Source organism: Apodemus sylvaticus, chromosome 10, assembly GCF_947179515.1.
Source record: "Apodemus sylvaticus chromosome 10, mApoSyl1.1, whole genome shotgun sequence".
Classification (NCBI taxonomy): Eukaryota; Metazoa; Chordata; class Mammalia; order Rodentia; family Muridae; genus Apodemus; species Apodemus sylvaticus.
In genome coordinates, this window is record NC_067481.1 from 48,307,374 (window position 1) to 48,429,269 (window position 121,896).

Consider the following 121,896-nt stretch of genomic DNA (forward strand, 5'->3'; position numbering starts at 1 on the left):
TTCTCTGGAAGACAGGGTCTTGCTGTGTCTCTCACTCAGACATCAGCTGGCCTGGAATGTAGGCCAGGCTAACCGTGAACTCTGCCTCCTGAGTTTGGAAATTAAAAGCACCCTGGCATGGTTTGGGAGTTTGATGCTATCCAGGCCCCCACTGAAGCTGTCCGTCCCTCCCACTCTCTGCAGGCTGTAGAGGGCAGCATGCTAGTCAGCTCCTCTTCCGACCATTCCTTGACTGTTTGGAAGGAGCTGGAGCAGAAACCCACGCACCACTACAAGTCAGCGTCCGATCCAATCCACACCTTCGACCTGTATGGCAGCGAGGTGGTCACTGGCACTGTCGCCAACAAGATCGGTGTCTGTTCCCTGCTTGAACCTCCCTCTCAGGCCACCACGAAGCTCAGTTCCGAGAACTTCCGCGGTACACTTACTAGTCTGGCTTTGCTGCCCACGAAACGCCACCTCCTGCTGGGTTCCGACAATGGGATCATCCGCCTCCTGGCCTAGGTCCAGCCTGGAGGTGGCTGAGGCCGGGTGAGATGACACCTCAGGTCCAGCTCCTCATCCTTGATCTCTCAGCTGATTCTTCCAGGCAGGCCCCAGACCCTGGGTACCCACATGACCTGCCGTCTGGGATTGTACAGCTCCTGAATCTCCAAAGCCATGAAGTGGCTTCATTCCTGAAATTCAGGAGATGCTGTTCTAACCAGCAAGAAGGGGAGAAGGAAAAGCTCTGTCGCTCCCCAGCTCTGCCTTCTGGATTCATACGCGGACGGGAAGCTCCAGGAGATGAACAGGCTGGGTCTTCGCTCAGCCCGCTTCTAGCCACACTCTCCTTAGCTCTGTCTCCCTTGGGTAGGAAGCTGCTCCTATCGAGGGTTCTGATGGTACTGGGACTCCAGCCTCAGGAGCGCTGGCCAGGACCTCGGAGTTTCAGGGCTTGGTCTGGGGTTTTAGTATCCATTCAGCCAGGTCTTCCCAATGTGGGACCAGAAAAAAGGAGAGAAGGGGGGACCGGCCAGGGAAGGAGTTATATGGGCCCCCCTGGTCCAGGAATGAATCCATGCCTTGCCTTGGTATCCCTAACCACAGCGTTTGTGCCTTCAGCCGGGGAGGCAGCCCTTGGGACCAGCACCCCTAGGGAGAAGAGGCAGTGGGAATCATCTCTGTATCTTGGGTTCCTCCCGGGATGGGGAGACCCTGGCATCTCTTGATTTCCCATTTGGAGAAGAGAAGTCTGAGATGTGGCCCCTGCTGCCTCCTCACTATTTGCAATCCATGTAAATAAGGTCAATAAATTCTTTGGAAGAGCCATGGAGCAGAGCGAGGCTGTGTTGTGTTTTGTTTTGCCTAGGCTGGACGCAGGCACTTCTGCCTCAGCCTTCCAAGGAGCTGGGTACTGGTGTATGTTACTGTGCCTGGTTTATGGCTTGTCTTTGCTTTCTTAAGATGGTCTCATGTGTCTCAGGATGGTCTTGGTCATGGGATGACCATCCTGCCTGAAACAGTACTGGGCTTATAGGCATGACCCACCAGGCCCAACTCTTTTTAATTTTTTTTTTTTTTTTTTTTTTTTTTATTTATTATGTGTACAACAGTCTCCTGCATGTATGCCTGAAGACCAGAAGAGGGCACCAGATCTCATTAAAGATGGTTATGAGCCACCATGTGGTTGCTGGGAATTGAACTCAGAACCTCTGGAAAAGTAGTTTCTGAGCCATCTCTCCAGCCTCAGGCCCAACTTTTATTTTTTAAAGACATTTATTTTTGTATGTGTGCACTTGGTTTGCCCACTTGCGTGCATATGTACCATACTTGTGTCTGGTCCCTGAGGAGGTCAGAAGAGGGCATTGAGATCACCTGGAACTGGAGTTAATGAATGGTTATGAGCCACACCTAGATCCGTTGCAAGAGCAGCCAGTGTTCTTAACCACTGAGCCATCTCTAGTCCCCATGCCCAGCTTTTTTTGATAGAAGATCTGGTAGCTCAAACCACTGGCCTTGAACTTGATATGTAGCAGAGGTTGACCTGGTATTCCCTACCCTCTTACCTCTACCTTCCAAGTGCTGATATTATACATAGGCTTGTACAATCGTGCCCACCAGTTTGTCTTGATGGCACCAGAGTCAGGAAAGCCCAGCCCTGGTAGTTTCCAGAGCTGTGAAGAACAGAGCAAGAGAGCGGAAAGGCAGCCATTGCCCTCTGGCTGCCTTGGATACAGAGCTTCTGGTTTAGGTGACCTCGGGTCAGTTTTCTAAATGGTTCATCCTTGGGGAAAATGGACACTGCTGAGGAGGTGGGACCCTGGGAGGGCCAGCCTCCATCTGGGTCTCTCCACCCCTCGCCTTGGAAGTTAGGCAGAAGGGAGCCAACCAGGATCCCGGGCTTGCTGCAGTTGGGAGAACAGGCTCTTGCAGCCTCCCCTTCCTGGGCCAGCTGGGGTGCGGTAGGGGTGGGGGAGACTTCTGGTGTGACTTGGGACCCCATTCTGTGCTCTTAACAGGTCGTACAGCCTCTCTGAGCCTAGCTGACTGGATGCCCCCCCGCCCCCCATGTTGAGGGATCATTAGAAGGCTCGCCAGCTTCCTGGATCTACCCTTTTGCCTGGCCAGACCCAGCCTCAACTGTCTGCTCCTGTAACCCCCTTCTCCAGGCTCAGGCAGGGTAGCTGATTTGGTGGGAAAGGGGCTTCTGGCCCCCATATCAATGTTTAACCGCATATACAGGTCAATATTTACCAGCACAGAACACAAGCTGAACGGGGGTTGGCTAAGAGCAAAGGTCCTGTGGGAGGAGAGAGCCAGGCCGGGCTGGCTGCCCCAGGGAGAGCGTGGGGAGCAAGTGGGTCCAGGAGAACATCGTGTAGCAAGTGGGTCCAGGAGAACATCGTGTGTGTGTGTGCTGTGTGTGCTGCGCTAAGAAGCAGACAAGGTAGGATGGAGGGGTGGTGTGGCCTGCGCCTTGGGGAGCAGAAGAAGTGAGGAGCTGCCCCCCTTGGCAGGGGGTCTGACTGAATTTATTCAGGGAGCCAGCAGCTTCATGTGTCCTGGGGTGGTGTGGAGCAGAGGTACAGGCAGCTCCAGGAGAAATCTCTAGAACTTCAAAACCTGGAGGCCTATTCTTTTTTTTTTTTTTTTAATTTTTTAATTTTATTATTTTTTTTTAATATTTTTATTTTCTATATTCTTTGTTTACATTCCAAATGATTTCCCTTTTCCCGGATTCCCCCTCCCCATATGGAGGCCTATTCTTGGCAGGAAGAAACATATATCCAGATTGCAGATAAGGCCCTGCTGAGGGTTCTTGAACACAGTTATGAAGGTCTGGGGATAACAGAAGGGCCTTTTAGAAGAACTGGCCCTGAGATAAGGCCTGGGTAGGGGCTGAGGATGGGAAGGAAGCCTCTGTCCAAGGCCCTAGGCTGAGGGCCTTCCCCATCCACCAGCTGGGCTTCCCCGAAGCACCCAGAGGTGGGATGAGGCTTGTGGTTCCCGTAAGTCCAAAGGTGTCTGGGCCAGTCATTCATTGGTCAACAAAGCAATTTCTGGCTGCCCTGCCACCCCGGATTAGCTCTCAGAGCCTTTGGGTAGGACCAGGGCAGCCTGAGAGAGGCTAGATGAAATGAACAACAGGTTGGGTGGCTTCACCAGGGTGGCCAGCCTTCCCAGATCTATCACTGAGGGCCAGTCATCAGGTTTAGTATTTACAGAGATTCTTATTTTGGTCCTCAAAATCTACATGGGAGTAGGAAGGACTTCTGCCACGAATTACCAAGACAAGGTAAAGCCAAAGGCATTAAGAGAAATGCACAAGGTCCTCTTGCAAGACATGGAGTCTAGATTTGAACCCAGGAATGATCCACAATATAAGACCTAAAGAATGAAGACTAAATGAGAAACTATACAGGTGAAAAAAAATACTTATGGAATTCCCACCTCTCAGGGTGAGGTCCTCAGCTCATATGTGTTGAGTCCAGGTCTCGCAGCCTGCTGAGGTTAAGGAACCTACAGGTAGCAGTCTACTGCCCTGTCTTTGCGTGTGAGGCAGGCATTAACCCTTCCTGTTCTGGATACAGGAACATGGCGCTGCTCCGGGGGCTCCTGGTACTCAGCTTGTCCTGTCTGCAAGGTCCCTGTTCCATGGTGAGACAGAGCTCAGGTCTGAGTGGGAAGTGGCCAGTCAGGCTGAAGAAGATGTGGGGGCAGGGGCAAGTCTGGGAGAGGCCCGGGGGGGCAGAGAGGGAGGAACGCTGAGTCCTCTGCTCCCCCTTTTCTCAACAGTTCTCTCCCGTGAGCGCCATGGATCTCCCGGGCCAGCAGGTACTCAAAAGTGAGAGGTTTTGGGGGAAGAGCCAAAGGGTCTCACCTATGTCTTGGACAAGGTGGGGACTCATGGGAAGGGCTTTTCATCTTTCTCCTTTTTACAGCCAGTGAGTGAGCAGGCCCAGCAGAAGCTGCCCCTACCTGCCCTCTTCAAGTTGGACAACCAGGTACAATCAGGTGGGGCTGGGGAAGAGTAGGTGGGGTGGGAAGGAGGAGGGTAGGGACAGTTCAGGGAGGAGGAGGACCCCAATCAGTGGAAGCAAGGGAATGGGAGGGGGGAGACATAGTTATGGGGCTGCTGTTCAGGGCTTCAGAAGGGATGGGTAGGAAGGAAACATCATCATGACGTTTCTCTCCTCAGATCTGGAACGAGGCCTTTGCTGCCCTGTAGCACCAGAACTGTGAGGGACACAGAGAACCTGGAGCTGACCTCTTGACCTCACTGACTTCTGATCTGTCCTTGTAGGATCTTGGTGACCATGCTACCCTCAAGAGGTCCCCAGGAGACTGCAAGAGCACCCCAACTGCAGAGGAGACTCGCAGGCTGGCTCAGGCCATGATGGCTTTTACTACTGACCTGTTCTCCTTGGTGGCCCAAACATCCACCAGCTCCAACCTTGTCCTGTCACCCCTTAGTGTGGCCCTAGCACTCTCTCACCTGGCACTAGGTACTGGGGTCACACCTGTCCAGAAGAACTAGGGGACCACAAAGGCTTCTGTGCTGAAGAGGTTGTCCAGGGGCAGTTCCTCCATCAGGGACACATGGATATTTGGTAGAAGACAGGTCCCTGAGCTGTCACCACCCTCCATGAGTCAGAAATCCAGGGATAGCCTAAGAATGTGGTGATTGACAAGCCCCCCCTAGTTATTTTAGCACAGGAATTTGATGGCCACAAGAATGTCTCACTGTGGGACACTGAGGTTCAGAGAGGAAAGGTACCTTGAGCGAGGTGACATTGCCCGGTTTGTTAGCTGCAGAGATGATAGTAGAATCTGGGAATCCTATGGCTCCGTGGATCTGGGAGGGGAGCAGAGCAGTAGTCTGTAGCCATGTTTATCATGGGGATGTGAGAGGGTGGGAGCGGGCAGTGGGTCCAGAAAGAATCTGTGGCCCGGGCATCAGCCTGCTTGGTCCCCTTCAGGTGCTCAGAACCAAACACTACAGAGCTTGCAACGAGTGTTGCACATGAACACAGGATCCTGCCTCCCGCATCTATTGAGCCATTTCTACCAGAACCTCGGCCCTGGGACAATCCGACTGGCTGCCAGGATATACCTGCAGAAAGGTAGGTGCTGATGGCAGCCAGCTGCCCAGAAAGAGCCCCTCCTCCAGTGCACAAGGGCGAGGGAGAGGGGCGTGGCCTCGGGGAGCACACTGGTGGGTGTGGAGGCCCTGGGATGAGCTCGTGGCTCGTTGCATGCAGGATTTCCCATCAAAGATGATTTCCTGGAGCAATCGGAAAGGCTCTTTGGTGCAAAGCCTGTGAAACTGACTGGAAGGCAGGAGGAAGACCTGGCGAACATCAACCAATGGGTGCAGGAGGCCACAGAGGGGAAGATTGAGAATTTCCTCTCTGAGCTGCCAGATAACACCGTGCTGCTTCTCCTCAATGCCATCCACTTCCACGGTGCACTGTTCTTCTTAAACCGCTCACCCTCACAGCCCCACCCACCCTGTCGGTGCCAGCTTTGCTCAGAGGTTGCTAGGCCGTGAAGCAGGGGAATTGTCTGGGTGTGTGAAGAGGAAACTCAAGCTGTAGAGGCCAGGCTGCCTTGAGAGAAAACTGGGGCTACAGAGGGATGGAGAAATGCAAATGCAGACGTAGGGAAGATTCCTAAGGTCAGCCAGGCAGCACCTCTGGGAGCCCGGCTTCCACTCTGTGGTCCTTGACTGGGTTCTAGGCAGGACAGGCAGGAGGCTGGTCTTATGTTACATGGCTCCTCCCCTCTGCCTGGCTACAGGTTTCTGGAGGACCAAGTTTGACCCGAGCCTCACCCAGAAAGATTCCTTCCACCTGGATGAGCGGTTCACAGTGCCAGTGGACATGATGCACGCGCTGTCATATCCTCTGCGATGGTTCCTGCTGGAGCAACCTGAGATACAGGTCACTCTGGATTTTGGCTTTGGCTAGCAAACTAGGCCTGGTCCTGGGAGGTAAAGCCTGGTCCCTGGGGTGGGTAGTTCCTGAAGGGTCCATTAGGCCTCCACCCAGGACACAGCCTCTCTGAGGTTCATCTGCTCAAAGAAAATATATTGAGTTCTTGTCACGTGCCAGATAACTGTTCTCTGTGCTGGGGTTTAGTGGAGCCCAAGAAGACCAGGGCCCTGCTCCTGAGGGAAGATATGAGTTCCCACACAATGCTGCACAGTTGGGAGTTAGGTTTCAAAGTTTATTGCTCTGAACATTCTGATTGGATGAAGCTCCGTGCCAAGCTGTCTCAGCTAAGGATTCCCTTGCTTCTAGCCTAACCGTGACTCCTTGGCTAGAGTATTGATCCTTGGACCCATTGTCTGTAGCTGAGATAACAGTACAGGCTAGTTTTGTTTGTTCGAGGGTCTGACAATGTTACACAGGCTGGCTTTGAACTCATGATCCTCCTGCCCCAGCTGTCTGATTGCTGGGGTCCCAGGTGTGGGCACCACACTAGCTCATTCATTCTGTTGGTTAGTTTTACTAGGCAAGCTGGGCACAGCATTGCCAGGTCTGCAGGGAGGAGCCATGTGGGCAGCCGGGCTTCTCTCTAGCCTAAGGTGAGAGGATGCGAGCCCCACTTAGCGTCTCACCTTCTTCCTTGAAGCGTCGTGCTGCCCATGTGCCTCCATCCTCTGGCTCCATCTCCCCATCCTCCTACTGGCCGAGGACCCAGCTGCAGGCACAATGCTGGAACCCAGGGAGCCTTGAGCCTAGTGATTTCCTCCTAACTGCAGGGGGTTCTTCAAAAAAAAAGGTCCCTGTGAGCAGAGTGTGGTGGCTTACACCCTAATCCCAGCACTCAGAAGGTTGGAGTAGGAGGACTGAGGTTGAAGATAGTCAGGGCTACATAACCAGACCCTGTCTAAAGAGAAAAAAAAATCTCATTCCACATTTTGATATAGATAGCAGACTCTGGGTAAGGGTGATAGGTGAGGGCAAACTTCCTCCTCTTCGCTGTGGCTCCTCTACAGGTCATTTTGAAAGCCAGTAGCCCCACCTATCATGCAGGGAGAGCTGAGAGGCAAAGGCAGGAAGGCCCATAGCTTGTTTGTACAGCTTGCTGATAGCAGATAGAGAACTCAGTCTGTAGTGAAGACACTGCTAGAAGATGCAAAAGTCTGGCTGGACAAGTAGCTCAGTTGTTGAGTGCTCGCCTGGCTTGCACAAAGCCCTTTGTTTGACCCCTAGCAACACATCAGCCAGGCACACAGATGCCATCCATTGTACTTTTAGATAGAGATAGGATCAAAAGTGCAAGGTGGAGAAGTGGCTCAGCAGTCACGAGGCCTTACTGGCTGCTCTTGCAGAGGACCTGGGTTTGATTCCCAGCACCCACCACGCAGCTCACAACCACCTGTAATTCCAATTCAGGGGGATATGATGCCCTCCTCTGGACTCTGAGGGTACTGCAAGGGCATGATGCGCAGACACACACTCAGGCAAAATACCCATACACATATGATAAAAAATAAACCTTAAAAAGAAGTTCAAGGTCATTCTGAATTACATAGTGAGTCTGAGGACAGCCTGGGATTCATTACCCTGTTTAAAACAAAACGAACTTGGGTTTGATGTACAGTTCTGTAATCCCAGCACTCAGGAGGCAGACAGGCAAGGGAGTCAGAGGTTCACAGTCATCCTTGGCTAAACAGTCATTTCAAAGCCAGTTTGGGATCCATGAGACCCTGTGTCCAAAAAAGAGGGAGCTATGTGTAGTTATACACATCTTAAATTCCAGCCCTTGGGAGGCAGAGGTAAGTGGATCTCTGCGAGGTCGAAGGGCCAGCCTGGTCTATCAAGCGAGTTCCAGGACAGCCAGGGCTACACAGAGAAACCCTGTCTTAAGGAAACTACAACAAAAAGATGGCAGGAAATGTGGAGAGCAGTGTAGGAAAACGGCTGATGTCTACCTGCTTCTGCATTCACACCCCCATGAGCAACACACTCACACCCATTCAAACACGTACACTTATTTGTGCACACTCAGAGATGTAAAAGTGTTATCTCATTTGGTCTCATGTCACCTTATAAAGGGGCAAATGGTTTTATTCCACCTCACAAGTGAAGTAAAAGCATGCTAACCTTGAATTTCTGGCTCTTGTCCCAAAAGTGCAGAAGTAATTTTGGCCCAGATTCCAGACAGGCCCGGGGTGCTGTCTGGCCCTCATGTCCTCTCCTTTTCTTATCTGTAGGTGGCTCATTTCCCCTTTAAGAACAACATGAGCTTTGTGGTCATGATGCCCACTTATTTCGAGTGGAACGTGTCTGAAGTACTAGCCAACCTGACCTGGGACACTCTGTACCAGCCCTCGCTGCGGGAGAAGCCCGTCAAGGTGCGGCTGCCGAAACTCCATCTGCAACAGCAGCTGGACCTGGTGGCCACCCTCAGCCAGCTGGGTAAGGAGGCTGGGGATAGGGTGCCCCCAGGTGGTCTGGGCAGAGTATGTGAGCTGCCAGTGTGTCGAGTCAGAGGTGGCTCTGCTTCCTGGACGGGAGCATTTGATATGCTCCACTAGACTTTCTGTTCTGGGGTGGATTGGGGTGAACTCTTCTGCTGCCCGAGACTGAGCACTGCAAAGAACCCTGGGTAAAGAGTTCAGGGTGACATGGGAACCTCACTGGCTAGCTTGGAAAGGGAAGAGGAGAAGCTGTGGTTGAAGAGCTGCAGCTACTCTTCTTCACTGGGTGCTGAGAGCTCACTGCACAGTCTAATGGAGCGGGCCGTGGAGGCTCAGGTGCTCACGGTCTAGTATGAGTGGTAAGTCCAACGGTGTCTCTCCAGTTTCCAGAATATCAAACCAGTACCTAGTGCAGGCCCTGATTAAAAACAGGCTTCTAGAAGTGTTGTCTAGACTGAGGTTTAACAGATTCCAATCAGTTTCCAAAGCCAGGATGCCAGACACACATCCAGATAGCCTTGGGCAGCACTGAGCAGTCATCTGCTGTTCTGGGCAGGCCTGCAGGAATTGTTCCAGGGCCCGGACCTTCGTGGGATCTCTGATGAGCGCCTGGTGGTGTCGAGTGTGCAACATCAGTCTACCATGGAACTCAGTGAGGCTGGCGTGGAGGCGGCTGCAGCTACCAGCACAGCCATGACTCGAATGTCCCTCTCCTCCTTCACTGTGAACCGACCCTTCATCTTCTTCATCATGGAGGACACCATAGGCATGCCCCTCTTCGTGGGCAGCGTGAGGAACCCTAACCCCAGTGCACAGCCCCAGCTCCAGGAACAGCAAGATTCCCCTGACAACAGGCTCTTAGGCCGCAATGATAAAGCTGGCTTCCATAGAGACAAGACCTTTGGTCCTGACTTGAAACTTGCACCCCTCCTGGATGAAGATGAAGATGTTCCCCAGTTTAGCACCCCCAAGTGAGGAGGGGCCCTGGGAAGCAGCATCCTGAGTCCCCACCTGGATCAGCCTCTCAACTCCTGTGACTCTTTCCAGCCAGCTTTGAGGGATAGAGTGGGACCTGGGGGACAGTCACCAGGGATAGGAGCTGTTCTCTTGCAACAGCCCCTGGGGATAGGAGGTGGGGTGGGGCCTGGAGGAATTCAGGCACAGGGAATTTTCATTTCTTTCCAAGGGCTTCAGGGGGTGACCTTTTGTGGGCTGGCACTCATGGACACAGTTTTGGCTAGAGGTAGGTTAGGCGAGTCCCTAATTTAGAGTCCCTCCACATTTGTAAGCAGAGGCTGGGGAGGCCATCTGTAGACATATCCCCAGACACCCTGGGTGGGAAAAGGAGAGACAGGTGTTGGTCTCTTGTGCTTAAACTAGCCTTGGTGTTATACTCCATGGGTGGAGGTTGACCTACCCTGTCTCTGGTGTCCCTTGCTAAAGACATTCAGGCCCCCAACCTGTGCCCTGCCACCCAAGTCACCCCTCTGGTTTTTGGAGATGCCAACACTGCCAGGAGCCTTCCTCCTTCCTCTCTCTCTTGTCCTCCTCTGCCAGGAATCTCAGAGGCTGAGGCAGGGAAGGGCCCCTTTAGTTCCCAAGACTCTTTTGTAAGGTTTTTGTAGTGATTTTTATGCCACCTGAATAAAGAATGAATGGGCCGGGCTGGTCTGACGTCACAGTTCTGGGCAAGTGGATGTGGCTGGGAGGTACTCAGGGCAGATTGCACTGAGCCCTCTCTGTGCCACGTCTGGTCTCTGGCCACGTGCCAGTCCTCTCTAGGTCTACCTCTATGCCAGCCTGGCTCAGTTCTCAGCCCTTTCCTCTATGTGCCTCGGGCAGCCGGTAACAAGGATGGTTCAGAACTGGCAATTAGGGAGCTAGCGGGTTTCTAATTACACCCTAGCCACTATGCCAGGAGCAGGCGCCCGCCAGCCGGGGCCAGGCTGACAGCTGGAGGCTGGCAGTGTCTGAGGATTTTGGGGATGTAGTTGGAGATACTTGGCAGCAAGGCTGGCTACTTCCTGTGAGAGAGTAGGCGCTGGAGGCAGAACTGGTGTGGTTGTGGATGGGGAGGGCTGTCTCTGGGGCAGGCACACCTCCCTGATGGGATCTCCTGTGTGTCCATGTGGCAACAGCCCTCTGGAGCCCCAATGTCCCTGGGCGGGGTTAGGTGGGGAGGGTGAGGAGGGTAAGAGGTTGCTGTAGAATCCTGATGCTGCTAAGTTGGGGGGGGGCGGGGTGTGGACACATTAGGAACGTGTGGCATGTCACAGGGTGAGGGTCCCTGACTGAGACATGAACCGTGGAGCCAGGAGCAAGCTTATCCAGCAGCTGACATCAATCAGAGCAGGAGCCAAAGGAGGTGATGGAGAGCACCTCAGAAGTTTCAGGAAGAGAACTGGGGAGCTGCTGGGGAGAGGAGAAGCAAGAGCAGGAGGTCTGGACTGAGACTGCATCTGAGCTGAGCTGTGCATGGGGCTGGGGAGGAGGGAGACCGAGCCAGAGGCTGGGAACAGAGCAGAAGCACTCTAGGACCACGCAAAGAGAAAGGAGATCTGCTAGTTACTGTTAGTTTGTGTGTGTAAATATTTTATCTGATTGTGTGTTTGTGTGTTGCACATGTTCAATGGCTATAGAGACCAGAAGAGGGCATCAGATCATCTGAAACTGGGGTTGCAGTTTTCTGATATACCACATGGGTGCTGGGAATTGAGCCTGGGTCACTGAGACAGCAGCCAGTGCTCCTAACTGATGAGCTATCTTTTCTCGACTCACTCGCTCTCTCCTTCCTTCCTTCCTTCCTTCCTCCCTCCCTCCCTCCCTCCCTCCCTCCCTTCCTTCCTTCCTTCCTTTTCCTTTTGGTTTTGGTTTTTGTAGATAGGGTTTCTCTGTGTAGCCCTGGCTCTCCTAGACCAGGCTGGCCTCACACTCACAGAGATCCGCCTGCCTCTGCCTTCCAAGTGCTGGGATCAAAGACATGTGCCATTTCTGCCTGGCATTCCCTGACATATTTTTGTTTGTTTGTTTGAGACAGGGTTTCTCTGTGTAGCCCTGGCTGTCCTGGAACTCACTCTGTAAAACAGGTTGGCCTCCAACTCAGAAATCTGCCTGCCTCTGCCTCCCAAGTGCTGAGCTTAAAGGCGTGTGCCGCCACCACCTGGCTTCCCTGACATTTTTTAAAAAAGATTTTAATTTTATTTTTAATTATGTGTAGGTATGTATGCATGTGTGGGTTCTCTCTCTCTCTCTCTCTCTCTCTCTGTGTGTGTGTGTGTGTGTCCATGAGTGCAGTTGCCCTCAGGGGACAGAAGAGGGTGTCAAATGCCCTGGAGATGGATGTATAGGTGGTTGAGAACAGCCTGATGTAGGTGCTGGGAAGAGAACTCCAGCTCTCTATAACAGCACTACCTAACCACTGAGTCAGTTCTCCAGAGCCCTAGTGTGTGTGTGTGTGTGTGTACCATATGTAAGAAGAGGTGAGACAGCCTCCAGGTGTCCGTTCTCTTATTTTACCATGTGGGTCTCGGGGATCAAACTCAGGCCCTTGGCCTTGACAGCAAGCTTCTTCACCTGCTTAGCCATCTTGCTGGGCCTTTCCCCCAGCTTTTCATTTTGCATAAATGAATTAAAAAGTCTTTTTCTCTGTCCCCAGGCCTTGCCCCAGCCTGGCAGTTCTGGGGATTGAGCCCAATGCTCTACCTCTGAGCTATGCTCCTGGCTCAGTTTATAGGCTCTTGTAACTGTCGGGTTTCTTGCCTCACATTTTGGAGGTTAGCCCGTGTTGTGTACAGCAATGCCCCTTCACCCGGAAGCCTTGGACTTGTGAGATGCTGGGTTTGAGCTTGGCTGTGGAAGGCTCACATGGCTTCTGGGATGAAGTGGGAACAAGAAGACTGGTTGGTTCGCCCACCCAGGGTGCAGATCAAAGCCATAGAATTCCTGGCTAGACCACAGGGGATAAGAGAAGAAAGGACTCAAGGATGATGGGATTCGTCCTTGCAATTCCTAGGTTCTTGTAAGAAATGGGTAGGGGTGGTGCCTTTGATGGAGCCAGGAAGCAGAAAGATTGTAGGGTGGTTGGGAGATTTGCTCTTTAGACACGTTATAATGGCAATGTTCCTCTAATACAGGCCAATCACATGCCCCATTTTGCCTGGGAAAATTAGAGTTATTTCTGTCACTTAGGCTAATTAGTAGCATCCAGTCTTGCTACTGGAAGTGTCCTGTGAGTTTGTTCCTGGGCTACCTTGTGACTCTGGAAGGCATGGGACTGCTGACTATGGCTTTGAGGTCACCCATTTTGAATGTCAAGGAGTTGACTGAATATTTTGGTAAGGGCTGGAAGTGTACATTTGACAGCATAGAGATACTTTAAGTCATGGAGCTAGGGGCTGGGTGGAGCACCCACTGAGCATTTGTAAGGCCCTGGGTTTCGTCCCCTGTGGGGGCAGCGGACACTGAACTAGAAGAAATCCCGTAAGGAGCGATTCTGTTCATAGAAAGGAAAAGGGTCCAAGGATCAATAAGCAGAGACAGAAAAGATGGGGTGCTTAAGGTGAGAATAAATGGAGAGGGAAGGGGCTTCGAGAAGGTGCTCTGCTCTGCTGCCTGCTACTGAGAACAGTTTCCATGTGGCAGTCAACACAAGTCACATTGCAGTAGTTTCAGAGGAGATGGACATGGAAGCAGAGGTGAGGAAGTGGGGACTGAGACTGTAGACATGAGAGCAAACAGCTCTTTAGGTCATGACGCTGAGGGAAGTGGGGACTTTAGGGGACAATAATCAAAGTCCCCCCCCCCCTTTTTTTCTGTGTTCAGATTGAACCCAAGGTCTTGTACATGCTGGGAAATGCTCTACAGTAGACTATACAAGAGTCTCTCGGAGTCTCTATCTCTCTGTCTCTGTCTCTCTCTCTCTCCTTTGTTTGTGTGTGTGTGTGTGTGTGTGTGTGTGCGCGCGCGCGTAGCTCGCTCCATGTTGTCTGGCTCTGCAGCAAGTACTACCAGCTGTGCCCTGGAAGTGCAGACCTGTTTTGAAGTCTTGAGTAACTTCTCATAGGAGACACTGGAAAAGAGTCAGAGAGTCTGTTTGGTGGACTTCCAATGTTGTCTAACTTCCTGGAATCCCACAGAACCAAGATTAAAACAATGAGGTTTCTCCACCCTTCCAGTAGAGGGACTCTTGACTGAGCGTTTGGCAGCCAGTTGCTTCCAGAAAGTGTTCCCATCATGCACCAGTTGGCTTGGTAGGAGCCGGGTATACAGAGCCCTCTTAAGCAGTCCCCTTCTTCAGGTGCAGCCCCAGGAGGCACTGGCCCTGGAACAGCAGCAAGTGCGAACACGGTGGACTGAGGGCCCTCCAGACAGCTATAATGTTCCTGTGAATAATGCCTCATGTCCACATATTTGTTTTATTCTTTGGTGGAGTGGGGGGATGGGATCTAGGGCCCCACGCATGCCAGGCAAGAAGCCTGTCAGAGCTACACCTCCGGTCCTGTGGGAGGCTTTTGGCGCCGGCATTTAGAAGAAGAACATTGGGCTTGTGCTTCAGGCTTGTCCACCCCTAACAGTCAGGGATGCTGCCTCCGATCACATGTGATGTTAGCATTTACTGTCACAACGTTCTGCACAGTTGCCATATGAACACACACTTGTGATAGAGTTCCTCATTTTCCACACCCACGAAGACGCAGGTGTTGTCACGTGATTAAATTTTATCAACCAGATAAGAGCATACAACAGGGGCTGGAGAGATGGCTCAGCCGTTAAGAGCCCTGACTGCTCTTCCAGAGGTCCTGACAATTCCCAGCAACCACATGGTGGCTCACAAACATCTGTTATGGGATCTGACATACTCTTCTGGTGTGTCTGAAGACAGAGACACTGTACTCACACACACAGAATAAATAAAAATTCTTAAAAAAAAAAAAAAAGACTGAGCCGGGTGGTGGTGGCGCACGCCTGTAATCCCAGCACTCTGGGAGGCAGAAGCAGGCAGATTTCTGAGTTCAAGGCCAGCCTGGTCTACAGAGTGAGTTCCAGGACAGCCAGGGCTACACAGAGAAACCCTGTCTTCAAAAACAAAAACAAACAAACAAACAAAAAAAAAAAGACTGTGCTACAGCACTTCTTACGGTTTTATGACAAATTTTCTTGGTGATTTGGGGAATCAAACCCAGGGCCCCCCTTTTTTGGTGGGGTTTTAGGTAGGGTGTCTCTATTATATCCCCCTGGCTGTCCTGGAACTGGCTATGTAGACCAGGTTGGCCTTGAACTCACAGAAATCCTTCTGCTTCTGCTTCGGGCACCACACCTGGCTGAGGGGCTTTCATATACCAGGGGAAGTGCTCCCCAGTGAGCCTGGTTCCCGCCCCCCGGAACGTCGGTGTGTACCTTTATTGTCCCCTTGGGATTCCTCCATGAATGATTTGGCAGCCATTATTTTTCTCTTAAATTATTAGTTAAAACTTTTTGTTAGATTTACTTTATGAGTGTTTCGCCTGTGCGTATGTCTGTACACTCTATGCAATCCTGGTGTCCACAGAGGTCAGAAGAAGGCACTGGATCCCCTGGGAGTGGAGGTGTGATGTTGTGAGCCACCGTGTGGGTTCTGGAAACTGGGCTGGAGTCCTCTGCAACAGCAACAGATGCTCTGCTGAGCCATCTCTCCAGGTCCTCTTGAATTTCTGTAAGTATTTTGTATAAGTTCTTTGAGAATTTCATACAATTTTTTATTGTATTCACCCAAGGCCTCTCAGCTCCTCCCAGACCCACCTCTTCCTCCTCCCTGTCCCTTCATCCCCAGTTTTGAATTAATTTTATTGATGTGTATGTGTGCACACCTGTGGGTGATGCTGGTGGAGGTCAGAATTGGGTGTTGGATCCCAGGGAGCTGGAGTTGCAGACGGGTTTTGATTCTCTTGGCTTGATGTGGGTACTGAGAACGTCTTTCAGGTCCCCTGCACGGGCCGCAAGTGATCTTACCCACAGGGCAGCCCTCCAGCCTCCTCTTGAGTTGTTTCTGGTTTTCTCATTGATTTATGGTTTTGATGTGGCTGTGAAGAGAGATTTCTAACTTTAATGTCACATTGGTCATCTAAGGAAAAATCCTTAGGTTTATGTGTTGGCCTTACATTTCCAACAATTCTGCTTCTGCCTCCTGAATGCTGGAATTACACCTGCACCACCACACCCAGGTACTTACTTTATTGTTTGTGTGTTTCTGTGGATGCCTCGGACTGCATGTGTGGATCATAAAATAACTTGTGGGAGTCATTTCTCTCTTTCCACCCTGTGGGGTCTGGGGGTTGATTCCTATCCTCATGCTTAGTAATAAGTGCTTTTTACTTCAGAGACATATTTTTTCTTTCTTTTCTGTCTTTTGCTTTCCTTTTGATATAGGGTCTCACATAGCCCAGGTTAGCCTCCAACTATTTTTTTTAATTATTTTTTTTTCCTTCCAAGACAGGATTTCTCTGTATAGCCCTGGCTATCCTGGAACTCACTCTGTAGACCAGGCTGGCCTCTGCCTCCCAAGTGCTGGGCTAAAAGCATGCACCACCACTGCCTGGCACCAACTATTTTTTTTTAATTAAAATTTTTTTATTAATCATTCCAATCATTTACATCTCATTATCTCCCCCTTCCCGGTTACCCCTCCACAACCCCCCATCTCATCTGCCCTCTCCCCTATCCCCTTTGCCTCTATGAGGGTGCTCCCCCACCCACCCACTCCTGTCCCACCGCTCCAGCATCCCCCTATGCTGGGGCTTCAAACCTCCACAGGACCAAGGGCCTCTCCTCCCATTGATGTCAGACCAGGCCAGTCTCTGCTACATATGAATCTGGAGCCATGGGTCCCTCCATGTGGACTCCTTGGTTTGTGGTCTAGTTCCTGGGAGCTCTGGGTGGTCTGGCCAGTCGGCATTGTTCTTCCTATGGGGCTGCAATACCCCAAGCTCCTCCAGTCCTTCCCAGCATGCCACTGGGATCCCGGAGCTCAGTTTGACGGTTGGCTGCAATCTTCTGCATCTGCATTGGTGAGGTGCTCACAGAACCTCCCAGGGAACAGCCACACCAGCCTCCAACTCTTACATGGAAGATTGTTGTGAGCTCCTGATCTTCCTTCTACTTTTCAAGTCCTAGGATTACAGGAGTGGACAGTCCTTCCTACCTAGATTTGCTTTATAGAGCACTGTTTAAATAACATGGTGGGTGTGATGGGCTCATCTTGCAGAAGCAAGAAGATCACTGTAAGTTCCAGGCCAACCTGGGCTACATAGTGAGGCCCAGTCTCAAACCAATTGATCCACCAACCAGGAAAGACATCAGTACCACCTGTGCTCGGAGTGTGGCACTGGGTGCTGGAAGACTGAATGAGAAGTTTTCACAGGGCATCTTTTGTTGCTTTTGACACTGTGTGTGGGTGCGTGCACATGCACGTCTATGCATGTGTGCAAGTAAACATGTATCTGTGTGCATGTGCACTTGCACACGTGTGTAGATCAGAGGACAGCTTTGTGGAATCAGCACACTCCTTCTGCCTGGGTTCCAAGGATTGAACTACTGTCACCAGGCTTAGACTGCAGGTGCCTTAGCCCCTAATGCAGTGCTTCGCCTAGAGGCTCTCCACAGGTTTGATTGAAAGCTGGACTCTGACTGTTGACACTCCTCTTCCTATAGAGCTGAACCTTGCCCATGACAAAGTCTCCCTGGCGCAAGCTCTGCTTTGTGCGCCCTTCCCAAGGATGCTTGCAGAGTCCCCTAAATTGTCTCTCTTGTGAGCCTTCTCTGGATAGCTATAGGGCTTTGTTAGGCAGCCTAGAAAACATTTGCTATATAGGTTTAGAAAGGAAGTTTTTTTATTAGTGATTTTTAGAGACAGGGTTTTTCTGTGTAGTCTTGGCTATCCTGGAACTCACTCTGTAGACCAGGCTGGCCTGGAACTCACTGAGATCTACCTGCTTTTGCCTCCCAAGTGCTGGGATCAAAGGTATATGCCACCATTATCTGGCCCAGAAAGGAATAATTTTAATCAGAGTAGCTGCAACGTGAAGCATTCCAAAATCTTTAGCTTCCTCGAGCAGGTCCCATACTGCACCGTCCACAGTGCAACGGACACGAACTTTGTTCCATAAACAAGATTAACAAAAATATTGTTCTTTAAAAACTAATCTTTAAGCCGGGCGTGGTGGCACACGCCTGTAATCCCAGCACTTGGGATGCAGAGGCAAGTGGATTTCTGAGTTCGAGGTCAGCCTGGTCTACAGAGTGAGTTCCAGGACAGCCAGGACTACACAGAGAAACCCTGTCTCGAAAAAACAATAAAACAAAACAAAACAAAACAAAAAACTAATCTTTACATTTATTTATTTATTTATTTATTTAGAGTGTGTGTGTGTGTGTGTGTGTGTGTGTGTGTGCATGAGCCATTGCACACACGGAGGTCAGAGGACCACACGTTGAAGTTGGCTCTCCCCTCCTATGTGGGTGCTGTGGCTACAGCTCAGGTTACACATGATGAGCCAACTCACTGGCCACTTTTTCTTTTCTTTCATTGTTTGATGACACAGGTTTTCATGTAGTCCAGGCTAGCTCAAATTCACTGCGTAGCCAAGGCTGCCCTTGAACTTCTGCCTTACCTTCCAAGTGTTGGGATCATGAGCAAGTGGCTCCACACCAGTTATGAAAACATTTAAGATTGCCTTCAGCCTCTGTGTATTCAGCGTTATAGGAAACAGATGAATTTCGGGTTGAGAATTGAGTTACATCCCCAAGACCTCTTATATAGATGCAAATATTCCAGATTCCAAATTCAAAACACTTTTTGCTTCTTTTTGCGGTTCCTACTCATTTTGGATAGGGGGATTAACCTGGGGTCCCCATCACTGCTCCTGCCTGTGCTTTAGTTTTGAAACTGCATTCTGAGTTCTAATGCTCCAGGGCAAGCTGAGTGTAAGTGTTCTCCTGTGTAGACAGCCTCCTGTGAGAGCCTCCTCTGAGGGTGGGTGTCCCGGACACCACATTTCTTCCTCTGCTCAGATGTTTCCCCACAATCCTTTCTTTTCTTGTAAAGATTTTGTTTGTTTGCATATTTTTTTTTCAAGATACGGTTTCTCTGTGTAGCCCTGGCTATCCTGAAACTTACTCTGTAGACCAGGCTGGCCTCAAGTGCTGAAATTAAAGGTGTGTGCCACCACCACTGGGCTAAGCTTTGACTTTTTTTTAAATCTCTCTCTCTCTCTCTCTCTCTCTCTCTCTCTCTCTCTCTCTCTCTGTGTGTGTGTGTGTGTGTGTGTGTGTGGTACCTGAAGAGGCCAGGAGATGGCATCAGAAACTCTGGAGCTGGAGTTACAGGCAGTTGTGAGTCCTTGGTGTGTGTGCTAGGAACAGAACTCGGGTCCCCTGCAAAAGCAGCCAATGCTCTTAAACACTGAGCCAACTCTCTGGCCCCCATTTTCAATCTTCAGAACACACAGACCTTCAGAGCAGTCCCAGTCCCACTCCTTCCCTTCCCAGGAGAGGGAAGAGAATCATCTTGCTCCCCAGCTGCAGGCAGAGCCAGAGCCAGCTGCCCGGAAGAGCCCGCATCTGCACCCCAGCTCACTCTCTGTCTATGCAGCTTGCTTCTCAGTCAATCCCTTCAGATGTTCAAGTTCAGACTCATGACCTACCCCAGGCTGGCCCAAGTGCCTCTGAAGTTAGCCATCGTGTGGAGGGTCCCAGTGAAGATAGATAAAGGCCCAAGGGAGCTGTGGTGGGAGAGGAGGGTGACGTGAACATGTGGTCTTGGGGCCACACAGCGGAAAAGGCAGCAGTGGGTTAAAGTTAACACCAGACAATGATGCAATCACAGATTCCAAATGGAGTCAGGTCACTTTAAGAAAGGAGTAGCTGTAATTTGAAGCCTGCTGGACGCTGGGTTGAGAGGCAGCTACTGGCTTCCCTGCTTCCTGGAGCCCCTCAGAGTGCAGGCTGTGAGAGGAGCTGCCGCAGACCACAGGTAAGGCAGCTCCTGGTCTAGCCTGGGGAAGACAGATATGAGAGAGGCTCCCTGGCTAGAGGAATGGGAGTGGCAGGGGCACCCCAGAGAGCAGACAAGAGGGGTGCAAGGAAGTGAAGGTAGGGTTATGGTAGCTAGCCCCTGCAGTTTAGGAACCACGATGAACAGGGGGAAGAGAGAATTGGGGGGTCAGAGGGCCAGGACTCTATTGGCCATTCACTATATACCACTGCGACAATAGGAGAGGCTGGACAGGGGTTGTGAATGGAGCTGGGAGACAATGTGGGGTTGGAGGGTGGGAAGCAGGGAGCTAAGCTCTGGGACTGGACTCAGCAGTACCCGAAGGGGCTATAGTGCTCAGGCTGGGCTCTCCCTGGAGTTGTTTCCACCAGCAGTGAGCAAGGAAGGCGATGTTCCTGCAGCGCAGCCTGGCTCCATTCAGATTGCTGCTTTAGAACCATGGGTGCTGGTTCTACAGCTCGGGCTGCCCGAGTCCTGCGCGCATGGGATGCACTCTAGGTTGTCCGGCTGGCTTCCTCCCGGTCTCTCTTACCAAGTGAACTGGGAGACAAGCAAGGTCATGGCCTCTCGGGTCTGTGGGGTCTGGCTGCCTTCCTGCGGCCCTTTTATTCTGAGGCGAGCTAGTGGTAGCAGGGAGTGCTCTGAGTCAAAGAAAGGAGCGGACTTCCAAGAGCCAGCCACTGTCTGGACCTTAGCTGTCCATCAGTTCAGCCCCTAAGCTGAGGGGGATGGGTGGGGGCTAGAGAGTTCTGTTCTCCAGGGCTGGCCTTTCTGGGGTGTTGGGAGGTACAATTATGGGGTGTCTCAGGCTGATTCATATTTCAAGATTTGAGGAAAAAAACAAAAAACAGCACTCTCTGGAGTTTGCTCTCCCTGGAGGTTGCTCCCCCCCCCAAAAAAAAACCCCAAAAACCAAAAGACAAACTGTCTCCTGGAATGAGTGGTGAATCCACGGGCCAGCCAGACTGAACCCCTGGAAACAGTCCTGAGCCAGTGGAGAGAGAGGTGTCCTCCCCTGCACTGTCCACATGGTCACTGCCATGTGGCTTGAAGGCAGCCTGGCTGGGGCCGGGGGAGGAGGAGCGACGTGTTTGTCTCTCCACTGGGTTTAATCTGAAACACATGTACTGGCTCCCACTTGTCTTCCCAGCTTGGATGTGAGGCCACAGCATCCCAGTTTCTGTGCATCTTGATTTGGGGCACATGGGAAGGACAACCTTGGCTCAGAGGGGAGAATCTTGGCCCCCTCCCCATACCCTCCTCCCCCTGTAGCCTAAAAATCTGGTTTGGACACTGCCCTTTGGCCGGGATGGCATCATTGTCCTGGTGCCCCTGGCTAGCCAACGGCTGCCTACGCAGGGAAGTTATTGCAGCCAGGGCCTTGCATATGTCCTGTGTGACCCCTGCTGTAGACCCTCACTTTCTGCCCTTTAGGGACTCCACTTCCCTTGTTCCTGTGGCTTGGGGGGTGGAACATTCAGACATTCCCTAGCACTTGACCCTGCTTATAGCTCTTGGGCCAGCAGTGGACCTCTGTTTCTCCCCATGCACCCCCGGTTTCCCACCTTCAATTCAGTCCTCAGCCTAACCACGTGGTAACAATAATCTGTGACTTAGACCCCAGAGGAACTCCAGAAGGTCCCATCTGCAAGTGCACTTCATTTACTTCCTGGAAGAGGGTCCCAGGGAATGCTGACATCTCAAAAAACCAGAGGGGTGACTTGGGTGGCAGGACACAGGCTGGGGGCCTGAATGTCTTCAGCAAGGGACACCAGAGACAGGGAAGGTCAACCTCCACCCATGGAGTATAACACCAAGGCCAGTCTAAGCACAGGAGACCAACACTTGTTGGTCTTTTCCCACCCAGGGTGTCTGGGGGTATGTCTACAGATGGCCTCTTGAGGCAAGGCTCAGCTGGGGGTGGGGGAGTGCAGGGGTGTGGGGTGTGTTGGAGAACTGCTGCCTGTGGTAGGTGGGGCTGGGAAGGGAGGGCCATAAGCCTGGATCTGCATTGCTTTCTCTGTTGTTCTAAGGGGTTTCCTCCCTGAGCAGCAGGGCGGCAGGACACAGAGGTCCCTGAAATTCCTACCAGGAGATCTGCTATAGGTGAGGGGTTAGAGAGAGCCAGGCTGGTTCCTGCTGGTGGTGCTGCCAAAAGCAGGGTGAAGGTGGAGTCTTTCCCTTGTTGCCCTCCATGCACCACAGCTGTCCCGTGGATTGCCTGACTTAATGTTAAAGACTGTACCTGACGATGGCAGACTCCTAACTTCTCAGATCAATTTTTTTTTCTAGGGAAGTCAGCAAAGCTAGTGATGTATGTGTCTGGTGGGGGAGGGCACGTGTGTGTGTGTGTGTGTGTGTGTGTGTGTGTGTGAAAGGATGATGTGCGTGCTACAGGATGGGTGGGGTACACTAGCACAGCCAGTGGTCTTTTCTGACTCGTGGACACTGTCCCCTCCCTACTCCTGACCCCAGGGGAGCACAGGAATGATGTGTGAGGACACACAGCCTAAGCTTCAGTTTTGTCTTGTGGTCCAAGTGCCAGACTGGAGTCTGAGCAGAAAAAGGCGTTGCTTGGGGAGATAGAGGGAAATGGGAAGTCCCACCAAAAACTGGTGTTGTCTAACCTGAAGGCAGGGAGGGTCTCGGGTTAAGAGCTGTTTCCATGCTAGGAAGGGGAAGAAGACATGGCCCTTCACAGGAGAAGCTAGCTGAAGGGACAGCTGAGGGCTGGCTTCCTGACCCCTGGTGCTGCCAAGGTTTGTTGTGTTGTCTAGGCAGTTGTGACCGTGCACACCTGTAATCTCAGCACTCGGAGGCAGAGGCAGAAGGATCACATGCTCAAGGGCAGCCTAAATATAGTAAGATTGTCTCAAAAAAAGATGTTCTCATAGAACATAGAAGAGAACTAGTATGCTATGCTATGCCATGCTATGCTATACTACTATACTATACCACTATGCTATACTATACTACACATACTATACTACTATACTATGCTATACTATACTACTATACTATATTACTATTCTATTCTATACTATACTATATTATACTATACTACTATACTATACTATTCTAGTCTATTCTATACTACACTACTATACTATACTACTATGCTATGCTATACTATTAAGCTATACTATACTACTATACTATTCTATACTATACTGTACTACTATACTATTCTATACCATGTTATTTTATACTATACTACAATACTATACTATACTACACTATACTACTATGCTATACTATACTATACAACTATGCTATACTATACTACTATGCTATACTATACTACTATACTATTCTTTTTGTTTTGTTTTGTTTTTTGTTTTTTCGAGACAGGGTTTCTCTGTATATTACTGGCTGTCCTGGAACTCACTCTGTAGACCAGGCTGGCCTTGAACTCAGAAATCCACCTGCCTCTGCCTCCCAGAGTACTGGGATTAAAGGTGTACGCCACCACCACCCGGCTTATACTATTCTATACTATACTATACTACAATACTACTATACTATACTATACTATACTATACTATACTATACTATACTATACTATACTACTATGCTATACTATACTACTATGCTAAACTATACTACTATGCTATACTATGCTATACTATACTATACTACTATACTATTCTATACTATACTATACTACAATACTATACTACTATACTATACTATACTACAATACTATACTACTATACTATACCACTATGCTATACTATACTACTATGCTATACTATACTACTATGCTATACTATACTACTATACTATTCTATACTATACTATACTACTATACTATTCTATACTATACTATACTATACTACTATACTATACTATTATGCTAGGCTATACTATTATGCTATACTATATCATACTACTATACTATTCTATACTATACTATACTGTTATATTATACTATACTATACTACACTATACTACTATGCTATACTACATATACTACACTATACTATACTATATGGCTATGCTATGTTGTGCTGTGCTATACTTTACTGTACAAGGAGGGCTTTATTCTTTAGATAGCTATGAAGACCCAGAGTCAAGGTTTGGTTCCAGGCAGTACAGCCCTGGTTCATGTCCTCTTAACTAAGAATTGCCCTTGAAATAGAAGGGAGTCAAGCCAGGTTTGATGGCTCGCACCTGGCATTGTAGTACTCAGGAGGCAAATGGAGGAGGGTAGCTGCAACTTCCAGGCTAGCCTGGGCTGCGTATACAAGAACCTACCTAAAAAAAGTGTATGTGTCCTTAGCATAGGCTTTGGTCAGAGAACTATTGGTGGCTAGCAGGACTAGACCAGATGTTCTGTAGGCCTATGATCTGGGTTCTGCTCCCATCCTGAGCCAGGGTTCCAAATCCTACCAGATGAGCTGGCTATGTCCCCCCCCACCACCACCAAAAAAAAAAAAGCCTTGGTGTGTGTGTGTTTGTTCTAGAGCATTGTCTTGAGGCCTGGAGAGCCTGCTGCTGGGTCTTCACTGCCCTGGAGCTTGAGTGGAAGGTTGGTCTCCCGACAGTGCAAGGGCAGGTTAGGGATGGCGAACTTCAAGCTAAGGGTCCACTTCGGGGCTGAGAGCTGGAGGGAGGGGAGGCGCTCAGCCTGCCTGACTCTTGTCCCTGTGCAGTGTGCAGTGACAGGAGGTGTGTGGGTGAGGGGGTTGCTTGCTCTCTTGTTTCTCTTGTAGTCGCGGGATGCAGGCCCTGGTGCTACTCCTCTGGACTGGAGCCCTGCTTGGGCACGGCGGCAGTCAGAATGTCCCCAGCAGCTCTGAGGTCAGTAGGGTGGGGAGGTGGAGTTAGCATTTCTCCCAGCTTCTCAGCAGGCAGCAGAATAGAGCACAGGGGGGCGGCCCTCGGTCCAGGGGGCGCTGGCCTTCACTCTTCTAGGTCTTGGTTACTTTAGCATCAAGACAAGAATCTCCTCCCTCTCCTTTCAGGGTCCAGAGAAGCTGCTACTATACAGAGGAAGTAGGGGTGGGGTCATGTCACACATGGGGACAAGGCAGCTGGGCATATTAGACCTGGGTTGTGGGCTCTAAGTTTGGATTAGGGCTTAGTGACCTTAGACGACACTGTCTTGCCACTGGCCATTCACTTATTCCTCACCTACTAACTCGCCCTTCTCTGTTGGGGGTGAAGCCCAGCCCCCCTCCTCCCCACTACACTCGTGCTGTATTACTGAGTTCTATCCATGAACACGCACTCTGAGGTTGGTAGGTATGGATCAGAATATAAAAATCCCAGCACTCAGGAGGCAGAGGCAGGTGGATTGCTGAATCTAAGGCCAGCCTGGTCTACATAGTGAGTTCCAGGACGGCTAGAGTCACATAGTGAGACCCTGTCTCAACAAACCAAACCAAACCAAACCAAACCAAACCAAACCAAACCAAACCAAACCAAACCAAACACAAAACAAAAAACAAATTCTCCAAACCAAAAGCAACAGTGGCTGGAGACGCAGCTGGGCAACCGAGTACTTGCCTAATGTATGTGAGAGCCCAGCCTTGATCCAAAGCCCTGGAACCAAACAAAAAGCAAAAAGTCCCTCGCAGTGGCAGCTAGCTCATAAGGAAGAGGCTGACACTGAAAACAAATCAGAAAACTACAAATTCCCCTCAGGTCCCGGCAGAGGAGATGGCGTGTCAGGAAAGACAGGGAGGGCATCACAGCAGAGGCTAGGCAGATGAGGGTCAGTCAGCAAGCTGAGTAGGGAAGAGTCCTTTCTTTGGTGGTGGTGGTGGTGGTGGGGAGGTTCCCTGCAGAGGGAGGGGGAGAGGGATGGATGGATGGATGGATGGATGGAGGGATGGAGGAAGGGAGAGAGACAGACACAGACAGTGTCTTTGCAGGCTAGAAGTCAATCCAGAGTCATTCCTCAGTTCTGTCTGCCTTGGTTTCTGAAACAGGACCCCTCACTGATGGAACACACTGATTAGTTCAGGCTGGCCCATGAGCCTCAGGACCTCCCCATTTCTGCCTCCCCAGGGCTGGGATATAAGCATGCACCTCCATGTCCTGCTCTTTTCCCATGGCTTCTGGGGATTGAATCCAGGTCCTCCTACTTGCACGCTGGTACTTTACCTACTAAGCTATCTCCCCAGCCCTACGGTTTTTCTTTCAAAGTGGGCCAGGCTTCAGGCTCTCAGGTCACAGTTCAAGTCTGGCAAGCCCTTTTGTGTTGCCCCACCCCCTCCCACCACAGAGGTTATGTAGTCAGAGAGCACACACTCATTCTGACCTCAGACTGATGGCGCCAGGGACCAGAGGACAACCCCAACCAGGAGGCGATGCATTCACGGTGCCTCCCTACTGGTCCTTGTACTTTAACCCAGGGTTCCCCAGTCCCTGACAGCACCGGGGAGCCAGTGGAGGAGGAAGACCCCTTCTTCAAGGTCCCTGTGAACAAGTTGGCAGCAGCTGTTTCCAATTTCGGCTACGATCTGTACCGCCTGAGATCCAGTGCCAGCCCAACGGGCAACGTTCTGCTGTCTCCACTCAGCGTGGCCACAGCCCTCTCAGCCCTTTCTCTGGGTGAGTGTCAACTGAAGAAGGCCGCAGGTGGACCTGAATGTCCCCTACCCAGAGTCTCCATGCCACCGCTACCAGGGGAGCAGGAAAGGGGTGGTGGGGACTGCACACATAGTCTCTACCACTTTGTAAGTGGCACGCAACCTTGGTTCCTTCAGTGGCCTCCTGTTGTGTTTTGGTCATTTAACCAGGTTCTAGGGGACAACTGCCATGAACAGACCTGGTTCCTCCTCAGAATAGTGTAGGTGCCGACGGGAGAACTTCATCCTGCTCTTCTCTCTGTAGGTCTGGTGAACTTGGCCTGCCTGAGATCTTCCTAGAAATGCAGTCACTATTTCTTTCCGTTTCCCAAAGCTCTTGACCAGTTAAAACATCTGCAATATCGGCCTCCTCAGGCTCCCAGAGGATGAAAAGACTGTGTCTAACATCCCCGCCCCACGTGGGCTCCACGGGCAGTTACGAAACTGCCGCCCTTGTCCTGTTCTCTCTGGCAGGAGCTGAACAGCGGACGGAGTCTGTCATTCACCGGGCTCTCTACTACGACCTGCTCAGCAACCCTGACCTCCACAGCACCTACAAGGAACTCCTTGCCTCTGTTACTGCCCCTGAGAAGAACTTCAAGAGTGCTTCCAGGATTGTGTTTGAGAGGAGTCAGTAGCCCAGCCCACCCCACCTCTCAAAGTCTATGGAGTGCTAGCTGGCCCCCCAACTCGTAATGTTGCCTCTGCTTCTGAAGTGTGGGCACGCATCCTTATGTCTGGCGCTCAGTTGCTTTTCTGGCCTGGGTTGTCTGTATGCTCCGTGCTGTCTAAACAATAGGCTGTGTGTGCTCAGGCCAGGCCTGGCACTGGAGGGCAGGAAAGGGCCTGTGAGACCACAGAGGAACATAGAGGAAGTGGGCTGTGGGAGACAGCAGGAGCCTGGGAGGGCAGGAACATGAAGGGGAAAGGAATGGGTAGAATCCACTGTTCCCCAGCCAGGCTTTAGGCGGCCCGCAGATGCCCAGCAGGCCAGGGAGGATGCTGGGCATGGAGTTGGGGTCTGGCACACTTTCAGGGAGTTGGGGTCTGGCACACTTTCAGAGTGAGGGTGCTGACTCAGCTCTCATCTTTGATTTGTTTCCTCTCAAGAACTTCGAGTAAAATCCAGCTTTGTTGCCCCTCTGGAGAAGTCATATGGGACCAGGCCCCGAATCCTCACTGGCAACCCTCGCACAGACCTTCAGGACATTAACAACTGGGTGCAGGCCCAGATGAAAGGGAAGCTTGCACGGTCCACAAGGGAAATGCCCAGTGGCCTCAGCATCCTCCTCCTCAGCGTGGCTTACTTCAAGGGTGAGGACTTTTCCACTTGTCTCTGGCCAAGGGAGGACTGTGTGTGTGTGTGTGTGTGTGTGTGTGTGTCTGCACGCACGCCTGGTAATAGTGGTGAACATGAATGAAGGCTCTAGGCCAGAGGGAGATCTGAAAGCCGCAGTGCTTGGAGCATATGGGCGTATCCTACCAAGTGCATCTGAATTAGCTGATCAGTGAAATGGCTGTGTGGGGCTGGGCACAGATCTCTGGCTTTTGAGTCAGACCAGGTTTAATCCTGGCTTTGCCCATGAGCGTCGGAATCCTGTGTAGGTTTCTCCTGAGCCTGTGTCTTGGCCTTTGCTGTAAGGGTCACACAGCTCCCTCTCAGACACTATGATACACGCTGTCTTGCTCTTGGAGCAGCCCTGTACTCCTGGAGTCCCACCCCTGCTCAGGAACTGCTGTCACCTACCTGTTAACATCCTTCTAGGCAGTGTGATGTGTCAGGAGACCACGCACAGGCCACATCTGAGATCTATTTTATATAGAAAAGAGCTTGGCACAGGAATGGTCTGGCCAATTTCCATTTTAAGTTGCTTTGTGACCCTTTTATGGAGTAGTAGCAAGAGTGAATCCTAACCTAGAGGAAAGCCCTGGGATTTCCTACTCCAAGTCTACAGGGGACGGGGGAGCAGGCGTACACCAGCATATTAAAGGCCACTTTAAACAGAAGGAGCTTGGTGATCCAACTCAGAGAGAGAACACCCACTTATTTCTGAGTTGGCTAAGGGACGACAGCCAACACCTGTGCTACATGGAGCCCGTGGTCCACACCACACATGCTGGGACCCAGCAGCCCCTGAGTTCTTGCTGCCGACAGTTCAGGTTGCTTTGGCCAGTGAAGACACAGTGTGGTCCTGTGGCCTTTCTGGTGACAGTAGCTCAGGATGCTCTCTATCTGTTTCCCTCCAGGGCAGTGGGTAACCAAGTTTGACTCGAGAAAGACGACCCTCCAGGATTTTCATTTGGACGAGGACAGGACTGTGAGAGTCCCCATGATGTCAGACCCCAAGGCCATCTTGCGATATGGCTTGGACTCTGATCTCAACTGCAAGGTCTGTAGGGATGGAGGTGGGGAGGTCAGAGAGGGGTAGGGAACAGATGGCCACTGAGATCTGCAGGCTATCTAAATTTTGCTGTGTGACTTTGGGCAAGTTAATAACGTTTCTGGGGTTTTCCTTTTTGCTTTTTGGTCTTCTTCTTCCTCCTCCTCCTTCTCTTCTTCCTCCTCCTTGGCTTTTTTTTTCTTGAAGAGGAGTGAGAAATAGTTGTCAGAACTCATTCTCACAGGGTTTGTTCTGGGATCAAGGTCATGAGAATGGGTTTTCAAGATTTGGCATTCAGAGTTGAGGAGAGTGACGCACACCTGTAATCCCAGCAGTCAGGAGGCTGAGGGTGACCAAGAGCCCAGTCTGAGTTGTTCTTTGAGACCATCTCAAAACACACAAAAAGGGCTGCAATGATGGCTCAGTGTTTAAGAAAACTGACTGCTTGCATAGAAGTGGTGTCACACACCTTGAATCCCAGCACTTGGGAGGCCGGGGCAGGCAGAGCTCTGAGTTTGAGTACACAGAGCGAATTCCAGGACAGCCAAGGCTACATAGAGAAAACCTGTCTCAAGAAAACTAACCAACCAACCAAACAACTAACCAACCAACCAATCAACCAAATAACTCCCCAACCCCCAATAAAACCAACAACAAGAGCTCTGGCTGCTCTTTCAGAGCCCCGGGTTCAAATTCCCAGCACCCACATGGCAGCTCACAACCATTTGTAATCCCAGTTCCAACATCCTCTTCTGGCCTCTGCAGATACCAGGCATATCTGTGGGGTACAGAGAGACATGCAGGCTACCCCTCACACACATAACAAACAAACAACAAGCCGACACAGACAGACAGACTAGGTACTCACTGGAGCGTACACCAGTGGAGAGTGCTTGCCTAGTATGAGCAAGGTCCTGGGTTTAATCCTCAGCAAAAATGAAGCAAGCAAGAAAGGAAAAGCCTCGACGCTCAAATGATTATTTATTCATTAATTTCTTTCTTTTGTTTTGAGAGAGCCTCATGTGGCCCAGGCTGGCCTCAAATGTACTAGCCAAGGATGACTTCATATGCCTGATCTTCTGAACTCTACCTCCCAAATGCTGATACTGTAGGAATGTGTTTTAGTTAGGCTTTTATTGTTATGAAGAGACACCATGACCAAGGCAACTCTTATAAAGGCAAACACTGAATTGGAGCTAGCTTACAGTTTCAGCGGTTCAGTTCATTATCATCATGGTGGGAAACCTGGCATCGTGCAGGCGGACATGGTGCTGGAGGAGCCAAGAGTTCTACGTCTTGATCTGAAGACAGCAGGAGACTATGTCCTCTGTAGACAGCCAGGAGGAGGCTCTCTTTCTACCCTGGGCAGAGCTTAAGCATAGAAACCTCAAAGCCTAGCCCTAAAATTGACACAGTTCCTCCAACAATGCCACACCTCCTCCAACAAGGCCACACCTCCTCCAACAAGGCCACACCTCCTTCAACAAGGTCACACCTTGTAATAGTGTCATTCCCCATAAGCATTCAAACACATGAGTCAATTGGGGTCAAACCTATTCAAACCCCACAGTGCTGGCGATCACACACAGCTTCATGTATGTTAGGCCAGTGCTCTACCAAGTGGGCTACAGTCCCAGATCAAGTCTTTTGACAACTTCTCCCTTTAGAATTAAGAGCAAAGTTTTGACATCTTGTCACAAATGTCACACGCTGACATTCTATAGCTCTAAGTGCACCTGATTTCTTTCTGTTTTAAATCAGTATTTATCAACCTTTTCTAGGCTATGGCTTCTTTGGAAATCTAAGTGCTTGAAAGAGTGGGGTGAGGTGACACGTGCCTTTAATACCAGCCCCTGAGAGGCAGAAGCAGGTAGATCTCTGTAAGTTTGAGGCCAGCCTGGTCTACATAGAATATTTCATGGCAGAATAATAGAAAGACCTTGTCTCAAAAAACAAAAACAAAACAAAACAAAAAAAAACAACCACTCCTGGGGACCGGAGAGCTGGCTCAGCGGTTAAGAGCACTGACTGCTCTTCAAGAGGTCCTGAGTTCAAATCCCAGCAACCACATGGTGGCTCACAACCGTCTGTTGCTTCTTCCTTCTCCTGAGCAACAGTGTACTCACATAAAATAAATAAATCTTTAAAAACCCCACTCCTGAAACACTCTGGAGAAATGACATTTGTGTTTATCATTCCATGGTGCTCTGGGCAGCCCAGACACTGTGCTCCACAGGCCCTAGGTTCAACATATCTGTCCAAAGGATGCATTTTACTGTTCATTTCTGGTTCAAGGCTCTGGACAAAGCACGTGGTGGGTAAACGCTGGCAGGCTCTGGAGGAGATACCATTTCAGCTCCTAAGAACCAGGTCCTGATTAGTGTGGTCAACTTGACACAAGTTAGAGTCATTTAGAAGGGTAAAACTCAATTGATAAAATGCCCCCATCAGACTGGCCTCTGGGCAAACTCAGGAGCCATTTTCTAGATTAGTGATGGACGTGGGAGGGCCCAGCCCACAAAGGGCAGTGCTACTCCTGGGCCAGTGGTTCTGGGCGGTATAAACAAGCCGGCTAACGCTTAAGCCTTGGAGAGCAAGCCAGAGAGTAGCACTCCTCCAAGGTTTCTGCTTCACTCCTGTCCTGAGTCCCCTTAGAGATAAGAGGACAACCTGCGAACTGTCAGATGAAATAAACCCTTTCCTCTGCAAGTCGCTTTCAGTCATGTTTTATGACAGCAATAGAAACCGTAGACAAGCCACAAGCAAATGTTTGTTCATTGAACTTGTATGGGTTTTAGGCTGAGAAGAAAACTCCCTGCTCATGGAAGGACTTCCAGTGACCAGTAGCCTACTGCACAGGCTGGGGCTGGGGGGACACAAGGCTGGGGCCCCACTGCAGGAGAGGGGGAGGCAACTGTTGGTGCTTTTTCCTGGCTGAGACTAATCCGTGTGCATCTCTGTTGGCTCAGATTGCCCAGCTGCCCCTGACAGGAAGCACGAGCATCATCTTCTTCCTGCCCCTGACGGTGACCCAGAACCTGACCATGATAGAGGAGAGCCTCACCTCCGAATTCATTCACGATATTGACCGGGAACTGAAGACCATCCAAGCTGTGCTGACTGTCCCCAAGCTGAAGCTGAGCTTCGAAGGCGAAGTTACCAAGTCTCTGCAAGAGATGAGTATGTCTGCAAGGCCACTTGGAGCCTTCCACCTTGTTGACAGAACTGAGCTCTACGACTCTGTAGGGTGGCTTAGGGAACGGGTGACGCTATTACAGGGGAGGGGAACAAAGAACCACCTCCCATTAGACTCAGTCCTTGGGGTGTGGGGTGTGTGTGTGTGGTGTGTGTGTGGTGTGTGTGTATGTGTGTGTGTATGTGTCCCCATATATCCTGTAACAGCCCAAAACATTCTCTCAGGCCAGGTCTGGCTTCAGCCTTCTTGGCTGTACGCTCTTGGGCAGGTCACTGAGCCAGTCACGGAGTGCCTCGTACCTCACAAGTCACTGTGAGGTGCTCCACTCCTTGCTTTATTTCTTGAAAATCAGCTTACACCAACAGGGAGTTTGTGTGTGTGTGTGTAGTGGCGTTAATGGACTCTCTCTCAATCTCCACAGAGCTACAGTCCTTGTTTGAGTCACCCGATTTCAGCAAGATTACAGGCAAACCTGTGAAGCTCACCCAAGTGGAACACAGGGCTGGGATCGAGTGGAATGAGGAGGGGGCAGGGAGCAGCCCCACCCCTGGCCTCCAGCCTGTCCGCCTCACCTTCCCGCTGGACTACCACCTTAACCAACCTTTCATCTTTGTCCTGAGGGACACGGACACAGGGGCCCTCCTCTTCATAGGCAGAATCCTAGACCCCAGTAGCACTTAATGTCTCAGTACTCTACAGAAAACCCCAGAGGGAGGGCTGATTATACATTCCAGGAAGGCAGCCGGTAGCTTCAATGTAGCCTCTGCAATAAAAGAGCTTTTCCTTAAGTTTTCCTTAAAGTTTGCTTCTTCCTTCTCCTGTTTGAAGCTATGTTTAGTATGGAGAAAAACTGATCCTTATGAATTTACATACTCGCAACTGAAACCAGCCCTGCCTAAGCTCTGCAGAGTCACCATTTCCTGCTCTTGGAGTGCTGGTGAATGAGGAGGAGGACCGTCCGCCCAGGAGGGCACCTCCACACACAATTACTAACACTTGCTGTGGGGTTCCTCATCTGTCTCTTACTACCACAAATATCTGGGGAAATCAACAGCTGTGTTAGATGTCCCAGCCATGACTGCTCCCCTTGCTTCTGGGCACGTGGGGAAGCAGCCTTGTGACTTGTCTTAGGACATGAGAGCAAAGAGAAAACATGACGCCAGAGATTCCCCATGGTTGGCAAGCTTCTCTATCCATGGCCACTTCCCACCAGGCCTAAACCCTAACAGCCCTACTATCTTCTAATAGAGCTATACCAGGACCCAAGTTTTGCCTTGGGGAACACAATCCAAACCATAGCACATTTCCAAAACAACCAGACTAGGTTTACTTATGTATTTATGTGTGTTTATGCAGGTATGTGTTTGTACATGGGGTCACATAGGGCCCAGAGGACAATGCTGGGTGTCATTTCTCAGGAGATGTCTGCCTTTGAAAGTTAAAGAAATAGGCAGTGGTGGTGGTGGGGTGGGTGGAACACGCCTTGAATCTCAGCACTTGGGAGGCAGAGGCAGGCAGATTTCTGTGAGTTTGAGGCCAGCCTGGTCTACACAGTGAGCTCCAGGACAGCCAGGGCTGTTACACAGAGAAACCTGTCTCAAAAAACAAAACAAAACAAAACAAACAAAAAAAACCCAACAAACAAAACAAAAAACTTGAAAGTTAAAGAAATATATAGTATTCTCTCTCTCCCCCGCTCCTATGTTGTTCTATTAACCTTTGTATCAGTTAGTTGTTTTTAAAGATTTATTTATTTTATATATGTGAGTACATTGAACTGGCTTCAGACACACCAGAAGAGGGCATTGCATCCCATTAGAGATGGTTGTGAGCCACCATGTGGGTGCTGGGAATTGATCTCAGGACCTCTGGAAGAGCAGTCAATACTCTTAACCACTGAGTCATCGCTCCAGCCCCAGAAATATAAATGACTGAGGGGATGGAGAGATGGCTCAGTGATTAAGAGCCTCTTTCAGAGAGAACCCATGGTTTTGTTCCCAGCACCTACATGGTGGCTCACAACACTGTGTGACTCCAGTCTCAGGGGATCTGATGTCCTCTTCTGGCCTCCACAGGCACTGCACACATGTGGTGCAGACAGATGCGCATGTAGGCAAAACACCCATACACATATAATAAAAAATTTAAATGATGAGTTTGCATATGCATGTATATGTGTGTTTGTGTGTGTGTGTACCACAGCATAAAGATGGAGGTCAGGAGACAGTTCTGTGGGAGTTGGTTTTCTCCTTCCCTCTTTATGTGGCCCCCTGAGAATTGAGGGTTGCCAGGCTTGTATGTCAAGTATCTTTTCCCACTAAGCCACCATGTTACTTCTTCCTAACCCGTCCCCCCCATTCCCAAGACAGTTCTTTCACTGGCCTGACACATACCACCAAGTAGACTAGCTGCCTGGCAGCTGAGCCCCGTGGATCCACCTGTCTCCACTTTGACAATGCTGGCTCATAAGCAAGCGCCACCACACCTTGCTTCTTTTTATGTGGTCTCTGGGGTAGACTGGGTTCCTGTGTTTGGGGGGCAAGCTAAATGTTACCAATTGGGCCTATTTATTTTTTGAGAAAGGGTCTTAGGCAGTACCTGGCCAGCTGGACACTTGCTATGTAACAAAGCCAGCCTCGAACTCCAATGTCCATCTGCGTTTGCCTCCCGAACTGTAGGATTGATGGTATGCACCACCACACCTGGCCTCAGCCCTTGTTTGTTTGAGACAGGGTCTCCTGCAGCTCAGAATGGCATTGAACTCCTGCTCTTCCAGCATTTACTTCCTGTTGCTAGGACTACAGGCATGTGCTACTATGCCCCGCATGCTTTCATTTTTTATTTTTAGTTATACGCGTACGTATGTGTCCATGTGGACACATGCATGAGTGTAGTGCTTGCAGAAGTCAGAGCAGCAGAGCTCCTTGTCGCAGGAGTTACTGCTGGTTTGAGCTGCTTGTCACTGAGGCTAGGAATGGAACTTGGATCCCCTGTAAGATCAGTATATGCTTAACTGCCACCTCTATAGCCTATCTATCTATCTATCTATCTATCTATCTATCTATCTATCTATCTATCTATCTCATCATCAATCCTATCTATCTATTCATCTATCCACCCACCCACCCACCCACCTACCTAAGGAAAGGGTCTCATTATGCAGCCTTGGAACTCATTTACGTAGACTAGGCTAGGCCAGAACTCATAGAGATCTGCCTTCTGAGAGCTGGGATTAAAAGTGTGCACCACCTTACCAAGTTTAAATGCATAGTTTTGTTTTATCCTTTTTTTTAAAAAAAGATTTATTTATTATATGTAAGTACACTGTAGTTGTTTTCAGACACACCAGTAGAGGGTGTCACATCTCATTACAGAGTTGTGAGCCACCATGTGGTTGCCAGCCACCATGTGGTTGCTGGGACTTGAACTCAGGCCCTTTGGAAGAGCAGTCGGAGCGCTTAACCCCGAAGCCATCTCTCCAGCCCTTGTTTTACCCTTTTTATTTCTTTGAAAGATTTTCTTAAAATTATGTCTCCCTCCCTCTGGAGAGTCCCCCCCCCCTCTCTCTGTGTGTGTGTGTATGTGTTTGTGTGTAGTTGAGTATAGGTGCTTATGCAGGCCAGAGGTGTTGGATATCATGGTCTTGGAGTTACAGGTGGTTATGAGTCAGTCAGTGTGAGTATTAGGAACTGAAATGAGGCCCTATGGAAAAGTAGTGTGTGCTCTTAGCTGCTGAGACACCCTTTCAGCCCTTTTATTTTTGTGGCCCAGACTGTAGCTCTTGACCATCTAGTCTTAGCCTTCTGAGTGCTGAGATGACAGGTGGGTTCCTACCTTGGCCAGCTCACACTAGATTAAACACAGGTATTCTCAAGTTAAGGTAATTGAGACAATGAGAGATTTTTTTTCAAATTTTATTTTACGGTTCTGATGAGTGTTTTGCCTGCATTTGTCTGTGCACCACGTACATGCAGTGCTCACATAAGCCAGAAGAGGGCATCAGATCCCAGAAACTGGAATAACAGATGGTGTTAGCTGCTGAGAATCAAACTCAGGACTTCCAGAAGAGCGGTACATGCTCTTAACCACTGAGCCATCTTACAAAGCATCTATAAAAAGTTTCCATGCATAAAATAAGGCTTGATATGTAAAGCACTAAACATATCCTTTGAGGAAGAGCACTTATTTTACAAAGTATGTCAGGGCTTTTAGGAACAAAACGCATGGCATGTGTTTGGACTGGAGTAACTGTAGCATTGTCTGTAGGACAAACTTTTCTCCTGAAAAAGCTCTACCCAAAACAAAACAAACCTTTCAGGTCACCTCCTTGTCAGGATGAGTTAATAGACAGCAGGAGAATCAATGCTGCCCATTTTCCGGTCCACAGATGTTTGAATGCTGTCTTTTACCAGGCAGCTTTCTGAGAAGTTGCTGCCAGGCGTCTTCAGGGCTACTTACTTCCTGATTGTGACGCCATGGCAATCATCAGCTACTTCTCGGGCACCGTTAGGGAACTTACAGAGCGTGTGGACTTGGGTCTTCTTTCCTACTAATTCATCCAAATTAGCCACAAGCAATAGTGTACTAAGGATGAGTCAAAAAAAAAAAAAAACATAGCTATCTGTCCCTGGTGGTTCTGACTAGCACTGCCCATCCTTGGAGAAAGGGCAGCATCCTTCCCTGTCTCGATTAGAAACCATAGGCAGCAGTGCCCACAACTACAGCAGTCAGGGGCATCTGGAGATGCAACCACGAGCCTCAGTGAGCAACACCCACGGCTCCTCCTGGAGTCCCTGCAGAGTCCTGACTCCATTCTTTGTACTCACATAGTTTGTACTTCATGAGTGAACCTGAGGAGACAAGGCAGTAAGAAGCAATTTCAAGCTAGGCAAGGTGGCCTTTGCCTATAAACCTAGTACTTGGAAGGCTGAGGCAGGAGGATGATATGTTTGAGGCTAGACTGGCTTACAGAGTGAGATTCTGTCTGCAAGTGAAACAACCGGAGTGGCCCGCTCTCAGGCGTGCCAACAAGGAGGCCTGTGTGTCAGAAGTCACGCCTTCGAGGTTGACTTGTGTCAGTGCTTGGACAGCGAGTGCCAATAAGATTCAATGAAAGCCACTGAGTAAGAATAAGAACTCGACGGGCGGTGGTGGTGCACACCTGTGATCCCAGCACTCTGGGAGGCAGAGGCAGGCGGATTTCTGAGTTCGAGGCCAGCCTGGTCTACAGAGTGAGTTCCAGGACTACACAGAGAAACCCTGTCTTGAAAAAAACAAATCCAAAAAACAAATCCAAAAAACTAAAAAAAAAAAAAAAAAAAAAAAAAAAAAAAAAAAAAAAAAGAATAAAGAAAGCTGGGCACTGGCAGGAAACAAATACAGAGTTGCCATCCCAGGAAGAAACTGCCCAATAGTAAGACATATTTATTTTTTCCATTTACAAATTATCTATCACCAGTCTTAATGAAGAATTTAAGGAAGCAGGATATTGTAAGTGGAACTGTCTGTCTCTTGAGGTAAGGAGTTACTGATTTCTTGCTGTATATTATTTTTCAATTACGATACAAGACTAAGAGCTGAAGTTCCCACTGGAGTAGATGACAGCACTTCATTACTACTAGAAACCGTAGGAATGTTCCATGGAAACAGACTCATCGTTTAGTGAGATGAAATCAAGCCGAAACCCTAGGCTAGCGTCAGCCGCCTGCAGACCCGCGATAACCTGGAAAGCATGCAGCCTCTACAGATGCTGGGTTTGGTCTTCTCTGGGGATGGGGTTCCCTCAGAGGGCAGTTAACTCCTGCAAGCAGCAGCCAGCAGGACAGGTGAGTGTCTCAATCTCTGTTTTCAAGTGCTTCCTGTGCCAGACACTAGGTCAGTTGGGTAGGTCCTGTCAGACACTAGGTCAGCTGGGTAGGTCCTGTCAGACACTAGGTCAGCTGGGTAGGTCCTGTCAGACACTAGGTCAGCTGGGTAGGTCCTGTCAGACACTAGGTCAGCTGGGTCGGTCCTGTCCTTTCTGAGGAGAGCTCCAAGTCACCAGAACACCTACGTCATCATCACTGCTCCTTCTTGAGGGTGAGGACGTACGCGCTACACCCAGGGCCCCGCAGGGACGAACGGTGAGCCCAGTAAGCAGGACCTCATCTCCTGGAGCTCCCGCACCTCGGCACTCTCGGGGCCACAGTGCACCAACAGGATCTTTTCTGCCCTCCGTATGGCATTCAGAGCCTCAGGCACTGCCAAACTGAAGCGAGAGAGAAGCTTGTCAGTGCACTCCCTCAGTCTAAGGAAAGCTGACTCGTTTCTGTACAGAGGACACAGGGTCAGCTCACTGCATCCTGCAGGGGCTTGCAGAGGGCACAAAGGGTCTGAGTTCCTCCACCCTCCAGGGTTTTACCATCTGAAAGTACAGATAAGAAACTTTCACGAGCATATTGCAAAGCAGATTTGAGAAGATTGTGTATGTGTGTGACAGACTCCGGGATCCTGAGAAAGGGCAAATTCAGAACCTTTACCAACATTTATAAACGATTACGCAGAGCTGTTCACTGCGGAGTGCTCGTGTCTGACCTGACTGACTCCCTCTCTCTGATCCTGCCCTCGGTCTCTCCGGTCCTTCCCTCTCTGCCCAAACATGCTGCTTCCATGTCCAAGGACCAGGTCTGGGCTTCAAACCCTTTCTCTTACCAGTTTATCAACACTGGAGGTATGGCAGCCACACAGAATACTAAATTAGGGATATATTTCATACCTCAGTGGCACACTGGGTTGCTACTCTTCCTTGTATTCTATTTTTTGTATAGAGCTAGGAACAGAACGAGGGTTTTGTGCATGCCACCAAGTGCACTACTAACTGAGCGGTTCCCTCAGCTTCTTCAATCTCTAAAGCAGGGATTCTCGGCCTTCACACAGCTAACTTGGAGCTCCCCACTGTGGAGGCTGTCCTGTGCACTGTAGGTTTAGCCTTTATCCACCAGATGCTGGCAGGACCCTCCCCTCAAGCCAGAACAATCAAAACTGTCTCCAAACATTGCCAAATGCCATCTGAAGGCAAAATCCCTTCTGGTTGAAAACCACTGCTTTAAAAGGCCGAGCTCTGCAGCTGAGAGAGCAGGGACTGCCCAGCGGGGGGTGGGGGGGTGAGGGGGTGATTAAGCAGGCAGGAATGCTAGAGGGGGGGGGGAGGCTGCCTGGAAGTCCTCCCTGCAGACCTAATGGCTTTCTCCACATTTTGGGAGGAAATTCAAGCTTAAAGTCTATCAGTGAAACAGTGGGCAAAGATCTGTCCTAAAGAGGAAATAAAGGAGTTTGAGCTTTAAAGCACTGTAGCGAAAAAGCCATGCACAGAAGCACCTAGAAAAACACAGAGCACTGTGAACCCTGGCCAAACGCTAGGAAAAGGAAAGACCTACCCATTGAACAAGATTTGGGCCAGTTTGAAGAGCTCATGGCCAATTTCAACACTGGATGGCCCATGGCGAGCTTCGACCACCTGGAGACTCTTCCGGACATGGGCAGCAGACCGTAGCCAGTCCCCTGTGAGAGGAGAAATGTCTCATTCCAGAGAAGAGACACCATTAGCCCAAGGCTCTGAGGGTGAGGAAAGCAGAGTGGAAGGGAGAAGAGTGTCAATTCAGATGGCAAGAGAGAACCAAACAAAGGAGGTGAGGGCCACACTCAACACATGGCAGGGAAGGAGAGCTCCGCCATACCTAAGGTAGCATAGGCCTGTGCCAGGCCATCTTCGATTTCTCCCAGCACGGTGTGCTCTGCGGACAAGAAGCTCTCGGCAGCCTCCCGGCACCCCAACAACTGTTGAATGGCTTGCTCTATGGATTCAAAGGAAAAATGCCTCACAACAGATACAGACCTAGTCCTGGACATGAGAGACCAGGTCGCAAGGTTGCTATCGGCTAGGCCAAGTGAGACTGCCTCTTTATCTCACTGAGTGAACGACCCAGCATTCCACGGAAGCTGCTGGTTGCTAATGTTTTCTCTTTCAGTAGAAAAAGGTGTTAGATGAGGCCTCCTCACATTTACCCTGGGCTTCTAACATCTGTTTTCTAGTATAACCAACTCTATATTCCTCTTGTAACCATCAGTTTTCTTGACTCTAGGCTAAATGTCAATTTCAAAATCTAGGCTAGAATAGTCAAAATAGATTCCTACCATGTCAGGGTCTAATATTGAGTTCTGCAACTCCCTTTCTGAAATGAGAGGAGTCCTTCCTTCCCTCTCTCATCTCGGGCTAGCTACAGAGCTCTAACCCTGAGCCACACCACTGGCCCAGAGCAGCACTCTGCTGATGGCAGAGCAACCTTCTAGGGAGGGGCTTAGGTCAGTAAGCTGGGAACTAGACGGTGACATCCAACTTCTGAAGGCACACAAAGCCCAGGGAAGTCAGACAGCCTTTCTGGGGCTCGAGCTGCTAGAACGATCTGGTGCAGCAGACATGGCTTAAACCATCAGGAATACTTTCAAGGGCGCCAGAGTAACAGCTGGTCAAAGTCTGGTCTCACTGGCCTACATAGCCATCTTGTGGCAGGTGCTGGGATAATTCAAGTCCTCAATCATTTACTGAGGACTGCTCAGAAAGGCAAGGTGATGCCAGAATAAACAAGGGAAGGAAGGGCTAAGGCTTAGGGCAAGAGAGCCTGGCTCACCTGGTTTGCCATTCCTGAGAAGCTTCTGGGCCATGCCAACCTGTTGCTGAAGGTCCCGCAGGCGAGAGACCAGCTGGTCCCTGCTGACAGATTTTGTGCAAGATTCGTTGCTACAGCTCAGCACATCATTTCCCTGTGGAAGTCAGTTCTATTTTTATTCCTAAGCCAGAACAGTTATCAATACTGCATGTTGCAAGGACTTGAGCTAAAGGGTTGCTGACCTGATGAAAAGGAAACTTCTGCAACAACACATGCAACAAGGCCTGAGTGGATTTGGTCTATAGCAATTCCGAGATTTAATTTGTGAACAGAACTGACAGAGTCTGTAATCCTTTTTCACCTTGACAGCCCCTCATCTCTTTTTGGGACCAGGTCTTTAGATGATGAACACACATATAATAGTTATTTTAAAAAGCCTTAAGAAAACCAATAAAAAGCTGGTTGGGTGGTGGTAGTGTACACCTTTGATCACAGTACTCTGGAGGCAGAGGCAGGCAGATTTCTGTGAATTCGAGGGTAGCCTGGTCTACAGAGTGAGTTCTAGGACAGCCATGGGTATACAGAGAAACCCTGTCTCAAAAACAGACAAATAAACAAACACACACAGAACACTGGATGTGGTACACACTGCATCACTGACATCAGTGGCACTTGGAAACTAAAGCAGTAGGATGGCAAGTCTGAGGCCAGTCAGCTATGGAATGAGCCCTAGATCAACCCTGCGGGAAGAGCGGAGGAAGCGGAGGAGAGGTACAGCTCAAAGGATAATCATCTTACTGAGAATCTATCAGAGAAAGCCAGGTATAGGCCTGTAAATATCACTGTATTTGCAAAGCTGGGACATGAGGATCTCAAGTTCGAGACCAGCCTGGGCTCTGAAGTGAACTCTAAGTTAGTTGGGGACACGGAGTGGAAGCCTGCCTCAAGAGTGAGCAGGAGCGAGGGAACACTAATGCAAAGGGTGCTCTGGCCCAGCAGGTGGCACACCTGGGAGGCAGAGGGCAGGAGCCTGCCTAAAACAGCCAAAAACAAAAACAAAACAAAACAAAACAAAACAAACAAACAAACAAACAAACAAAAAACCCAGCCAAATGTGCTAGGGAAGGCTTCATATCTGGCCCTTGGCTTTACAATTTTCAACAGAACCAATTCCACTTACTGTATTCCTAGTGAGAATGCCACGCTCTGGTGTGGAGAACATGTCCCGTCAGGGCATGAATGTTGAAGACCTCAGTATCTACGCCATTACCTGGCATAGCACCCAAGGGTCTGCTCTCATGCTCTCCATGTGGTTTTCCTCTGGATCAAAGGCCGAGGGAAAACTATGTGGGCTGGATTTTCCCACAGTTACTACATAGTGTGTCTGATGAGGCCAGCACAGAGAGATGGAATTGAGCAGACAGAAAATCTATGATCTAAGTTTCTAGATTAAGCTATATCTGAAACAGCTCCTTGGAATGTTGTTCTCTTAGATGGGGTCTCACTTGAGATTGGCCTCAGACTTGAGATCCTTCTTCCTCAGTCTCCTGGGTGCTAGGATTACAGGCCTGAGTTACCAAGTACCAGGTCTGATGCAGAACTTTTGATGACTTATTTGAGCAAGTAAATTTCTAGGTTTTTTGTTTTTGGTCCCTTTGTGTAATTTAAGATTTTGTGTTATTTATAAGGAAAATATTAGGAAATCCAACCTGTGTTGTTTACAGGATCAGGTGACATGTAAGGATGAGTCACAAGAATGGAAGCAGTGGTGGTCCTCCTAGTGTCTGACAACCTTTAGCTGCTGCACTGACCCCTGGGAACAGTCGAGAAGATTTACCTGCATGAGCACTCTGCAAGTGTTACAACGGAAGGCTTCCCATCTAGGCGCTACGGCTGCTCTCAGTGTGTCAGCATGGCAGGCTGGACAGCTGCAGTCAAAGAAGTACTGAGAACTCAGCCTCTGCCGCCTCTCCGCAACACCCATCCGGCTCTCATGAGGCCCTGGAGAGAGATTACCCACAGTTCCTGTTCGCATCAAGAGAGTCAAAGCCTACTCAACAGAAGGGCTGAAATAGTCGTCATGTGACTGACAGCGGTGCTGAGTTGGGGTTCTGGCTCAGTGATAGACACTTGCCCAGCCTATGTGAGGCTGGGTACTATCACCTGTCATCTCAGAAGAAACAACAAGACACAGGTGAAGTGGATATGTTTCCAAGCTGCTGGGGCAGGAAGGAAAAGGAGCCAAGAAGGTGTTCCTCGCTAACTCTCAGGATAGGCAGTCTGCAGGCTGTGCATGGAGGGACATGGCTCACTGACCTCGACGGGCCTTTTTATCACAGCCAGAAGACCTTTTCTACTGGCCTAAGGATGCACTACCTTTTCCAGGAAAGACTCAGGATGAGTACAGGTACCAGCCCAGTATCTGCTGATTCTTGTCCCCTGATCCTTCTCACATGAGATGTGAGGCAGGGCAGGGCAGTGGAAAGAAAGCCTGGCTCACCATAGCAGTGCAGAATCTCTTGTCCTTTTGCGATCCTCTGTGCTGCCCGGATGGTGGCGACGGTGCTAGTGAAGGACACAGTGGTGTTGGGGCTGCAGGAGTGGTTCAGGAGGCTGACCACAGGGAAGACGCCCGTGGCAAGGCGTACCTGCCTGCTGTTGGTAATGATGCTCTCGTTAGACCCTGAAGTGCAAGAACAGAAGGAAATATGCGTCAGGACATTTGTCCTGTCCTTGTCATCTATTCCTCAGAAGATGAACTGAACAGCTGGGCCTGAAGCCCGTCTGAGTCACGGCTCTGCAGCCGGATCCAATATAAATCAGATGGAACGTGAGTCATCGCAAACCCTGGTCCCCAGGAAGTAAAGTGAATGAGCGGGCACACAGGAAGTCCACGGGGCCTAACCATTATGCCTGTGCGCCACTCAAAACCCCAGGCTTAGGACTTACAAAAAGATAATCAAAAAGGGATTACCAGTAGGGTGCTTTCTAGACAGTTTCACAATGCTCACAGGACGCAGAACCATAGCATGCCTAAGATTATCTCCCCAAGATGTTTGACGTCCAAGTGCTTTGCTGTAACTGCTCTTTGGTTGGCTATTGGAATGAATGTCCTATTAGTGTAGCTCACTTTATTTACTTATGCAGCCTTAAGTGTGTGCAGAAAACCCACGGTCTTCTTCATCCTGCCCTTTCTCTAAAATTTTTGGAAACTGCTCTGCAGTCTGAGGTAAGAAAACCGTCTGTGCATGTTTTATTGAAGGCAATCTTACGTCCCAGGCAACCTCTCTCACAGTACAGTTAGCTAGCAAGACAACTGCAAGAAGAAAGAGAAGGGGCCTCTAGGCGGTGATGCTGGCTCCATGAACTTCCATTCACACATATGTGAGTTCTTCATACCATGTGCACAGCTATGCTTAGTTAGGTTAGATTCCTGTTGCTATGGCAAAATCTATTTCAAAAAAAGCAAAGGAAAGGTAATCTGAGAGATGCATGCTTGTAATTCTAACATTTGAGAGGCTGGAAGAGAGGATCCTGGCTTAAACAAAACCAAACAAAATCAAAACCAAAACAGGCAGGAGCAGAGGAGTTGAGAGCTCTCCTTCCACTATGCTCCTCTCCCTAAAGTTAACGGTGGCCAGGGCGCTGGCCAGTGGACCTTCGAGACATGGAAGCCCTGAGCCCCAACAGCTTCTGCCCTTCAAACAAAATGCTAATTGTTTTGGTTATATAGTTTCTCAGAGAACCTCCACACGGGGAACACACAGCAGGGTTTTCTGGCAATGGCGAAGACAGTGATAGACCAGAGGATGCAGAAAACAACTGCGTGAAACACAGCAGCCCTGGGGCAAACAAAACGCCATCCCCACTCCAGGTTCACACACGGAACATTTCACTTGACCAGAGGCTCCTAGGACTGCACACCTACAAGGGTTTTTGTAATAGGCAAACATATGCCAGGAATAGGTATGATATATGTAAGATTGACTACCTAGAAAGGCTTAAATTATGATCATAGCCTCAGTTTAAGCAGGAGGGAAATAATATTTCCAATAAACTGGGTAAAATGTGCAAAACACTTAAAGGGAAACGGTTTCCTAAAAAAGTGGGAAATGATCTGATAACTGTGGTGTCTCTGTCTGTGTGCCAGGAATCCTAACTAACCTCTTATCAGAAGTAACTAGTCTGGATACAAATGTAATGAACAAAGAAAACACCACGAACCGTCATGTGAAAGTGTCCGACAAAGGAAAAAATTAAATATAAGAATTATGTTGTCTCTCTGCAGACAATCCTATTATCTGTTGCTATGGGGGACAGGGACAGGGCATGTAAATACAATTCACAGGGAATCCAAATGACTCAATTTTAGCCAATAATTCTACAAACTGCATTAACATCTTTCATCAGAGCTTCTCTAAGTGCTTAGCTGGTTTGAGCGCCTGTCCGCGCCTCCAAGCCTACCTCCTGGAACATGTGCTAATGAGCGCTGAGAATGTTTAAAGGTAGGCAGCAGGAAGGAGCCATGCAGGCACCAACAATTTGTCGCCTGAATAATCAGCGTCTGCATAATTAAAAGTTGACTTGCATTCCCAACTACTGATAACTGGAAGGCTCTATTAGAACAGTTGCTAAAAATTTTCTCAGAAAAAATGACTGCAACACAGTGAGTAATGTCAGCCTTGTGAGTTATTTATAGATTATCCTCTGGCAGAGGAGGCTCAGGAACTGAGTAGGGTGCTGGTGTCAGAGTTGAATGTCTCTCTAATTATTTCTAAAAAATTGAGTATTGATTTTTAAAAATTACTCAATATTTCGCATTAGTCACTTATTAGTGGATAATAGGAAGAGAGAATATGTATGTACCACATCAGCTGCAGTTAATAGGTGACATTTTACATATAAAAATAAATGAGTGATTCTTTAGCAAAAGTGTACCCTGGATTGAAGTGTCCCTGGTGCATTTCAAATGGGACTTAAGTAAAAGAAAAACGACATAAGGACTCATCCGTACTTCCAGGCATAGCTACCCTGGTAAATGGTCTGCAAAATGAGAAGTGTGTATGGGTGTCAGGTAATCAAGGACAGCAAGGGACAGTTAGCTAGCTCAGGACCACGCGGAGCCTCTGCAAGCCTTGTTAAGACAGGAAACCTGATACAACACAGCTGCGCCCTTCCCACGGGGACAGACCCACACACTCCTGTACTGCAGGCTGGACTCTCGTCAGTGGCCAGACCGACTCCCTGAGATGGGAACAGAGAGGCTTTTGAGGAACTTTGATTAAAAAGAATTTATGCAAAGATAATAAGATATGTTCTTATAGTTCTTTGTCAAAGTCTATCCTAGTTAACACTGTAATCCTTCTTCTGTGCCACTAATGAAACAGCTGCTAATGAAATTCAATGAGAACACTAAACTGGGAGGTGTTGGAACCCAAGGAAACAATAAAAAGGGATATAACAAGATCAGAACTACGAATAGACTGAAACAGAATCAGATGGTAGGGAAAAAGGAAGTGAACGTTGCGGGTGGCATGTAATTGGTACGACTCACCTGGAGGGCAAATCTGAGGTATGTCTTAAAAATGCTCCTATGAAAATATTCTTAGCACTTGGCTTATTTCTATTATTAAAAAACTAATTAAAATTACAGAAAGAATACATGGTAGTTATGTAAAAATTAGAAGCAAAATTACAGAGACAAGGACAGTCATTTAAAACGCAGTTTTGCCGTGCTGTCTTTGCAGTGGCCTCTTCTAGATCTCTGTATGAAAGTTATTACTGTTATTATTCAGACAGGATCTTGCTATGTAGACCAAGCTGGCCTTGAACTTACCATCCTCCTACCTCTGCCTCAGGCTCATGAGTGTTGAGATTGGAAATATGGCACTGATGTCCTTATGGAAATTTTAACAAAATTTATGACAGGGCACATGGTGATTTGTAAGCACTTCTTTTTACATTATATGCTATGGCCATTTAAAAGAATATCCCTATCTAAAATGCATTAAAATGTACTAAAAAAGAAAAACAACTATCTTACTTAGGGCTTCCATTATAGAGATACAACATCATAACCAAAAACTACCTGGGGAGCAAAGGATTTATTTCCTCTTACAACTCTCATGTGACTGTGCCGCCTTCACTGAGGGGAAGGACCTGGAGACAGGAGCTAAAGCAGAAGCCATAGAGGGAGGTCTGCTGCTTTGTGGTTTGCTCAGCCTGCTTCTTATACACCCAGACAATCTGGGTGTCCAGGGTGGCGCCATCCACAGTGCCCTTCCTCAGCAATCATTTGTGAGATGTACCTACAGACCAGTCTTAGGAAGGCATCTTCTCATTTAAGATTCCTTCTTATAAGACATGTCTAGGTCTGTAACAGGTTAACAAAAACTAATCAAGACATCAACAAAATGACACTGCCAATCTCACAGACAAAATGGTATCTTTATTTAACTTCTAGGGAGAGGATACAGACTGTTATTTTTATCATGATAATGTGTTTGATAGTGTGCATTTATTAAGTTTCATGAAGAGGGTGTGGGGGTAGTTCAGTTGCTAGGCAAGTGTCAGGTTCTGCATATATTTCAGTATGGAAAGTCTCTGTTATAAAATAGAATCTTTTGTTTTATTAGATATCGTGAGTTCTGCTTATTAACATCAATACCCTGGTTAACATGTAATTCTTTTTTTTTTGCTTTTGTGTCTTGTGAGACAGGGTTTCTCTATGCAATAGCCCTGGCTATGCTGTACGCACTTTGTGGATGCTCAAACTCCTCCTGCCTTTGCCTCCTGAGTGCTGGGACTAAAGGCGCTCACCTGGACTAAAGGTGTGCACCATTACACCTGGCTACTTGTGATTCTTGACACACTCAAATACCCTTATTATTGTTATAGAAGTCACTTTTGTGAATGGAACATAGAAGGATCTTTTGTTTGTTTGTTTTTCAAGACAGGGTTTCTTTGTGTAGCCTTGGCTATTCTGGAACCTGATCTGTAGACCAGGCTGGTCTTGAACACAGATCTATCTAACTCTACCTCCTGAGTGCTGAGATTAAATACGTGCACCTCCACACCTGTTGAAAATACATTTTCTGGGGCTAGCAAGATGGCTTAATGGGTAACTTTCCATGTAAGCCAGATGCCTTTAGCTCAGTCCTGGTGCCCATGCTTATGAGGTGGCTGGCATCAGTAAGCTCAGCATGCTTAGGGCAAGATGACAGGTAGAAGCAGAATAAAGTTCATGTACAAGGTGTAGGGGTAGAAACAAGAGAGACTGTGCCTCAAAAACAGACTCTGCTCCTGAAAAGTTGACTCCTAAGCTGGTTACATGTGCTATGGCCTTTCTACAGTCTCTTCTTCTCACATACTAAAGCTTAAAAAGCTTTTTCTCCTAGAATGAATGATAGGCTATTTCAAAGTTTCCTAGTACACTGTTGCACCTTGTGAATAGTGCTAATTCAAAGACACAGATGACCTCAAAGAAAAGAGTAGCAACCACTCCTATTGCAGAGATGTTTGGATATTCCTCTGCCTATTCTGCGGGGCAGGAGCATATGTCATGATGTGTATGAAGGTCAGAGGACAGCCTGTGTAGAAGGTGTTGGCTCTCTCCTTCTACCATGAGGGTCCTGACGACACAACTCAGGTCCTCGTGCTTGTTTCTGCAGCACATATACTAAAATGGATGTAAAGAAATAATTAGTATGGTCCCTGCACAAGGGTCACATGAAAATTGGTGAAGTGTTCCATAATTTTTTAGCCGGGCAGTGTTGGCACATGACTTTAATCCCAGCACTCAGGGCAGAGGCAGGCAGATGTCTGAGTTCAAGTTGAACTTGGTCTAAAGAGTGAGTTCCAGGATACCCAGGGCTATGCAGAGAAACCTGCTCAAAAAAACAAAAAACCAAACCAAATCAAGTCAAAACTCAGGTCTTCAGGCTTAGAGGCACCTTTCTAGCTGAGCCATCTTTCTGGCCCAGATTTGGTTATTTTTGTAGCAGTGGCTTAAAGAGCCAAAGAAGGCAGAAAACAAAGAAGACACTTGTTGGGCCCTGCTAATTAAGGACAAAGTCTGTCAGCGTCTTGATAGCCTTCTGAAGCTTGACTCAAATGGGGGACTTCCTTTACCAGTAGTTTCTCCTTCTCTGATGTTGTCTGGGGAGCCTGAAACCCCCATACCCTCCGCCATACCTAACCTTGGTGATTACGGCCACCCTCTCAACCCCCTAAGAAACCTGTTCAGCAAGCCCCTGAGACCCCCGGACTGCCTCCCCGTGCTAATGAGGCATCTCAGTACCTGAGCCTTCAGCCAATGACCTTTACCCACCCTGAATATTCCTATCGCCTCCCTAAAAGTATATAACCCTTGATTTACCTCTAATAAAGTGTATGCATACAAGCTCATCCTGAATAAAAAAATATGTCCAAGCTAAGATGATCAGAGAAGGCCTTCGCCTAAGAGCTGTACACTAAGGAGGTCCTTGGAGAAGGCCTCCTCCCGTGTCCCTCCTGACCCCGCTGGGTGGGGATGCTGCAGAATCCTACTCACTCTGGACTGCAGTTCATCCTCTCAGCCCAGTGTGCAGCAGTGTCTGGACAGCCTGAGAGGGAAAAGTGTAAGACACAGAACCGCAGCTAAACCCCAAAATGCGTACCGCAGAGACTAACTCGAAATGTGATTTAATAAGACCATGGGCCACATAAATGCTAGTTTCAAACTCTATTGCTTTAAGATGGGGAAAAGAGCCACGTCACAAAGAATGCATACATACTGTGTAACTTGGCAGCTGAGTCAACATCTGTAGACACATACACACAAAGAGGATGGCAAATCTGGATGCTGTAACATGAAGTCTGGAGAAAAAGCTTCTATCGTTTAGTTAGGCTAACAGAGTATTAATCTGTCAATAAATCCTAGGTTTAGGCAACATCTACCTTCCTCCCTTTCAGCATAATTAACTAGAAAAGGAGGTGGGGAGATGGCCCAGGAAGTAAGGGTTCTTGCTGCTCTTCCAGAGAACCTCGGTTTGATTGCTAGCACTCAGACAGTACTTTATAAGCGGCTGAATCTCCAAGTCTAGGGAATCTAATATACTTTTCTGGCTTCCATGGGCACCAGACATAGATGTGGTGCACAGACAAAACATTCAAAAATATAAAAGAAATATTTTTTGTTTCTTTGAACAGGTCTGTCTATGTTGTCCTGGCTAGTATAGGCTTGCTGTGTAGTCCAGGCTGACCTACAGTTCACAAAGGTCCTTCAGCCTCTTTGCCCCAGATGTTGAGATTAAAGGAGTATGCCACCACAGTGAGGGGGGAGTGGGGACAAAAACAAAACAAAAACACCAAGACACCCAAACACCACCACTACCACCACCACCAAAACCTTAAAAGGAATTTTCTTTCCTTTGTGCATGTCAGAGTGCTTAGGTGTGTGCCTGCCTGTGGAGACGATCACTCTCCATCCGACACAGTAAGCCAGGGTTGCTCTCTTGAACACACAACTCAGCTAGTGTCTAGTCTGGTTAGCTAGGGATCTGTCTGTCTCCACTTCCTGGAATCGCAGGCAGGCCACCATGCTTCAGCCTCTGCCTGGGCACTGGGGATCTGAACACTGGGCTTCAAGCTCTCGCATCGAGTGCAGTACCCACTGAGCCGTCTTCCTGGGCCCTCAAAGGCATTTGTTGATAAAATGAAAACTACTAAATTAGAATACTAGAAATGGTTGGGGAGATGACTCAGGAAGTAAAAGTACTTGCTCCCAAGCCTAACAACCTGTGTTTGATCTCCAAGACACACATGGTAGAAGAGAATTGATTCATGGACCCACATTACAGTATGTATACCACACACAAAATGAATAAAAGTTTAAAAATACTCTAGTTTTAAATTTTTAATTAATTTTTTGTTGTTGTTATTGCTATATTTATTTGAAACAGGATTTCACTATGTAGCCTAGTGGGTTCTCACTATATAGACTAGGTTGGATTCTGAGATCTGCCTGCCTTTGCCTCCTGAGTGCTGGGATTACAGGCGTGTGCCACCACCACCTGGCTCTGGCTCACGCTCTTGCCAACCCCCCCACCCCCCCGAGACAGGGTTTCTCTGTGTAGCCCTGGCAGTCCTGGAACTTACTCTGTAGACCAGGCTGGCCTCAAACTCAGAAATTCACCTGCCTCTGCCTCCCAAGTGCTGGGATTACAGGCGTGTGCCACCACTGCCCGGCTCTGGCTCACGTTCTTAAGAGACATGTAGTTCAGACTGACCTCAAACTTACTTATTAGCTAAAGCTCTCTTAGACTCCTAACCATCCTGTCTCCACCTTCCAAGCTCTGGGATCATAGAAGTGTACTCAAAACTTCTCAATAGTATAAGATATAAGACAGCTGTGTTCTCCTTTTAGGTCACTGATTTGTTTGATGCTAGTCTTCCTTTATAGTGCTTTTCTCCTTAAACATTAGCTCTTGAAATACCAGTAATGTACGTAAAAAACTAGCTTTCTGACGTACCTGAGTGACATATGGACGTTATGGCCTGGGCGTTACACTGCAGCTGTAGCATGTGTCGAAGCATGGCTACTCCCCAAACAGTCAAATCTGCACACAGCCCTGGAGTCACTGCTTTCAGCTTGGGGGATGTTTGGGCTTTGAGCTGTCTGCACAGTGCGGAGACACTGATGGCACAGATGAATTTGTGTTCTGGGCTATGTTTTTCAGTATGGGGCAAAAGGCTGAAGACAGCATTATAATTACTTTCATACTTCCCATTGACATTGCATCCAGGAATTGGGGGTTCACCTATCTTGCTGTTCTCTTCATTCTCTTCCTGATTTGAGCAATCAAATGTCTTGACCAGATTCTTGCTTTCAGGTAAACAGGCGTCTTTACTACCAGCCTTGTCCCAAAGCATCCTTACAACTCTGTTAACATCTTCAAATCTGGCTAAAAGAGTCATTCTCAAGGCAACATGGCAGAAGACCCCGAGTGTGAGGAGCAGCCCTCCTAGAGAACACTCCGTGCTATGGTAGTGGTCCCACGCCTGCTGCATACATTCCTGGCTGCAATACTTGGCATAGCTGCAGCTGCCACAAGGTACTGTGGCCAAGGTGTGCCTCAGACATCGGTGACAGTAGAGGTCTCCACTGGTAACTCTGGTGTCCCACTTGCTCTCTAGGCAATGATGCGGTGGTGGCATTTCTCCTGGGTTAAGGACACTTACAAAAGCATCTTCCTTCACTAGGACTTCTCCTGGGAGAATGTCTTCTGTGGCAACTAGATGGCGGCCTTTCAAAGGGTCTGTGCGTAAGCTGACAGAGAGGGATGCCCCAGAAATCTGTCTGTTCTCTTCCCCCAGGGTCACATCCTCAAAGGCACTGGTGAGAGCTGTAGGGAAGGATTCTGGGAGAATTTCCTTTTCTTGGATTTTCATTTTCAGATGCTGCACATTCCTTTGCAGAGCCTGAGGAGAGGAAAGCCCCAGGGCTGGCTTGGCAGCAAGGCTGCTCTCAAGATCACTGATGGTCTGTCTTGCTTCCTGGAGTCTCCCCAGGTTCACCAGGCATTCTGTCTTACGCACCATCATCTTGGGCTGCAGTCTTTCGGGATACCCATGCATACCTGCTCTCACTATGTCTTTAAGACATGCCTGAAAACAAAAAGAACAAAAGGAAATTCCAGGACGACCCTTGGTCTCCACTCTTCACTATGCACTGAAGACGGAAAACCATGGGCATGGAAAGGATCACTAAAAGTAGACAACTTCAGCCGAGAGCTTAGGCCTTAAATTTAAATTACATCCTGTGTTCTGCTTTGAGATCTTTCCTTTTTCTCTTCCTTCCTTCCTTCTCTCCCATTCATTCCTTCTCCCCCCTCCTTATGCTAGGGATTGATGCCACCTCCTGAGTGGCCTTTTACTTGAGTGACAGTAATACTTGTTTATACTATTATGTCTTATTTTTCTTCTTAAGTAGTTCTGGCTTGTTTGTTTGTTTCTTTTGAGACAAAGTTTTGCCCTGCAGCCTTGGGGGCTTGGCACTCTCTCTATAGATCAGGCTGCCCCAAACCCATAGGCCTGTCTTTGCCTCCCAAGTGCTGAGATTAAAGATTAAGCCTGTCTCACCATGACCAGCTCAACAGTTCCATTTTTTAAGAGGAGATAAGTCTTAGAAAATTAAGGAGGTAGATTTTGCTAGTCTTGGTGACCCATGCATTTAATCCTAGCACTTGGGAGGCAAAGGCTATCAGATCTATGTGAGTGTGAGGCTAGTCTGGTCTCCGTATTGAGTTCTAGGACAACCAGAACCACATAGTGAGATTCTGTCTCAAGGTCAGGGTTGGGGGAAGGGATATTCACTGAGTAAGTAAGAGACTAGGTGTGATCTTATGCAGGCAAGTTAGGGTTTTCAATGTCTTTGTTTCTCATCTGAAAAAAGAGATGATTCATTAACAGGTCATTTTAGGATGAGATAAATTATATATCTAAAGTAATGAAAGGAACTCCTGAATATATTCAATAAATGGTCATTATTAGAAGTAAAACAGATGATCAATATGGATGATATTCTTCCTAAGTTTTTCTTCATTGTCCTTAAGAGTCTAAGTGCTTAGGACCTACAGTCAGAGTCTTGGATTTTATTTTCATTATTTAGAGAATACTTTGTTAGTTTCTGTAATCAAACCCATGTAGATAAGACTGAATATTTAATATAGTGCATTACTTCTGTATAAAAGGAAAAATGAAGTTTAATGTGTCTAGACTAATATGGCTGCTAATTTTTGTACAGTGCCAATTTAAAATGATAAACTGGGATACTTTTTTCCAAAGTTGGCAGCACAGCTAAAGTGTACCACAAAATTTATATCATATAGTCAATATTAGCTGTGTGCTATGCAGCAGCAGCAGCAGCAGCTTCTCTAGGTGCTGTAGCCATCTGACCAAAGTCAGAGGTATGCTATACACTCTATTAAAAAAAAAAAGGAAAAAGGAAAATCCCAGATTATTAGATTCTTGTTTTTCAGGTTTTAGTAGCAGTTCTGACTGTCAGGATTGACTATGTAGCCCAGGTTAGCCACAAACACATAGCATGCCTCAGTCTTCTACATGTCAGGATTATAGCTGTGCATCATCAAACCAAGACAGATCCTTGTTCTTCTCTTCGATCTGAAGGGCAGTGAGTGTGAACATTCAACATTCCAGTAGACCTTAGCTCCAGGGTGTAACCAACTCCTGTAAAATGCACACACAGGGTGTTTTGGAGCCTGTCCTGAGGCTCCTCCATTGCAGCTCGCAGGTATCTTGCTGAAGCACAGATCTCATTTGTTTGTCTTTTCATGACTGAATTTCTCTGTATAGTCCTGGCTGCCTAGGCTGCCTCTGTAAACTCAAACTGACAGAGATCCACCTGCCTCTGCCTCCTGAGTGCACTAGTGCCTGACCATAGATCTAATTTTTGTCATTTCCTGACATAATGTTCCACCATTGACATTGCTGCAGCAGTTAGGGGATGAGAAGAAAGCCACTTACACAAAGCTGCCTCACTGGTGCTCCTGGGCGGGGCTGGGCACCTTCTCCCACCCCCACCCCCGATTCCCTCAGAGAAGCTGCATCATCAGAGGGATAAGCTCAAGCACAGCCTGTTTATTCAATATCGCCCTTCAACCATGTGTATGTGCTTTGCCTGCATGTATGCCTGTGCTTTCTGCTTGTAGAGGCCAGAGCCCTTGGAAGTGAACTTACAGCCTGTCGTGAGCTGCCATGTCAGAGCTGGGAATCAAACCCAGCCTCCGGAAGAGCCATCAAGCCATCTTTCCAGTCTTTGTGCCTAGCTTATGTAGAAGAAACAAATGAACAAGGTAATATCTGGACATATCTGGAATCTAAAATACCATCAGCAGCACATCTGGCAGATATGGACACAGAAGGGCGGGCCTATCAGAACCAGTCCATGCACTGTGGACAATACCATAGCCTTTTCTTGTCAATTAACACTATTTTTTGTGGTTTCCTATGCGAGGTGACAAGAGTCAGAAGAATGGGCCTGGGTGGATATCGATGTTTCCAAGCTAACTAACTGCAGTGTGTGCAGGACACCAGGTGCTTCAATACTCACTTCATACTGACCCAGATGGAAGAGAGCTGCAGAGCGGTTGGCATAGCACAATGAAATGTCCTCGGTGTTAGGCCTTGAATGAGACACTCCCTGAAAAACAATGAGCAGGTCACAGGAATAAATGGGACTCTGCACCTCAGATAATGAGGGATCTACTACTAAGGACTGAATAAAACTGGGAAAAAATACTGAACCTTGTGTTCACTTCCTTTCCGTTGGCAAAGCTCTGAAGATCCAACACTGAACACAGGAGAGCCGGAATCAGCCCACTTCTGCCAGTTCACCCTGGCTCACCTTGAATTTATGATCCCACTGCTACAGTTTCCCAAGTAGATGGATTATAGGCTGTTGCCACCAAGTCCAGTGTAAATGGAGCAGTCTTTTTGTTTGTTTGCTTTTTTGTTTGTTTGTTTGTTTGTTTTGAGACAGGGTTTCTCTGTGTAGCCTGGCTGTCCTGGAACTCACTCTGTGACCAGGCTGGCCTCAACTCAGAAATCCACCTGCCTCTGCCTCCCAAGTGCTGGGATTAAAGACATGCGTCACCACTGCCCGGCCTGATCAGTCTTAATGTAACAAATGAAAGTGTAATAATTCTGGAAGAAACTATGAAGAGTCAAAAGTCCTGCTGGAGGAATCACGCTAACTCCAGTAAAGAAACCCAGATATTGTTGGGTGTGGTGGCATGTGCCTTAATCCCAGCACTTGGGAGGTGGATGAAAAGAAGATCAGAAGTTCAAAGCCAGCTTCTTCTACAAAGTTTAGGCTATCCTTGGCCACATAGGACCAGTCACACACACACACACACACACACACACACACACACACACACACACACACACACACAAAAAGAATAAGTAAAACAAAATAAACAAACAACAAACCCAAACAAACTCACAAAACCAAAACTCCAGAGATCATAAAAGGACAGTGAACTTGAGTCCATAAGGCCAGTTCTCTGAGTGTTCTAGCTGAAATACTTTTTCACACATCAATTTGGTAAAGAAAAATAAACCCAAGAGCAGGTTACTTGACAAAGGCGTGGGACAGTGAACAGTCTCATTATACTGCTAGTGGAAGTGCACTGTAGTCTGACAGCTGGCAATGCCATTCGGCAAGACAGAGCAAATGTTTTGCAGTAGGGTGCTAGGTTTGGAAGCCAGAGCTTCATGCATGCTAGGTAAGCATTATAACACTGATCTACACTTTCAATTCTTAAAACTTAATATATATTTATTTTATTTAGTTTCGCTTGTTTTATTTTTCAGGATAGAGTTTCTCTGTATAGCCCTGGCTGTCTTAGAACTTGCTTTGTATACCAGGCTAGCCTCAAACTCAGAGATCTGTCTGCTTCTGCCTCCTGAGTGCTGGGATTTATATGCACGTGCATACCTAGACTCATATCATGACATGTGTATTGAGGATGATTCTCTCCTGTTATCTTGCAGAATCTGAAGACTGAACTCATGTCATCCAGGCCTTTGCACAATTGCCTTTATACATGGAGCCATCTCATTGGCCTACTTGGAGTTCCTAAGATTAAAAAAAATGTGTATATGTATACATGTGAGTGAAGTACCCAAAGATGCCAGAGGCATTGGATCCCTTGAAGCTGGAAATACAGGAAGGCTTTTGGAGCCAAAGTCATGCCCTCTGAAAAAGTAGTTCTCAAGTACCTGGAGGTTAATCTCACTATGCTACACGTGCCTTACCTACACGTGCCTTATATACAGTATATTTAACAAGGTAGCTTATGGGGCTGGAAGTGAGGTTAAACTAGGGACAGGAAAAGAAACCACACTATATATTTTTGCAACTCTTGAAATTTAAGTATATGAACATATTTCCTAACCCCCAAATAAATGTATAATACTAAAAAAAAATAATATTATGTAATAATAACCAGTGTTGCTTAAGAAATGAGCATTCCCACATTCTGTCAGAATGAACATTAACTAGTCCTTTCCTGGGGAACAATTCAGCATCACTCAAAGGCTTGACCCAGCACTTCACTATTCTACTAATTCATCCCAAACAAAACATTGGTTGTACATAAAAATATTTATACAGAAAGATGCTTATTATAGCATCATAATGCCAAATAATATGCCAATATTAGATCTTAAATTAAGTACATTTCTTCTCTGTAGTAGAACAGAGTTAGCTTTGGGAAATTACTTAGAGCTGAAAATTTAATACTGTGAGAAAATGGGTACAATAAATCGTTGAAGGGAAAGAGCAGGTTACGACACAGTAAGTGCAGCATTATCCCAATTTTGTAAGAGAAAAACACATTCTCACAGGAAAAACTCTGGCTGGCCAGATAGAAGCAGAAATGTTAACAGTACTTATCACTGGTTATGACTTTTTTTTTTACCCTTTATACTTCTCTATATTTTCCAAAGTAACATTTATTACTTTTACAGACAAAACAACAAGCATTACTTTAAAAAGAAAGAAAATAGCAGCTCTCTATAAAATTGCAGAGTACTGTAATCACCAAACACCAGCGTCATGGAATAGGACGTGCAGATCCCTCTCCATCGACAGCAAGCCTTCATCTCTTCTCTTCTTGAGATAAGGTCTTGTGTAACCCAGGCTGATGTCAAACTCATTCTAGAGCTTATTTTAAAAGATTTATTTTATTTTTAAAATTATGTGTATGGGTATGTGCATGTGTTAACGGGGGTGCCTGTGGAGGCCAGGAGAATTCCGGACTCCCCAGCAGGAGGAGACCCAGCGCCTGCCACATCTCTGGGGCAGCAAGTGCTCTTGCCCCAAGCATCTCTCCAGCCCTGTCTTTCTTATTTTTTACTTGTTTTCACTGAGCAACTTTCCATGGGATAACATCTAGGATGCAAAGGCATAAAACTGAAGCCAAATACTTTCTTACACCATTACAAAGAAGGGCTTTTACATGCTTGTGGAGTGGATGTTGTAGCTTCAATATTTTTAGGAAAGTTAATTCCACGGGTTAATATTAACTTTTAAAGACACAGGACATGTACTAATCTCTCAACCCCAGGGCTGAGAATGAAAACCTTGGGCATCGTGCTTGCTAGGCAAGTGGTATAGCTTGGAGCCACACCTCAGTTTTACCCCTTCATATTTCTTTCTCCTCTCCTAGACAGAGTCTCATATAGCCCATGCTAGCCTTGTTACAAAGCTGAGACTGACTAGCCTTCAACTTCTGACCTTCTTCCCTTCCTGAGACTTGGATCATAGGAGTGTGCCAACCTTCTAGGCTTACTCCATTCTTTTAATATATAAAATCACAGATCAAGAGTTTGACATATTCTTGGTTTAAGCCCATACAGATCTCTGAAAAACCAATAGAAGGAATTTTCTCAGGATTCCCCGGAAGCAAGGGAGTAAGAGTAACACAGTGCTAAAGCCTCAGCTCTGCTTCAAAGCCTAGCTTGGCAGGACAGCAGAGATGGTGCAGCACGTAAGAACACTGGCTGTTCTTCCAGAGGACATGGCTTGATTACCAGAACCCATACATAATCTGTAACTTTAGTTCCAGGGGATATGATGCCCTCTTGTGGGCTCCTTGGGCACCAAGCACACATGTAGTGCACATACATGTAGGTAGAAACCCATACATATAAAATGATAATTAAAAAATATAGTTTGTCATGGTTAGTGTTAAGTATCTTTTGACTGTTGTTAATAGTAGTATGTTAACATATGACCAAGAAAATCTAGTTTGGCTAGGCTATGACAAATCCATTCATTTTCTTTCTTTCTTTTCTTTCTTTCTTTCTTTCTTTCTTTCTTTCTTTCTTTCTTTCTTTCTTTCTTTCTTTCTTCTTCTTCTTCTTCTTCTTCTTTTTTTTTTTTTAAGCAATATTTAAGTCATTCTGGCTGTTTATTTTATTGAGTCAGAGTCTTACTACATCTCCCTAGGCAGGCTGGAACTTGTTATGTAGACTAGGCTGGCCTTGAACTCAAGAGATTTACCTGCCTCTGCCTCCTGAGTGCTGGAATTAAAGGCAAGTGCCACCAAGCTCAGCCAAAGTCATTCTAGTTGTAAGCTAGCAAGGTGGCTAGCTAAAATCTAGCTATTCAGTGGTGGTGCACGCCTTTAATCCCAGCACTTGGGAGGCAGAGGCAGGAGGATTTCTTTTTTCTTTTTTTTTCTTTTTGTTCTGCACCCCCCCCCCCCCACAGGGTTTCTCTGTGTAGCCCTGGCTGTCCTGGAACTCACTCTGTAGACTAGGCTGGCCTCGAACTCAGAAATCCGCCTGCCTCTGCCTCCCAAGTGCTGGGATTAAAGGTATGCACCACCAGTGCCGGGCTGCAGGTGGATTTCTGAGTTCGAGGCCAGCCTGGTCTACAGAGTGAGTTCCAGGACAGCCAGGGCAACACAGAGAAACCCTGTCTGGAAAAAACCCAAACCAAACCAAACAAACAAACAAACAATCTAGGTATTCAAGCTAAAATCTTCATCAGTTCTTCAGACAAATGGTGTACAATTCAGTGAGAATACCTGGCCCAGGGCCCATTAACTTGTTGCTGTTATGGGTCTGAAGGAATAGGGAAGAATCCTGCCAAAATTCAGGAAATATAAACTGTCTTTTGTCTGCGAATACAATCAACAATAGAATTCTACTATATTTTCCCCAAATTCAATCTGACCTATAAACAAGAAGAAACAAACAAAAAACAAACAACAAACAACCCAATCAACCACAGTCAAACAACAACAGGCTCTGAGCCTGCACTCTGACCCCGCCTTCTGCCCTGGTCAACTGCTGGTTACCTTAGAGTACAGCACTGCAGCGCCTGTGTATTCCTTTTTTTGGAATTTTCTGTTTCCTTCTTCTCTGTAGAAAAGGGGAGCATCATAGTCCTTTTCCACCGAGTAACTACTAGAAAGTCGCTTCAAAAACATCTCATCCTCAGGTCTTTGGGAAGACAGAAGGAAACAAACAAAAAGGAGAAATTTGTTATTTCAAGGAAGATTCTGGAGTCACTGTACTTGAAATGGTAACAAGTGGCTGAGAGCGCAGTCACACAGGGCTCTACGCACGATGTGATCCAACAGGAGAATCCGCCCTCATCTCAGAGCGAGAGTGCTAACTGTCTGATCTAACTCAGACTTCGTGGCCAATGACTCATTGCTTGGATCCCACATGTTCATGGACCTGGGGGTAGGGAATGATAAAGTACACAGACTCTTCGCACCAGGGAGTGCTCTCCAGTTTACACTATGCTGAAAACACTGAGGAGAGCTGAGGGGAGGGCTGAGCAGGTTATTGCGTATACTGGGATTCTAGTTGAAAGCTACCAAGGTGGTCCAGAGGACCCAAGTTCACTTGGTGCTCATATCAGATGGCTCACAACCATGTTTAACTCCAGCTCCAAGGGCAACTTAACATCTCTGACCTCTATGAGTACCTGCACTTAAGCGAGTATATTCACATAAAGAAAGATATATGTAATTAAAAAACAAAATAAATTGCCAAAAAAATGAGGGGGCTGGAGAGATGGCTCAGTGGCTAAGAGCGCTGACTGCTCTTCCAGAGGTCCTGAATTCAATTCCCAGCAACCACGTGGAGGCTCACAACCATCTGTAATGGGATCTGATGCCCTCTTCTGGTATGTGTGAAGACAGCTACAGGATACTCATATATTAAATAAATAAATAAGATAAATATTTAAAAAGAATAGTGAGGCTCTGGGCACGGTGCAGCCGTGATAATCCCAGCCATCAAGAGACTAAAGCAATAAGATTACCACCAGTTGGGCGTTAGCCTGAGCAAGACAGTAAGGTTTTTTTCTCCAAACACATGGCCACCCACCCACCCCCCCCCACACACACACACCACCACCACCACCACTACTATCACACTACACTAAGGATGTTAATAAATGTGTGTATGGGGGAGGGGCGACTGGTGGCTCAACTCACAAAGGCACTTGTAACAAAACTTGCAACCTGAATTTGATCCTCACATCCAGATGATGGTAGGAAAGAACTCCTACAAGATGTCTTCTGATTTTTACATCAATGTATACACACATAACCACAAACAAAAATCAAATAATTAAAAAAACAAAACAAAACTTGCTGAGTGTGGTGGTGCATGCCTTTTTTTTTTTTTTTTTTTTTTTTTTTTTTTTTTTTTTGGTTTTTCAAGACAGGGTTTCTCTGTGTAGCCCTGGCTGTCCTGGAACTCACTCTGTAGACCAGGCTGGCCTCGAACTCAGGAATCCACCTGCCTCTGCCTCCCAAGTGTTGGGATTAAAGGTGTGCGCCACCACCGCCCAGTGGTGGTGCATGCCTTTAACCCCAGAATGTGGGAGGCAGAAACAGGGAGATTCCTGTGAGATCTACATAGTAAATTCCATAATAGTCGGGGACACAGTGATATCTGGTCTCACAATAAGTAACTAGGTGGGGCCTAGACAGACAGCTCAGTGGTTTGGCTCCCAGCACCAACACAGAAGCTTACCACCAGTTAGACCTCTAGTTCCAAGGGATCCAATACCCATCTCCTGCTTTCCACAGCACCAGGAGAACATACAGTTTGTTCTGTAGGCAAAACACTCGGATACACATAAAATAAAAATAAATTTAAAAATGAAGTACAATAAACCTTTTTAGTTTGAAATAACTTTAGGTTTCCTCACAAACATAGCATAGGAATTCCTGTGTGATATCCTCGCAGACTGTATTGGACCAACACCTCTCTCTGTCCATTTGGCAATTCACCGTTGTCTGGATCCAGCCAGGGATTGTTAGCGACTTAAAAGGCACGTGCGACTATTCTCAGCTTCAATGTTTTCCCTTGACATGTCTTTGTACTTAACACAGACAGGCCTCACACCTATAACCCTCCTCCTCAGCCTCCTAAATGCTGGTAAAAGATTTTATTTTTTTATTTTTTATGTGTACTATGTGCATATATGTGTATCACATGTGTGCAAGTTTCCATGGAGATTAGAAGAGGATGTTGGATTTCCTGGAGCTGGAGTTATAGGTGTTTGTGATCCAACTGTGGGTGTGGGTGCTGGGGAGTGAACTCTGGGTGGTATGGCCACACACGCCTTTAGTCCCAGTACTTGGGAAGCAGAGACAGAAAGATTTTTGTGAGTTTGAGGCCAGGATGGTCTACAAAGCAAGTCTATGACAGTCAGAACTACACAGAGATACCCCATCTCAAACCGTCCCCCCCCAACTCCATGCCCACCCCTAAAAAAGATCAGCAAAGCCTCTTAGCCGCCGAGCCTCTCTTCAGTCCCACAGATGGTTTACTTAGTTGAATTTGATCTTATATATAAGTAAAAATACACATATTTATAATATCAAATATCTTTTCAAATGAGAAATATTATATAACCTACATTATATTTTTTATCACAATGCCATAAAGCATAATATGAATAATAAAAGTAAGAACAAAAAAACGACAAGATAACTAGTGGCATACACTTTAATTCCAACACTCAGGAGGCAGAGGCAGGTAGATTTCTGTGATTCTGAGGCCAGTCTGGTCTATATAAGAATTTCAGACCTGCCAAAGCTACACTGTGAGGCATTGACTCAAAAACAAAAACCAAACAAACCCCCTCATTCCCAAAAAATGACAAGAAAAAAAGTAAAGCTTCTTTTAAGTAACTTCAGTCAGAGAAGGAATTACACTTAAAACTATAGATTTTTTTTCTTTTTTTGCTTATATAGGTCATGTGCATGCCACAGTGTATAAGCAGAGGGCAAAAGACAACGTTCAGGAGCCAATTTCCTCTTACTAATCAAAAGTACCTTTATTCATTCTCATTCATATTCATTCTCTCTCTCTCTCTCTCTCTCTCTCTCTCTCTCTCTCTCTCTCTCTCTCTCTCTCTCTCTCTCTCTCTGTCTCTCTCCATCTCCTCAGCCTATGCAAATATAAGCATCAGGAACAGGTGTGGTCCTGCCTGTACCTGTAGCTCCAGCACTGAGAGAGAGCAAAGACAGGTGGGGGGTCCCTGGAGCTTGCTGGGCCCCACCCTGGAGCTTGCTGGGCTCCACCCTGGAGGGAGGGATGCTCTATGCCCAAGATGATACCTTTCCTCAAAGAATAAAATGTCTTCCTTTGGATATGTGTCACAGAGAATATTCCAACTCTGACATGGATTTTTTTTTGGTAGTGTTATGTTAGATAAGTGCTTAAAATAAATTTGATAATGAAAGTATAAATTTTGTTTTACTTTGTTTGCAACAGGGTTTCTCTATGTAGCCCTGGCTGGTTTTTTGTTTTTGTTTTTTTTGTTTCTTTGTCCTGGCTGTTTTGAATCTCACTAAGTAGAGCAGGGTGGCTTCAAACTCAGAGAGATTGAATCCTCCTGCCTCTGCCTCCTGAGTATTAGAGCAGGTATCATTCCCTATCACTGTGACTGAGAGTGTAAATTTTAATATGTGTGTTGCTGAAGTGAGCATGAAAGCATAAATGTATCTATTTTCATTTTATGTGCATTGGTATTTGAGGGTGTTATAGTCCCAGGAACGTGAGTTACAGACATTGGTAAGCTGCCATGTAGTTGCTCGGAATTGAATTCAGGACCTATAGGAAAGCAGCCAGTGCTCTTAGCCGCTGAGCCATCTCTCCAGCCCCAGAAAGTATAAAAGTTAACGTGAAGCTCTCCAGCTTCAGGTCTGAATGCCTGGTGTAACTGGATAGAAGCTTACTGAGTTGTATAAACTTTGGGTCTGGTTAATTTTGGTGTATGATGTTTTTATTTATTTCCAAGGTATTTTATAATTAAATTTATAAAATTATTATGGGGGTTGTTTTAAAACAGAGTTTCTCTCTGTAGCCCCAATTGTCCTGTAACTTATTCTGTAGACCAGGCTGTCCTTGAACTCAGAGATCCACCTTCCTCTGTCTCCCAAGTGCTAGAATTAAAGTCATGAACTACCACTGCCTGGCTAAATTATTATTACAAAAGAAAAAAAAAGGTGGAGACCCTGACATCCTCCACTGGCTTCCATGTTGCATGCACATGCAGGCATACACATCTGCGTGCATCTCATACATTTCACACACACACACACACACACACACACACACACACACACACACACGAGTAAAAATAATTCTTACTAGTAACACAGAACAATCAAGTTTTTATTATATGACACATATTAATCAACACTTATAAGTACATGATTATGCACATTTATCATATTATACAAATATCACTACTGTCTTTTTGTTTCATTTTGTTCTTTTGAGGCAGGGTTTCTTTGTGTTGTTCTGGAATTCAGTCTGTAGACCAGGCTGGTCTTGAACTCAATGATCTGCCTGCCTCTGCCTCCCAAGTTCTGGGGATAAATGTGTGTACTACCACCTCTGGCTATCACTGCTGTCTTTTTTTTTTTTTAACATTTATTTATTTACTATGTGCATGTGTGCATGTATAAGCATGCAATGTATGCCATGGCATGCATGTGGAGGTCAGTTCTCTCCTCCTACTGTGGGTTCTAGGGATCAAGCTCAGGTTGTTAGACTTGCACGGCAAGTGCCTTTTCCATAGAACCATTCTGCTGGCCCTATTATCGGTTCCTTATATAAAGGAATCATATAATATTACGGGGGAGTAGATGAAGTCCTGAATGAATGTGTTCTGTTGACAAGGCTGTAGTTCAGACCCATGGGAATTGGCAAAGCCTTCTTCTGATCCTGTGAGGATATTGATAGTGTGTCTAAAAACTAGACACCACAGCTTTCTTTTCTGGGATGACTGGAACCTCAGACTGTTCCTCTACAGAGACTGCCCACCAAGACTAGCTAACCTGCCTACTTATGCGATACACAATAAAAGAGCTGAGTTTCCAGGTTATGGCATAGTAGATACCGTCTATCAGTGAGAGCACAACCTACCCTATGAGCTTTTCTGTATATTTGTCTGCTCTTTCTTCAAGTTTCCAGAACCAAGCCTTGTTGGAGAGAGCATATTTGTCTGTTTTGGGTTTGGCTTATTTCACATAATAAAAAGTTTTCAAGGCTTAATATATTGTAGCACGTCACAGAATTTCACTATTTTAAAAAAATGGCTGGATATTTCATTATCCATTCATGTTTTTGTAGGCATTCATGTGTGTGGTGGTTTAAATAAAAAAAGCTCCCATAGGCTCATACAGTTGAGGTAATTTTCTTAGAACTTGTATCTATAAAGGTACAAAAAGACTGAGAGAAAAGAAATAAGGTGGTGGCATCTGGCCTCTGCCCCATCCACCCACCAAATGTATGTGTATGGCTTGGGGTTGGGGGCTCTTTCCCATCCATCCAAATATACATAGGTCTGTTTATCTATATGTATGTATATACATCCATGTGTAGGTATATGTGTATATGTGTGGCTTGGGGACTCTGCCCCACCCATCCAAATATATGTACGTCTGTTTATATGCATGTATATACATCCATGTGTAGGTATATGAGTATGTATATAAGTATGCATGAACACCTGTGGAGTTGATGAGACAGTGGTTGGGCCCTGACCAGAATATGTGTCTGCATATGTCTATGTGTGTTCCTGAACTCTCCCTTTCTTGTTTTTCTTTTCTCTAAGGTTCACAAAGAGTTAACAAGTTCTCAGCTTCTTGTCTGGCTAGCAAGATGTCTTTGAACTAGGAAAATAAGAAACTAGATCTTATTAATGCATAAGCAGTAAGATTATAAGGCCAGGGATCATCAATCTTTAGCCTTCGTCCTACTGTGTTCCACCTCAGCTTGTTCCCTAGCCAAAGGCTGCTCTGGCACTGCATGCCACCGTGCTCCCCCAATGATGACCACGAACTAACCCTCTGAAACTGGAAGCTGGCCCCATTTAAATGCTGTTCTTTATAAGAGTTGCCCCGGCCATGGTGTCTCTTTACAGCAATAAGACACTGGCTAAAACAACATGTTTTCCTCTTCTGACTACTGTGGATAATGCTGCCACGAATACTGGCAAGTATCTGTTCCCATCTTGCTTTCAATTCTTTTGGGTATAGACCCAGAAGTGGGATTACTGCACCATACAATAATTCTCTAACTTTCAAGCAATTTTCCACAATGGTTGTATCATTGTACATTCCCACTGGCTATGAGAAGGGTTCCCACTTCTACACATCTTCACCACCATTTCTGTTTTTGTTTTTTGAGTAACAGCTGTCTAATGACTGTGAAGTGGTATCTTATCTCAGTGTTGATTTGCATTTCCCTGATCATTAATGTTGTAAGGCATCGTTTCATATGTTTATTGCCTGTTTGTGTATCATTTTCTTTGGAGATGTTGATTCAAGTTATTTGCTTGTTTTTTAATTGGAGTTTTAAAAACTGTTGTTGAGTTGTGGGAGTTCTTCATTAACTCTGTATATTAATACCCTGATGAAAATGATTAACAAGTATTTGCTTCCATTTTTGGACTTCCATTCTGGGCTGTGGTTTTATTCTTTTGATACTCTTTTGATTCTCAACAGTTTAATCTGGATGAAGTCCAGCTTATTTCTTCTTTTAATGGCCATGCTACTGACACATCTAGTAATCACTGCCAAGTCCAGTCATGGAAGAGTTTCTTTTAAGAGATTTATAGTTTTAGCTCTTTAAGTTTGTAATGCCTGTTTCATTTAATTTTGTATATTGTATAAAAGTCTAACTTAATCCTTTTCCATATGGCTTGTAACTAGTATACAAAGAGCTAAATTTCTCCCTCCTCGAGTCTCAACCTCTGATGTATAGCAATTTCTTCAGAGGAAAACATCCACCTTGGTGGGAAGCTCCTTAAACCAGGATGTTCCATGGAGGTGAAACAGACCATCTACAGGGAAGCTTGATAAACACAGGAAGTACACGACTCAGCAGCTCTAGTAAGTGAGGGAAACTGACTGGAGGCACTAGGTTCCTCTTTCCCTACGCATACAGAAGCTGTAAGGATTGGGGAGAGACACTGTCAGGTCAGCTCAGCAGCCTAGCTGCACAGAAGAGGCTCAGACCCACTGGGCTGGCTCCAAGAGACACTCTGCAGCCTGTAGGTTGTGCAGTGAACTCTAGGTTTCTAGCTTTTATGAGCTTTTAGTGATGTAGGGTGTTACACAACACCCTTCCTCATTCATTGTCTTAGTTAGGGTTATATTAGGGTTTTACTGCTGTAAATAGACACCATGACCAAAGCAATTCTTCTAAGGACAACATTTAATTGGGGCAGCAAGGCAGGAACAAGGCAGCATCCAGGCAGACATGGTACAGGAGGAGCTTAGAGTTCTACACTTCATCTGAGGGCCATTAGAAGACTGGCTCTCCCAGGGTTAGGACGATGGTCTCACTGCTCACCCCACAGAGACATACTTCCTCCAACAGGGCCACACCTCTTAAAAGTACCACTCCCGGGTCTATGCATATTCAAACCACCACAGGTTACTGTTGCTGTGAAGAGACACCATGACCAAGGTAACTATAAAAGAAAGCATTTAATTGGAGGCTTGTTTACAGTTAATTCACGATCACCATGGTGGGAAGCACACAGGCTTGGCACTAGATTAGTAGCTGAGAGCTCTGCATGTAGCAGGCAGAGAGAGACAAAGCCCCCTGCCCTCTCTTTCTTTGAGAGAGTGGGTCTGGCATTAAATTTTGAAACCTCAAAGCCCCTAAGACATACTTCCTAATCTTTCTAAACAGTTCTACCAACTGGAAACCAACTATTTAAATATGTAAGCTCAAATATTTAATAAAATAAACCAAATATTTAAATATATGGTTCATCTGAGACAACCATACTCTGATTCCAAGAGTTGACAAAGAGAATAGAAGAAATACGTAGGCTAATATTATTTATAACTATCATTATAAAAACTGGGCGGTGGTGGCGCATGCCTTTAATCCCAGCACTTGGGAGGCAGAGGCAGGTGGATTTCTGAGTTCAAGGCCAGCCCGGTCTACAGAGTGAGTTCCAGGACAGCCAGGGCTACACAGAGAAACCCTGTCTCAAAAAAACCAAAACCAACAACAACAACAAAAGATTAAGAAAAATGGTCATTTCTCTCAATAAAGTTTTTAAAGTTTGATAAAGGTCAATGTGTATCTGTGATGAAAACAATGCTAGCGTTATGGAACATAGGGTGACTTCCTTGAACTGAACCACACTGCACAGTATAAGCCTATGGTAAATATCTTAAATGTGTGTTAGTATTCAACACAGTATAAGATGTGTATGCTATGGAAGTTAAAAAGGAAGCTGTGCAAATCCTGGATCAGAGGATTACTCTGTACAGATAGCATCATTTAACCTAAACATGCCAAGTAGATTGGCAAAAAATGAAATGATGTTCAAGTACAGCAAAGCAGTCATTCAGACAGCAATTTAAATTCTACCTTTTATTTATACTCCTAACCATCAGTTATGGTATGTAATTGGAGGAAATGTTTATACACAATACCAACTAAGGAAACCTTACAAGTAAAAATAAATCTAACAGGAAATGCACAAGACCGACATAAAGACAACTATAAACCTTTACTTAAGGACATAAAAGAAAGCCCAAGTAAGTGGCAAGACAACCTTCTCTGCGGATGAGAACATTTAATATTGTAAAGTTGTCAGCTCTCCCTAAATGAATCTATAAATCTAACACAATCCCAATCAAGAGCCCAACTACCCTTTTTATGAAACACAACAAGCCAATTCTAAAGTTCACACAGGCGAAGTGTACATGACATGACAAAGGGTCTAAGAAGGGTGATGACTGCGGATGTGTGTATCCCGGCCTAATTATATAGCTAGGAAGTCTCATTTGTACAGGAGGGCTCCCTGCTCTTTGACTGCCCCTTTCCTTCTACTAGTAAATCTGGGGGAACTGTCCCTTGAGAGGAAACACATGTAGGTTGAGCAATCAAAGTTGAAACTCAGTATCTTTGACCAAAGGGATATGTGGGAGATCAAGGTTAGCTAATCTATTCCCAAGGCTGGGGGCATAGTGGCCCAAACCTTTACTCCCAGCACTCAGGAGGCAGAAGCAGGAAGACCTCCAAGAGTTCAAGGCCAGCCTGATCTACAGAGTGAGTTCCAGGACAGCCAGGGCTACATAGTGAGACCCTCTCTTAAAAAATAAAACAAAGACTTCCCAGATATTTTCAATGAAATTCTCCAAAGGAAAGAAGGTCTCCTTCTCTGGGGTTAGTGATCTATGAGTGCATCCTGGGCTAAGAATGGGCACAGTATTACCAAGATGCAAAGTCTGTTGGTTGTTGAAGAGATATGAAATCTGACGGCATGCTCCGAGCCTCTGTATATGAGCTGGCCTGAAAATGTGTATCTGCTTTTGAAAATTTTAGTTTCATAGTTTCAAATTTCAAATTTGAGCTGGGTTTCTATTAACCTGAAACTCAAACAGTTATAAAATGAGTGAAGGGATAGTAGTTAACACTCTTTGTTTTGGCACACAGAATCTAGAAACAAATTTAAAAAGTAAGCAGTAATTTAATTTTCAGTAAGAGCAGCATCTTGAAGCACCGGGGAAAAGATGGGCCATTCAATAAATGGAGAAAATTGTTTGGCTCAAAAAAGAAAAAAAGGTAAAATACTCTCCTAGTTTGTTTTCTGTTGCTGTGATAAGACAGTGATAAAAGCAACCTGCGGAGCAGAGGGCTATTTGCCTTACACGCCTGATCAATGCTTATCATCGAGTGAAGTCCGGATAGGAGCTCATTAAGTTGGAATTTGGAGGCAGGAACTGGAGCAGGAACACGGAGGAAGGAAGGCTGACACAGGCTTGCTCCCAGGCGCGTACAGCTACCTTTCTTATACTTCTTCTGACCACCTGCCTAGGTGCAGGGCTGCCCACTATGGAATAGGCCCTCCTACAGCAACAGAATCAAGAAAATGGCCCCACAGTCATGGCCACAGCTAATCTGAAGAAGGCAATTCCTCAATTCAGATTACCTCTTCCATATGTCTAGGTATGTGTTAAGTCGACAAAAATAAATCAATCATACATAACATTAATTTCAGATGTGTATGCATATTGTGATATCACACTGTGGTCTGAAAGAGGATGGACTTCCTTGCTTGGTCACCAGGGAATGGAACTGTTTGAGAAGGATTAGGAGGTGCAGCCTTGTTGGAGGAGGTGTGTCACTAGGAGTGGGCTTTGAGGTTTCAAAAGCCCACACTAGGCCTAGTACCTCCCACCCTTCCTCCTCCCTCCCTCCTCTATCCCTCCGTCCTCCCTTCCCCCTCCTCCCTCCCCTCTCCCCTGCTTGCGGATGAGGATGTAACATTCTCAGCTCCTTCTGTAGCACCATGCCTGCCCTCACACCACCACACTCCCTGCCATGATGACAAGGGACTGAAGCCTCTAAAACTGTACATAAGCTGCAGATAAATGTTTGCTTTCATAAGGGTTGCTTTGGTCATAGTGTCTCATTGCAGCAGGAGAACACGGACTAAGACAACACCTTAGATACACATAATTTTATCTATAATTATAAATTAATAAGCTAGAAAAATTTCGGATGGATTAAAGAGTTGAAAGTATAAAACTATCCAAAAACAGTAGAAGAAAATACACTTTTATAATCTTGATGTAAGCAAGACATATAATTCAGAAGCTGTAAGTGATATGTTTATAAAAAGATAAAGAGAGAAGAGCTTTGTTCTATGGAGGTGTGGTGAGGTGTGGGGGAAGGGGGTGTCTCGGTGGGCCCGTGCTGAGGCATCCCTTTCCTGAGGAACCAGCCACAGGATGGTATAGTATAGAATAGAGTTTATTAAGGGGAGGGGAGTTAAGAGGGTAGTAGAGGCCGAGAGAGAGAGAGAGAGAGAGAGAGAGAGAGAGAGAGAGAGAGAGAGAGAGGAAGAAGAGGAGGAGGAGAAGAAAAGGAGAAAGGAGGAGGGGGAAGGGAAGGGAAGTAGAAGAGTAGAGGCCAGCCATGAGTACGTGGAGAGAGGAGAGGGAAGAAATGGGAGGACAGAATAGGAATGGGAAGGCAAAAGCAAGAGAGGAGCAAGAGAACAAGAGAGGAGAGAGAGAGGGGGGAGAGGAGGGGGCAAGCATCCCCGTTTATAGCGAGTCAGGCATACCTGGCTGTTGCCAGGTAACTGTGGGGCAGAGCTTAGACAGAATGCTAACAGTAAGGGAAAATGACAAGCCAGCCATGTGGTGCACACTAGTAATCCCAGTGTTTGAGGCTGAGGGGAAGGATGGCTATGAGTTTGAGGTCAGCCTGGGCTATATGACAAATACCAGACCAGCAAGGACTACATAGAAAAACCTTATCTTTATTTATTTATTTAAAATAAATAAATATTTAAACCTATCTTTTATGTATTAAAAAGCAAACACCAAAGTTGGGTATGGTGACATATACCTATAGTTTAAGTACTAGAGAGGCAGGATTACTATGGCTTCAAGGTCAGCCTATCTTACATAGCAAAATAGACTGATGTTTTCTGGAACAAGTTTACATAGAAAAACTTGGCCTCAAAAAAACAAAAACAAACAAACAAAAAAACCCAACCAACCAACCGAGAGACTAGAAAAATTGATCAACAGTTAAGAGCAGTTGTTGCTCTTGCAGAGGACCTGGGTTCAGTTCCTAGTACTCACGATTATCTGTAAATCCAGTTCCAGGGAATCTAAAGCCCTTTTCTCACATGTGGGCACCAGACGCACATGTGACACACAGACATATATAAAAGAAATCTAAAAAAATGCACTAAAAAAACCACAACCCAGCCCAAATAACATATATGTGTGAATACACATGCACGCGCGCGTGTATTAGAAGTGGTCCTCCTGAGCCTAGAAAGAACTCTTCTTTCCTTAGGTCTCTAGGTTTTGGCTTTAGGAGGTTCTGAACTTGGATCTGTGGCTGTCATATCACAGACATTCAACATCAGGCAAATGCTCTTTCTGGCCATGAGATTTTACTCCTCACTACTGTAGGACTGCAGATTTATTTTGCCTTTTTGGTTGACTTCCCATTGCTGAGAACGGGGGAAACTTGATTTTGTATTCGGGCTTTCAATTTGCCCATTTGTCCATCCATCACCCCAGACCTAAGTGACTGCCCAGAGTTCTGCTGACTTCTGTTTCCTCCACGGTGAACATTTTGCTGGGCTCCTCCTCATCCCTTGGTCTGCAGTTTATCCCCAGAAAAGAAAATGGCTAATAGGAACCACTGGAAGGGAATCTGATTTTGATGGTAAAATCATGTGTTTATTTCTGGATATGCTAGATTTATACATTTGAGACTCAGAAAAGAGGTTAGGACTTGAAATCCCTTTCAGAGACATTCCAGAGACTCATGTCATTGGTCTGAATGCAAGTACCTCAGCTAAGAATACAAAGCACATAGGGAAGAAAGCCCAGGCTAGAATCTTAAGGAACTCCTCTATTACATAATCAGACAAACCCTCCTCTTTAATTAACTGTTCCTGCCAATGTACCAAATAGTCAAATGATTCCTGGTTATTTACTACATGTTCCTGTTATTAAACTAGAATAACTTATCTGACCAAAAGTCTGCCTATTAGCTATACTTCCATCAGTTCCACCATGTTTGGAGTTCTGTAGGGGGAATCCACAGATCTCGTAGACTGCTTTAGACAGTTTTCAGCTTTTTTCAACTTGCAGGTCATGATTCAATGGGTCATGAAATTAATTTAGTGGGTTCTGATTAGCATTTCAAAATGAGGCAAGCAGAAGGCATATTGTCACAGTGCAGCACATGCAGTACAGCACATGCAGAAGGCATATTGTCACAGTGCAGCACATGCAGTACAGCACATGCAGAAGGCATACTGTCACAGTGCAGCACATGCAGTACAGCACATGCAGAAGGCATATTGTCACAGTGCAGCACATGCAGAAGGCATACTGTCACAGTGCAGCACATGCAGTACAGCACATGCAGAAGGCATATTGTCACAGTGCAGCACATGCAGAAGGCATACTGTCACAGTGCAGCACATGCAGTACAGCACATGCAGAAGGCATACTGTCACAGTGCAGCACATGCAGTAAGCATCCACACATATTTGCTTGGTGGCTTAGTCAGTTTTATGGCTCTAAATGACACAGAGCTCCCCCAGGTTTGTTTCTCTGTCTTAGGCCTCTCTCTTAAATTCCAAACATATTTAGACATTACCATTGGGACACACACAACTCAAACAGAATGTGGTTCCTTTCCCCACCTGCAGTTCCCAGATTTGGCAATGTCACCCTCCTCCCTTCTCCCTGGGGTCAGTTTTACTTCTTACAGTCCACAACACAACATTCTCATCTCAAGAACTGCCATCAAATCTATCTCAGAGTCCAAATGCTTCTTCCTTCCCAAATTACACTCACGCTGGCCTGAGTCCTCCTCCTCCAACATCATCTTCTTCCTTCCTTCCTTCCTTCCTTCCTTCCTTCCTTCCTTCCTTCCTTCCTTCCTTTCTTTAAAATAGCACTCAGGCCCAGTGAGACTGTTCATCTCTGGTGGCACTTCCTGCCAAGACTGATGACCTGAGCTTAATCCTAGAACCTAGAACCCACATGGTAGAAGGAAAGAACCTACTCTCCAAAGTAGTTCCCTGACTGCCATGTATAAACTGTGCATGTACATGCATTACATGTTACACACACACATACACAGAAGTAAAAAGAAATTTAAATTGAAAATCATTAAAAAGAAAAATCAGAGCTCAGCAAACTTTCCATGTAGAAGGCTAGAGTACTTAGGCTTTGCAAGCCAAGAAGTGAATATTAATTATAGTTACTCATATAGCAAATAGATTTCTAAAACCTTTTGACAAAACTAAAAAATATAATAGAGTATAATTTTTTGTAATGTAAGTCTACTAATGATAACAGTGGGATTAGTTTCTTTTTTAAATGATGATGATGATTATTATTATTAATTATTAGCATTTATTATTGCATGTTTGTTCATATTCCACAGCATGTGTGTGGAGCAGAGTACAACTGTGGAATTGGATTTCTGCTTCCACCTTTGTGTGGGTCTGAGAGACTGAACTGTAGTAGCTTGCACAGTAGATGATCAGGCCTGTACCTCAGGAAGGCAAGCATTTTACTTTCTGAGCTAATTCACTGACATTTTTTATTTTAAAAAAAAAGAAAGAAAGAAAAAAAGAAAGAAAATGTCTTTTTCTGTTTTTTTTTTTTTTTTTTTTTTTTTTTTTTTTGAGACAGTGTTTCTCTGTGTAGCCCTGGCTGTCCTGGAACTCACTCTGTAGACCAGGCTGGCCTCGAACTCAGAAATCCGCCTGCCTCTGCCTCCCAAGTGCTAGAATTACAGGTGTGCGCCACCACCTCCCGGCTCTGTTTTGTTTTTGTTTTTGTTTTTTTTTTAGGGTTCAAGGCCAGTACTCTTATCTTAAAATCAACTGCAAATGTTTATCTGGTAAAAGCCATTCTTAGCTGTGGTCCTAGGAGACAAACATACAAAGGATAGCTTTATCCTGCAGGCTTAGCTTGCTCTCTTTGAAAATATAATCAGCTCACATCACACTCAAGCCTCTGCCAACTCATCTTCTATTGCTGTTCAACAACTACCCAAGCTGGTCAGCTCCAAGCAGCAGCCTTATTGTCCTTGCAGTCCTGCGGGTCAGAAGCCCAGACACATGTGGCTGCCTCTCTTGCCTGAACCTGCCTGAACCTGCTGGGTGCATCCACATTCGCACCCTTTCCTGATGATCGTGCTTCTTTGACTGGTTTTGCCCCAATTTTTAGTATATGTGCTGCTGAAACAATCTTTTTATTTTATTTTTTGAGAGGGTGTCTCAGTATATCGCCTTGCTGCTTACTGGACTGGAATTCTCTATATAGAGCAGCCTGGCCCTGAACTCACAGACCTCCACCTGCCTCTGCCTCCAGACTGCAGGGATTAGTATCCTTAACTGTCACAGAGTAGAATGTTTACTGAACATGTGATCGCATGGTGCTCAGCGCTCTGGCACCTAAGGTTCGGGGAACATGGAGGAAGAGGGAGTGGAAAGATTCTAAGAGTCAGAGGAACAGAAAGTCAGCTGTGAGACTGCATCTCCTAGAAATGTCATGGAGGCTATACCTCTGAAGTCTCAACAATAAGGTCTAAAGGTCTTGTTTATATAGGTTAACCTGAAAGGGGGAAAAGTTCTTACAGGGGCCCAGCATTAGACAAAGAACTATAAGCAACTGAGGCATGTTGGGGGGGGGGGGATGGTCTTCCCCAGGGAATGCGCCTCTACCCTTCTCCACCCACCAAGTTGGTTATCCAAAACCAAGTGTCATTCCTGAAGCCATATACGCACAAGTAACATACGGATGGGCAGACTGCATTTAGGAACACACACACACACACACACACACACACACACACAACTTTCAAAAAGAGGCCATGAATTTGAGAGAGAGCAAAGCAAAGTGGGAAGGGGTCCATGGGAAGGTTGGAGGCAGGTAAGGGGGGGAGGATGTCATTATATTTTAATTTCAGATAATTAAAAATTAAAAAATAATATTTGCTGAATACATGAAACTTCTACATATATATACATTTCCTACGTTGTAATATAAAATCTTACCAGTGAATGCATTCCATAGAATTTGAGAATTTCTGGGGCTCAACTAAGTGATTTCTAGGGTTCTTTCTCACCTTTAGTACTGAATGAATTTCTACGGGCAGCTACACAATCTGCACCGTATCCTTCAAGTGACAGCAAGAGATACGACAGTGAGATACTAAATTACCTAAGTAGAACACACATCAAAAGAGGAAAATAGTTACACCTACCCATTTTATAATCACATACTAGGAAGAAATGTGAAAACAAACAATAACTGCTAAATACCCCATAATATAAAACTATAAAACTACTCTTCCCTTTAAAAAGATATTCAGACCACAAGACAAGGCACAACGTTTTCCAGGTCCAAATTTCCCTGAAGTTTCCATTCACTTACTGAAGAAGGGAAGAACAATGAAGAAAGATGTCACTCAGAGTCTCTGCTGTAGAAACCGTGACCTGCACAGACTTCGGGAGTAAAGCCCACTTCTCCAGTAGGTAGGATTTCCATCCATCCACCGGTAGATCCATGCTACCCCAGCTCTGTAAGTCAGAACACAAGGAGTCAGCTTTCTACTAATGCATACCTCTAGGGAAATCGAGAGTCCATCCTAATAGTGAGACTCAACAAAAATCAATATTGGTGTTTATCTATAGTTGTTGATATGCTAAAGGAGAATTAATCTATGGCACCAATTCACCAAACACCCTGTCACCCAGAAATATTCTTTGGAAGATTGTCCAAGAAACTATGGTAGGTAGTGGTTGTACAAATAGGGATCAAATACCAGTAGTTAGCTACTGTTCCAGTCCTTCTGAACCTGTTTACCCTAGTTGCCCAAAGCCTTCCAGACTTCTCACTCACTCTAGCAACTATGAAGTTAAATATTTTCATTTATTAGATTTTCTGCTTTGATCTCCAGGTCTTTGAGTTTATAGCCTCTCTTCCTTTTTATTACTATTATTTTTGAGGCCGAGTCTTATGTAGACCTGGCTGGCTTCAAACTCAGAGATCTGCCTGCTTTTCCTTCGAGGGCCACCACACCTGGCTCCAAAATTTTTATTTTTCAGGGTCTCATTTAGTCCAGGCTGACCTTGAACTTAACGTTGTTGTTGTTGTTGTTGTTAAGGGTGACCTTGAGCTTTTGCGGCCTTCACAGCCCAAAGGTTGGGATTGCAGATAAGAGCCAGCACGCCAAGTTCTCCAGTACTTTTGCATAGGCCATTTGGGTTTTCAGGAACATCACTGCCCTCACTGGAATCCACCTGACAATTTCCACACATACTTAACTCAGTTCAAATCGCATCTCCTCTTGAAAGCCTCATTGATTTTTTTTTCCCCCACTCTGGAGCTCCACCACATGTGTGGCTCATATCATACCAACCATGAGGCTGGGCTCCTGGCTGCCACAACTCTCAGGTGAACTACGACATTCTGAGGGCAGAGACTGAATCTGATTTACCTTGTTTATCCCACAGTGCCAAACTATGGCCTGGCACTGTCGCCCGGCACGCACTGCGTAAATGAAGGACCCAGGTCACTGCTGTGACTATATTTAGCAGCGGTTACCAGGGAAGAGCTCCGATTGTCCCCTGGGTTGCCATTCTATCTATCCGCCAAACGACTGGGCGGGCAAAGTTCCGACAGCTGGCGGGGGACCAACTTGGAGGCACCGCGCGGACACGGGCGTACCGCGAGCCGGCGCCCCGCCCTCTGCTCCCGCCATCCCGCCACTAGGCCTAGAACCCGGTCTCGGACGAGTCACGTGCTCTGCTCGCCGCGCGGTAGCCAATGCGGTGGCTGTCGGCATCTAGGCCCGCCCCTCGCGCCGCGCGCACGTTGGGGGCGGAGCTGCACGCACAGTTGCTCTAGCCAATCGTTGAGCAGCCCGCGGGACCCCGGCAGAGAAGCTCGGGCGGGGTAGGAGCGCGAGCGCGGGAGTTAGCAGTGCAGCCATGGTGGGACACCTGAGCGAGGGGGCCATCGCGGTAAGGAGACGACCGGGAGCGGGGCCGATGGTCCTAGCAGTGCGGGCTTGGAGCGGTGCAAAGAGGACCGAGGGAGGGAGCCGCTGTTGATCGGGAGAGCATCAGGGAGGAAACTCTGCGGCCGCGGGGGATGCCATCCCGGGTCTCTAAGACCATCACCCTCCGTAGGAGGCATCCCGGTACTCGCATACAAGCTCACTTTTTTTCTTTTTTAACCTAAGAAAACAAGACAAATAAACATGCCGCTGTCTACCTTCGGCGGCGTCTTTTTCCTCCCTTTCTCCATCACCCCAAACTTTTTTGGACTTGTTTGCTTTCGGCTGTTTGACTTATTTACTTACATCCTTGTAACTCTTTCCTGCTAGTAAACATTTCTCTGGTCACGGGAGAACACGCTGGCCGAAGTCACCAGTGGCCTCCCAGGAGCCAAATCGGAAGACATTTTAAAGTTTTCAACCGACCTAATTGTTTGGGCTTGTTGGCCATTGCTTACTTCTGCTAACACTCTTCTCTTGCTAGTATTCTGTGATTCGCGTTACTGGTCTTTCCTTGTCTAACTTGCAAGCCCCTCTGAGTTTTTGTCCCTCTGCAGACTAGCTTATAGTCCCTCATCTGCGTGTCAGGGTCTCATTAATTTCTTCCTGCTGAGCTGCTTTCAATCTGCCCTCTCTATCCTCAAAGTCATTTTCAATTGGATATATATCTGAGCAAATCCTTCATTATGTCCCAAAGTCTAGATTTTAAAAAGTGTGTGTGTGTGTGTACGTGTGTACTTGAGTACATATGCATGCTATAGTGGGGATGGTGCATGTGTGTCAGATGCCAGAGGAAACTTTGGGAAGTTGCCACACTTCCCGCCTTCTGTGTATTGCTAAGTTTGCACAGCAGGACATCATTGTGCCTGACTCTGGATACCTAGTCCCTCACCAATTGAAGTATATTTTAACTCCACACTGGAATAGGCGCTTGTTGCCAGAACTAGTCTGTTCCGTCAGCACCCTCTCTTCCCACAGTCTCCTTGCCAGGCCTTGTTTGATTTTTAAAAAATAATGCTTGCCCTAGAGGCCACTGATAGTTGTCTCCATTTCTTTTGCAATATTTCTGTTCAGCTCAGTTGTTACTGAATTGGTTGGTAAAGTAACTAGCCTGAATCCACTTATTTTGAGGCGCAAACTCCCTTTTGTTCACTTTTAATATGTATGGCTGAGGGCAACGTTCCAAACTCATTCCCTTGTCTGTAAAAAACGAGGTTAAAGGTGAGCGAGGGGCTGGTTGGAGGGCTGAATTTCTAAATTTAGTGTTTAGCTTTTGCTGGTCCGGCTAGTAGTCATCACAGATGTGAATGTTTATTTGGTAATTGTTAGCTACTTTGTATCTCCTACACGAGATTGTAGAGCTTGCTAGCCCGCTGCTGCTTTCAGTGTCCCTTTAGGGTGACATCCCTAGTATCTGGCAAGTTTTAGGTGCCTAAATAATGTTTGCTAGTTGTATGGATTGAGTACAATAATGAAAAGCAAGGGACAGAAGTAGAAGGGAGAAAAGAACCAGCTTAGAAGAAAAGAAGAAGAGGGAAAACAGTTGTCCAAATCAAGGTATTTGAATATGTTAGGGCTGTAGAAGTGTTGAATTGGAATGTGATGCTTGAATTGTACAAGGCCGCCACCTTGTACCCTTAAGGCAATTACAAATGATTCTTTACTTTTATAAAGAAGGTTTATAGGATTGTTTGAATAATTTGCTGAGTTTTCTTTAAATATAAATATTTTAGAAAGCTATTTGCAACTTTGGGTGAAGTATTACTTAGACTTTGTTCTTAGATAAATGTGTGGGTTTTTTCTTTCTTTCCACGTTTTGTTCATAAGTAAAATGGTGTTTTGTTTTGTTTTCCTTTGTTTTAAAGACTATCCTGGCTGTCCTGGAACTTGCTATGTAGACCAGGCCTTGAACTCAAGAGATCCCATGTGCTGGGACTAAAGATGTTCCACCATGCCAGGCTCCATAGTGCTTTGTTTTGTTTTGTTTTCTGTTTGTTGATGGTGGTGAAGTGTAGACGCCCTTGGTTACCTGATGATTAGTGAACAAAAGTGTCAGCACCAATGCTTCCGGCCCCAGTGGTTAAGCAAACAGTGGAAAATGGAGGTGTTAGGGCCGGAAGTTATAAAATATAACTGTTGTGGTAAGTAGAAGTACAAGGCTCTATTTACTCTGTAGACCAGGCTGGCCTGGAACTCAGGGTTCCCCGCCTCTGCCTCCCGAGTGCTGGGATGAATGGGAAGGCCTGCCACCCGGTTCCTCGTGTACATTAAAGGGTCCCTTTGCTTATGTGTTGTATGTGTTTGGATGTTTTGTCTACACGTGTACATCTGCATACCTGAAGACGCCTTGTCATAGACGGTGGTGAGCCACCATTGGAGCGCTGGGAATTGAACGCAGGTCCTCTGGGAAGAGCAGCCAATGCTTCTAATCCTTCAGCTGTCTCTCCAGCCCCAATTTAAAGTTGGTTTTGTTTTTTGTTTTTTTTTTTAAATGCACATTGGTATTCTGCCTGCATGTAAGTCTTTGTGAGGATATCAGATCCCCTAGAGGTGGAATTACAGACAGTTGTGAATTGCCATGTGGGTGCTTGGAATTGAACTCCAGCCGTCTGGAAGGACAGCCACCGTTCGTAACTGTTGAGCCATCTCTCCAGCCCCTAAAGTACTTTTAAATGTACATGTTATGGTATGTTCTGGAGAAAATTTTTCCTTTGCTTATTTATGATACTTTTTAAATTGAAAACAAGTAATAACCTGTATGAGGTTTTAAAGATAAATAGAACTTTAATGAAATTAGTGGCTTTATATGAAATTAATTGACTTTCCTTTCACCTTGCCCAGTGTTTTAAAAAACGGGGTCTTGCCATGTAGTGAGTATATGACCTTTACCTCACTATGTAGCCCAGGCTGGCTTTCACTCAGTTAGTCCTCCTACCTCTTCCTCCTGGGTGGTGGGATTACAGGTGTGAGCTATCTCACCCAGGCCAGAAACAACTTTTCAAAGAAAAAGTTGCCCATGGGGGTCTGCAGGGTGGCTCAGTAAAGCGCCTACCACTGGGCAATAATCAGAATATGAACCCTGGACCTACACGGCGGGAAGAGGAGACTGAGTTCTGGAAGTTGTCCTCTGACCTGTACCACCACACACACACACACACACACACACACACACACACACGAGGAATAAAGATTAAAAAACTACAGCAAACAACCATCCAGCTGGGATCTGTGGAACATTTCCATAAACCAAGAACTCTTAAGGCAGAATTTGAAAGTTGAGACTATGTAGTAAGATCTTGTCTCAAAAGGGAAACCGATAAAAAGGCCCAAGGCCGTAGCTCAGTTTGTAGAGTATTGCCTAGTTTGCATAAAACCCTAGGCATAATCCCCAGCACTGCACAAAAGTAATTTGATGGTTGGGCCAGGTCCGTGATCTCAGCACTTGAGAGGTGGAAGTAGGAGGGTTGGCACTTATCTTCATAGTTCATCCGGTTTGCTTTGGTTGGGTGGTTTTTTTTTTGTTTTTGTTTTTGAAGCAGTTTCACGCTACCCAGATTGACTTTGAACTTGTGGCCTCAGTCATTTCCTGCTTCTGCCTGCCAAGTAGCTGGGACTACAGGCTTTATATATAAATACATATTTGGCTATTATAAATGAAGATGCTTTGAACATTTATATACAGATCTTTGTGCATATAAATATTTAAAAATATTACATATAAATTATTCATAATATATACATAAATTATGTAATATGTATTAAATCCCTTGTACATGCAAAGTAATCCAGATATTTACAGATAAATATCTGAGAGTGCAATTGCTAGGTCATATGGTAACTGAATGCTTAATTTGATAAGAAATCGCCAGCTTTTCTAAAGGGTTTATGAGAATTCTAGTTGCTTTGTGTCCTCCCTCTCTGGGCTTTACCATGCTGATGGGTGTGTGAGCACAAGGCTGGCTCGAGGTGCTTTTCTTTGTATTTTGTGGATTAGGAACGACACTGAACAGTCTTCTGTGTCTCTGTTGCCCGTTTGTACATCTTGTGACGTGCCCGTGTGTTTTGATCCCTTGACTTTGAGTTTCTTCTGGACCGGTTAGCATGTGACTGTCATCCCGGTGCTGGAGCAGCGGGGAGTCAGGGGTCAGGGGTTCGAGGCTGACATGAGCTGCTGAGCAAGAGTAGAGCCCCGAAGAACAGAAACCTGGGCTGTAGCATTAATGATCTGGAAGAATTTTTTTGTTTTCTGTTAAATACCTCAACTGTTCTCTCATAAACCATGTTGCTTTTTCATTTAAGTTTCTAAGGTTCAGGCACAGAGACTCCATGCCAGACAACAGCTCAGATACTGGCTGCACCCCCAGGGCCTTTCTGTTATTTTTTTTTTCTTAACATTTATTTATGAGCGTGAGTATCTGTGTGCCCCTGAGCATGGATGGAGGTCAGAGGGCTACTTGGAGGAATTGCTTCTCCCGTACCCAGTGGGACCAGGGTTAATTCAGGTTACTCACCTGGCTTGGCAGCACGCACCTGTACCCCCTAAGCCATCTCACTGGCTGCATCTTTTAATGGCCCCCCTCCCCCCTCTGAGGCAGGGTCTCACTATGTAGCCCCAGCTGGCCTCAAGCTTACTGGTCAGCCAGCGAGTGCCAGGTTTCTGCTTGTCCCCACCCCAGCACTGTAGTCACAAGCATGTGCCACCGAGCATGGCTTTTCAGAGCATAAGTTCTGGAGATGAAAGTCAGTCGCTAAGCTTTGCCACGCACATTTGTCCGTATGTATGGCTGTTTGTTATACCACTTTTGTTCCACTGAGGTATTTTGTCAAGTTTGACAAAATTAGCTGCATATGTCTGTTTTCTGGAATTCTGTGTCGTAGCTTCATCTGGTCTTGAACTCACAGCCTTCCCTCAGCCTCATGATTGCTGAGATTTGCAGGCTGTGTGACCAGGCTCAGCTGTGTGTTTCTTTTAGCATGCATGAGTCATTTGAGAAACAGTGGCTCATTGTACTTTATAGATCTTCCATGTTTGATATGTTTTATGTAACCGAAAGTAATTCTGGCACCAGAGGCTGAGACAGGAGGATTTCAAGGCCAACCTAGAGAGACATAGCAGGAGTGCCCCGCACCGTTATGTTAATATTATCGCTGATTTCAGGAGAAAAGTCTTAAAAATTGGGGGCTAAAAGCAGGAGGATCGGAAGTTCAGGGTCATCTTTAGGAACTTAGCAGACGTGAGGCCAGCCTGAGCTTTGTGGGGTGGGACCCTGTTTTTAAACCAGTAAACAAATTTAAAGAAAAAAACCAATAAAGCTGGAGGTAGTGAATATAAGTGTTGACATATTCCTGCTTCCACAAGAAACACTGCTACTTTTGGCAACAAATATGTGCCTTCTTTGAAAGCTGGCACTTTCGTGACTTGTCATTGGACAAATGATTTAATTAAGACTTTCCTACTGATTGCCTCTGAAGAGGTTCTTTTAAATTTAGTTTAATTTTATCTTATTGTTAGTATGATGTGCTTGTGCTCATGGTGGAGCACGTGGAGGGCAGGAGGCCGCTTTCAAGAGTCTCTTCCCTCTTTGCCTCCTGAGCCATCATGATGGCCCTGGCTAGCTAGGCAAGCTCTTAGGATAATATCTGTGGTTTATTACGTTTTTAAAGATTTTTATGCGAATCTGTTTTTCTCTTTCAGGCCATAATGCAGCAGGGAGATACATCCATAAAACCCATCCTTCAAGTCATTGTAAGTACCTACACGTGTGTAAGCAGAATGGCCATGCTTCTGCTCATAGATAACTACAAATTGCATTTGATGAAAGATATGTAGTTTTGTCTACATCCCAGAAACACACATGCACATTCTCTCTCTCCAGAACACACCTCCGCCCCTCTCTCTAACGCTCACACACACACACTCACCAACAGATACTATAGGATTTTTTTTGATGAGGTGTTTTTTTTTGTTTGTTTGTTTGTTTTTGTTTTGTTTTGGTTTTTTTTTTTTTTAGATTTATTTATTATGTATACAGCATTCTGCCTGCATATATGACTGCAGGCCAGAAGAGGGCATGGGATCTCATTATAGATGCTTATAAGCCACCAGTGGTTGCTAGGAATTGAACTCAGGACCTCCGGAAGAGCAGCCAGTACTCTTAACCTCTTAGCCATCTCTCCAGCCCTTTGATGAGCCTTTAATTTTGGTTTTTTGAGTCAGGGTTTTTCTGTGTAGCTCTGGCTGTCCTGGAATTTACAGAGATCCACCTGCCTCTGCCTCCCAAGTGCTGGGATTAAAAGGCCTGCACCACCACTGCCACCACAACCACCCTGCTTAAATTTCTTTTAGTTAACCCATCATTTAGTGGGTTCTAAAACAATGTGAATTTCAGTTGTCAACAGATGAGAGACTTCAGGATCATTCCTGCAGACTTTGAGACTGCAGGAGGTGATGGTGGTCACCACTCCTGGCCTTTGCCTAATTAACTCCCTGCCAAGGCTGCCCCGCCCTTTATCTGAGTCCATATGTCTGTATGTCCGTCTGTACATTCCTGTCTCTTTGTTTCTGTCCCTTTACCTGCTGTGAGCTGCTTTAGGCAAATTGTTTTTCTTCCATTTTTTATTTTACTTCATATTTTCAGCATGTTTCCTAAACAGTTCTTGCATGTGTAGGGGCCATCTTACACGCTGTTTGACATACAGGAGAAAGAACACATGATTATTGATACTTCAGTTTATGTTGTGTTTAATAATGTTAGCTCAATCCAGTGTTCTTTCATTTGTATTTCGGTGTCAGGAGGATGGGCACGCAGTTCGTCTTGTCTTAGACACATGGCAAACCCAGTCTCCTGCCACTTAGCTTTGCTTACCCTTAGGGACTGGGCAGAGAGCCTGCTTAATGAATCAACTTTTCTGTCAACTCTTCTAGAACATCCGTCCCATTACTACAGGGAATAGTCCACCCCGGTATCGACTGCTTATGAGTGACGGGTTGAACACGCTTTCCTGTGAGTATGATGGATACAGCTAGGCTTTGGGACTCCTTGAATAACAGCAGCACTCCCTGCCCTTTGATCGCAGTGTTCGGAGCCCCTGAAGCCCACACTGGCTGCGGGCTTTGTTCAAGCAGAGTTTCCACCGGCAGAGACTAGGCTGGGTACAGTGGGAAGCTGCCATTCGGCCTAATTAACTCTCTCTAACCGGTGTTGTATGTTTTCTTTGATTAATTTCCCTAAGGATAGTATTGACATTTGATGGGTGTGATGGGTGAGCTGGCCTGTCCTTCCTTTTTCAGGAGTCTTATTTTTGTCCTAGAAACTTTAAAAAAGAAGATGGGTGCCCTTCTGGAATATTTCCCGGTTGTCTCTAGTCACGGGGCTAAAGACCTAGAAAAGATTGCCTTCATTTTTCTCCAGAAACTAGAATGACAGTAAAAATGATCTGGAGACTTTGAGAAACAGATAACATTGAGGAGTAGCTGCAGATTCTTGCACGGAACGGACTGCTGCTGCTCTCCTCCCTGCAGGCCTGAGGCGTTTGAAGCAGCTGTGTTTAATGGTTCTCCTTGTGGTGAGCTTTCAGGCTAAGGAAGGGCTCGGAGACTGAGCTGATCTCTGTCTTTGCAGCTTTCATGCTGGCCACGCAGCTGAACGCCCTGGTGGAGGCGGGGCAGCTGGCCAGCAACTGTGTGTGCCAGGTTCACCGGTTCATCGTCAACACCCTGAAAGACGGAAGGTATGCGCTTCCTTACCTACTCGCTTACGCTGTGGAACGGGCACTGCATGTTGAAAGGTCAGATAGGAGCTTTTATCGAGGCAGTGAAGAGCTTCAGTGGAACTCGGACTAACATTGGCATCAAGGCAGAAATAACAGAAGAAATAAATTGGAAATCTCAGAACAGATTAAAGTAGAATGTAGATTCTATTATTTCTGGTTTCTTCAGCATTACTCTAGTATCTTTTAAGGAAGAGGTCGCTTACTTCAACAAAAGAAACCTTAAATGATCGAGTCTGGTTCCTTTTTTTTGTGGTCTTGAGTCCTTGGTAGTAAATGTGTTGAGCTGATATAGAATATGGTTAAGTACTTGCAAGATGTTACATGCTAGAAATACAGTGTGAGCAGAACTGTTGGTCCCATTTTTTAAAAAATGACGTACTTTTAGAAAAGAAAACTTTATTTTAGGGAGAGGTTTTTATATATGGGTGTATGTGTGTGTGTGTGTTGTGTGTATATATACATATATACGTATGTATGTCACTATATATATGCACATATTTACACTTTATCTAATTTTTTTATTTTCAGTGATAGAATGCAACCAAAACCTCATGGGTATCAATAGGGTAAACATTCCAGTGCTGAGGAAGTTAGGCCAGTGTGTTTTATATTATGTGCGTGTGTGTGTGTGTGTGTGTGTGTGTGTGTCTGTCTGTCACTTTTTTAAAAATTTATGTATGTGTTTTGTCTACATGTGTGTCTGCACATCAGTCAAGGGCATCAGATCCCACAGGACTACAATTAACACAGACAGTTGTGAGCTGCCATGTGGGGTAACCTAGTTAACCCAGTCTAAAGACCCTTCAGGGGCATGCCTCGAGATGTGCCTGTGTGGTTCTAGATCCTGTTAAGTTGACAGTGTCAGCTGTCAGATGGGTGATGTTATTTTGACCTGTTTTCCGTGGGTTTTGAGCTGACTCTTCCCATTTCTCTTTGGCTTTTGTTTTAATGAATTCAGTCTATTTTATGACTCCCGTCTGGGAAGTACCACTCTCTGCTTAGGCTTGCGTGTGTGCCAGCTTTTTTGTCCTTTGTGTGCCTCGTTCCTTTCATTTCATACCCTGTGCGTTGAATTGTTCCTGTGCCATTTCCTCTTATCTGTACATGATTAATTTGAACAGTCCTGGACAGCTCTGCCAGACTTGATGTTTGTTCTGCCGTTGTCTAGGCAAGGCCCGTCTTCTTGCCAGCTGGCCTGCCTGGGATCCAGTGTCTTCCACTCCAGGCTCTGAGTGCTACAAGCAGTGCTTCTGGCTGCTAGGATGTGGTTGTGGGAGCACGCACATGCAAGTTAAAAAACAAAAAGGTGTGGTGTGGGTGTGCTGTACACCCCTCACACACTCACAGAACCCTGATGACGTTCTCTGTAGCTCTCTACCTTATTCCCTTGTGAATCTCTCACTGGACCAGAGATCACTGGTGTTTCGGCTAGGCGGGTGGTCAGAGTGCCCCAGCCACCCTGCCTCTTGGGTAACAGGCATCGCCAGTTAGTTAACTTTTCATATGGGTCTGGGGATCCAAACTCAAGCTTGCACGGGCACTCCACCCTTGGAGCTGCCTCCCCAGCCCCTACTTCTTTTTTAAAAAATTGAGATGCATTCTTTTGTTGTTGTTGTTGTTGTTGTTTGAGTTTTATGTATATGAGGGTTTTGTCTGTGTTCCATGTATGTGCCTGGTATCCATCCAGGGGCAGCACAAGAAGACATTGGATCCTCAGGAACAGGAATTATAGATGGTTATGAGCCTTCACATGAATGCTGGGAATCAAACCTGGATCCTCTGGAAGAGCAGCCAGTGCTCCCACCTCTCAACCATCTCTCCAGCCCCCAGTACTTTGACCTTTGATTTTTATTTATTTGTTTTTTTATTTACAGAAGCTCTTAGTAAAGCAGGCATATTAACTCTGTGGTCTGTTTTACGTATTTATCCGTTCTAACTTGGTTTGTTTGTATATGGTATTTTGTGGTATAAATCTGTATTTGTGTTTGTCCACTCTGCATTGTGACCTCTGAATCATAATGCTGGAGAAGCCTGCTGACCAACCTTAAGGCCGCGTTTTCGTGCTTCCAGTGAGGTTTGTCTTTACACATGTCATGAGCATGGAATGCGACTTAGGTGTTTTTCCAAAAGGGCCAGTGAGAGTGTTTTATTCTGAGTGTGATGTGAAGGCATAGCATTTGATCAGGAGTTTTAAGTTATTGTTACTTACTTTGTTTATGAGGAAGGGTCCCATCTAATGCAGCCCAGGCTGGCCTCTAACTTACCTAAGGATGACGTTAAGCTAGGATCTGCAGTCACCCTGCCTGATATGCATGGTGCTGGGCGTGAGTTCGGGGCTTTGTGCGCAAGGGCTGACCACTTAGCCTAGAGCCTCGCACATGGTAGGCAAGCGTTATGTCTCATGTTGCGTTAAGATGCTAAGACGCTAAGGCTTGCACAGATTCCTCTGATAAGGCTGGGGTGTGGTTTGGGTGGCCGTGTGCTCGCTGGCCATAGGCTGCACCCTGCAATCCTACCACTTGGGAAATGGAAGCAGGAGGATTAGAAATTCACAGTCGTCCTCAGCTATAGTATGAGGCTGGCCTCACATCTCACTGTATTGAGATTCTACCAAAAGCAACAACAAGTATGATTTTGAACACTTCACAATGTTGAGTAGTCATTATCACGTTAGATTTAGAACATATTCTTACCCCCATTAAAAAAATAAATAAAACCTGCTACCCTTTAGCTACCAAATCTCAAATCTCTTGAGTCCCAGGGGCTCACTGTTCTTCTCATTTCTATATTTGCCTACTCTGGACATTCTGTGTAAATGGAGTCAGGCATCACCTGGTCCTTTGTGACTCTTCTTTATTTACCATAGTAGTTTCAGGACTGTTATAGATGCACTCCCCTTTATGGCTGCACTGTCCGGTTGTATAGACAGATCACATTTTGCTTATCTTTTTTGTTTTCCTTTGTGGTACCGGGGTCAGCACAGATGCTCTGCACTGAGCTGCATCCTCAGCCTCTTTGTTTTTTGTTTTGAGACAAGGCCTTGCTAAGTTGTCTGGGCTGGCCTTGAACTTGAGATGCTCCTGCCTCAACCTAGTTGGGATTACAGACCTGGGCCATCTTGCTTATCTTGTTTCTCAGTTTACAGGCTGTTGGGTTGTTTCCATCTGTTTGCATTTTGAATAATGCACTGAGTATTAGTATACAAGTTTTTATATGGTTAGCCCTCCTTCTGTGGATTCTTGGTCTGTGTATTGAACTGATGACTGGTCAGAAGTATTCAGGGGAAGAACTCCATCTGAACTAAACCGAGTAGAGACATTTTCTTGTTATGCCCCGATAGATAATACAGTGTAACATAATTTGCATCATCTTGTATTGTAAGTAATCTAGAGATATAAGAGGATATCATTTAAATGCAGATACAACCTTGATCCATGTATAGATTCTCTAGGAGTGGGATCCTGGTGATGTAGATGCTGAGGGCAAATATATCTAGGAGAGAAGTTGCTAGGTCAGGTTCTGACTGTATAATTTAACTAATGAAGAGTTACCAGATTATTTTCCCCAACAGCTATACCCATCCGCCCTCTCCCTAGCAAGGCGTGGATGATCTATCTATACAGCTTTCATAGCCCTTAGAACTATGTGCTGCCAAAATACTGTGAAGTATTCCAATAATGTTCGGCAGTTATGTTTTTTCCTTCCATATGGATTATAAGAGTGCTATCAAGTTCAAAAGCCAAGCCGAGGTCTCCTGAATATACATAATTGCATTAAATTGATATATTTTGACATCAGATCTTTTCATCCAAGAATATGACATCTTACCATTTAAATCCTTGAATTTTTTTTAGACTATTATCTCTTTATTATGATATGTATATTGCTTATTTGGCATTTATTTCTTTGAATTTCTTCTTACATGTGTAGATTTGTGCAGACACACATACTATAATGTACTTTAACTTATTTTTTTTTCCCTTGGGAGGAGGTATGTGTGCTGCGTGTACCATGTGTATGTGGAACCTTTCAGGAGTTAGTGCTCTCCTTCCTCTTGCAGGGATCAGCTCAGGTGTGAGGTCTGTGCCGGGAGCGCTTGCACCCACTGAGCCGACTCACCAGGCCTGGTTCTTTGTTTTTTGTGGTTCTGAATCAGCACCATTACAACAATGTTGACAGCACTGTATCTGCAAGTGTCTGTTCTCTACCTAGCCAGTAATAGAAGTGCCTTTGGTCTCAGTGTCAGCATAGCTTATCTTGTAAAGTGCATGTACTTTATCATGCTCACGACTTTTTTGGGTCCTTAAGTTGCTTGGGATTTTGTGGGAATGGCTCTTGGATTTTTTGAAAAGCTTTTACTACAACTTGATATAATCATATTATTTTTAATCCTTTAATAGTATGAGTTATTTTAACAGATTAATATTGCACTGTTCTTTCATTTTTACATAATAAATCCTGCCTTAAAAAAATAATCCTCTTAGCTTCCTTTATTTTCAAATTTGTTTTATATTTTGCATGATTTTGAACATTTATAAAAGTAGACGGACAACACAGTAGAACTGAGTCCCCATAGAGCCATGCACACAGCTTCAGATGATCGCCTGGCAATAGGTCCTGCTTTGTCTCCGTTTTCTCACATATACTCCTGATAATTTTGAAGTATCAGATACTTTATTTCATAGATAGAGGTGTGTGTGTGTGCGCGCGCGCACATACATATGCACACATTTTAAGTAGTGAACTATCTTTAACAAAACAAGTACTGGGCTGGGGAGACAGCACAGTCAGTCATGTGCTGGCCTTAAGCATGACAACCAGAGCTGGGATCCTCACCACCCACATGAAAAGCTGGGCACGGTACGGTGGCACTGACCTGTGGTCCTGGGCATGGTGGCACTGATGTGTGGCCCTGGTGCTGGATGAAGGCTGGGGGCATGTGGACCGGCAGAGCTTACAGGCAGCAAATCTGCCCAGTGGGTGAGCTCAGGGTTCAGACATCCTGTATAGAAAAAGTGGCATACACTTTTAGTTGTAGTACTTGAGAGGCAGAGGCAGGCTGGTCTCTGTGACCACCAGCCTGGCCTACATGTCAAGTTAGGACAGCCAGAGCTACCACATACTGAGACTCTGTCTCAGAAATAATTTTTAAAAATTAAGGTGAAGGGGCTGGTGAGAGGGCTTAGAAAGTAAAGGCACTTGTCACCAAGCCTGAAGCCCTGAGTTTGATCCCCTGGAACCCACACTGTAGGTTGCTTTTATTTTCTCCTAGTTTTCATGTGTGTGCATGTGTGTGCCCATTGACATTTGTTCATGAACATGCTAGCCTGAGATTTGGGAGTCAGCATCCTTTCGCTTGGGAGTTACTCCTGGAGGCAGGTCTCCGTCAAGCCCAGAGCTTTCTGACATGTCTTGTCTTGCTAGCCAGCTTGCTCTGGAGAGTGGCTGTCTTAAAGAAGGAATTAGAGGTGGATCGCCACTTCCATACTGCATTTATGTGGGTTTCTGGGCATCTGAACTCCAGTGCTCATACCCAGCGTGCCCAAGCACTTTACCCCTGAGCTGTCTCCTGACACCAGTTGTTCTTTATCTGCAGATGACGTTAGGCATCTTGTCCCAGTGTGTATTGAATGACATCTTTGGGCTGTTGCTTAATTAAGCACTGTGGCTGGCTACCTGCCTTTATTGAAAGTGCAGTCTAGCAGAGAGAAAGAAAACAATCGTTAATTAATGCAGAACTTTAAAACTAAGACACGTGTTCCGAAGGAATGAAGTCATAGCTGCAGGAGGACAAAGAACCCTGATCTAAATAAGAGACCAAGAAAATGTCTTTCAAAATGAAATTTGAGATGGGAGTTGGAGGGGTAGCTCTATGGTAGGTAGAGCATTCGCCTAGCATGAATAAGTCCCTGGTCCAATTCCAAGTTTGCAATAAGAGATAAAAAGTGCATATTAGATGAAGCAGAATGAGGGGGAAAATTCAGTCAGAGGACCGTGTGTAGGCTCAGTGGCAGAAGGAAGTGTAGCATGTGCCAGGAACAGAGAAAACATCTGGGCTAGAGGACCGCAAGCTTGGGGTCATGAGCTAAGCGGAGGGGAGACAGACCCGTAAAGAAAGCCTTGTATGCATCTCAAAAAGAGTTGGGGTGTGCTTGCACGCATGTGAGTGTGTGTGCACAGGCACCTGTACCTGAAGTTTGAGATAGGTACATTGGCCAGGAACTTGCTGGTTATGCTAGGCTGACGGCCCAGCACGTCCCAGGGCTCCACCAACAAAAACATTTATGATATGGGGAAAGAGTAAGTGGAGTATCTACTTAAAGAATTATCACTCCTCAAGTTATTCGAGAGTGAGAAAAAATTGATAAAGGATAGTTTTAGCCAGACAACTGTTAAAGTAAACTTCTTAGCAACTCATCTGAAAGGCTGCAGACGTCTTAATTCTAACGTGTGTCTGTCTTTGTAGGAGAGTAGTTATTTTGATGGACTTGGAAGTTGTAAGATCTGCTGAAGAAGTTGGATTAAAGATTGGGAATCCAGTGCCCTACAATGAAGGTAAAATCCTCCTTACAGGCTGTAACTCTCAATTGGCTATTGCTTTTTGGATCCAGAATGCTACCTTGTGAGTTAGTGATTGTTTTTGTTTTTTTGTTTTTTGTTTTTTGTTTTTGTTAATACTAAAGGAATGATACATGGATAAATCAGGAGGAATTATAGGAAGAGTATGATGGTCCTTCTGTTTAAGAGTTGACTGTCACTAGAATCTAGAATGTTCTGATAATGCAGGATTTATACAATGGCTGTATTGTAGGAGAGCCAGGTGCTTTCTTCTGTGTGTGAGTGAACACCTACGTGCTTATGCTCATGTGTGTGCGTGGGGCTAGGGACCAGTGTCATGACTTCTCTTGATGCCTTATTTCTTGAGAAGAGGGATCAGGACTCAGGTTCTCAAGCTTGGACGACAAGCTCCTTACAGACTGAGCACCTCTCCAGCCTCTGAAGTGTCTTCTCTTAGGTTTCATCTTACAGGGTTGTGTTGTGTTTACTGGTTTGTTTTGTTTGTGTTTTTATGGCTTTTTTTTTAAGTGGCTCTTTTTGGCCTTGAGCCTCCTGAGGGGCAGAGTTGCAGATGTGTGCCCCCACATCTGGCTCACAGTGCTGCCCTGGCTGGCTGCAAGCCCAGTGTGTAGCTGAGGATGACCTTCCTGCCTCTACTTCCCAAATATGTGCCACCATGGTTAATAGCAACTCTGATCTTAATGGCTAAAGTATTTTTTGGTGCAAGTTTGAGACCAGCCTACACCCACTAGAGACCTCGTCTCAAATCAAAACAGAACCATTTGGCCTGTGTGATCTTTGTCTAGTTCTTTCCAGGCAGCCCTTAACCTTGTGCTGTTAAATATCATTCAAACTGGGTGAGGTGGCTTGGGACTGTTACCCAGCCCTCTGAGCCTGAGGCAGGAGAGGTTTGAGGCCAGCACTGACTCCTTTCAGGCTAGCCTGTGCCACAGAGTGAGACCCTGTCTCAAACCCCTCCTCCCAGAAATTTAATTATGGATTTAAGTGCATCCGTGCGTGAGTGCATGTGTGATGTATGTGCCAGCATTATGTGGAGGGACAACTCTGAGGAATCTATTCTCTGCTGTCGAATGCAGGAAGGGAGATCCTTGGGTCATTATGTGTCTGGGTGCCTCTCACCCTTGATTCTCATGGCAGCCCAGTCTGGCCTCTGCCTGGGTGCTGGGGTTTCAGTAGGAACCCTGTGCTCAGCCAGTGGATTCCTGCTTATCAGGTTGAGGAAATTTTACTTCTTTTTCTTGTTTGTTAACATTTTTATTAAGAATGAATGGTGAATTTTGTCAAATGCTTTTTCTGTATCTATTAATAATCAAATATCTTTTCTATTTCGGGTAGCTAATATGGTGAATTAGGATGATTGAACTTTTGGATGCTAAAGTAACCTGGGGCTTCTGGGATAAGTCTGGATTTGCACTGTATTATCCTTTTCACATATTTGCATTTGCTTTGCTGAGTCTACCTGATTAGATTTTGTTCAGTAATTTTTACATGTCTGTCCATGAAAGATTTTTTTTTAAGATTTATTTTTAATAATGTTTAATCTGTGTCTGTGCTTGGAGGAAAGAAATGTTTAAGGTCTCTGGTACATTACAGGCGGGTGAACTGCCTGATGTGGTTGCTGGGAACTAAACTCAGGTCCTCTGCAAGAGCAGTGCATGCTCTTAGCCACTGAGCCGTCTCTTCAGCCCTGAGTCAGTTTGGTTTTGGTATCTTTGTAGTACTGACCTTATAAGGAATCTGGAGAATATTCATTTCTGCATTTTCTAGCTTCCTGTAGAATCCCTCTTTCTTACTTAATGTTTACTTGAATTCACTAGTGCTCCCTGGACCCAGGGGCTTCTCCAGACTTAATCCTGCTGTCTCAGCCACCACGGTGCCACTGTCTCTGGCTCATACAATTCCCATATAAGCGTATTTGGTTTATAAATGTGGAGAGTTTGTAAAGATCTTTTCTGTTACTGATAAGTTAATTCTCCTAGGAATTGTGTTTGCTGTCTCAACTTCAATTAAATTCTCAATATGTCTCAAGTTCTGGTAACTTATAGCATTATGTTTGTGCTTCAGATTACCTTTTGGTAAACTGTGTCTACACATAAAAAGAGTTGTGCCCTGTGTCACATACACTCTTTCTTCCTGCTTTTCTCATCAGTTGGGAGAGGGATCCTGGGCGCTCGGACTGTCATCGTGGCTTAATGTGGCACTCCTTGCCTTCTTCCCTTTTTCTGTGTGTCTTACTGTCTCTGTTGGTTTATTGCTGTGACCTTGTCACGCTGACTGTGTTGTCGTGTTTGCAGTGTGCATGTTTTGAGCTTATCATAGCCTGTCACTAGGCTCAGCTGTGTCGATTTGTAAAATGTTCAAGAATCCTGTTTCTCCTTCCCAGTCTTCACGGTATGCCTGTCAACCTATCTGTCATAAAGCTGAGGACTGATTGCTGGTATTTTGTTTAAACTGTTTGTTAGAAATTGTGCCTGTGTTTTGTTTTGAGATGGCTCTCAGTTCAGCAGTCTTGCTTCTGGCCTTGTGGGCTGGGTTTATAGGCATGTGCTGCCCAGGCCCAACTTCCAGGCTTGACTTTAAATTCATGGCCTGCCTCCCTCAAACTCCCATTGCTTTGATTAATGATTAGCGAGTCTCATTCTAGTCCTGGCTGGCCTTAAATCCCAGCCACCCCTGCTTTAGTTTTGTTTGGATAACACACACGAGCCAGCCGGCTCCCGGCCATTGTTTAAAGCTTGCATTTGTTCGTTCATGTTTGCCACCCTGGCATTTTCTTTGATTGGCCCCTCTTTCCTGGGGGTGTCATTTAATAATGCCAACATTCAACTCCACTCTCTCTAATTTGCTCTCAGATCCACCTCCTCTCTCCCCAGTCAGTGTTCTTTGAGACAGGGTTTCTCTGTGTAGCCCTGGCTTTCCTGGAACCCACTCTATAGACCAAGCTGGCTTCGAACTCACAGATCCACCTGTCTCTGCCTCCTGAGTGCTAGGATTAAAAGCATGCGCCCCCATGTCTGGCTTTTTTTTTTTTTTAAGCATGTTCTGGGAAGTTTTGTTAAATAACTTTGTGTTTCCTTTTCTCCAGTCTGGCTTGCTTCTAATAATGCAGAGTTGCTTGGATTGATGATAGCCAGTGTGCATACTCTGGAGTCTTTTTCTGTTTTCTGAATGTTTTACCCAATTCAGTTACTGCCATTGTGCTGATGGGCCACAGTTTGGAGCAGCATGCACAGTATTATCCTGTCCTGATCACCTTCAGAGTCTGTTCCTATCCCAACAGGAGCTTTTCACTTTTCATAGCAAGCAGAGCTTAGAGTCAATCAGTTAATTCCAGAGACTTTTGTCCTCTTTGCAGCCACTGTAGTGGACTTTTTTTTATTGACTTGCCGGGTCCAGTTTATGTTGTCCACATGGGTGTGGGACCATTCACTAGACCACGGCTGACCCACCAGGGCACATGTCCATAAAGGAAATCGATTCCCCCTACTTTCGAATCCATCAACTCTCTACAGCTTTTCCTTTAATAATAGGGCCTTGTGAGCCCATCCCACCTCCATGTTAGAATCGTCCCTGGCATGGTTTTGTGTGGCCAGCCATAGCCACTAAAAGCTGATGAGGGCAGAGGCCCTGTCTTGTCCAGAGGACACTGTTTCGGTCAGATCTTTTCTGACCCCTTATTTTTGCAGGTCCCTACCCCACTTGCCTTTTCACCATGATCACTAAGTCTTGGTGTGTGTGTGTGTGTGTGTGTGTGTGTGTGTGTGTGTGTGTGTGTGTACTCTGACCATCTGTGAGTTTCTGGCTTCAAGAAATTCTAATCAGGATAGAAAGATGGCCTAGCAGTTAAGAGCTCTTGAAGGCCGGAGTTGGTCTCAGCAGCCATGTAACAAGCCTGGTGCCCACACACACTTAGAACATTGGCTCCGAAAGAGGTGAGGCAGGAGGGTGGCTAGGACTTGCTGGCTTGTAGCCCAGCCAAGGAACAGGAGCCCCAGGTTCCAGGTTCAGAGAGAAGCTCTGCCTCAAGGGGAATAGGCAGGAAGTGACAGAAAAGAGAACCTTTATAAAAATGTAGACACTTACACACACTCATGTCTTAGACAAAGAAAGGAAAACCAGCCGTCATTTGGGATTTTCAGGGTACGATTCTGATGTATGCAGAAGTCTTTATTTCAAAGATTTTCATTATTGTGAAAATTGTTTTTAAGTATATAAGTTGTGTGAGTGAATCTATTGCAGAATATTACACATGTATATTTATGTATATATTATTTATATCATATTGGTATTTTTAACTGTCATGTTTGCCTATAAAACTATGTCATTTTTAAATTGAAACTTAACAAAAAACTTAGCAAAAAGCTTTAAAAGAAGAAGAAGGATGTATGTATAATGCGTGTGTCACACACTTTAATTCCAGCACTGGGGAGGCAGAAGCAGGCAGCTCTCTGAGGTGGAGGACAGCCTGGTCTGCAGAACAAGGTCCAGAACAGCCAGGACTTCATAGAGAAACCCTATCTCAAAAAATGGAAGAATCTTAAGATGATCATATATCTGGTTTTTATAATAACATTTTGTATTTTTCTTTGTATGAGTGTTTTCCTGGCATGTATGTAAGCAGACCATGTGTGTGTGTGGTACTCTTAGAGGCCAGAAGAGGGCATTGGCTCCCCTGGAATTGGAGGAGCAGATGGCTGTGAGCCTCCATGTGGGCACTGTGCTTTTAACCACTGAGCCAGCATCTCTCCAGCCCTGTTTCTATAGTGTTTGTTTTGAGTATTGCTGCATGACTTTGTAATCAAAACTACAGTGTGCAGTGGGTGGACTCCTACCCACTGCATCGTCCACCCACTGCTGCCCTTTATAGATAACACATTTTAAGATTTCTTTATCCTAATGGAGCTATTCGTCAAATAACCACATGCAAATACTCCTCCTGTACCCCACATGGTTTACATAAAAAATAGCTAGTTCTCTACACCATCTTTTTTCTGTCCCCTTTTTTAAAAAAATATTTATTTTTGTGAAATAAAGTCTTAACCTTGTGTCCTGGGTGAGCCTGAGACTTGTTTACCCACCTCTGCATCCTGAATGCTCAGATTACAGCCTCTCCCTCCCCACCTCTTTCCCTTTCCATCTTCCTCTTCCCTCCCCTCCCCTCTGCCCCCCTCAGTTCCCCATGTGGCTGTTCTGTTGTTTATTTAACCCAACTCTGTGGTTAGATCCTTTCGTCTCCATGCTCTGACTGTTAAATGTGTGCTTGATCCTGATTTGAACCCCAGCACTGCAAGAAGGAAACCAGAACAAGAAGAAGCTGCAGCAAATTGCTTCCTGTGTAGACCAGTGTGTGGCACAGGGGGCTTTTTTGCCAGATATGATTGCTGGGTTAACAGGGAATGTGCCTGTGGTTGGCAGCCACGGCTAGACACTCTGCTGTTGCTGTCACAGTGCCCCCAGCCATGCGTAAGCATACTGGTGTCTTCACAGCCTGCCAGCGGCCATCTTCTGTGTCTTTAAGAATCGGTGATCGAGAGCAGTATCGTGGCTGTAGTTGTATTCAGAGTGAGTCTGTCCTTGTACATGTCACAGAGCTCCTTGGCTTTTGTTTTTGGCCTCTGAAGTGGACTTGTTGTTGTCCTGTTATGTGCTGTTTGTTTGTTTTTCTTCTTGATTTCTTGAATTCTTCAAAAAATAGGGACCGTCATCCTTTGGCTCAGATGCGAGCTCTGTGCCCTTTTTTTTGGGTATTTTTTTGGCATTGCTACCAAGCCAGGAGTATTGTTACTTGACCCACCATGAGAATGTCGTGGCTGCAGAGACTGTTGCAGGACAGCAGGTTTTACCACAGCAAAGGCTTCGGAGTAGGCCGAGAACCAAAGTTAGGTTTTTGTCCTCTGGAACCTGGTCTAGAACCTCTTACATCTCAGAAGACCATTAAAGTTGGTGTACCAACGCAGCCCAGGCCAGTAGGAATCCCGGCATGCATTGAAGTGCAAGTATATATTTATTACTGCTGCCATATTGAGCAAAGATAGATGATTCAAAGTGTACAAAAGAAAACTACAGACAGTTCATGCTGCTGTAGAGATGGGTGCCTTTAAATCCTTCATACTTGCAACTGTGTGTGTCTGTCTGTCTGTCTGTCTTGTATCTGTGCTATTGGTGATAATAGCTTACTCAGACTTAAACTAAGTAAATATACTTAGTATTCATGTTGAAATTATACCCGGCCTAATTGTGTCCATTTTCTGTCAGTAGAAACTTAGAAATAGGCCGGGCGGTGGTGGCACACGCCTGTAATCCCAGCACTCTGGGAGGCAGAGGCAGGCGGATTTCTGAGTTCGAGGTCAGCCTTCTCTACCAAGTGAGTTCCAGGACAGCCAGGGCTATACAGAGAAACCCTGTCTCGAAAAAACCAAAAAAAAAAAAAAAAAGAAACTTAGAAATATTGATCCATATCGTCTTACTTGTTTTCAGTGGTTTAGGAGTTGAGACAGGGCCTCACCGTATATTTAGCCTTGTTGGGCCTGCAGCTGTGTAGCTCAGGCTGGCATGGAGCTCCTGGCAGAGCTTTGCCTGCCTCTGCCTCCCAGGGGCTGAGATTACAGGTGTGCACCACCATGGCAGGCTCTGTTGATTCTTTGTATCTGTTAGGAAAATGCTTACTTGTGAAGTTGGTGTGTTTGTGACTTTTTCTCTGTGCAGAACTGACTTGCAGTCAGAGTGACAGCTCTGAGCAGGTGGTCACAGGGGCAAAGCCTGCTGTAATCTAGTTCCCTCCTGGCTCGTGGCCAGCTATAACCAGCAGAGCCTAAGAATTACAGCCTAGCTTCCTGGGGTGGCTTGATTTGCAGGTGGCCCAACACAAGTCATTATAAACGAGCCCACACTACTGCTTTGTAAGATAGTTTTGGCTTGAGAAAGATTTTTCCTTAGCTATAGACTGATTGATTTGAGGTCTTGTGGGCAGATGCTGTTACAATGCGTTAATTGAAGGGCAATTGCTGCTTTTTAGAATGCTCTGGAATTCTTGCCATCATTTGATTTGGGACTGTCTCTTGTACCAGATTTGCAAGAGATAAAGGTTACTCTATTAAGTGGATTAGTAGCTTCTCTAATTACCACATCTTATGTTCTATATAATTAGAGTTGTTGCTGCCAGGATTGGTTGTTTACACATTAACTGCATGATGATGAAGTACATGAACTCAGCCAGACAGAGCTGAGTGATATCAGGTTTTCTCTTCTCGGCTGTGTTAGAAGATGGAGTCCTGTCTCCATAGTCGTGCGGACAGTTACTGGAATAATGCACTTAACTCCTGTTCTGGTCTAGAGTGAACACTCCAAACAGTAGTTGCTGTTACTGTTGTGTCTCGCGTATCCCAGGCTGGCCTCAGACTCCTCGTTAGCTGAGAAGGAGCACCTCGAGTTTTCGGTCCTTTTCCTACCTCCGCTCCCTGAGTGCTGGGATCAGGCAGGGCACTGCCAGGGCTTAGTGATCGCTAGGCAGCTACACTACCAGATGGGCTAAGACTATTAGTTGGAGACTTACTGTTGTATTATGTTCAGCTACAAATTATAGAATAGGTACACGTGTTGTACTTTTTTAATTGTAGTAAAATACACAATACTCTCTAACTTTTAGATGGGGGTCTATCTATGGTGTCTGTGCTGGCCTTGACCCCCCCAGCTTCAAATGACTCTTCCGGCCCAGCCTCCTGGGTAGCTGTGCCTACAAGCAGGTGCCACTGCAGCGGACCATTTACCATTTTTTACAGGCACAGCACCGTGACTTTAAGTCAGGTGCATTGTTTAATCTTCCCCAAGTGAAGCTGTAGTTGCATTCAGCACTCCAGTTCCCACTGCTGCCCGTCTCTGGTTACTCTATTTGACTTTGTGTCTTTGATGTTCCATTCCTTCCGAAGGTCCGTTATCTTTGTATGTGTGTCTGTGTACATGTGGGGACAGGGGAGCCAAAGATCCGTGTCAAGTGTTTTCTGTGGTTCCAGGCTTTCTTGCTGAGCCTGGAGCTCATGGGCTGGGCTGCCTGACTGTTGCGGCCTGGGCTCTGCCTGTCTCTGTTCCCTCCCTAGTCCGTCTTCACCTCTCCAGCATGTTCCGTGTAGGGAGTAAACTCAGGTCTTATGCTGTCTCCTCGGTCCTCGGTTATCTTTATAGAAATTGAGTGTGTGTCCAGTGACCATGTCCAGTTCAGTCAGACATGAGGCGCAGAAATGGTTCTGAGAATGAGGCTCCTACTTTAGGTCATTTGGAGACTGCAGAAAAGGAGGCTGGGGAAATGGCTCAGCAGGTAAAAGCGTTTGTCCCCAAGCCTGATGCCTTTGTGTCATCCCTAGGACTCTAAGGTGGAAGGAGAGCTGACTCCCTCAGGATGATCTCTGACCTCCACATAGGTGCAAACATCATGAGGTGCACACACCAGCAAATACACATTCTTTTTAAAGAGGGGGAGAATTTAGCTGGAAGATAGGTTACTTTTTAAAATATGTCTTAAGAACCAGGTAAATGTATGTTCTTTTCTAACTACTGTCCTTCGATGTTGTTTACTGAGCAACTTTCCTTTCCCTTGCTGATTTTAAAAAAGCTTCACATAAGACTAGAATTGGGCTGGGTAACTGAATTCAGTGATAATGGAAGGGCTATGCTGTGAACATGGGTTTCATTGTCAGGAGCCCACGCCCCTTTCCTATGTAAATAGGTGTCTCAATTTTTCTCTCAATAGGAAGAACTAAAACATAATCAATTCTATTTAGTCTTTTAAACTTTGTGCTAAATGTATTTGTCTCCTGTGACACAATTACATCTCATTTTCCTGAACTACTTAAGAACAATTTTGCCAAAAATGAATTAAATGTGTATGTAACGTGCCCAGTGAGTTAGGACCTCAGGAGCCCGGTGGGAGTTAGAACTTACAGTTGAAGAGGGGAGAGCCTCGGTGTCAGGGGCGATTTCCTGCCTGTGTGCACCATATTTAGTGTCTCGGGGGCTCTGGAACATACTTTTTAGCTGCCTTTGTAATCTGCAAGCACTCCAGGTGAACAGCCCAAATGAGGCTGACTTCAGCCTTCAGAGCCAATCACAGAAATGAAAGCAAACCCCATAAACTCGTTATTTTAAAATGTAGTGGTAGGCAATTTACAATGTTAACATTCTTCAGCTTCATAAACATTTGTATAGAGGGTGCCGGGCAAATACATGCGGTGCATACACGCGGTGCCGGTGTGGCGGTTCCTTCCTATTTTCTGCTTGAGAGACATGTGCGCTTCCCCTCCTTTTTATCTCCCTGTCGCCTTGACACGGCTGCTTCTGAACTCTGTTCTCATCTCCCCCTGCTGTGACAGTTCACTAGCACTTCATGGTACCTGAGACTCTTTCAACTCATATTTTCCACCAGCTGTCAGTTGCAAAATAAGGTTGCTTTGTTTGGGGGAAAGGGTAGGATCCTTCTAAACGCCTCCTTTTCCTTTGAAGCCAAAGCACTTGAGAGACAATTGAACTGCTTTTAGGCTTTCCTTACCACCTGCTTTCTCTTCTGATGGGCCCTGCTATGAACACGCCGTCCTGTTGATGACATCGATTGGTTGCTATGGAAATAGTGGTAGTATCACAGATTCAGCCTAGTGACTTTACTGCTGGTTCTCGAAGGAGAAATGGGCAAGGCTTTAGGGAGAACCTCATTAAAACTGAGAACTGTCAATTCTAAACAGTAGAAAGGTAAATGGAACAAACCTTTACTATATCCAGACAAAAAGCAAGCCCCTCACAGATGCAGGCTATGCGGCCTGGTGCATTCTGCTCCTCTAAGAAGTAAAGGTGGGGCTTCTTAAGGTATTCACTGCTCGTGTTGAAAGCTCTTGACTGGGTTTGCACTCAATTGGGCCTGTTTTGATCTCCAGGACATGGGCAGCAGCAGCAGCAGCAGCAAACAGCCCCTTCCCCAGCTTCGGCAGTGACACCACCGGCCAGCAAGCCCCAGCCGCAGAATGGGAGCTTGGGCATGGGTAAGATGGGCCAGAGAGGATGGGAGCTATGGGTCAAGATTGAAACAGTATTTGAGAACTTACAGACTCTTTGAGACTGAGTTAGGCAGAGTACTAGGCCAGCACATGGGAGGTGGAATCAGAAGTTTAAGGTCTAATCTACTACATAACAGGTTCAAGGCCAGCTTGGATTACATGATACTGTCTCAAAAAACAAACACAAAACCCAAAAAAATTCCATTCATGGTAGAATTGCAAAGAATAATTCCAATTATTATAGAGTATTCTTTATGAAGGTAGTTAAAAATATGTTGTTCCTGACCCAAAGATGTGCTCCGTTTAGTTAATGCTTTTCCTGGGCTTTCTCATTTTTACCACACAGTTTGTGCCTTGCTTTTACATTCCCACCATTCCCACCCAGCATGCACTTGTGGCGTTCGGCTTTTCTCCCCAAGTTTCTCAGTTGACTTTATCGCTCTCACAGGACTCTTTAGAGAGAGTTACCTTGGGCGCGGAGACCCACCGGCCTCCAGGGTGACAGGGTTATCTCCCGGCCCTGGCTTCTGTGTTTTCATTTCTTTATTTTTTAACTTCTTGGTTCTTTGTGAATTTCACGTCATGCGCCCCAATCCCACTCATCTTCCTGTTCCCTTGTACCTGCCCTCCACCCTTGTATCCTCTCTTCTAAAAGAAAAACAACCTGATTGTGGACGCTGTAGTGTGCGACAGTGTGTCCCACAAGTCTTCACAATGTTCGTTGCCGTCAAGTCGCTGGTCTTGTTCGAGGCCTCTGGCTTCTGCGACACTGTCAATACTGGATCCTCACGGGACTCCTCTCAGATGTCCTGTTGTCCTGTGTCACGGAGATCCTGTAGTGTTGGATACGTAAGAACCACCCCTTCACATGGACCGGGTCAAAGCCCTGAATCTGGGCCCGGGGTGGTAACTGAGCTGGCACAGCCAGCACCCATGCCCCCAGGGCAAGCACTCAAGCAATGCCAGGGCTAGCTTATCCACTGCTGCAGCCAACAAGGCCTCCTGCTCTCGTGCCCTTGGGGCTGGCTGACCGGCCCGTGCATGCCATCGGGGACACAGCTCTAATATGCTCTAATATCCACCCCGCAATGCCGCCCCCCACCCCCTCCCCAGCACCCTTTCTCTGTAGCAGGTGTTGATGGGATCATTTTGTTTGCTTCCTGGGTGTTATTTTAGCGCCCTCATCTGGACACCATCCTTGACCCTGTGACCTGCAGACCGTGGCTAGGCTTACTTACGGAGTTTTGTTGCTGGTTTTTCTTACCACCACAGCGTACTCTCCTTCTCCCTAACCTCTTCAGCTCTGCTCTTCTGTTTTAATTACATGGTTTCCTTCTCTTTAACCAGCTTCTAGTTTAAAAGAAAGAGTTTGGTGGCCCATAAGATAGCTCAGCTGGTAAAATGCCTGCCAACCCTCTTGACCCTCCAAGGACCCACAGGGAAAGAGTCAATTTCACAAAGTTGTCTCCTGGCTGTCACATGCCTACATCCCCATATATACCTCTCTGTGTAGACCAGGCTAGCCTTGAACTCAAATATTTGCCTTCCTTTGGTTCCTGAGTGTTGGAGCTAAAGGTTTGTGCTGCCATGCCTGACTATAAAAATAACATCTTAAAAGGCCAAGTGTAGTGGTACTTACCTTTAGCCCATCATTAGACTGCCTAGTGAACCTGACTCAAACCCTGGGGTGGGGGTGGAGAGATGAGGCGGCTCAATGGTTAAGAACATGCACTGCTTTTGTAAGGACCTGAATTTGATTCCCAGTGTTCATGCCAGGTGGCTCGCAACCACCTGTAACTCCAGCTCCAGAGGATCTTAGAACCTCTGAGGTGCCATGAGACACACACACACACATACACATATGAGTAAAAAGTAGAATCTTTTTGAAAAGCATTTTGGTATAAAGGTGGTAGATTTTTTGAAATTAGAATTTGCTGTATTGAAAGTTGCAGCTGCATAGATAAACAGTGCACATATGAAAGATCTCACTTGCCAGTGGGCTTTTGACCTGTGCTCTTAGCACGTGGAGAACAGCCATGTAGCTTGGACAAAGAAAAGCAAGGAGCCTATAGTACTAGGCTCCCTGATTGACCAAAATGGTTCTTAGTCTCTGATCCCAACTGAATACCCCTGTAGATGTCATCCTGGAGCTTCCTGCCCTGTCTGGACAGGGCTGAGATAATGCTCTGGTGATGAGTGGCCTCGCTGACTCCTTAGCTCCTAGCTCCTGTGGTATGTTCATAATGAGAATTAATTTTAAACTTATAAAAGTTAAATAAATGGTTGTCTAGCAGGGCGGTCGTGGCGCATGCCTGTAATCCCAGCACTCTGGGAGGTAGAGGCAGGCGGATTTCTGAGTTCAACACCAGCCTGGTCTACAGAGTGAGTTCCAGGACAGGCAGGGCTACACGGAGTAACCATGTCTTCAAAAAACCAAAATACAAGCAAAGAAATGCTTGTCTGGCAGGGGAGATGGCTTGGTGAATAAAAAACTTGCTATACAACCATAGGGACATGAGTTCAAATCCTCAGAACCCACATAAAAGCCGGATGTAGTAGAGCATCTCTGATGACGGTGCCCTTAGGAGGTCAGAGGTGGAAAGGACGGCCCCTGGGAGCTTGTGCCCATTCACCTGGCAAGTGTGGTGGGAAGACCACAAAGGGGACCTGTCTCGCAAAAGCTGGGATTTTGAGATCATCTGACCTCCAGATGCGTGCCGTGGCTTGTGCACCTGCACTTGGAGAAGTAAAAAGGAAATGACTGCCCTTTTTCTGTGTGTTTATATAGGTGCCACCGTAGCTAAGGCTTATGGTGCCACAAAGCCATTTGGAAAACCTTCTGGGACTGGCCCGCTGCAGGCGTCAGGTGGGGCGCAGTCCAAAGTGGTCCCCATCGCCAGCCTCACCCCTTACCAGTCCAAGTGAGTTGTTGCTCAGGACCCGCGAGGGGCTCCTTCTGAGTGGTTTAGGGCGTCACTGTGTGCTCACGTGTGACTGACGTGTGAACTTGGGGTCACCACCACATAGGATATGTTTGTTGTTTTTCTAAGCTAAAGAAGGTTACAAATTATGGCAGCCTTTAACACTTTTATCAGAAAGAGTAACAAAAGCGGCTTTCGGCCATAGCATGTAGAGGTTTCACTATTTTTTAAGATTTAGAGCTTAAAATTATTTACTGCTTAAAGAGTTATTTGGTAGGCTTAGGAATAAAAAGGTGAGAGAGAGAGAGAGAGAGAGAGAGAGAGAGAGAGAGAGAGAGAGTGTTAATTCACATTTTATCTCATATAGATAGATGACTTTGAGCCCAAAACTTGCTACTATGGTTTAATTTGGCTGAGATAATCTGTCCTATTTATATTAACCACATTAATATGCCCTAGACGTGGATTTCTTTGATATTACTTTTTTCCATTAAAAATTAATTAAAACATTGAACATTAGTGAGCTTTTTTTTTTTCTCTAGAATTTTTTAAGCTATGTTCTTATTTTTCCTGCAGTGCTTGGTAAAATAGGGGAATTAATTTGCCCTGTAAAATTCTAAGTAAGGAAACCAGTGTATCCAACTTTTGTTTTCGGGATAGGCACCAGGCCAAGGTTTTGAGTCTGGGGATTCCTTTTATGGTAGCCTTTCTCTCGGGTCATACCATTTTGGGGTTCTTTCTTTCGGTGGCCCATGAGTACCATGCTTTGTAGCCTTGTGTTTATGTTTGGGATGCATTAGAAATGTGGCAGACATTGGATAGTGATTGTGTTAGCTTCTGTAATTGAAAATAGTGGCAAACTATAATTGCTAGTATAACTGCATTTTTTCCCTTGGAACCTTTCATTAAAGGGATATTGTTGCCTTGGTGATGTTTTTTTGAGGAAGGAAGAGGGCTTATAAATTTACTTATTTGACAGGAGAATGAGTTAGTGTTAAACTACCTGGTATATTTTACTGTTTGCTTATTCTGTAAACTGTCAAACCTGTATGTCATCTTGGGGTTTTAATTAGCTGGATTAAAACACAGCTGGCATTGACAGGCTGCAGAGGAGAAGAAAGGCCGAGGGAAGATGGTTTCTTGCTTATCTTTATTCCACGTGAGAAAGACTCAGACACTAATGTCATCTGTTTGGTTTTTAGGTGGACTATTTGTGCCCGTGTCACCAACAAAAGTCAGATCCGTACCTGGAGCAATTCCCGGGGGGAAGGAAAGCTTTTTTCTATAGAACTTGTGGATGAAAGTGTGAGTTGTGCCATCCCATTCGGGACGCTGCTGGCCTTGACTCGGGGCTCAGCTCTGAGCAACATGGTGGTCATCTGTGGCACTCCTTCTGTTGGAGACCTTTGATGCTCTCTGGGGCACAGGGCTAGACATCAGATAAAATAAAATGCTCCTAAAGGAGAGCATCTGTAACAACAGAAGTCTGTATACTGTAAATAGTCTCCTGTCTGCAGAGACTGCTGCGCTCTAATTACATTGCTGGGGGCACAGTTGAAGCCCTGGGCTGATACCTGCAGAGCAGGGCGGGCGGTTGCCTCCAGCAGAAGCAGGCAACAGCTCCTCGGCTTTAGCTAGTCTGCGGGGAGGGTTTCTGACCATTTATACTCCCTATGCTTTACCTAAAGCAAAATACAGGGGCCAGAGAGATGGCTCAGCGGTTAAGAGCTGTTCTTTGGGAGGACCTGGGTTCAATTCTCAGCACCAACATAGTGGCTCATAACCATCAGTGACTCCAGTTTCAGTTTCCAGTACCTCTCCTGGTCTCCCTCAGGCGCCAGGCACTCAAGTGATAAACATGCTCGTAAAAACCCCATGCATAAAATAAACCCTGTACCGGTGAGGCCAAAGCGGTGTAGCTCTCTCCTCCTCTTCTTCCTCTTGTTATGGTGTGGCATGGCAGATATCTTAACTGTGATGGCAGATTCAGTATCAGAAACTAATTTCCCACAGCTTGTCTGGGTAAGATTTTAGCCATTTAGTTAAGTTTCTTATCCATCTGTAACATATTGCCTGACAGAAAAGTCACAGTGAAATCAGCTTGAAAGCATGACTTGTTGGAACATTTTTGGCACCGGCTCCTGACTGTGAAGTAAGCCGTCACTTAGGTTGCAGGCGTGAGGAAGACTGCTGAATCATTGGGGTTCAGCACGCATTCCTGTGGGCTTCCAGCCCGTCACTCAGGACCCAGAACCTTATGTTTTCATTATCGGAATATTAAACCATTTCTTCTAAAAAAAATGTTTTGATAAAATGTAAACATTATCTTTGTGTGTGTGCAGGCATACATGTGCAAACTGTGACTGTCTTCTACACTTATATGGGCTCCAGGGATTGAACTGGGGTGGCCAGGGTTGCACAATCAGCACCTTTATCTACTAGATCATCTTGTTGGCTTCCTTATTCTATGTTTTAACTTAGATGGTTAAGTTAGAGCTGTAGGCTCAGGTGACTGAGCTTCTCTTGTTTTATCAGAACCGATAGCTTGAAAGTGTAACTCTATATGTGGGTTTCGGGAATGTCTGCAGCCCTGTGAAGGTTTCTTTATATTTAAGCCATTGCGCCAAAGATGTTGTCTAATTGTCAGAATGGCCTGCTCTCGCTGTTGAGAGCGAGGGCCTAGCAGTGGTTCTAATGCACTCTCCCTTTCTTCTGCAGGGTGAAATCAGAGCTACTGCTTTCAATGAGCAGGTGGACAAGTTCTTTCCCCTTATTGAAGTGAACAAGGTAAGACAGTGTTGAGTCAGAGCTGACTAGCTGAGCAGGGGGAGCCATGTGCACAGTTGGAAGGCTGCATTGTGGGGACGGGTCTGATGGGCTGACCGGCTTTCCCTGACTTGGCCTCTTTTGCAGGTTTATTACTTCTCAAAGGGCACTCTGAAGATCGCTAACAAACAGTTCTCAGCTGTTAAAAATGACTATGAGATGACCTTCAATAACGAGACTTCTGTCCTTCCCTGTGAAGATGGCCATCACTTACCCACAGTTCAGTTTGATTTCACGGGGATCGGTGACCTAGAGAGCAAGTCTAAAGACTCACTAGTAGGTGTGTCCAGGGTTGAAGGCAAAGGGTGGTGCTTTTGTCTCTAGTGTTTGGGGTGGTGCGTGGCTACTGTGTTTGCTTTGGCCATGTTCTAAGAAGAGCCTTGATGGGAGCTGTTACATAGTGTTCTTCGTTTCAGACATAATTGGAATCTGCAAGAGCTATGAAGATTCAACTAAAATCACAGTGAAGTCTAACAACAGAGAAGTTGCTAAGAGAAATATCTATTTGATGGACATGTCAGGGAAAGTGGTGACCACAACTCTGTGGGGAGAAGACGTGAGTCCCTGCCCCGAGCAGAGTCCTGTGGGTGGGCGCTCCTCTTTTTGAGCTGTGGGGCTTTGGCTCGGAGAGCTGTGCTGTCCAGCAGGTGTTTGAAGACCTTCGCTTGGGTGAGGTGATCAGTTCCTGCAATGCTTCTTCCTCTGCCCCAGGAATGTAGACACAGATTAGCTTTCCTAGACTAGACGTCTAAGCAGATTCTTGAGTGTGAGGTCCATGGACATTGATTATATTCACTCTGTATTCGTTGACTATTCTCCATAAAACTCTGCTGTGCATTCTTCTTGCCAGTGATGTTTGTGCGCATTTGCTTTGCAGGCTGACAAGTTTGACGGCTCTAGGCAGCCTGTGATGGCCATCAAAGGAGCCCGTGTTTCTGACTTTGGTGGGCGGAGCCTCTCAGTCCTGTCATCCAGCACTGTCATTATGAATCCTGACATCCCAGAGGCCTATAAGCTCCGTGGATGGTAGGTTTTGTGGAACTCAGCTAAGGGCTTATTTGTGCTCGGGCTTTAGTAAGAGCTGGATGGTGTCAGCATGTGGACTTCTGCCAAGCTATTTTGCCAAGCCTTTGCTATTGAGTGGAGTGGTTCCTATATTTCTTGGAGGCATTATGTCTTCTGAGATGGTGGCCTGAAAGCCCTCTTAAACCAACAAACCCACGATCTGCTGATGAACGTAGAGTCAGAGAAAGCAATTAGGATTTAAGTGCTGCGTGCTGACCTTGAGCCCACCAGGTACAGCGAGGCTTTAACAGCGGCGTGCTGGAGAACAGAGCTGACACCATCTTCGGGTTGCACCGTGGGCAGCTGCTGTGGGGGTAGGATGTACTTTCTTACTCTGCAGAGTCTCTGGAGCTGGTCACATCTTCAGTTGTGTAGTCACTGGGCTCCGATGAAGCAGTGAGAACAATGGGCTCTTTGTTGCCTTTGCATTGTTATTCCCAAAGCACTCAAGAGATGAGGAGAGCTTGTTAGAATCCCCACACCACATCTAGCTTTTTAAAGCATTCAACTCTGCCTTGGAAGAGCACTTCATCCTGAGACTGTGTGTGGAAGAATTGAGGTGGTCAAAGAAAATAGTTTACCTAGCCCAAGCTTAGGGAAACTGTATAGCTGTAGTCACAGGATAGGCACATATGGTTTCCAGCTGTATCAGAGTTTAGGGCACTCAAGAAAAACAGTTCATATTTCATGCTCCTCATTTTTGTTTTGAGTCTGATATACACCAATGACAATATTTAGAACTTAGAGCACCCCTCTGGGGTGTTTGTCACATAAGTCATCCTCAGTGGTGTGGGTGCATCTGTGACGGTGATGATAGCTAGCGTTGCCTTGTGTGACAGAATCCTTTAGTAGTCTGACCAGAGACAGCCATGGCACTGGTCCGCTTTGTGGGTTGGTTTTGGATCCAGGCTCTGAGCACAACTCCAGGTTAATTGTGTGCCTACATTAAGGTGTTCATATTTCACTGTCAGTAACTGTGATCACAGAAATCACAGGCAAGCATGTCTGTCCCCTGAACAAAATACCCTGTCATTGATTTACAAATTCAGTGCACACACCCCACCCAGGCAAGGATAAACAATCTTTAGATCTTGGCGCTAACGAAGTTGAATTTTTATTGTAACAGGGGCTGCCTGTCGCCTTGCTCTGTTGTCTTTGGTGGCAAGTGCCAGTATGAAGTTTTTGAAACCTTTTGTTTGTTTGTGTGTTCGGGTTTTTGTTGTTGTTGTTTTCCAGACAGGGTTTCTCTGTGTAGCCCTGGCTGTCCTGGAACTCACTCTGTAGACCAGGCTGGCCTCGAACTCAGAAATCTGCCTGCCTCTGCCTCCCAAGTGCTGGGATTAAAGGCATGTGCCACCACTGCCCAGTAAGTTTTTGAAGCCTTAAACTTGAGCAGCTAGTAGTGGTGACACAGACTTTTGGTCCCTGTCCTCTGACAGGCGTGGCTGCTTGCCTGACTGAGGAGGTGATTGTCTGTGGCCTAGGGCCACTCTGTTGGGGAGTCTCTAGGGAGTCAGCCCTGAGCCTGGGGAGCTTAATTACCACCATGAGTGTAGTTGATGGGTTCTTAGTCTCAGACTCACTGTCCTCTGCCACTAGCCTGGCCTTGCTACCTTCTCCCTGGCCTCTTTCCTTTAGATTAGCCAATAGATGGTCAAGAAGTATAATCAATTTTAATAATTTCATATAAATGGATTTAACCTTGATATTTTCATAAACACATTCTCACCAAGAATGCAAATCTCTAACATGGCCATAATGCCTTCTGATGAAGTACATTGAGTTCTATAACTGATTAGGCTTAAAAGATTTTCTCCCATGAAAACATTTTTGGCAGTCTCATTAAACAAAAATGTCCCTTTTCATCTGACTTATTTTAGTGATTGGGGTGAAGGCTTGAAGCCCAGGGGCGCTGTGCCAGTGTTGCTTCTGTTGCCAGCTTCATTCATGGCTGTCAGAGTGCGGCCCGGTGTGGGGAAAGGGTCTGGGATACTTTGTCTGACCTTGTGGGTGGAGGGGGAGGGGCCTCAAAGGCGTTGCATTTCTTCAGTGGACTAGTGTGCAGACCCAGGTGAGAGCTGTGGGGTGGAGCTCCGGCTGCGGCTGCAAACAGCGAGTTTGAGGAGGGTGTGGAGTTCCTGTCAGCAGGACCTTTTTTTTTTTTCTCTCCTAGGTTTGACTCCGAAGGACAAGCTTTAGATGGTGTTTCCATCTCTGATGTCAGGAGTGGAGGAACCGGAGGGAGCAACACCAACTGGAAAACTTTGTATGAAGCTAAATCAGAGAACCTGGGCCAGGGCGACAAGGTACCTCACACCCCTTACTTCAGTGGCCCAGAAAACGAGGGCCGAGTTCTCTGGTGCCAGTCGAGGATTGTTCTCATCTGAGACCCCAGAGGCCTGCTCCCGGGCACCGCCTTCCTGCTTCTCAGTCACAGCCAGTGTAGAGGCCATGCTTGCTAAGGGATGGATTGTAGCCTCTGGTGTGAGGCAGAACTGGTGTGAAGAGTTCTTGGATACTGAGGAAGTGGTGATGTCCAGGCTGTGCAGTGTAGTGTGAACCCACCTCGGGCCCGTGTTGGTTTTTGAACAGCTTGGCAGTTCCCGTGAGTCACAGGTCGAGGGCCACTGCTGCCCGTCAGGGGACTGGCTCTGGTATTAACTTCAGTTGCATCTTCCATCACCGTGTGCTTAATGGTCCTCTTCCTACCTTGGTCTAACCTGCATTCTCTTGGATAGTTGAATCATTTATTTCTATTGTACTCCCAAAATACTGCTTGGCGCTGCTCCTTTATAGTCATCGTATACAATATAGGTTTTCTTCCTCACTGTCACGTTTCACTGTGTGCCCGATCCATCACTGTCACCCACAGCAACTTATAATGCTATTACAGGATGTCTTGAGAATTAAACATCGGCTAGATTCTGGGTTCCTCCTCACCCACTTGCTCTCTTAAACAAAAGACAGACAGTAGGCAACCAGGACCAGGCATACAGAGCACCTGTCTGCACACAGACTTTTAAATCAGGCTTTGAGTCAGAATCTAGCACGGAAATGCAGAGAAGCTCTTGAGGTATTCTCCTAAAAGTTATTTCTCTACAGCTGCCTCTTTGCATTTTACGTTATTTTTTTATTTGGGGGTAGGGCATGCATGTTCCACCTCAGCATGTAGAAGTCAAACTCTTCCTTGTGGGTCCCGGGGACCAGACTCAAGCCCATCCAGCATGGCGGCAAGCACCTTCACCCCTGGGCCCGCATGGTGCCCTGAGGTGCCCTGCATGGGAGCCAGTGAGTCGCATGTCCCCAAGGAGGTCAGAAGATTCCCTGTAACTGCAGTTACGGATGTTGTGCACCACCATATGGGTGCTGGGAAGTTGAGCTTGGGTCTCTGCAAAAGCAGCCAGCTCTCTTAACTTCTTTTTTTTTGGTTTTTTGAGACAGGGTTTCTCTTGTAGCCCTGGCTGTCCTGGAACTCACTCTGTAGACCAGGCTGGCCTCGAACTCAGAAATCTACCTTCCTCTGCCTCCCAGAGTGCTGGGATTACAGGAGTGCGCCACCACCCCTGACTTTAACCTCTATCCATCTCTCCACCACCACCACCCTCACCTCCAAGCCTTCTTATGTATTCAGTTCTGTCAAACCTAGGGTTAAAACCAACAGCTTGTGCATGCTAAGCAAGCTCTTCCACTGAGCTACACCCACAGCCCCAAAGCTGTCCAAACTGGTTTCTTACACAGTCTCTTTAAATGGCCACGTTGTTTTGCTCCTCTGGTACAACTAGTGAGAGCCAGGCATAGTGACAAATGCCTCTAATCCCATCACTTGGGAGGCAAGTGGGCCTGAGTTTGATACCATCTGCTCTGTAGAGAGAGCTCTACACAGTGAGCCCCTGGGCAGGGGGCTCGGCGCATGTAGGTCTCTGAATTCACGATATACCTGGATTTTGTAGTTACTTGACATGACTGAACAGAATCCAAAACCAAGAGCCTCTGCAGGGTTCAGGTGTCTGCCCTGCCAGCTTAGCCCCTTGCTGGGTTACTTAACCAGGGAGCTTTCCATTTAGAAGATCTTAGTCGCGGGTATTTGGCATTCTCTTAAACTTAATTCAGTCCAGGAATTGCCTGTCAGGCCTGTGAACTAGCCGTCTGTTACTGTCCATAGATTTTCTTGGCTCACTCTCGGTCTTCATGTTGTCTGCGGGTTGCCCTGCCCCACAGCAGCAGGTTGAGGGGCGGCAGGAGAGACTGACTGAACGGCTCAGTGGGCCGAAAGGGCTTTTCTGGCTTGTCTCAGGAAAGGCTTACTGATCCCTGGAGATAAGGGTAGACGTCACTGTTGTAAATAATGACGCGCTTGGCCAGCCAGGTGACTCAGTGGGTAAAGGCGCCTGCCACCAGGCCTGTCCTGCACTCCCGTGGTGAAGGGAGATCACCAGCTCCACAAGTTGTCTTCTGGCCGCATACGCATGCTGTGGTATATATGAATGCATGCAAAACCGATATACACACTGAATAAATACATGTAATTTGAAAAATAATTTAAAAATATTATCTGTGTCAAGACAACTCAGCAGTTAAAGGCACTTTTCCTGCTATCTTGGAAACCTGAGTTCCCTGAAACCTACAGTGAAAGAAGAGAACTGACTCCTGAAAGTTTTCCTCTGACCTGCACACACGTGTACACCTGCACTCATACACATGTGGATATGATACACAGATACACGTATGTAACAAGTAATAACTATAAATAAAAAGAACTAAATGGCCAGGAGTGGTGGCTAGGCACTCTAGAGACAGAGGCAGGCTGAGCCCTATGAGTTCGAGGCTAATGATGTGTCTGGGTGCCAGTTTGTTACCTCTCTGGGTTCTGCATGCAGCATGTGTGATTTCTCAAACCAGAGTTAGCGATTCTCCATAATCACTCTTTAAAAACTCAGTGAACATGGGGACTCGAATATACATGCGTTTACCACTTGCAAAGAAGAGTGGCTTCCAGTCACCTGTTCCAGAGCTGTGTGCCTTGCTGATGCGGTCTTCCTTTTCGCCTACAGGCAGACTACTTCAGCACTGTGGCAACAGTGGTGTTTCTTCGCAAAGAGAACTGTATGTACCAGGCCTGCCCAACGCAGGACTGCAATAAAAAGGTGATTGACCAGCAGAATGGACTGTACCGCTGTGAGAAGTGTGACCAGGAATTTCCCAATTTCAAATACCGCATGATCTTATCGGTGAGTAGAGTGGATCGTGAGAAGCCTTATGGTGTTCAAGGACTGACTGCCGTGGGGGGATACTGGAGCACCGGTGAGGTAGAAATCACAGAGGAGTCTGGAGCACTTGCTGCTGCCCTGTAAATAGGAAGGTTCTGTCCTACTGGACAGCAGTCACTTACACTGAACATGGTGGCATATGTCTGTAATCCTGGCACTTGTGGGGTAGGAGAGTGCACGGGGAGGTCAGGGCCAGCTATGACTGTACAACCAGTTTGTGAGCAGATTGGACTGAGTTATATGCTGTCTCAAAAAACTAAAAGATGTCAACATTGTGAGGGAGAGAAGGAGGGGGAGAGAGAGGAGCCCACTATTACCACAGAGGCTCATTAAAAACTTGCAGTGTGAAACCTTTTGCATTAAGAGGGAACAGCTCTAACTGATGCTTCTGCATCTGCGGAAGTTTTAAACTTCTTCCTCTGGCATAAGACTGGCATAGCATTACCCGCACGTAACAGTGCTAGCACGGCCCAGCCTCCCTTAACTGCTCAGAGCATTTGCATAGGTCAGAGCCACCTAACACACAGCTCGCTCTATAATAAATGTATCGAGTAGTTCCTGTGATTTAATTTGATTCTATACTAAAAGTGAAACATGGGATGACTGAAAGTGGATACTTCTCATAAGGGGGAACCATTCACCAAAGCTCAGAGTCGGGCTGTGTGCCTGTGATGGCAGCGTACTTTCTCCCTTACAAGTTAGGAAGGAAAAGATAATCTTCCCTCCTCCTTGGTATGTCTTCCTTTTGTTTTATTTGCTGAAATAATAGAGTTGTGTTTTTTAGGCAAATATTGCAGATTTTCAGGAGAACCAGTGGGTGACGTGTTTCCAGGAGTCTGCGGAGGCCATCCTTGGACAGAACACCGTCTACCTTGGGGAACTCAAAGAGAAGGTTGGCGGCATGTCTATCTGCACTGTGACAGTGCTTGCCTCATAACACCGAGCTGCTGAATGCTTGCTTTGAGTGTGGTGTATGCATTCTTACTGCGCCGAGTGAGAACTTAGCTTTGTCGTTCTGCATGTCGTATCTGGTGTGAGGTGATGCATCAGGGAATATAGAGTGCATTCACAGAAGCGCGAGCCATCGTTGCCCCATCGCTGTTATATGCATCAGAGCTTGTGAGCTTCCGGTCACTCTAGAGCTGGTGTCTCTCTAGGTGTCTCCTGAAATGGCTCTGAGGCTGGGTGTGCTTTAGCCTCTTAAACACCTTTTAGGGAAGTGGAGTCAGTTCTTGGACTGACTAAAGGAAAAGCAAGTGCACATCCCGGCCCCTGCTGAGCCGGGTTATCAGGTGAAGGTCATAGGAAGCAACTTCAGTTTAAAGGGAAGACTTCATTTTGCCTGCTGCATTGATAAGTTCCTGCCTATTGTCCCAGCACTTGGGCTGAGGCAGGAGATTCACTCAAACCTCCAAGCCAAGCTAGTGTACACAGTGAGTTCAAAGCTAGCCTAGACTGCATAGCAAGACCCTGTTTCAAAAATATACGTAGAGTAAACAGATGAATTGGGAGTCCTGAGGCAGCTCAGTCAGTGAAGCCCTTGCTCTGCAAGTCTGACCACTCAAGTTCTATCCCTGGGACCCCTGGGACCGCTGGGGAGGACCTGCTCTGTGAAGTTGTCCTCTGACCTCCACATGTGTGCCTGGCGTGCACACCACACAAACAGTGAAATAACCAATTTCACCTTTACTAATTTGCCTTCTCATACACTAGATTTATTTAATGCAGAGTAGGGATTATGTCAAACATAAGAAAGATGCTTGCTTGCTAAGGTTAAAAAAAATAGTAAAAGCCATATTTTCTAGGCCTTGGAAGTTGGTAACGACATCCAGTGTCCCCTCCCCCTCCGTCTCCTCCATATGGGTTGGATCTGTGTAAAGGCCACGAGGAGGAGGCTTTGCCATTTGTCTCATGTGCTTCCCTCTCTTTTTCTGCCCTCCGTTCTGTTTAAATCAACCACGAGGTCTTAGAAAATAGTCCCAAGAAGTCTTTTCACACAGATAACTGGGATGGACTTTTAAAGTGCAGTGTGCCTTTTATCTGTTTCACCCAGCCTTCTATTTTCATATCAGATTCTCAGGCTTGGGAGGCCTTGGGATTTTTTATGAGCTTATTATAGTTGCCTGTTCTTGATGCTGGTGAGGGAGGCGCACAGGACTCCCTCAGGAACTGTGCTGCTCCAGAGCCTGCGACCATGCCTCCCTGACCCCGAAGAGCAGTGGCTTCTGGAGTGACATCTACTGAAGTCTATGTGAAGTTATCTCCTTGACCGTGTGCCTGCAGGGCACTCAGCTTATAGGAACCGTTAAGTTTTATGTGCAGTTGAAGTTCTTGCTTTTATTTTGGTGTTTTTGGTTGGTTGGTTGGTTGGTTGGTTGGTTGGTTGGTTGGTTGGTTTGGTTTGGTTTGGTTTTTGCCTCAGTAGTCTGAAAGCCAAGTTAAAGGCCAACTTGCTACTTAGTGAGGGTGGTAGGGGGGGCCAAGGGGTCCCAGTGGTATCACCCACACACTCCCAAAGAAAATACAGGTTTGAAAAAAATTACCTCTCTGTGAGTTAGAAGCTAGCCTAGTCTACAGAGTGAGGTCCAGTATAGTCAGGGCCACACAGAGAAACTCTGTCTCAAAAAGCAAACGAAAAATTATAGAAAAAGTAACCAGATCCAATAGCTTTCAAGGACTGGCAGGAGGAGGGCCTTTTGTATCTTTAAGTATATGATAATGTGAACATTTTTCTTTTTGTTTTGTTTTGAGGCTGGGGTCTCACACTGTAGCCGGACCAGCCTGTGTAGCTGAGGCTACCCTCAGTCTCGCTGTGACCCTCTTGCCTTACCTCCAGAATACAATGATTACACGTCTTTTCTTTTCTTTTTTTTGGGGGGGGGGAATTGGTTTTTTGAACTTGTTTTTTTTCGAGACGGGGTTTCTCTGTATAGCCCTGGCTGTCCTGGAACTCGCTCTGTAGATCAGGCTGGCCTCAAACTCAAAAATCCATCAGCCTCTGCCTCCCAGAGTGCTGGGATTACAGGCATGCGCCACCACCGCCTGGCGAGTTTTCTTTTTTTGACTTTCTGATTTGTTTTGCGACAAGTTTTTACTATGTCGACCCGGAACTCACAGAATACCCACCTGCTTCCCAGTGCTGGAGTTAAAGGCTTGTACCTCCAGGCTGAGCTTCTACATTATTTAATTTCAGTTTGAGTGTTTTACCTGCAGGTATGCAGGACCATGTTCCTGCCTGGTGGGTGCCTGAGGAGTCTAGGAGAGACTGTCAGAGCCCTGGAACTGGGGTTCCAGGTGGCTGTGAGCGACCAAGTTGGTGCCAGGAAAGGACCGTCTTTCCCGCGCAAGAGCAATGTGTGCTTTTTACCACTGTGCCGTCTCTTCAGCTTCTCCCACCCACTTCCTGATTTATGCTGGGGCTCAGATATCTTTCCCAACAAGTATTCCAAACTTTAGAAATGTGTTCTTAGCCGGGCGGAGGTGGCACACGCCTGTAATCCCAGCACTTGGGAGGCAGAGTCAGGCGGATTTCTGAGTTCGAGGCCAGCCTCGTCTACAGAGTGAGTTCCAGGACAGCCAAGGCTACACAGAGAAACCCTGTCTCAAAAAAAAAAAAAAAAGAAGAGAGAGAGAGAGAGAGAGAGAGAGAGAGAGAGAGAGAGAGAGAGAGAGAGAGAGAGAAAGAAAGAAAGGTGTTCCTAAGATTATTTAAAATTTTTTATTTGTGGTAAAAGACACATAAACAATTACATGGGGTTTTTAAAAACCATTTTGGATATATATATATACACACATACGCATACATACAGGCATTAGCCATATTCACACTGTCAGACCCTGGTTGCTCTGCCCGCCCTGGAGCTCTGCCCGTTGAGCCCCAGTCCCCTGTTCCCTGGCACTGGTGCAGGGTTCTGCTTGTGTGAATTTAGTAAAGTCTGTTCTCAGTATCCACAACTCAGCCAGCTGAGGTTGAGAACTGTCTGCAGGGTTGGTTGCCCATTATTGACATGTGCAGATTATTTCCCCACCGCTGTTCACTGGCCTGTCCCTCGTCCTCGCTTGGTGTTTGTGTTTGGTGTTATAAATAATCTAGAGCTGATTTACTGCATACAGAGGGTGTGTGTGGGATCTGTGTAAACAACCATTTTGCATAACAAACTTGATTATCCTTGGAATTGGTGTCTGCTCGTGGTGGGTTCCCAGGTTCAGCCCTTAATGCTGCAAAGAAAACAGTATTCCTCCTTAAGGAGTTTTGTTTTTTAATAAAATTCTCCTTAAACAGTTTTGTGTGATAAAACAACACCTACAAATTAGTCATTCCTAAGTGATTTCAGCCCTTCAGGATGATAATTTCTCAGTCTCTTCAGCAGTCTAATGGGTGTTTTCCAGTAGTTCCCATATGTGTTTTTTTTGCAGAACGAGCAGGCGTTTGAAGAGGTTTTCCAGAATGCCAACTTCCGATCATTTACGTTCAGAATCAGGGTCAAGCTGGAGACCTACAATGTAAGCAAAGTTCCTGGGCCAAGGGCTGTGATGGGAAGTTTCTCTTTATTGTCCAGCGACACTTCAGTGTTAGTGTCAGGGACTTACCCACAGGTGTGAGGGGGTGGGGGATGGGATGCTTGCTACCTGGGTCGTGGTGCTGTTGACCGCTTGTGTGGAAGAGATGTCTACAACCTCTTCTTTCATAGCCTTCTGAGATCTTTGTTGGCTGTGTACATCCAGAAAATGGTGTGTGGACTCTTGTTTCCCACAGTGTAGGTTCTAAAACTCAGAATAGACAGATACCCCATGCTGGTAAAGTACCCCGCCTAGTGTTTAAACTAGTCCTGATGTCATAGACCTGCATGGTCTTGATAAAACCTTTCTACTGGACAGTCAGTCTGTCCTGCCCCATCTATGTCAGTCCAGTCGACCCTCACAGCCCCTTCTTTGTTGGAGTTGTTGCCTAGTTTTACCCAGGGAGAGACAGACAGAGGCGTGCAGAGTATGACTGAACTAAAACCGAGGCGTGGCAGAGCCCAGAGGCCGGCCCAGACTGTCTGGCCCAGCCACGCTTGTGAACATCAGTACAGTTCATGCTTACTAAGCACATGAAAGCATGAAGGCCCCCAGCTAGACCTGTGTGCCTCTGGGTGTCACCGGTTCTGCCTCAGAGACACTGTTTAGTTCAAGGAGACAAGCTGAGGAAGAATTCTGCCAACTCCCCTGCATCCACACAGTTTGCACATTCCGAATTATCAGCTTAATACCTGTGAATAGATAATTGTGTTAAATGAACATTAGTGTGATGGTGTCTGGAAGTCTGGTAGATTAAGGGAGGTTGTAGAGTTGTCTCTTCTCTCTTCCTGGTTTGGACAGGGATGGTGAAGTGCAGAGGGGTAACTGGGCCTGGCGCTGAGCAGAGGCAGAGTCCCTAGCGCCACAGATGCTCCTCTAGATGAAAGTGATCTTTTAGGGTGAGTTCCCAGTCTGCTACTAGCCCCCACTGCACCCATAGAAAGACAGAGCCTACTCCAGGAGGATGCTAGGTCTGAGCACAGGTACCTAGGATGGGGAAAGGGTCTATGGAAAGGGTCTGGCCCATCTCTAGGATTTCACAGCACTTTCTCTGAGAATTTCTAAACTACTACTTCCTGCTGGACTCATGGAAGTCACTGAAGGTTATCTCTAACACTCCATGCCAGGCTCTGCCACTCACAAACAGCTTTTCTCTTTTCTAAAGGATGAATCTCGAATTAAGGCCACTGTGATAGACGTGAAGCCCGTGGACTACAGAGACTATAGCAAAAGGCTGATCATGAACATCAGGAAGAACATTTGATGTGAGCAAGTCCCACTGGTGGCCAGAAGTGGAGAGCGAAGAACGGAGCTAGAATGACTTCCTTCACGGCCCCATGGTCAGCTCCTCGATGAAGATCCTCTAGGGGAGACTGGTGACCTGTCTGGGCCCCTCTTGGGACTTGTTGATAGGCAAAAGACAGTGTGGGGGTGGGGTGCATTAGCCTTCAGCACCAGCTCAGCCAGTAGGTATCGTAGCAGCAGTCCCTCCCGGCTTCCGGCTTTGTCAGATTTAATAAAATTGTATTGTCTTCAAACAGGAATTATGTCACAAGTCTTTGACCCTGCTTTGGATAATGAGGCAAATTATGGAACCTGGAGTTTGCTTTTCCAGTGGTGTCACCTTTCTGCCTTGGGTTCCTCCTCCAGGAGTAAGAGTGGAGGGGTCGGGTTGGGGAGAACCCAGGTGTTTAGGGCGTGTCTGCCTGAAATCAAAGGCGCCGTAGTGCAGAGGTTGTTAGTGCTTGGCATGGCAAAAAGGTAGAATTATTAATCAAAGGCCTATCGTTAATGTCTGAATATCCTTCCTCCGGGGTTTTATAGGTTTAATAGACTGAGTCAGATGAATCTGATATTAATCAAAGTTGTCTCTTCTGAGGATGGCTGATAAGCATTGACTTGCTGTCCCCTTGGGGAAAAGCGAACCCCAAATTGCATAATTTACCCCATTATCCACAGAGTGGGGTCAGTTACTTGTGACATAATTCATGTTTAACAATAACAAAATCTTAGTAAACCCGACAAAGCCTGGGACATCCAGGCCACCACGGACATGGCTCCAGTGTCCATCGGTTAACGTTACATTTGGTTGCTGACCAAAGCCTGCACCTTTATTAAAGCTGTGTTAGATAGAATTTAAGAAGGAAGCCCTTTGTTTCCCTGGCTTTGTTGGAATAAACAGTATATCTTCGTGGACCTGACTGTCTTTGACTGTAAAGGGTTCTTGTAACTGAAAAGCAATTAATTAGCCTTCATAATAAATATTCACTAGGGAAAGATGTTAACTCATTACAAACTCAAGAGATTAGACTGAGGCCTGGAGATCATTCTCACTAACGTTTGCAACCCTGAAATGCATCTTTAAATGAATGGAAACACAAAAGGAAAAGCCATTGAGCCCGGGACTGCTGATGATCCGGCCCTTTGGGGTTGTATTGATGTTTACACGGCAGCCTAACACCACGCCAGCTCTGAAGTGTGGAGCCTCACGTGAGTGAGGAAGAAAACAGTCATTATGCTGCGAGGCTTCTCAATCGGCGAGAGCATGCTCGCTCGCCCGCCCGCCCGGTGCGTTCCTGATCATATTAATTATCTCTGGTTGCTGCAGCCCACCTCTTGGCATCTGCTGCACATCTCTGCCAGGATCCAGGCAGCACTGCAGTGCCCTGCCACTCAGGCCTGGCCTGTAATGTGTGCATTGAAGCTGGTGGTGGCTTTGTGGAGCCCAGCACACCCTGTGGTTTAGTTGCTTTTCTTGTTGCTATGACAGAATACCTATCAAAAGCAAGTTACCAGAGGAATGGCTTCTTCTGGCTCACAGTTTGAGGGTGCCATCCCTCACGGTGAGGAAGGCAGGGGACAGTAACAGCTCTCGAGGTGGCAGCCAGTCACATTGTATCTGTTGTCAAGAGACCACAGTGAATGCTAGTACACAACTCACTTTCAACCTCTGTGTGTGTGTGTGTATGTGTGTGTGTGTGTGTGTGAGAGAGAGAGAGAGAGAGAGAGAGAGAGAGAGAACTGCCCACTGGAGCTTGGAGCTAGGCTAGCTGACCAGCAAATGCCAGGGGTCAGGCTGTGGTCCTAACACTTGGGAATGAGCTTCCTCTCTCCCTCTTTTCTTTATTCAGCCTGGACCCCCTGGGCCATCCATGGGTGCATGGGTGTCACCCATACTCGGTCAGGGTGGGTCTTTGTTAAATCTCTGAAATGGCCCTGAGGGACCAGTCTCCCAGATGACTTAAAATCCAGTTGTGTGGGTCTAGATTGATGCACCCTGTCTGCCCTTTGGTCCTCTCCTCAACTGATCTGTTTTTGAGACTCCATCTTCCCTATGTAACCCAAGCAGATCTCAAACTCAAGCTTCCTCCCTTTGCCTCTCATACACTCGGAATACGGGCACCTACCATCATCCCTGCTCGCTTGTTGTGTTGTGTTGGGGGCAGTCGTAAAGTGGGTAGCTTCAAGCTTATATTTTAT

At 46.3% G+C, this 121,896-nt stretch overlaps 5 protein-coding genes and 1 non-coding gene across 10 annotated transcripts in view; 5 read left to right on the forward strand and 1 right to left on the reverse strand.

The window, feature by feature from the left end:
* Positions 1-1,320, forward strand: part of Wdr81 (WD repeat domain 81) — a 13,659-nt gene extending 12,339 nt beyond the window's left edge. The window contains exon 10 of the mRNA XM_052195450.1: positions 184-1,320. Coding sequence (XP_052051410.1) covers positions 184-504 — 321 coding nt within the window. The 3' untranslated portion in view covers positions 505-1,320. The remainder of the gene's footprint in view (positions 1-183) is intronic.
* A 1,911-nt stretch (positions 1,321-3,231) lies between these two features.
* On the forward strand, positions 3,232-10,575 carry Serpinf2 (serpin family F member 2). Its single transcript, XM_052195364.1, has 9 exons — positions 3,232-4,140; positions 4,279-4,317; positions 4,425-4,487; positions 4,787-4,988; positions 5,463-5,606; positions 5,745-5,948; positions 6,283-6,425; positions 8,708-8,912; positions 9,471-10,575. Exons 1-9 carry the CDS (start codon positions 4,078-4,080, stop codon positions 9,887-9,889), a joined length of 1,482 nt encoding a protein of 493 aa, XP_052051324.1. The 5' UTR covers positions 3,232-4,077; the 3' UTR covers positions 9,890-10,575.
* A 9,270-nt stretch (positions 10,576-19,845) lies between these two features.
* Serpinf1 (serpin family F member 1) lies at positions 19,846-32,889 on the forward strand. The gene is made up of 8 exons (XM_052195144.1): positions 19,846-19,919; positions 24,656-24,743; positions 26,303-26,501; positions 26,993-27,148; positions 27,629-27,832; positions 28,766-28,908; positions 31,869-32,079; positions 32,517-32,889. Exons 2-8 carry the CDS (start codon positions 24,663-24,665, stop codon positions 32,774-32,776), a joined length of 1,254 nt encoding a protein of 417 aa, XP_052051104.1. The 5' UTR covers positions 19,846-19,919; positions 24,656-24,662; the 3' UTR covers positions 32,777-32,889.
* A 3,132-nt stretch (positions 32,890-36,021) lies between these two features.
* Smyd4 (SET and MYND domain containing 4) lies at positions 36,022-77,109 on the reverse strand. Of its 4 annotated transcripts, none has more exons than XM_052196274.1 (12): positions 76,828-77,109; positions 75,762-75,907; positions 59,613-59,757; positions 54,851-54,940; positions 51,252-52,386; positions 43,241-43,423; positions 42,578-42,741; positions 40,762-40,894; positions 39,811-39,927; positions 39,511-39,634; positions 38,148-38,342; positions 36,022-36,945 (listed from the first exon to the last, which is right to left on the reverse strand). In XM_052196274.1, the coding sequence occupies exons 2-11, from the start codon at positions 75,893-75,895 to the stop codon at positions 38,189-38,191; spliced, it is 2,379 nt and encodes a 792-aa protein (XP_052052234.1). In that variant the 5' UTR covers positions 75,896-75,907; positions 76,828-77,109; the 3' UTR covers positions 36,022-36,945; positions 38,148-38,188. The 4 variants fall into 4 exon arrangements, with proteins under 4 accessions (XP_052052234.1, XP_052052233.1, XP_052052232.1 ...); XM_052196273.1 differs by lacking the exon at positions 36,022-36,945 and adding an exon at positions 76,459-76,630 and having other exon boundaries at positions 37,396-38,342; XM_052196272.1 differs by lacking the exon at positions 36,022-36,945 and having other exon boundaries at positions 37,396-38,342.
* On the forward strand, positions 48,395-48,498 carry LOC127695641 (U6 spliceosomal RNA). Its single transcript, XR_007980023.1, has one exon. It is a non-coding gene; the product is annotated as a U6 spliceosomal RNA (small nuclear RNA).
* Positions 77,110-77,236: 127 nt separating the features above from the next.
* On the forward strand, positions 77,237-120,612 carry Rpa1 (replication protein A1). Of its 2 annotated transcripts, none has more exons than XM_052194640.1 (17): positions 77,237-77,353; positions 83,084-83,134; positions 84,314-84,392; positions 85,011-85,119; positions 91,628-91,716; positions 101,658-101,762; positions 104,566-104,698; positions 105,901-106,003; positions 107,417-107,485; positions 107,612-107,804; positions 107,941-108,080; positions 108,402-108,550; positions 110,763-110,895; positions 113,641-113,817; positions 114,641-114,748; positions 118,273-118,359; positions 119,582-120,612. In XM_052194640.1, the coding sequence occupies exons 1-17, from the start codon at positions 77,321-77,323 to the stop codon at positions 119,678-119,680; spliced, it is 1,857 nt and encodes a 618-aa protein (XP_052050600.1). In that variant the 5' UTR covers positions 77,237-77,320; the 3' UTR covers positions 119,681-120,612. The 2 variants fall into 2 exon arrangements, with proteins under 2 accessions (XP_052050600.1, XP_052050601.1); XM_052194641.1 differs by lacking the exon at positions 77,237-77,353 and adding an exon at positions 77,430-77,532.
* The last annotated feature ends 1,284 nt before the right edge of the window (positions 120,613-121,896 follow it).

Bases quoted from the DNA above. Each gene is read 5' to 3' on its own strand.
- Serpinf2 (XM_052195364.1), top strand. From the start codon at position 4,078: ATGGCGCTGCTCCGGGGGCTCCTGGTACTCAGCTTGTCCTGTCTGCAA. The intron at 4,141-4,278 runs GTGAGACAGAGC...TTTTCTCAACAG, and splicing joins TGCAAGGTCCCTGTTCCATG to TTCTCTCCCGTGAGCGCCAT. The intron at 8,913-9,470 runs GTAAGGAGGCTG...TGTTCTGGGCAG, and splicing joins GGCCACCCTCAGCCAGCTGG to GCCTGCAGGAATTGTTCCAG.
- Serpinf1 (XM_052195144.1), top strand. From the start codon at position 24,663: ATGCAGGCCCTGGTGCTACTCCTCTGGACTGGAGCCCTGCTTGGGCAC. The intron at 26,502-26,992 runs GTGAGTGTCAAC...TCTCTCTGGCAG, and splicing joins CCTCTCAGCCCTTTCTCTGG to GAGCTGAACAGCGGACGGAG. The intron at 27,149-27,628 runs GTCAGTAGCCCA...TTTCCTCTCAAG, and splicing joins CAGGATTGTGTTTGAGAGGA to AACTTCGAGTAAAATCCAGC.
- Smyd4 (XM_052196274.1), bottom strand. From the start codon at position 75,895: ATGGATCTACCGGTGGATGGATGGAAATCCTACCTACTGGAGAAGTGG. The intron at 43,424-51,251 runs GTACGTCAGAAA...CTTGCACTTCAG, and splicing joins AACGTCCATATGTCACTCAG to GGTCTAACGAGAGCATCATT. The intron at 38,343-39,510 runs GTAGGTCTTTCC...CTCTCGCTTCAG, and splicing joins GCCCAAATCTTGTTCAATGG to TTTGGCAGTGCCTGAGGCTC.
- Rpa1 (XM_052194640.1), top strand. From the start codon at position 77,321: ATGGTGGGACACCTGAGCGAGGGGGCCATCGCG. The intron at 83,135-84,313 runs GTAAGTACCTAC...CAACTCTTCTAG, and splicing joins AACCCATCCTTCAAGTCATT to AACATCCGTCCCATTACTAC. The intron at 91,717-101,657 runs GTAAAATCCTCC...TTTGATCTCCAG, and splicing joins TCCAGTGCCCTACAATGAAG to GACATGGGCAGCAGCAGCAG.